The sequence below is a fragment of the Balaenoptera acutorostrata genome, chromosome 7, assembly GCF_949987535.1.
Source record: "Balaenoptera acutorostrata chromosome 7, mBalAcu1.1, whole genome shotgun sequence".
NCBI classification, from domain to species: Eukaryota; Metazoa; Chordata; class Mammalia; order Artiodactyla; family Balaenopteridae; genus Balaenoptera; species Balaenoptera acutorostrata.
Genome location: NC_080070.1, coordinates 104,444,065 through 104,565,960, shown reverse-complemented (window position 1 = coordinate 104,565,960; position 121,896 = coordinate 104,444,065). Strand labels below are relative to the sequence as shown.

General features: G+C 39.3%; 3 protein-coding genes across 5 annotated transcripts in view; all 3 read right to left on the bottom strand.

Moving 5' to 3' along the window:
* Positions 1–2,379: 2,379 nt before the first annotated feature.
* On the bottom strand, positions 2,380–75,078 carry RALA (RAS like proto-oncogene A). 3 transcript variants are annotated; one of them, XM_057550457.1, is made up of 7 exons: positions 74,835–75,078; positions 43,369–43,457; positions 34,396–34,470; positions 23,803–23,955; positions 20,779–20,987; positions 17,113–17,287; positions 2,380–4,350 (listed from the first exon to the last, which is right to left on the bottom strand). In XM_057550457.1, the coding sequence occupies exons 4-7, from the start codon at positions 23,914–23,916 to the stop codon at positions 4,228–4,230; spliced, it is 621 nt and encodes a 206-aa protein (XP_057406440.1). In that variant the 5' UTR covers positions 23,917–23,955; positions 34,396–34,470; positions 43,369–43,457; positions 74,835–75,078; the 3' UTR covers positions 2,380–4,227. The 3 variants fall into 3 exon arrangements, with proteins under 3 accessions (XP_057406440.1, XP_007187802.1, XP_007187805.1); XM_007187740.3 differs by lacking the exon at positions 43,369–43,457; XM_007187743.3 differs by lacking the exons at positions 34,396–34,470; positions 43,369–43,457.
* Positions 75,079–80,574: 5,496 nt separating this feature from the next.
* LOC130708566 (translationally-controlled tumor protein-like) lies at positions 80,575–81,234 on the bottom strand. The gene has a single exon (XM_057549662.1). It carries the CDS (start codon positions 81,169–81,171, stop codon positions 80,575–80,577), a length of 597 nt encoding a protein of 198 aa, XP_057405645.1. The 5' UTR covers positions 81,172–81,234.
* A 38,780-nt stretch (positions 81,235–120,014) lies between these two features.
* Positions 120,015–121,896, bottom strand: part of YAE1 (YAE1 maturation factor of ABCE1) — a 7,137-nt gene continuing 5,255 nt past the window's right edge. The window contains exon 3 of the mRNA XM_028167885.2: positions 120,015–121,896. This exon is cut by the window's right edge and continues 1,236 nt beyond it. The gene's annotated coding sequence lies outside the window, so the exon portion shown is untranslated.

Here is a 121,896-nt window from a genome sequence, read left to right as displayed (position 1 = left end):
TAACCACTGGACTGTCAAGGCTTCCCTTAAACAGACGTTAGATGCTCTCTGGGCCCCTCTCTCTCCCCAGAAATGGTGCTTCTGTAGGGACTGAGAATACAGACGGCTGAATGTCCCTCCCCACCGACCTCCTGTCTATAGGCAGTTGTCCACAACAGCTGCACTCAGGGCTGCTTGAGCAAAGGACTGGGAAATTATTTTGCAGTTAAAGAAATACGGGATGAAGGTTTCTGGCCTGCCAAAGAATGCTGCCTCTTTACTGACGTTATGGAAAAAGCACTGTTAAGGCTGACTCCAGAGCTGAGCTCTGTATAAGGTTTTCCTTCCCGCACTTGATCTTTCTCTTAGCAACCAGGCTGTAAGCGCAAGAGGCCTCTTCTGTTCATAGCAACCTCTGCAAACTCTCTGAAGGCAATCACTGACTAGGTGGCTGCAGCCTTGGGGGAATCCTGGATGTTTCCCACAATAGTACGGGCCACTGGATAATTAATTCTAGTCTCCACCTACTCCTCTGTGCGGTGATTCAGAGCATGGGCTCGGGAGCCAGACTTCTTTGCTTCCAATCCCAGTTAATAATTTTACCAGCTTTGTGGCCCTGGGCAAGTTATTCAACAGCTCTATGCCTCAGTTTCTCCATCTGCAAAATAGGGGCTAAGGACAGCACCTACCTCACAGGGTTAATATTAGGTTAAAAAATATAGGGAGGGCTTCCCTGGTGGTGCAGGGGTTGAGAATCTGCCTGCCAATGCAGGGGACACGGGTTCGAGCCCTGGTCTGGGAAGATCCCACATGCTGCGGAGCAACTGGGCCCGTGAGCCACAATTACTGAGCCTGCGCGTCTGGAGCCTGTGCTCCGCAACAAGAGGCCACGATAGTGAGAGGCCCACGCACCGTGATGAAGAGTGGCCCCCACTTGCCACAACTAGAGAAAGCCCTCGCACAGAAATGAAGACCCAACACAGTCAAAAATAAATAATAAATAAATAAATTTATAAAAAAAAAACCCAGGGAATTCCCTGGCAGTCCAGTGGTTAGGGCTCTGTGCTTCCACTACAGGGGGCCCAGGTTTGATCCCTGGTCAGGGAACTAAGATACTGCAAGGCGTGCACGGTGCATACAGAATACACTGCGTGTTTGCTACTATATGAATTTACAAACATAACAAATAGGGGGTCTAGCCCTGTGTAAGGAGACCTAGACCTAATCTCTAATTCTTTAAAAACTTCTTTTCCTTTCCTTATGCATGGAACACATAGGTACTTTCTTCAGTGTGAATGTCTCTACTTGTCCCAAACTCATGTCTGTCCTTCCATCTGTTATATTCCCAGCAGTGCCCACAGTAGGTGGTCCGTAAAAACCTATCGAAAACTAAGGGCATGAAGGAAGACCTCCATTGACCTGCCACTCTTCACTTCCAAAGTAATTTGCTAAAGGGGACTTTTGTTCTCCATTAGCTTCAGGTGCAATTCAGACTCCTTAGCCCATGTCAACCCTTAGGACTTCATGAGCTATCTTCCCCGCCTGTGTGGGCAGCCAGGTGAATCTGCTCTAACACTGGATTAAATAAAAAGGATTACTTTGAAAACTTTAGAGGAAGTTTTGGTAAATAGTTTTACTCTTAGGGCAGTTAGATGAGGTTGCCGAATTTTTTTATATCCTTGTCACAGAATTTTGAAAATGACATTCCGATTCACTTTGAGACAATCTAAGCTTTGTTTGGTACCTAACATTTAACATCATGCCCATTATTGGTGTTAAAAATGGGTCCACACAGTGAGATTAAAATGATGCCATTTAGAACTTAAATGTGTTCATTCTGGCACTGCTTATGAGATAAGTAGGAAATTAAAATGAATTGGATTTTGAGGGGTTGTGTTCAGTGTTGGGCCAGATCGTTTCTAACCCACAGGCCGTGTGATGATTAACAGGCCACTATTTCCCAGCAGACATCAGATGAGAGAGAATGGCCCGAAGTGTGATGAAACGGTAGGGGGGTGGTTTCTCCTGCCACAATTTGGAAATTCAAGCATCCCTGGAGATCATTCTGATTTAGAAAATGAATATAAAGCTGCCACCTACCCACTCTGGAGTGGAGTAGTATTCTAAAAGTAGTGTTGTATACATTTGTGACTTTCGCGACAGCAGAAGAGAGTGTCTTCCGTGCAATTCTGCACGTGGGGCTCCTGCATTTCTGAGCCTTGATTAAACCTGAGCAATGATGATCCTGACTGAGGAAATCTGGCACAGAATTCTTCTCACACAGAAGTCCCTCAACTAATGGCTCAGAAGATTTAGTTGTAGTCAAGTCTCTGGTAAGGATGCCCAGGTTGATAAATCTGAATTTTACATGTTATATTGTAAACATCAAGTAACACCACAAACATTTAAAAAAAGAAAGTTTATTGGTCTTTAAATGGCTCAAATTGCAAATAAACCAGTCGGGTAGTGGCATCAGCCTAAGACATGTGATGCATCTTTGTCATTTGGCTTCATAGCACCTCAGTACCCAGGAGAGGAAAGGTCTCAAAGCAAAGTCACAATGTTAGTGGTTAGGACCCCTGGTTAAATGGGACTGCAGCAAGTACACACGGAGATCGCTGGGCCCACGGGGCCGCGCTTACATTGGTAACTTTAATTCTGCACATGGCACAGCCTATGAAAAATATGAAAGATGTACATCTCAAACCCTTGAAGGACAAATATTTAATATGACAAGCCGGATGTAATATCTAAAGAGTTCAGTTCCTAAATAGCCTATTTTTGTTAACTTTACGTACACATCTGTCACCTGGAATGCCTGAACACATCTTTGACTTGCTGAAATTAGGACTGAGCAAAAAGAAAGAAAAAAACTTTGTTGAATCAAACTGTCCTAGTCCCATTACAAAGCAAAGAAAAATCTGACAGCGGTAAGTTTCCCACTGAAATTATGGCCCTCCAGCGGGCAGGCCATACAGGGGGGGACACAGCCTGCTGTTTGGTGCCAGACATGTTTTCTGCACTATCCTCGGGTTTGGTCTGGTTGTTCGATGTTAACTTCAGGAAAACGTAGAAACAGGGTTCTTCCTTACGAACACAGCCTACAAATAATCCCACTAACTCCCGTACAAACTGTAACCTCAGGAATACAAATGTAGAAGTTGACAGATGGCGAGCACGACTCTTCCGAAGTGTTCTAGTGCAAAACGCGTTAGCGCTGTCCACGCTTTTCCTGTGCCCTGCTCCACGGAGATCAGAATCTTAACACAAGCTCACCACTTGCAGAAAGGGATTTCCAGGGACCAGCATCTTAAAGAAAGAGGGTTCACGGAGACGTAACTGGTACTGAATGCTCATGGTCTAAAATTATCTTACAAGCAGACCCTGGTCCTTCATTTTAAACTACCTTACACTGAATAAAGAGCAGTCGAGAAGCTCTGGAACCTCACTGGCAAGAACCAGAGTACGGCACACGGCTTAAATGGGGACAGACGCCTACCAGTAATTTCTTGAGAATCTTCTATACAAAAGTTGTCCTCCGTCCCGACACATATTCTCTCACCAGGACACGTGGGCAGTGGGCCCACGGCAGAGCGAGGACACACCCAGAATGATGTAAGTGGGTATCTTTAGGTTTCTAAATTAAGGCATATTAAAAAATTTCCATGTACAAGTTTACACCACTTTTCTAAGTTAATCACCGGGTAGTTAATGCGGGTTCACAGATGAATTACTCTCAATTGAACTATATGCAACAATCATGCCAGTAACTTTTTCTTCTATATTTTGCATAACGATGGTTAAAAAAAAGTGGTACAGTTTAACTATCATGTTCACAATTGTCATTTGTCAAGGCAGTAGAAGACCAAGACATTTTAAAATGATATAAAATTTAAGCTTTATAATAAACCAGAGGAAGTAGCCTTTCCTCCCATTGCCCACCCCCATCTCACCTCTTGATAGTTCAAGAAAGACTGCCAGCAAAACACAAGTGCCCACGCTACATTCAGGACTGTGATACATGTAGGCAATTATGAAATAAGTTGAACTTTGCTTCTTGATGAAGCCACATTAATTTCTTTTTTAAGTGAATTTGACTTTCAGTGCAGTTCCAATTCATGCTTTTAGAGAGATACATAACAATTTCCAAAATGTTAAAGTAATTTCAGTCAATTGAGCCTTCAGTGGCAAAGCTTATAAATTATATTTCTTAGTATGGTCAAGATAAGAAAGGAGTTTGGGCTTTGATTATAAAATGCAGCATCTTTCTCTTATTCTCTTGGCTAAACTTTTCCTCTTCTTTTTCCCATTCTTTTCTTTGCTGTCTTCCATCTTTCTGGCTCGAATTTCCCTCATTAAATCAAAAAATACCTAGAAAGAAGAAAATAGGATAAATAAACCAAGTAGATCATATGTGCCTGGAATTTCTCTGAATCACAACAGTAAACCTTGGGAATGTTATATGAATATTTAGGAGCTCTTGTTTGGGGAGTACAGAGAGAGGAAAGCACCTAAGTAAAGCCTGCTTCTCCAAGTATATTGAGAAAATGGGAAAAATGAATTTGGTAAAATGTGTTTACATAATATAACGTAATCTTTCCATCTGAAATTTCAAGATAAAAATGAAAAAAGCACTACAAGTGAGGCTAGCTCCAAAGATACAAAACTCAATGGATTACACTTGAGTAATTTATAATTAGTAAATGTATTTTATCAATTAAATTTTAAAGTAAAATTTACATTTAATAACCTGGTTTTCTTCAGCCCTGTTTTAAAAAACAGCTGTGGAAAATGACTGCTTCCTTTATCGTTGTGATACCAGGCACTAGAAAACAATTTTGTCTGTTGCACTATATTTGAGGATTTATCAATTCTTGTTTGATGTCTAGAAATTGGCAAATAATGGGAGATATTAGCATAATAATTTAAAAATTACTACTGTAACAATTCAAAAGTTCAATATCAATAACAAATGTCTGAGTACACACTGAGAAGGGCCTAGAAGGATGTGGACTCACACTGTACACAAATAGTCATGAGTGTGTGGATGATGAGTGGATGAATAACTTCTATGGGTCACACTTTTGCATTCTGGATTAAAAAAATGATTACTTCTAGAATAAAACTTGGTAAGACTAAAAACAAACAAATTCAAGAAAACTGAAATCATATCAAGCATCTTTTCTGACCACAATGCTTAGAAATCAACTACAAGAAAAAAACTGTATAAAATAACAGAAACACGTGGAGGCTAAACAATATGCTACTAAAACAACCAATGGATCACTGAAGAAATCAAAGAGGAAAGCAAAAAATACCTAAAGACAAATAAAACGAAAGCATGTAGCAATAACAAAATATATCTTATATACAAAATATAGAAAAATCTCAACCTAATCTTACACTTAAAGCAACTAGAGAAAGAAAAACAAACAAAACCCAGTTAGTAGAAGGAAAGAAATCATAAAGATCAGAGCAGAAATAAATAGAAACAAAAAACAACAACAGAAAAGATCAATGAAACTAAAAGCTGGTTCTTTGAAAAGATAAACAAAATTGATAAACCTTTAGCCAGACTCATCAGGAAAAAGAGGGAGAGGGTTCAAATCAATAAAATTCGAGATGAAAAAGGAGAAGTTACAACTGATACCACAGAAATACAAAGGATTGTAAGAGACTACTACAAGCAACTATATGCCAGTAAAATGGACAACCTAGAAAAAATGGACAAATGCCTAGAAAGGTACAATCTCCCAAGACTGAACCAGGAAGAAACAGAAAATATGAACAGACCACTCACAAGTACTGAAATTGAAACTGTGATGAAAAAACTCCCCACAAAAAAGTACAGGACCAGATGGCTTCACAGGCAAATTCTATCCAACATTTAGAGAAGAGTTAACACCTATCCTTCTGAAAGCATTCCAAAAAGTTGCAGAGGAAGGAACACTCCCAAACTCATTCTATGAGGCCATCATCACCCTGATATCAAAACCAGACAAAGATACCACCAAAAAAATTACAGGCCAATATCACTGATGAACATAGATGAAAAAATCCTCAACAAAATACTCAGCAAACTAAATCCAACAATACCTTAAAAAGGATCATATATCATAATCAAGTGGGATTTATCCCAGGGATGCAACGATTCTACAATATCTGCAAATCAATCAGTGTGATACACCATATTAACAAACTAAAGAATAAAAACCATATGATCATCTCAATAGATGAATCTGATCAAAAGCTTTGTCTGCAACACCGATTTATGATAAAAACTCTCCAGAAAGTGGGCCTAGAGGGAACATACCTCAACATAATAAAAGTGGTATATGACAAACCCACAGCTAACATCATACTCAATGGTGAAAAGCTGAAAGCATTTCCTCTAAGATCAGGAATGAGACAAGGATACCCACTCTTGCCATTTTTTTTCAACATAGTTTTGGAAGTCCTAGCCACAGCAATCAGAGAAAAAGAAAGGGAATCCAAATTGGAAAAGAAGAAGTATCATTGTTTGCAGATGACATGATACTACACCTAGAAGATCCTAAAGATGCTACAGAAAATTACTAGAGCTCATCAGTGTTCAGTAAAGTTGCAGGATACAAAATTAATACACAGAAATCTGCTGCACTTTCTGCAATTTCTATACACTAACAACGACAAATCAGAAAGAGAAATTAAAGAAACCCATTTACCATCACGTCAAAAAGAATAAAATACCTAGGAATAAACCTAAGTAGGCAAAAGACCACAACTGTAAGAGGCTGATGAACGAAATCAAAGAGGACACAAACAGATGGAAAGATATCATTTTTCTTGGATTGGAAGCATCAATATTATCAAAATGACTATACTACCCAAGGCAACCTACAGATTCAATGCAACCTCTATCAAATTACCAAGGGCATTTTTCACAGAACTAGAACAAAAAATCTTAGGGCTTCCCTGGTGGCGCAGTGGTTGAGAATCTGCCTGCCAATGCAGGGGACACGGGTTCGAGCCCTGGTCCGGGAAGATCCCACATGCCGTGGAGCAAACTAGGCCCGTGAGCCACAGTTGCTGAGCCTGCGCGTCTGGAGCCTGTGCTCCGCAACAAGAGAGGCCGCGACAGTGAGAGGCCCGCGCACCGCGATGAAGAGTGGCCCCCACTTGCCCCAACTGGAGAAAGCCCTCGCACAGAAACAAAGACCCAACACAGCCATAAATAAATAAATAAATAAATAAAAATTAAAAAAAAAAAAATCTTAAAATCTGTACGGAGACACAAAAGACCCCGAATTGCCAAAGCAATCGTGAGGAAGAAAAATGGAGCTGGAGGAATCACACTCCCTGACTTCAGACTATACTACAAAGCTACAGTAATCAAAACAGTATAGTACTGGCACAAAAACAGAAATATAGATCAATGGAACAGGATAGAAAGCCCAGAAATAAACCCACACACCTATGGTCAATTAATCTATGACAAAGAAGGCAAGACTATACAATTAAGAAAAGACAGTCTCTTCAATAAATGGTGAAACTGGACAGCTACATGTAAAAGAAAGCAATTAAAACATTCTTTATCACCATACACAAAAATAAACTCAAAATGGATTAAAGACCTAACTGCAAGACCGGATACTATACAACTCCTAGAGGAAAACCTAGGCAGAACACTCTGACTTAAATCGCAGCATTATCTTTTTCCATCCATCTCCTAGAGTAATGGAAATAAAAACAAAAATAAATAAATGGGGCCTGATTAAACTTAAAAGCTTTTGCACAGCGAAAGAAACCATAAACACAATAAAAGACAACCCACAGAATGGGAGAAAATAATTGCAAACCATGTGACCAACGGAATTAATCTCTAAAATTTACAAACAGCTCATGTGACTCAATATCAAAAAAACAACCCAATGAAAAAATGGGCAGAAGATCTAAATACACATTTCTCCAAAGAAGACATACAGATGGCTAAAAAGCACATGAAAAGATGCTCAACATTGCTAATTATTAGAGAAATGGAAATCAAAACTACATTGAGGTATCACCTCACACCAGTCAGAATGGCCATCATCAAAAAATCTACAAACAACAAATGCTAGAGAGGGTGTGGAGATAGGGAACTCTCCTACACTGTTGGTGGGAATGTAAATTGGTGCAGCCACTATGGAGAACAGTATGGTGGTTCCTTAAGAAACTACAAATAGAGGTACCATATGATCCAGCAATCCCACTCCTGGGCATATATCCAGAGAAAAACATGGTTCAAAAGGATACATGCACCCCAATGTTCACTGCAGCACTGTTTACAATACCCAAGACATGGAAGCAACCTAAATGTCCATCAGCAGATGAATGGATAAAGATTTGGTACATGACAATGGAATATTACTCAGCCATTAAGAAGAATGAAATAGTGCCATTTGCAGCAACATGCATGGACCTGGAGATTATTATACTAAGTCAGACAGGGAAAGACAAATATCATATGATATAGCTTAATGTGGAATCTAAAAAAATGATACAAATGAACTTATTTGCAAAAGAAACAGACTCACAGACTTAGAGGATGAACTTATGGTTACCAGTGGGGAAGGGTGGGGAGAGGGATAGATTGGGAGTTTGGGATTGACATGTACACACTGCTACATTTAAAACAGATAACCAACAAGGACCTCTGTATAGCACAGGGAACTCTGCTCAATACTCTATGATAAGCTAAATGGGAAAGGAATTGGAAAAAGAATAGATGCATGCATATGTATAACTAAATCACTTTGCTGTACACCTGACACTAACACAACATAATCAACTGTACTCCAATATAAAATAAAAATTAAAAGAAAAAAGAAAACAAGGACTATCAGACTAATGGGTTGAGTTAAATGGATGCAGGACCAACAGGAAAGGACACGGATAATTAAAGAAGGGGAAGACTGAGCATAAAAGCTCAGAAAGAATGCAATGTACTGAAACACGTGGGTGACAGTTCAAACCCCGTGAATTCTTGCCCCACTTTCTGCAGCTTGATGGCCTGGAGACTGGGGATTTTGGAACACCTCTGCTTCAAGTCCACAGCTGACCAGCCGGGGCAGGAAGCCTCCAAACTAACTACGTGTGATTAGCAGAAAACTCCCAGTACTGCTTTCTGATGTGAATACATCACTGCAGAATGAATATTAGAAGATGGAATTTCTAATTTTAGATGAGTATCTGCAATAAACTGCAAACGAATCCCTATTGGAAACCACCAAGGTCATCTTAACTAGCAAACCCAATGGGAAACTTTTAAACTTTACATCAGCTAACTTAATGAATTAAGGTAAAGGAGGCCTTGTTTCAACTGCCAAGTGGAAGGAAATAAGTAATCAGGAGTAAGAATGAAGAATTGGTTTTGATAAACTCAGACAAATGATAATCTCAAAAGTACAGAGCTTCTTCCAACTGTTTAAAAATACACTTTCAAAATTTCTTCTCGCCCTCATTTCCTCCCACCCTCTTTCCTCCTGTCCCCTTCTTTCCCTTCCCCCCATTCCCCCCCGCCCGGCATGTACAGAATTTGACTCTTCTAATTCCAGAGTAGAGATCACAGGAAATCCCTGTTCTCACGTAAATGAAAGTGAAACAAAACTAGACAGACACAGACTCAAAATGCTTAGCTCAGAATACTTACAGTTGAAAAAACATATAAAAATTATTAGAAATGACAAACATCTCTCTTAAAGCATCACAGGCCGTTAGCTTTAATTGTAAACCTTTGCCTTCACCAGTTTCTTTATTTTAAGTACTTAACAGCCGCTAGTTCACAACACAGACAATACTAAATTTTCAAAAGGACTAAAGATCTACTATAAAGGCCAACACAAAAAGGAAGCAAAAATTTTACGTTAAGTGTTTTGTTTTTTACTTTTATTTTTGGCTGTGTTGGGTCTTCGTTGCTTGCACGGGCTTTCTCTAGTTGCAGTGAGCAGGGGCTACTCTTTGTTGCAGTGCGCGGGCTTCTCATGTTGCGGAGCGTGAGCTCTAGGCGCGCAAGCTTCAATAGTTGTGGCACGTGGGCTCAGTAGTTGTGGCTCACAGTCTCTAGAGTGCAGGCTCAGTAGTTGTGGTGCACGGGCTTAGTTGCTCCGCGGCATGTGGGATCTTCCCGGGCCAGGGCTCGAACCCGTGTCCCCTGCATTGGCAGGCGGCTTCTTAACCACTGCATCACCAGGGAAGCCCTAGGTAAGTGTTTTTTAAGTTTAGGATGGGAGAGCTTTTCTAATGAAGCCACAGAACCCAGAAGTCTCAAAGGAAAAACACTGACAAATTTGACAACGTAATCTTCAATGTTTTTTCCATGGCAAAAGGTAAAAATCAGCAAGTTAAAAGACATGGTATGGGGACTTGCCTGGTGGCACGGTGGTTAAGAATCCGCCTACCAATGCAGGAGACACGGGTTCGAGCCCTGGTCCAGGAAGATCCCACATGCCACAGGGCAACTAAGCCCGTGCGCCACAACTACTGAGCCTGCGCTCTAGAGCCTACGAGCCACAACTACTGAGCCCACGCTCCACAACAAGAGAAGCCACTGCAGTGAGAAGCCTGCGTACCACAACGAACAGTGGCCCCCGCTCGCTGCAACTAGAGAAAGCCCACGTGCAGCTACACAGACCCAACGCAGCCTAAATAAATAAATAAATAAGACATGGTATGGAGCAAATCAATCAGTGTGATACACCACATCAACAAATTGAATAAAAACCATATGACCATCTCAATAGATGCAGAAAAAACTTTTGATAAAATTCAGCACCCATTTATGATAAAAACTCTCCAGGAACTGGGCACAGAGGGAACATACCTCAGCATAATAAAGGCTGTATATGACAAACCCACAGCTAATATCATACTCAACGGTGAAAAGCTGAAAGCGTTTTCTCTAAGATCAGGAACAAGACAAGGATGTCCCCTCTCACCACTTGTATTCGACATAGTTTTGGAAGTCCTAGCCATGGCAATCAGACAAGAAGGAGAAAAGGGATCCACATAGGAAAAGAAGAATTAAACTGTCATTATTTGCAGATGACATGCTACTATACATAGAAAATCCTGAAGATGTTACCAGAAAACTACAAGAGCTCATCAGTGAATTCGGTAAAGTTGCAGGATACAAAATTAATACACAGAAATCTGTTGCATGTCTATACACTAACAACGAAAGATCAGAAAGAGAAATTAAAGAAACAATCCCATTTACCATCGCATCAAAAAGAATAAAATACCTAGGAATACAACTACCTAAGGAGGCAAAAAGACCTGTACTCCAAAAACTATAAGATGCTGATAAAAGAAACTGAAGACAACACAAACAGATGTAAAGATATAATGAGTTTTTGGCTCAGAAGAATCAATATTGTCAAAATGACTACACTACCCAAGGCAATCTACAGATTCAGTTCAATCTCTATCAAATTACCAATGGCATTTTTCACGGAACTAGAACAAAAAATTTTTAAATTTGTATGGAAACACAAAAGACCCTGATAGTCAAAGCAATCTTGAGGAAGAAAAATGAAACTGGAGGAATCAGGCTTCCTGACTTCAGACTATACTACAAAACTTCAGTAATCAAAACAGAAATATAGATCAATGAAACAGGATAGAAAGCCCAGAGATAAATTGACCATAGGTGCGTGGGTTTATCTACAACAAAGGAGGCAAGACTATACGATGGAGAAAAGACAGTCTCTTCAATAAGTGGTGCTGGGAAAACTGGGCAGCTACATGTAAAAGAATACAATTAGAACATTCTTTATCACCATACACAAAAATAAACTCAAAATTGATTAAAGATCTAAATGTAAGACTGGATACTATACAACTCCTAGAGGAAAACCTAGACAGAACACTCTTTGACATAAATTGCAGCAATATCTTTTTGGATCTGTCTCCTAGAGTAATGGAAATAAAAACAAAAATAAACAAATGGGACCTAATTAAACTCAAAAACTTTTGCACAGCAAAGGAAACCATAAGCAAAATGAAAAGACAACCCACAGAATGGGAGAAAATAACTGCAAACCATGTGACCAACAGGGGATTAATCTCTAAAATTTACAAACAGCTCATGTGACTCAGTATCAAAAACAAACAACCCAATGAAAAAACGGGCAGAAGATCTAAATACACATTTCTCCAAAGAAGACATACAGACGGCCAATGGGCACATGAAAAGATGCTCAACACCGCTAATTATTAGAGAAATGCAAATCAAAACTACAATGAGGTATCACCTCACACCAGTCAGAATGGCCATCATCAAAAAGTCTACAAACAATAAATGCTGGAGAGGGTGTGGAGAAAAGGGAACCCTCCTGCACTGTTGGTGGGAATATAAATTGGTGCAGCTACTATGGAGAAGAGTATGGAGGTTCCTTAAGAAACTAAAAACAGAGTTACCATATGATCCTGTAATCCCACTCCTGGGTACATATCTGGAGAAAACCATAATTCAAAAAGGTATGTGCACCCCAATGTTCACTGCAGCACCATTTACAACAGCCAAGTCATGGAGGCAACCTAAATGTACATTGACAGACGAATGGATAAAGAAGATGTGATATGTATGTGCACACACACACACACAGAGGAATATTACTCAGCCATAAAAAAGAATGAAAGAATGCCATGTGCAGCAACATGGATGGACCTAGAGATTATCATACTAAGTGAAGTAAGCCAGACAGAGAAACATAAATATCATATAATATCACTTCTATGTGGAATCTAAAAAAAAAAAGAAAGATACAAATGAACTTATTTCCAAAAAAGAAAGAGACTCACAGACATAGAAAACAAACTTATGGTTACCAAAGGGGAAGGGGTGACAGACAGATAAATTAGGAGATTGGGATTAACATATACACACTACTATACATAAAATAGATAAGCGGGAACAGTGCTCAGAGCTTTCTGAGATGCTCTATGCAGTTATAATCCTCAAATTTGGCTCGAATAAAAATTTCTATTTCTTTTTTAGGAAAAAAAAAAAGACAACTAACAAGGACCTACTGTATAGCACAGCAAACTATACTCAATATTTTGGAATAACCCATAAGGGAGAAGAATCTGGAAAAGAATATACATGTGTATAACTGAATCATTCTGCTGTACACCTGAAACTAACATGATATTGTAAATCAACTATACATTAAAAAAAAAAAAGATAAAAAAAGATATGGTATGCATTAGGAGACACTGTCCACAATGGATATAGTGGACAAAGGGTTAATGTCCTTAATATAAAGCAGGCTTATGAATCAAAAAGATAAACCCCCCATTAGATCAATGGGCGGGAGAAAGTAATTTCAGCGTTCCCAGAAGATCTACAAACGGCCAATGAATCAACTGCAAGATGCCCAGCCTCAGTAGTAATCAGGAAACACAAAAGAAATGATTTCCCCATCTTGTTGGCGACATTTAAAGGCTCCTTTAATTGGTACTGACGAGTAGTGGGGAAAGGGTTTCCTCACACTCTGTTGGTGGGAGTGTAAGGCAGCCTCTCTGGAGGGTGACTTGTCATTAAAATTTAAAATGCACCCTTGCTTTTAGTCTTGTGTGTGTGCACGTGCACACAGTTCACTGTAGTATGTTTGTAATAGCACTGAAGACAATCTAAATGTCACTGATAGGCTTTTTTCATAATTCAGCCATTTTCCTAACTATGGAACATTTTGTAGATTTTAAAAAGAATGTGGTACGTCTATATGCAATGACATGGAAAGAACTACAAGATCTATTTGTTGTGAAATTTAAAAAGCAAACCACAGAAATACACTATACACACACATATACACACACACAAATCCTATTTATACAGGTGGAAAACAAGCAAATACAAATTTTCCCTTAGATTCTTTTTTTTTTCCCCCTTAGATTCTGTATGCCTACAGGTAAAGGAGGTGAGTGGAATCTGGGTGGAATGACAGACTCACTTTTCCTCCGTATCACGAATTTTTCTTTATACAATGAGCATACGTTCATGTATTACTTGTATAAAGAAAAAAATTTAAAATATTTTCAAAAACAAGACACTACATTTCTAACAAAATTCTTTCCCCAACATAAAATTGGCTCTCTTGACGTAATAAATCATACTTTCGTTTTGACATCTACTTGCCTAATTTCTTTCCATTTCCCCCAAGATGTTCCTTAAAATTAAGAGCAACCTTGGAGTTGCGATTTAAAGAGCCAGAGCATTGAGCTAGAAGGGTACTACAGGGCCATCAAGTGACCTGGCACCCAGTAAGGACCCAAGCAGCTTTCCCAGATGGTCCTCTAGCCTCTGAGTGATTCCTCTGTGACAGGCCAGGCCTCAGCTCAACAATTCTGATGGTCATGAAGCTTTTTCACAGGGTAGTTTTAAAATCTGCTTCTTTGAAACTTCTACCCAGTGGTCTATCTGGAATCCTGATAAGGATAAGGCATGGGCGTTTAAAGTCTTGTGGGAGCTAGTATTTGTTTTCTGTGACAACACAAGATACCTCTCAATTTAATAGAAGGAGACAATGTTAACACTTAATCCTGGAAAATCTGATCAGACTTCTTGTAGTGGATGACACACAACATGGGAGATGCCACAGGTATTCCAACCATTGTTTTAAGTAAAATAGAGAGGGAAGAACATTGGCTCCAGAGCCGGCCACAGCCAGAGCCAGCAGATGCCACTACAGCGGCGACATGGTGAGCTTGAGCCAGGTGTGTAATCTCTCCACACCTCCGTTTCCTCATCTAAAAAGGCGCCATGAGAGGAGTATCTATGCTTCATAGGGTTAAAGATAAAACAGTGAGAGCTCGCCACAGTGCCTGGCTCTTGCAAGCACTGAAGAGTATTCGCTCTTATAACTATGTATTACATCATTGCCTCAGCAAACAAACCCAAAAAACAAAAAACAAATATAATCCAAACGTAACCAAATTTAAGAAACTGAAGAGTTGCTGCAAGTTACTTTTCCTTAGCCACTGAGGTACTTTATCTGGTAGCCACTCTTCAGGACACAGCAGTGAAAAATGCATCTGTCTGTGACTTAGTTCTCTGGTGGCAACCACAGGTACTAGAATCTTACATATTCCCCTGATACATACATACATGTGTGCTTGTGTGTGTCTGAGTGTGTTTCAAACACAGATGGCAGCAAACTACAGACACTGTTCTGTACTTTGCTTTTTCATTTACTGATGTTGAAGATCATTCCATATCAGCACATCTAGCTCTACCTTCATTTCTTTTCAACAGCTGTACGGTATTCCATTATATGGACGCACCATAATTTAAAGCAGTCTGTTACTGGACACTTGGATATTTCCCGTCTTTTGCTTCTACAAATAATGCTTCAATGACTATTGCTGAACATACACTTATGCATGGGTGTATAATTTTATCCGTATAATAAATTTTTAGAACTTGAATTGTTGGGGTCATAATTTTGATAGATAATTGCCAAACTGCCCTTCCATGAACATATGAGAGTTCCTCTTTTTCCCATACTCCTGTCAACAGTATTATTATCAACCTTCTTGCTTTTTTCCAACTGACAGGTAAATATGTCATTATATTTTAAAATTGCACTTCCTTTTTTATAAGTAAGACTCATAAGCCTCTTTGCAAGTTTAAACGCGATTTGCATTTCTTTTCTGTGACAGGGCTATCTGTTTTTCAACCATTATTTCCCCATTGGGTTGTTGGTCTTTTTCTTACTGTCTGGTGGTATCTCTGATAAGGCACACTACCGTATTTTCCCAGGGCCTCTGATGCCAGCAGGTGACACTACAGGACTGCTTCAAGCCTCAGAGCTTGGACAGTTATTGCTCCCCACTCCCCTTAGATCACGAAGGTTTGTTCTATAACCTGCTCAAGACATCAAACAGGAGGAAACAAAGTATACATATGCTATGACAATCTTCATTGGTGCCTTTCAAAACCCCAAACATGCTGAACCTTAAACTATATTTCATTAGTACTTTAAAAAACATTTGCCATAACTTTAGAGGAAACTGGTCTACTCAGTAGAAATCTTATAGCAATTCGTACAGATGTCTTGGACTTACAGGAATCTGACCGTGTGACTAAAAAGAAATCAATCAGTTTAAGACAGTAATAACACTGTCTTAAAACCTACAGTAAACAAGCAGAAAGAATCTCTAAATGTTTAACGTCATGATTTCCGGATCAGGGTTGCGAATCTACAGGCACAGCAGACCAGCTCACAAGCACCTGCGGCCACCTAGGGCAGTTACTCCAAGTGTGCCGCGCCGCCCCGTCTGCACACCCAGGAGCCAGCTAGACAGGCAGATTCTCAGGTCTCACCCCAGACCAAGCGAATCAAAATCTCTGGGGAAGACCCAGGAATCTGTGTTTATCAGGCTCTATAGGCAATCCTCCTGCACGTTAGTTTTTGAGAGGCACGCGGTAGAGCCTAGATACGCAGGGGCCGAAAGGGCCCCGCCTGGAGGGCTCTCAGAACCTGTGCTGCCCCAGTGCAACCGGCAGGCTTCCTAAATACTGATGATGGCGTCCCGCAGCAGGATGAAAGGCACCTGGGAAGGCTTCTAGGAACGAGGTAAGGGTGTTCTTCACCTGGTCTCCAGGAAGGGCCAATCTGAACACAGTGTGAAGATGAGGGGAGAGGGCACAGGAGCTCCCCTTCCACTTGGGGGAGAACAGAGGCTGAGGGTGGGGAAGGCAGCTGTGCTGACAGATTTCAAAATCCTCTCCCCCGGGTCTGGGAGAACTTAAGTGAGGCTGGGCAGGTGTCAGCTCAGAGGACTTACATAGTTCCTTCTAGATTCTCCAGCCAATCAGGATAAGCAAAAAAAAAAAGGAGGGATTCAGGTCAGGAATCTGTCAGTGCTTTGAAAAAAAAAAAGGTACATCTAGCTGCAGTGTCTCATGTTTTAATGCCTCTCGGGAACCTAAGGACAAAGTGAAGTAAGAAATTCCTAACACGTTGTACTTGAGCATTCAGGGCCGATAAAAAATCAATACGTATTAAATCTCTATTCGAAAGTCTCACAGAATCTCTAGACTAAACAGAGCCGAGTTAAAGCAAATCAACCTATTTTTTAACATGACGTGGTAGTAGAGCCACCTTTTACCTTGTCAACATTAGCTCGCGTTTTAGCAGATGTTTCCACGTAGTTAACGTTCCACTGATCGGCTCTGGTTTTTGCCTCTTCTACAGAAACCTGCCTCTTATCTTCCAAATCTGATTTGTTTCCAACGAGCAGAAACGGAACATTCTCATCTTCCTTTACTCTTAAAATCTGCTCCCTGGATAAGAGAAAATGAGCAAGAAATATTAACGTTATCTCTACATGTTAAAATAACAAAGCACGCAATTAGCATTTATTTATGTTTCTATACGATAACAACTAGCTCATTTATTACACAGTAGGAAACAAGCAGCACTTCTTCCTTTTTCTACCATCAATGATTTGAGCTCCACATTCACTTCATTCGGAAAAATACACCAAAGAAGAGTATAAATATGGCAGTAGACGTACGAAGTGAATATCAAATGCAACTTCCTCCGAAATGCTTTTTTAAAAATAAACTTTTTATATTAGAATGATTTCAGATTTACAGAGAAGTTGTGAAGATAGGACAGAGAGTTTCCATATACCCCACATCCAGTTTCCCCTACTGTTAACATTAATGTGGTACACTTATCACAATGTATAAACCACTGTTGATACAAGTATACCTTGTTTACTGCAATCTGCTTTACTGTGCTTTGTAGATACTACTTTTTTTTTTTTAACAGACAGAAGGTTTGTAGTCACCCTGCGTCAAGCAAGTCTATCAGCGCCATGTTTCCAACAGCATTTGCTCTCTTTGTGTCTCTGTGTCACATTGTGGTAATTCTCGCAACATTTCACACTTTTCCATTATTATTATATTTGTTATGGTGATCTGTGATCAGTGGTTTCTGATGTGACGACTGTAATCATTACTGGCATTTTTGCTTGAAGTGATGCTCTCTTTAAATAGAGTTCGAGAGGCCACTACAGAATTTTAGAATAGGAAAGCACCTTTACAAAACTGGTCCAACTTCATTCTTATCAGAAGGAAAGTGAGAATGAAAAACCGTAACAGAGCTTTCTAACATTTCTATCAAACACTTACTAAGCACTACAAGTTGTATGCCAGCAACTGTGCCAAATAGGGGTACTAGGGACACTGAAATGGGTAAGAAGAGTTTTTACCATGTCAGGAAAAACACGTATAAATCAATCTCATGTAAGAGTGGGGCGAGTGTGCTGTTGCAGCTGTGGTAAGCATACCGCACACACACACGAGGAACGATGGATCCTGCCTGGGTGACGGGAGGCCCAGGAAGGCTGAAGGGAGGAGCTGACAATCAGAGAAATGCAAATCAAAACTGCAGTGAGGTACCACCTCTCACTGCTCGGAATGGCCATCATTAAAAAGTCTATAACAAACGCTGGAGGAGGCGTGGAGAAAAGGGAACCCTCCTGCACTGTTGGTGGGAATGTAAGTTGGTGCAGCCACTATGGAGAACAGTATGGAGGCTCCTTAGAAAACTAAAAAGAGAGCTACCATATGATCCAGCAATCCCACTCCTGGGCTTGTATCTGGACAAAACTCTAATTCAAAAAGATACATGCATCCCAATGTTCACAGCAGCACTATTCACAATAGCCAAGACACGGAAGCAACCTAAGTGTCCAGAAGATGTGGTATATACAGAGACATATATATACACACACACATATACACACACACACACACACACACACAATGGAATACTACTCAGCCATAAAAAGAATGAAATAATGCCATTTGCAGCAATATGCATGCAACCAGAGATTATCATACTAAGTGAAGTCAGAAACAGAAAGATAAATACCATACGATATCACTTATATGTGGAATCTAAAATATGACACAAATGAACTTATCTACGAAACAGACCCACAGACATAGAGAACAGACTTGTGGTTGCCAAGGGGGAGGGGGTTGGGATTGGCAGATGTAAGCTTTTAATATATAGAACGGATAAACAACAAGGTCCCACTGAATAGCACAGAGATCTATACTCAATATCCTGTGATAAACCATAATGGAAAAGAATATGAAAAAATAATGTATATATATATATGTATAACTGAATCACTTTGCTGTACAGCAGAAATTAACACAACATTGTAAATCAACTATACTTCAATAAAAAAAAAAATTAAAAAGACAGGAGCTGACACTGTGCTATACTTTGCAGGTCAGACCGTGTGGAGTGCCTACTATAACCATTCAGACGATCTCAAAAATGGCTTTCCTATTGCTGGTCAGTTAGTAGGAGCACTTTTTATTTACGGGAGGGGCAACACACTGGAGGTACAACAGACAAGTAATGAATGATTCACTTATATTCTGTAACAGCAACAGCCCAAGATTCTTTCTCTTGGCATAAAAATACTTCACTCCCTTGAGATACCACTTTGGCTTTGGTGACTATGGTGACAAAATGTATTCCATTACTCAGAACAGAATCTGCTACATAATAAGCACTCAAAATATTTTTTTGAATGAATGAATAATCACTGACACTTAACGTAACTTTCAACATGTCTCCCAGGATTACAAAACTCCCTTTGCACTTTATCGCACACAAAACTCCTTCCTTATAGAAGCCAACAAACTTAATGTTACGAATAAATTTACATTTTTAAAGTTTCTCAATGACATGCTTTTTTGCAAAGGAGGTGCTTTTGGAATCTTTTAAGTTCTTGAGAGTTTCATGTACACATAAAAAGGAATGCTTTGTGTAACCCTTGCTTCAGTTTCTTGCTCCACCACCAGGAATGACCTCTTTCCTCATCTGTGGAAACCCTTCTTCTCCTGCAGGGTTATCTATCTCTTGAAGGCCTCCCAGCTCCTCTCCTCTCCTGGATCCTCTGTAACCATCACTGGCCACGTCTCCTACTTTGTCGCTAACTTACATTTGGTTTCATGACTTATTCAACGCAGCTGCGTGAATCTTGAAAACAGAGGATATATCACCTGCTGCCTTGGTGTGCCCCACGCCAAAGCAGACAATGCAGAAATAAAAATATACAAGTAAAGAATGCTTGTGATTATGCATGCCGTCTTTACGAGACGACTCAAGAACTTATTTATGCTATATTTCTCTCAAGTATAGAGAGGAAACCTCTCCCCTTTACCAGCCCCCCGACCCCGCTGCCCAAAACCAAATGGAGGACAGATTTTGATTACGCAAACAGTAAATAAGATGTAAAAAAAAAACACTGTATAACAAAGCCTTGTGTGCCAATCTATGGTGGTATTATTTCTACTAAAAGTCCGTGCTGTCAGTGAGGTGGACGGCAATGTGCCTCCTGGGCGTGACACAGGTGCTGAGACACCAGTGACCAACACAGCAAGAGTGACAGTCTGGGCCAGAGATCCATTATGCAACGCAAGCGTCTACTCCTACGGCAGCAGTAGTACTGTGCTTCAAAGGGAAATACTTCAGAAACGCGTGAGGAGAGCCTGGGTGCGGGTGCTGCCACAAGCTCAGGCTCCAGTGCCGCTGGCACCGGCAGAGCTGGCTGTGAGGTTACGCAGGGCGCGCCGAGGGTGTGAGCACAGGCGCGCGGCGGACAGCGTCACGCTGACATCAGAGAGGGAACAAACGCGACCAGACGCAGAGGGAAAGGCGATCAGGTGAGAGCCTCTGGCTGCCTGCTTGTCTCTGGGGAGCAAGCTGTCGCGCGGTGTACCGACGCGACTCCCTGACCTACCTGAAGTCGGCTGTGGCTGCGAAGGACTCCATCTCCGTGATGGAGAAGACACAGAGGAAGCCCTCGCCGCTGCGGAAGTAGTTGTCCCTGATGGCAGCGTAGTCCTCCTGCCCGGCTGTGTCCAGGATGTCGATCTGCACTTCCTCCCCGTCCAGCACCACCTTCTTCCGGTAGCTGTCGGCTTTGGTCGGCTCATAGTCCTCCACGAACTGCCAGAGACGAACAGCGCATCCACGTGAGAATTATCCTTACTTTCCAAAGCTGCTTATTTTGAAATGCAGAGTCACGTGAAGTTGCCAAAATAGTACTGAGAGGTCACATGGGGCCGTCATTCAGTTTTCCCCAATGGTAAACACTACATTCATTTAAATTTCCATTTCAGGCAATTCGGTGGCTTCCTCCTTTACAAAAAGTTGGGACTGAACAGCTCTAGGCCGCCGACGGCTTGAAAACTGTGCCTTTTTTCTTACTTAGAACAAACACTACACCTGCAAAAACTATTACACAGACATTTTATCAAATGTTTAAGAACCCTTTCTGTGTGACTCTAAATAAAAATTTTCATGTCAGAATTGTGGAAATAACTTGAAAGTAAGTTAACATTTAGGTAAGCGTTGAAAGCACGGTTAAATCTTTTCTTTCTCCAAAATGAACCATGTCAAGAAAGTGGCTTATACTACCCTGTAAAATGCCAAATCTTGAACTTTGAAATTTCTCCCCAAACTTCCAATTTCTTAAAATAGTACAATTAAACAACTTTACAGTTGTACTTCTATCTTTTACCCCCTAAATCTCACCTCGATATTTTTGATCAGTGTATCATTGTTGGCATACGGGTATGTATACACACATACTTTAGTGGGTTTTTTGTTAGTTCCTATAAATATTTTCATTATCTGATATTTTCTTATTTATTTGCTCAATGTCTAAATCCCCCTATTAGAATTTAACCCCTGGGTGCAGGGACCTTGATTAGTCTACTCATCACTGTATCTCCAAAGCCTGGAATATGCCTGGTACATGGAAGACACTCAACAAATAATTATTAAAAAATCAAGCACAGGGCTTCCCTGGTGGCGCAGTGGTTGGGAATCTGCCTGCCAATGCAGGGGACACGGGTTCGAGCCCTGGTCTGGGAGGATCCCACATGCCGCGGAGCGACTAGGCCCGTGAGCCACAACTACTGAGCCTGCGTGTCTGGAGCCTGTGCTCCGTAACAGGAGGGGTCGTGACAGTGAGAGGCCCGCGCACCGCGATGAAGAGTGGCCCCCGCTTGCCACAACTAGAGAAAGCCCTTGCATAGAAACGGGGACCCAACACAGACAAAAAAATAAAATACATAAATAAATAAGTCAGGAGCTCTTTAAAAAAAAAAAAAAATCAAGCACAGTATATTTGTAACTGTAAAAGCTACAGAACATTCTATGACAATTACATGCTAATATTTTACAAATATTAAATATTTATAAATATTTATGAATATTTAATGAATAGAAATATTCAGATAGCATATCTGATAATATTATGAATGTTAAATATTTATGAATATTAAATGAAAGCGTAACCATTCCTCAAATGTCAGACGTGAACATTCTTACTTTTGACCTCCTATTGTCAAGAAGGGGACTGACTTAAGGATTAGTTTAAAGAAAAGCAGCTATTAAGGTGAATAGCATGAAAAACAGAACTGAACAGATAAATTAGTAATTTCATTTAAAGTACCATTTCAGTTTCCCCCTCTCTAAATTGTTTATCATAAGCAACACGACTGATGGATTTAAGAGTTCTGTGTGTGTGAAAGAAATGCTGACCAGCAGGCAATGAAAAGAGACCTTAGGTGGTAAAAGTCCACAGGATTTTTTTCTTAGAAGACTAGGTTTAATACTTAGTTACTCATCAGAGATCACTCTTCTTGGGCAGGTTGGAAAACCTCTCTGAGGTTCTGTTTCCTCATCTGTAAGATGGGGAAACCACTGCCTACCACACAGGATTTTTTTGAGGATTAAGAAAGAGTAACCATAAATCTTTGCTTCTATTTGGGAGGAGGAAGAATTGAGGATCAATGCTTAAATTTGATTACCAACTCTTAAATCATTTAGCCTTATTAATAGTCCTCTAGGGAAAGAATGTATTGCTGTATATAGGCTGAGACCTTACCTCTGGGACAATAAAGTCTGATACAAATACATACACAGAAATCTGTAACCTGTCTAGTAATTTTATTTTAGGGACACAGCCTTTCCCTGCTTAGTGCTGAGTGTGGTGCCACTCCAGTACACAATAACTGACTTTTTCACTGAAGTTATTAAAGGACAACTTATGTATATTAACGTCAAGTTTCAATTAGGTACTATATCCACCAGTTCTATTAATTCAAGGTGGGACTCACCATTAAAACACTAAAAATAAAAAAGCCAGTTAGACTGCTCAAAAATAGGTACTGTTTCCAGGGGTTTTTTAAAAATTAATTAATTAATTAATTAAATTTTGGCTGCACTGGGTCTTCCCTGCTGCACGCGGACTTTCTCTAGTTGCGGCGAGCGGGGGCTACTCTTCATTGTGGTGCACGGGCTTCTCACTGCGGTGGCTTCTCTTGTTGCAGAGCACGGGCTCTGGGTGCATGGGCTTCAGTACTTGTGGCACGTGGGCTCAGTAGTTGTGGCTCACGGGCTCTAGAGCGCAGGCTCAGCAGTTGTGGCGCACGGGCCCAGTTGCTCCACAACATGTGGGACCTTCCTGGACCAGGGCTCGAACCTGGGTCCCCTGCACTGGCAGGCAGATTCTTAACCACTGCGCCACCAGGGAAGTCCCTGTTTTGTTTTTTAAAAGCGTAAGGATTTTAAGGACCTTGAGTTCTTGACTTGTTAAATCAAGTTGTATACAAATGTTGACTCTGAACAGAAGAAAAATGATCAGTAGCTTTCAAGAATTCAAGGAATCCATCCAAAACAGCACCAAAACTAAGCTAGAGAAATATTCTCTGAAAGCCCAAACTTTGATATCCATGGTAAAATCAGCACTTACCTCATCATACATGAACTGCAGAGTCAGAGCAGACTTGCCCACACCACCACTGCCTACCATGATGACTTTGTGTAAGGCCAAAGAATTCTGACCCTTCGGCTTATTTGCAGCCATCTTGTGTCACAGAGTTTTCACCAAAGGATTAAGAAGAATCTGAAAAGAATGAAAGGACAAGTAATGCTCAATACATTCTTCTTCAGAATTCCAGTGTAGGAAAGAGATATGATGTCCTTAGGCGTCAAGGTATTAGTTTTCATTCTGCAGTGATTTTAAACAGATGGCAAGTGAAGTATGCTTATTTGGGAGAAGAACCACTTATCAGAGAACACCATGGCAATAAGACAAGTATATGACTCAAGGGCATTTCTCTTACAGTAGTTTTCAGTAATGAGCTTGCTGACCGAAAGTGAAAATTTCCCAGTGCAACCATATGCTGACAATAATGGAGTATTTAGTTGTATTAGAATATGGTCATACAGATTACAAAGCAGGCTGAACGATCACTTTGTTTTCATATTATCCTCTATTGGTAATAATTAAAGAGATGTTTCTTCTAATTTCAGTAAGAAACAACTGATGAAAGAAAGAAAGAAAGGGGTGGGGAGAGAGGAAGGAAGGAAGGAAGAGAAAAGAGACGAGAAGAGGAGGGAGGGAAGAAGAAAAGGAAGGAAAGAAAGAAAGGAAGGAAGGACGGAAGGAAGGAAGGAAAAACCCATCCCAACTACTTGCTGGTAGAAATATAAATAGAACCGAATACCGTATACCCTAACTCCCAAGTATTACAGTACTGGAACACCTGTATATTTTGGGATGGATGGCTAATCTAACGTAAACACCTGAATCTAGTGTGCCCTCACTTTTGTTTACTACATTCACGTGCTCAGCGTGGAAAGACCAGGTTCCCCCAGAGGTCGTAGTGGTGACGCACACTAATGGTGCCCCGTTACCTTTGGCCATGGTACCAGGCCTTAGAAAAAGAGGCGGGGAGGTCACAGCAAACACTGCGTCTGTGTGGAGGCCCAGGAGAGGAGACTTGTTCTGCACCTTCCTTCTCAGCACCTCTGACCTGTCTCAGTCACAGCACACCTTTCTCAAGCTGCAACTTACAGAACACCCCCGCCCTGCCTACTTCTGTATCTCAGGCCATCTCTCCCAGCCTGGCCGCATCAGCCCACACTGGTCTCCTTTGATTTTTCATACGCTCTTCTCTGCCTCTTGGCCTTTACCATGCAGTTTCCTCCATCTGGCATACTCTTAATTTGGCTAACTCCCCTCAGTGTCGGGGTTTCAGCCTTACCTGAAACACTCAACCTAAATTAGGCTCTCCCCTGCCCTGTGCTCACATAGTACGCGATACTTTTCTTTCATAACCATTATCACAAGTCGGAATTGCCTGAGTGTGTTAGCTGTTTAATACGGCTCTTCTTCCTAATATACCAGAAGCAACTTGAGTACAGGCGCCATGTCTATTGGTTTACTTCATGCTTAATGTAACTAATATGCCTTGGCAAAATCAGCCATTCAGTACGTGTGTGCGGAATGAACAAATAAATGTTCGAGTCTGACTTAACCTTGGGGAGTGCTTTAGACTGTACTGGTATAAAGCAGCTATTGCTACTGGAGGTTCCATCACAAGCTTGTTAGGCAAGGACAGTCTGCCGTGGGCTTGTGCGCCACACACTGGCTATGCAGGGCACCCAAGGGCTGGGCACTGCTCAGGCCGCCCCAGAAGTCAAGCCCATAAGCCTATGTGCCCAATACAGAAAAGTCGTAAGAAAAAACAAAATCCCATAACCTTGCTCTCCATTTAACAACACGAATACATTACACTGTGTTTGAGACAGCTTCAGTCTGCACGGAGCGTAACTGAGATCACACCATATATGTGGCTTTTGATCCTGTTATTCTTACATTATGTCTAACATTTTAGTAGAGGCAGCTTAAACTGTGCAGCATATGGGAAAGAATCCACATTTGGAGGCTAGATGTTCAATTTAATTCAATAAACAAGGACTGAGACCCTCTTTTTCCTGGATACCAAGGAGATGATCATTGGATTCTGATGATTACCACTGCTGAGAAACAGTGAAAAGTAATAGTGTGCTTCAGATAAGTAACTACAAGTCCAAAAGATACCTCGTCTACGCGTTTATGGAGCAGCTATTGCTGGCGTCCCTAAGTAAGGCAGGAAATGACTTCTTTCTCACCATTATGACCCTTACTTACTGGCAGCTGTAATCACTTCACGGCTACGCAACTACTGTTATATTTTTAAAACAGTTAATACCACAGGAGCTCAGGGTGTGAACATATCAATTAATACTCTAAGAGTTCAGTGTGTGCGTTTTTAAAGCAAAACATTTAGCAGTTACACCAACTGGGTTAAAACACTTTCCCTTCCAGGACAATTTACAGTATAGTGTGTGACTTAGAAAAGGCAGAGATTCCCAAAGACATTTTTCCCCAAGTGCAGACTTTCTTCAATAACTATTAGCTGCACATCCCATACTTTCAAGGAAAGCTATCCAGGAAAAGAAGCCCCCGCCAAGGAGACACTCCTCTGCCCCATTGCAAAAACTTGACTTTCCATAACTTAGGTCCCAATTCCTAGTCTAGATGTTGGAACTTAAGACAACATACATGTAAATAAGAAAATTCCATTAGTGCTAAGCGCAATGAAGAAACTAAGGGGCACCGGGATAAGGGGGGGGAAGGGGCTACTTCAACCAGATGGTCAAGGGCGACTCCTTTGAAGAGGCAGCATTTGAGCTGAGATCTGAATTTTATAAAGGAACCAGCCAGCTCTGAGGGAAGAGCATTCTAGACACAGGGAAGAGCAAGTGCAGAGGCCTAAGATGGGAGAGGGTTTGCCACGTTCTAGGAGCCAGAGGAGGGCCAGAGTGGATGGAGCCTACGAGTATCAGGGAGAATTAACAGGAGGTGAGACTGACAAGCAGGACAGGCCAAATCATAAAAAGCCTTGAAGGCCATGGAAAGGTGTTTGAGTTTTACTGTAATTGTAATGGGAAGCCTCTGGAGAGTGTGTAAGCAGGACTGTGACATAATTTCCTTTATGTTTTTAAAAAGATTACCATGGCCAGTGTGTGCAGAATGAATGGTAGAGGTGCAAGAGCTGAAAGCAAAGGAGTCCATCTCATAGTCCATGACTAGGTTTGGCAGATGCAAGCTGCCAATGACCTTGGGAAGAGTCACCTCACCAACGAGGTAGGAACCATAGCCTGAATGGGGTGGGTTGAAGAGAAAACAGAAGGTGTAGAAATGGACTTGACTCTGAAGATGAATGGAGAAATGGGGCCATAGATGGACACGGTTTTTTTGTTTGGGTCACTTGTTAATTATTCTTAAGGGATGTTTATATGATAATCATCTAAAAGAGGCAGAAATTAATAAAGAAGAGAAGGTGCCTCTAGGAGTAGACCAGGGGAGTAGAGACAGCTCTTTCTTTGTAATGGGAGGTGAGGTAAAGCAAAGAACAAGGTACAGGTGCAGGCTGCAGACAGATCTGGCTCTTTCTTTATTTAACTGCATCTATTATTTCCTCCATGAAATATGATTCACACAGCAGTTTAGTGAGGAGTTGGAATTCAAAAGCACGCCTGTCTAGATAGATCAGTGGAACAGGATATACAGAAATAGATCCAAATACATACTATAGTTTAGTGTGTAATAAACGTGGCATTTCAAATGGAGGGTCGGGGAGGGAAGCATAGAGGATAATTCAGTAAATGGTACTGGGACAACTGGTGAGCTATCTGGGAAAAAATTAAGTTGGACCCATTCTCCTCACACCAATATAAATTGTAAATTTATAAAATAAATTTATATAAATCTTTGAAAGTGGATCAAAGATTTAAACGATAAAATGAAATCACAAAAGCACCAGAAAAAAAAAAAAACCCACAAAATTTTTGTTTTATAATCTTAGAATGGGAAAGGCATAAAGTACTATCTAAAACTCGTCATAAAATAACATTGATAAATTTTACTACTCAAAACAATTTCTACATGGCAAAATCTTCTATAAGCAAAATAAAAAGATAAAGATAAACTGAGGAAAATATTTGTGATTCATTTCAAAGAGAAGAGGTAATTTCCCTATATAAAAAGTTACTATAAATAAAACCAACAACTCTAAGAAAATGGGCAAAAAATACAAATAGTCATAGGAAAGGAAATACAAAGGGCTCTAATATGCTCAACCTTGCTGATAAGAGAAATACAAATAAGATTAGATTGGATCTCAATTGTTTTACCCATCAGATTGGTATCAGTATGTTTGCAAGGACCAGCAAACTATAGCCCCCTTGGCCTGCTTTTTGTATGGCCTGTGGCTAAGAACGGTTTTGTGTTTTTGAAGGGTTGTAAACAAAACAAAACAAAATAAAACCGAGAATAATATGCAACAGAGAACGTATGTGGCCCACAAGTCTAAATAATGTTTTCTTTCCACCCTCTACAGAAAAAGCTTGTCCCTCCCTGGTAGACAAACAGGCACATTCCTTCACTGCAGTGGAAGCGTAAATTGGAAACATGGACTAATTAGCAACCATAAAAAAACAGATGCTCTTTACCCACTGATATGGAGGGAGTTAAAACATATTGTTTTTTTAAACTAATTAATTAATTAATTAATTGGCTGCATTGGGTCTCCGTTGCTGCGTGCGGGCTTTCTCTACCTGTGGTGAGCGGGGGCTACTCTTCGTTGAGGTGCAACAGCCTCTCATGGCAGTGGCTTCTCTTGCTGCGGAGCACGGGCTCTAGGCGTGTGCGCTCAGTAGTTGTGGCTCATGGGCTGTAGAGTGCAGGCTCAGTAGTTGTGGTGCACGGGCTTAGTTGCTCCGTGGCATGTGGGATCTTCCCAGACTAGGGCCCAAACCCGTATCCCCTGCATTGGCAGACGGATTCCTAACCACTGCGCCACCACATATTGTTAAAGTGAAAAAAGTAAGATATAGACCAATATAACTTGTATGCTATGAACTGCATAAAAAGATGAGAAAAAAGGGATTTAGAGATTTATTTGTTTATATACCGGAAACGATATAAAAAATGGTAACACAGGGTTGCCTGTGAGGATGGAAACTAAGTCACTGGTGGACAGAAGCAGGATAATGGCTTTTTGCTAACTACCAGTTTCATTTTTGTATAATGTGAACATATAACTTGTTTTTAAAATTAAAATTAGTCATAAAATAAATAACATTACCCTGTTTATTTCCTGCACTCGCTTGGTAAAAATACAATTAACTACTTTCCTGGCACCTTATACAAACTAGGAATTGGAGGACTGAACCTGAATTTTAATTGAAATACTTCCCCATGTATGTGTATGCATTTGTGTTTTCCTCCTTCAAGTAATGAGATAGGGATCCTTGAACTTCAAATTGTTTGGTTTGTAGGGTTCCTCAATTATTTTCTATCTTTTGCTGTTCAAACAAATGTTTTTTAATTACACAATGGCCTCCTCCCCCTTCCCCCCACCTCTTGGGTAACATTACATCCCTGTGACTTACTTATTTTATAGCTGGAAGTGTGTGTGCACCTTTTGACCCCTTCACCCATTTTGCTGCCCCACCCCCATCCTGGCAACCACCAGTCTGTTCTCTGTACCTATAAGCTTGGTTTTCTTTCCTTTTTTTTTTTTTAGATTCCACATATAAGTGAAATCATATGGTATTTATCTTTCTCTGTCTGACTTACTTCTCTTAGGATAATGCCCTCAAGGTCCATCCATGTCACAAAGGGCAAGATTTCATTTTTTTAATGGCTGAATAATATTCCATTGTACATATATGCCACATTTTCTTCAACCATTAACATGCTGATGGACACTTAGGTTGTCTCCATGTCTTGGCCACTATAAATAATGCCGCAATGACATGGGGGTACATATATCTTTTTGAGTTAGTGTGGATCATATGGTAGTTCTATTTTTAAAAAGCGATGTCCTAGAACAATACTATAGAATCTATTTGGTTATGGGTGGGCTTCAAGTTTTCCACCTTACTGTTTTTCTCTGCTTCACCCAGAAGCTAGACACCTACACCATGCTCACCATGTTGATTTAAGTTATGAATTACCTGATTTTTCCTCCCTCTCTCCCTCCCATCCTCCATTAACAAATATACTGTGCCTTATTATGTAAGGCACAGATCTAGGCACTGGGGATATGGAGTTGAATTCCACAGGCCTAGGTCCCTGCCCTCATATGTTTAGTTAACAGGTACCCATACTGTATTGTTTCCTCTTGCCGCTATAACAAACACTATAAATTTATAGGGGCTTAAAACAACACAAAATTTATCATCCTGTTGTCAGAAGTCCAAAATGAATCTTAAGAGGCTAAAATCAAGGTGTCAGCAGGGTGGATTCCTTCTGGACACTCCAGAGGAGAATCTGTTCCCTACTTCTCCCACTTCTAGAGACTGGCTTTCCTTGGCCCCTGGCTGCATCACTACCATCTCTGCTTCTGTAGTCAAACCTCTCTCTGCCTCCCTCTTATAAGGAGACTTGTGATGAGGAGACCTGTGATTACATGTAAGGCCCACAAGGATAATCCAGAAAATCATCCCCCAATCCTTAACTTAATCACACCTGCAAAGTCCCTTTGGCCATAGGAAGTAACATTCAAAGATTATGGGGATGAGGACTTGGATATCTTGTCGTCGGGTCATTAATCAGCCTACCACACATGGGAGGAAGTGGGTCAAGGCGCTTCAGACCACAAATCTCCAACCCAAACTCTAGGCTCTCTATTTTAAACTTTATGAAAATTTCTAAGAAGTGATCAATCTAGTTCTCCAATACGTAATAAGGAATACTCTACCAAGTAAGATCTCAAACACTCCCTGTCCACTAAAAACAATAAACCCAATGATCTTTATATTTCCAGAGTTCATTATTACCTTTTTTAGACTTTCATAATAAAGACACTTACTATTAGGCTTTAGTTTAGTAAAACTATTAGCGGGCAGAAGTTCTTACTGAGAGATTCCTTGTTAATAAAGAGATTAAATGGAGCACGCCTCTCCCCTCCAATTTGAACAGCGCATTAAAGGCTATGATCACTAAAGTTCAGTTCCTATCAAATCATTATAAACCATTACTAAGCACAACAAGCAGGTAGAGGCCCCAGTAGTGGGGGCCTCATTTTCAACCTTTCAACAGGGCCTCATTTTCAACCTTCAAAATGAAAAATAGTTCATATGGATAACTCACAAATGACACTCCCTATCTGCATTAAGAATACCTGCTCAATAAAGGAATTTAGTATAAAGTGAACAATTTTAGAACAGTTAGAATATACCTGACCAAGAAAGCAAGATACACAATTCTATTTGAAAGGGATTTGAGACTATTTCAGGTTATTACTAGGCACAGATACAGGTAATATCACTGGCGTATTTTTCCAACCATTTAAAGAGCAGGTATTATTAGTACTATTTAATGTTTTGCAACATAGAGAAAGCCTCCAAATTCTTTTTTGAGAACTAGCTTAACATTGATGCAAATAACAAAGAGAGACTAAAAGAAAAACAGACTGACTGACCAATCATGTAAATATGGTGCAAAAATTCTAAATAAAAAATGTTAGAATCCAACACATTAAAAGAATAAACCAAAATGACCAGGTGGGATTCAACCAGATATGCAAGAATGTCTTTATATTTTAGGAAGTCAATGTAATTCTTCATATTAATAGAAGAGAAAAGTCATAGATTATCTCTACATGATCTGGAATGATACTTGATAAAATTCAAAGTCCACTGCTTATACCAATAATGATTTCATACTTAGGCCAAAGGAATCAACTGAAAAATTACTATAAACAAGAGATTTCAAAAATAATGGTTATATAATCAATATATTATATAAAAAATAAATTACTTTTCAAATAACCAGTTAGAATATATAATGGAAGGAAAGAATTTACAACAAGACTCACAAAGAATACATAATTAGAATAAAATTAACACAAACTGTAAGATATTCATGAAGACAATTCAATAATGATATTTAGGTAACAGAAAGGGTGACTTTATGAACATAAGTGAAGGTAGATCCTGTTCTTGGGACAAGAAGATTGTATACTGGTAAAGGCATAGAACTCTGATAATAAGAAAGACTATTAATTTCTAATATATAAAAATCTCTTCACAATAAAAAAAATTTTTGACCACTGAGTCAAAAGACAAAGGACTTGACTTTGGAGTCATCTGATCTATTGCCTAGTTTTCTTTACCCTTAAATTTGTGAAGATAATTTCTGATGTTGATAACTGGCTTTAACTTTTTCTTTAAAGGCAGGTTGATTTGTATACAATAAAATCACCCTTTTAATGAGTTTTGATAAATGTATACAGTCATATAACACCACCACAATCAAGACACAGAATAGTTCCATTACCTCCAAAGGTTTCCCCTTACCTCTTTGCAGTCAGTCTCCTCCCATCACCCCATCCCATGGCAGCCACTGATCTGATTTCAGTTCCTATTGTTTTGCCTTTTCCAGAATGTTATATAAATGGATCATATTGTACATAGCCTTTTGTGCCTGTTTCTTTTCACCTAGCTAAGGCTTTTGAGATATATTCATATAGTTACATGTATCAGTGGCACGTGCTTTTTTTTTTTTTTTTTTTTTTTACTGTTTGATAGTATTCCGTTGTCTGGAAGTAGCATAATTTGTTTATCCATTCACATTTATTTGGGGTGTTTCCATTTTTACAATTTTATAAATAAAGAAGCTATAAAGAGTCATATACCGGTCTTTGTGTATATATATATATATGTTTTCATTTCTCTTGGATAAATACCTAGGGGTGAGACTGCTAAATTGTATGATAAGTATGTGTTGAAATGTTTTTCGAAGTGGCTATACCTTTCTGTATTTCCACAATGTATGAGATTACCAGTTGCTCCACATCCTGGTACAGTCACAGCCACAGTCTTTTCATGCTAAGCGGTCTACTGGATGTGTAGTGGTATTACACTGTGGTTTTAATTTGCATTTTCCTAATGACTAATCATGTTGGGCATCTTTTAGTGTGGTTATTTACCATCTATGTGTCTTGGAGTTCAAATCTTTTACGCATTTTTAAAAACTGGGTATTTAAAAGTGAGTTTTAAGAGTTCTTTAGGTATTCTGGAATCAAATCCTTTATCAGAGACATACCTTGAAAATATTTTCCCCCAGTCTGTGGCTTATCTGTCTGTTTTCTTAACAAGTTTTTTGAAGAGTAGAAGCTTTTGATTTTGATGAAGTGCAATTTATCAATTTTTTCTTTATGTTTCAATGCTTTTGGGGTCCTAATCTTTGACAAATTTTAAATGACGAAGAAGCTACTGTAATTTGAATATTTATAAACAAAACCTTACTATTTAGTTATTATTAAAAATAGAAAATGGAAGGAAGTCCATGTGAAACATAACTTGTAACTGACACCCTGAACTCTTAGAAGGTCCTCCTTTATTTCAAGATATGCAATCAGCTCAAAAGGAGCAATAGTCAAAGTCAGAAAGTCCCTGAGGCAATGTTTTACTTCTAAAATGTAATAACCTAATATTTTCCAATTACCCAGACTTCACTGAATAAGGACAACACAAAATTATAACAAAGACTGAGCTAAAGAAAATAATGTTCTGTTTTAAGGGTACAAGAGTTGAAAGCTGCTTAAGGATGGCTTAACAATTTGCCTGGTCTGCATAATAAAATTTATTTATATGACTTGCCAGACATGTTGTCAGACATCAAAGCACAGACTTTTAAAATCATGGGAACGCTCAAATTACTTTACCTCTTTAGGTCTCGGCTTGTTTGTAAAACTAAGGTTAAGATGAATAATTTAGCACATGGAAGATGTCTAAATACACATAGTAAGTACGGGTAATGTAAACATTCAGGCATCTTTTTAGAAGACCCTACCTTTATATGCAGCGTATATTCAGTCCCCAGTCAGTGCAAAATTATTGATATTACCAGCAGCACAAAAGTAAAGCCCTCACCACGGTTAAAACTAACAAAATATTTCTAGAACTCAGGAGGAAGTCATGACTAAGCTGAGACTTGAAAGACAAAGCATTTTAGCAGACCAGGTGAACCTGGGGGTGTTGGTGAGAGATGAAGCTGTAAGAAGTAAAAAGGGCCAGAAACAGACGTTTACATGCCAGCAATTGAGATTTTTTTTATCCTTAGAGCAAAGAGAATTACCAGGAGTTTTTAAGTGAGAGATTATGACTCAGAAGGCAGGAAGAGCAGCCGCAGGCTACAGGGCAATGGTGACTAGGGAGAAGATGGGGATGGATTTGAGACATTAAGAAAAAAGCATCAACCAAATCTGAGGACAGATTAGATATGAGGGGTGAAGGGACAATTCAAGCCAAAGTACCCAACTTCCTGGCTTGAGTGGATATGGGTAAGTAAAGGAAGAGAAACAAGCAGCCTTTTTAGGAGGGGTGGTGGTGAAAAGAGTTGGTGCAAGGAAATGATGGAAATCTACACCGATTTTTTAATGGATCAAAATATTTTAAAAGAAGAATCTAAGTATAGCCTAAGTATAAGCAGTTTTCTTACCCCAGTCACAGAGGTTCTGCTACCACACTATGACTTGATTTCAGCAATGTTGAGAAATAAGCAACAGGGCGGAACCTGAAAGGTGGAAGATAAAAAGACCGATAAACGACTATTTATAGCTATTTTAACATTTTTCTTTGAACCCCTAAATGTGCTTTTAAAATAAGATTATGTAGAAAAATATTTAATAATTATTAATTATAAAGAATATACATTTTGCTTCTGTATTCCTATGCTAACTATGGCAAGACACATAACAATAATCTTTTGAATTTTGAACCATGTGAGTCTTTTACCTATTTGAAAATTCAATACATGTTATTTACTGAACATACCAGCTACAAAATTGGATGAAGAAGTAATATTCAAGCGTGAATTTAACAGAACTACTAAAAAAGTATGATTTATGTAATTTATACCTGCTTTAGAGTCTACTGCATCCAAGCTATAAATTAGGTGTATAAATACTGTTGAGTTTCTCTTATTGATATATTTATAAATCTGATATTGCCTGTGAAAACTCTGCTGATTTAAGAAGCGGAACCAGAAAAAAATAATTGAATTAACCATGCCTGGGGCTTCCCTGGTGGCGCAGTGGTTAAGAATCCGCCTGCCAATGCAGGGGACACGGGTTCGAGCCCTGATCCGGGAAGATTCCACATGCCGCGGAGCAACTAAGCCCGTGCGCCACAACTACTGAGCCTGCGCTCTAGAGCCCACAAGCCACAACTACTGAGCCTGCGCTCTAGAGCCCACAAGCCACAACTACTGAGCCTGCGCTCTACAGCCCACGAGCCACAACTACTGAGCCCACGTGCCTAGAGCCCGTGCTCTGCAACAAGAGAAGCCACTGCAACGAAGAGCCCGCGCACCGCAATGAAGACCCAACACAGCCAAAAATAAATAAAAATGAAAAAAAAAAACCATGCCTGAATGATCCAACTTAAAAATGAACAGGGCATTTGATTAACTGAATAAGACATATCAAACTACATATTACAAGAAATACTGACAAAAAGTTTAACAGTAAACAGTCATTAGCAAATGAAATATTTTAAAAGAATCTAAGTATGGCCTCTGGTTTACATGAAGACATCTGTTAAATCCCACTTTGGGATGCACGTTTCATTTAAGTTAACTCTCTCTTTGTGTAGTGGCTTCCCTGATCTTATTGGTTTGCTTTTGGATTTCTTTTCTGTTTCTTACGCCCATATTCTGAGTCAACATATATTTATTAAGAGTCAGATACTGTGCTAGGCACTGGGAGGGGGGGGAGGGGGAGGGGAAGGGGGGAGGGGGGAGGGTGGGTACACAGATGAGCAAGTCAGAATCCCTGACTTTGAGATCTTACAACAAAGTAACAGAGATGTGGGGGAGGACGGTATTAAGTTGTAACACACCAGTCTGCCTCCTGCATCCCTTTCCACTTAAGTCACACTTGCTTTTTCTATGTTGTTTTGTTGACTTCATAGCTTCAATTTTTATTTTTTAATTTAATTTTAATTTAATCATCCTGTAGATGTAGAGCAGTCTATTTACCAACTCTTGTAATAGAAGACATCATAGCTGTTCGGAGTTCTTCTAAATTCTAAATGGATAACCATCTATTTCTATATTTAAAATGCTTTTCATGAGGTAGATTTTAAGGAATTGTAATGAATGAACGGATTGTTTAAGGTTTATTAGACATACTGTCCAATGCTTTTCAAAACTGCTATACAACTGTTCACGACATTCCTATTAGCAATGGGCATTCTTTTAAAAAATCTGCTAATTATATATTGGGGAAAAGATCTCATTTTTTCTAATTACATCTTTGATTACATGATGAGGGTGACCATTTTTTCCATGTATTTATTTATTTTGTGAATTGTTAATTCACATCCTTTACTAATCTAGCAATAGTATCTCCTATTATACTTTTTATACTTTCATGTCACCATTGGCTAGGCTTTCTTTCCTCTTGCTTTCCCAGTCCACTGTAGCAGGTTTCTTCTGTTGCTGGGTAGATCTACTTCCCATGACAGATCAGGAGAGGTAACAGACTATGCTCACTGGCATTTTAGTGGACGGGCTTTACTTCAGGGTTCATGGGCAAGGAACAGGTTGACAAGGTAGGATCTTTCTCCAAACATCAAAATAAGGAGAGCATCCCCTGGAACACTAACTCTTGCATTAGAACGCCTAGTCCTCCTCAGGCTGAGAGTTTAAAAACAAGGTTTGTTTGAAAGTAGATTTCAAAAATTAGCATGGTAACCAATGTTGTGTAATCTTTGTATGGGCTGAGTGAGTGGGTAGCATATCCAATTAGCTCTTGATATATCCTCCTTTAATTACTACCATGTCCTATCATCTCTTCTGCTCTCTGTTGCTACTGACTCAAGCTTAGAGTCTCTTCAGGACTCTAAGGGGAAAAATAGATTCCACGTGCAGTTTCCCTCATGGGTATGCTGGGCTGGGGCTTCCTCCACCCTGGTTCAGCCATCAACGCCATCTGTTTTCTGTCTTCTGGAACCTGAAAGTGTCTGCTTTGCTGATGGTCACTCCATCTGTTCCCATTCTCAGTTATGGATTTACAAATTTCCGCCTCTACATTTTTTTCCTCTCTGTCATTTCACAGGGAGTCGGGGCTACAGAGGAGTAGGACACATTAATTTAGTCTATTGGCTTTCCCTGTAGATGAGTTAAAATCCAGAGCTGACTTGATTTGGAATGCCAAAATATTTCAGATTTAGAAACTATGAATATCTCTATTAAAGAGATCTAATTAAAATTAGCCTCAGCTTTTTTGCACAGCAAAGGAAACCACTGACAAAATGAAAAGACAACCTACTGAATAGGAGAAAATATTTGCAAATGATATGACCGATAAGGGATTAATATCCAACATATATAAATAGCTCATACAACTCAATATGAACAGCTCATACAACTCAACATCAAAAAAAGCAAACAACCCAATTTAAAAAATGAGAAGAACTGAATAGACATTTTCCCAAAGAGGAAATGCAGATGGCCAACAGGCACATGAAAAGATGCTTGACATTGCTAATCATCAAGGAAATGCAAATCAAAACCATAATGACATCACCTCACACCTGTTAGAATGGCCATCATCAAAAAGACAACAAATAAATGTTAGTGAGGATGTGGAGAAAAGGAAACCCTTGTACCTTGTTGGTGAGGATGTAAACTGGTGCAGCTACTATGGAAAACAGTACAAAGGTTTCTCAAAAAACTAAAAATAGAACTACCATATGACCAAACAATTCCACTCCCGGGTATATATCCAAATAAAAACAAAAAAACTAATTTGAAAAGATACATGCACGCCAATGTTCATAGCAACATTATTTACAATCGCCAAGATACAGAAGCAACCTACACACACACTGGAATATTACTCAGCCATAAAAAAGAACGAAATCTTGCCATTGCAGCAACATGGATGGACGTGGGGAGCATTATGCTAAGAAGTCAGACGGAGAAAGATAAATACTGTAAAAAAAAAAAAAGCAACAAACTAGTGAATATAACAAAAAGAAGCAGACTCAGAGATTTAAAGAACAAACTAGTGGTTACCAGTGGGGAGAGGGAAGGGGGAGGGGTAATATAGGGGTAGGGGAATAAGAGATAAAACTATTAGGTATAAAGTAAGCTATAAGGACATATTGTACAACATGGGGAATATAGTCAGTATTTTAGAATAACTATAAATGGAGTATGACCTTTAAATATTGTGAATCACTACATTGTATACTTGTAACTTATTTAATACTGTACAGCAACTATACTTCAATTAAAAAAAACAGCCTGAGTTTTAAAGAATACAATTTATTCAGTACCAGTTATGAGAATAAATCCGTTTCCTGATGTCAACTGAAGGAAAATGCACAACCTTAAAGCTGCATGTTATGTTTTATTTGGGGACCTTCTTGAGGATGACAGCCCAGGAGACAGCCTCTCAGATAGCTCTGAGGAACTGTTCCAAAGAGGCAAGGGAGGATATATAGGAGTTTTTGCTGGGGGGGGGGGGGGGGGGGGGGAAACAACTACTGCTAATCACAAAAACCAGACATCTCAAGTTAATGATTTTAGTGCTTTTCTATGTATGGGAAGATGCAAGAGTCTGGGCTCACTGAAATTATTCCTTAGATATGCACCTTAGCTATCTAGGGCCAGTATCGTGTTTTTCTCCGCCCTGAATTCGTCTCAGGGCACACCGTCGGGGTGGCCGCAGTGGCTGAGAGCTTGATGGCGGGCAACAGTCACTGTCTACCAGAATGGCAATCTTTGTTTACTGAAATGACAAGGCAACTTTTTTTTGTCCCCACCGATGCGGGTGAGCAAAGAATCACAAATAAGGAAGCAGCTAGGACTAGGCAATATCTGGCATAAAAAGGAGTTAAGAGTGAGGCACAAGTGGGAGAGAAGAGAAAGGAGAGCCAGTAGTGTTCGTTGCTACAGAGAAGGGTTGAAATGATTTATCTTTAACGTTTTCCTTACAGCACTGGGACTGCTTAGCTAAAACTCAATTTATAAGGGAGCATACTGATCAGTCATGGCCCTGCAAATTAAGCACTGAAACCATTTTAACAAACCAGGAATTTAAGGCTAAAGTTTAACTCCACAGCAACAAAAAAACTCCCTTTGTACCAATTAAGCTTTACTACAGCTCTTTCATAGACGACCTGCTGAGTTTCTACTTTGTGGAACTGTGGCTGAACAGCCAATTCTTTTTAAAGGAATAACAAGGAGCTGCTAAAAAAGCAGAAAGAAAGAAAATATAAACTAGTAACCTTTGAAATTCTGACTTGCTGTGCATGGGACCCCGTACCACTCCAGTCAGGCTAACCTCTTGGTTTGTACTGTAAGATGCTCACTGTTAAGTAGGGCATAGCAAATATACAGAAAATGTCATTTTAAATTAAAAACCTCCTCTGACGATGACTATATTATCTGAGCTTACATTTAATGACAACTTGAATATTATCAATTAAATTCTCCATTGCAAACCTGTTTACCACGGGTTCACTTCCAAGGGCTATGCTGAATGCTGTTGAATAGTCCTAATCTTACGGTTAGTGTTGATCACCACGCCATACACGCATGCAGCATACATGCATGCATGCATGGGACTTGAGCTCCCTCCCCCCTCAACAATTTTTCATGATCCTAAAAGTAACATGTGCTCATCGTATATAATGTGGAGAGTAAAGAGAAGAAGGGAAAAGTCACCTGTGTCGTCCTATCATCCACTGTTAATATTTTTGAATTTTTATCTTCTTCTAGGACTATCTTATACAAAGCATTCAACCAGTCATATGGCTCAAGAAACTGGAGAAAAATTCTGAGGAGAGCAGAAAAGAAGAGAAAAAAGGAGATTTAAAAAATCATAATACCTGGAGATGGGACAACAACATTGGAGGAAAATAAATAATATTTTCATTTATTGAGATACTTTTTCAACTACTAATTATCTCATGAAACTCTCAAGGCTTCTTTATAACTATTATCCACATTTTACAGGTGAAAAAATTGAGCCACACAGAGCTTTTTAAAAGGTGCCCCAGGGCTTCCCTGGTGGCGCAGTGGTTGGGAATCTGCCTGCCAATGCAGGGGACATGGGTTCGAGCCCTGGTCTGGGAAGATCCCACATGCCGCGGAGCAACTAAGCCCATGAACCACAACTACTGAGCCTGCGCGTCTGGAGCCTGTGCTCCCCAACAAGAGAGACCACGTCAGTGAGAGGCCCCCGCACCGCGATGAAGAGTGGCCCCCACTTGCCGCAACTAGAGAAAGCCCTCGCACAGAAACGAAGACCCAACACAGCCAAAAATAAATAAATAAATAAATAAATTTATTTAAAAAAAGGTGCCCCAAATCACACTGCTGATGTGGAGCCAGGATTTTTAAAAATTCAGATCCTAAGTGTTTACCACCTAAACTTCACTACCACTATGGAAGAAAATGGTTAAGAATGAGCTTTTTTACAAGGCTTAGGGCACAGATGGCTTTAGACACAATTTCTTTTAAACATAAAAAGATAATTCTCAAGGGTGGCACAGAAAAGCTACAGAAATCATTTTATTTGGGTAATAACAACCTAAATGGGAAAAGAATTTGAAGAAAGAATAGATACATGTATATGTATAATTGAATCACTCTGCTGTACACCTGAAACTAACACAACATTGTTAATCAACAATACTCCAATATAAAATAAAAAGTTAAAAAAAAAGTCAGTGGTACTGAAAGAGCAATAGTCATACCAAAAGAAGCCATATTATAATTGCATTATGAACACAGAAATTTCATAAAATACAAACACCCGAATTTTACTTCTTAATAAAAGAATAATTCATTAGAGTTAAATGTGTTTTATCCCAGGAATACAGTAATAACTTAATATTAAGAATGGCATAAAATAATATAATCACATGATTAGGCCCAATGAGAAAAGCCACATAATCAACAAAAGAGAAAAGAAAAAGGCATCAGAAAAATTCAGTACTCCCTCCTGATAAAATCTTTTCTAAGGCAGACACCAGAGGCTGCCCACTGTTCGTGTACATACGCGCTTCTAATGAAATGCTTCCCACACAGATTTGAGAGCCATTCTTGTACGGGGGCCACACTCAACTTCTCTGTATTTTAAAAAAGTATATATGCCACTAAAGCAAGCACATTTCATGTGTAGGGAATGCAAATTAGAGAGAAGGTGATAGTGGGAGGAAGAAAAATAGCTCTGAATTCTCTTTTCTGGGTTTTAATATTCTTGTCTATGGCTGCCAGTGAATGAAGCGAAAAATTCTGCTCATAATTTTGGGCTTATCTAGCACCTACTTACCCAGAGACTTCAAAACACTGGTTAATAATAAGAGCACAATACACAAGTTAACATCAGCAAAGGGAGATAGCTACTGTTCAAAGAAACTGATCCCATTTTCTCTCGGCTATATTACAATTATGAATCATGTAGGTAAGCTGCATTGTGAGTCATGTGAGTCAGGGTAAGTTAATACTGAACTGTAGCCAGCTTACTGCTGTTCATTCTCTTCTTCATGAAAAGGCAAAAGTGTATTGGAAAAGTACAAAATTCTAAGTTTAAGTTATATGAAAGATAATGTGAAGTAGTTACAAACTAGGAGAGGAAAAAAAAGACTCTGGAATTCCCTGAAAATCATGAAAACATCTTGTAGCACCTAGATTTTTCTTCCCAAGATTGAGTACTGATAAATCTTAATTTGAGATTTGATCATATCTTAAAGTTAAAAATGACACTAATTTGTAGAGTCATAAAACTAAAGTTTCAGTTCATGACCAGACAATGGACTATATGAAAAACATACAAGTCTGTATTAAAAACAAAACAAAACAAAACTTCTACGGTAAAAGAAAAATGACCTGAAGGGAAGATTCTCTCCACAGGTGGTTTTAAGCAGGAATTCCAATTCACTGGTCTAAGATGGGGACAGTGTCTATGTATTTTGTAAAAAGCTGCCTAGATAATTCTAATTGCATCCTGGTTAGGAATCATCACTCTGTATGTATATCTATAAAGTTGAACCATATCAAACTGCCAACATGAGATTTCCTTTTTTACATACAAAAATAGCAATTTCATATGATTCACCTAATAGAAAGTGGCCAAGGATTAAAAACAGCGAACACTTACTGAATGCTGTATGACTTTGTACCAGGCACTAAGTTCTTTATACCTGTTGTTGAAAGTCTGATAACACCAGGCAACAGGTGGGCAGAAATGAACCTAGACTCTGTATGGGGAGGTGAGGGGGACAGAGAGGCAGTTGAGAAAGAGGAGAGCTGAATCAGGGGTGATGCCATAGGGCAAATTATTGTTATGCTTGGGATCAAGACCACTGGGGGTTACACATGGATTGATGGTGGCAGGAGAAGAGACTGGAGAACGTTAATTTAAAACAAGTTCCGCATTTAGCAATTTATGTGGTCAAGGAAGGGACCACCCTTCTCAGTAATTTCCAACAAGTCTTTAACTGCAGGAAAACGGACTAGAACGCAAGTCCTATTCCTCTGAGGGGGGGAGGTGTTGGGGGTCGGGGGTGGGGAGAGAAAGGGAGTGCGCTCTCTCTTTAAGGAGTTTTTTGAGTACAGTCATGGCTCGTCAGGAATGGTCAGGAATCGGAGGCTGGGCAGCAGCCCCATGCACAAGGAAACCTCCAGTCTTTTCAAACTGTATCACTAAACACCCAATCATACATTTAAAATTAAAACATTAAACATGCGCACCTAAATTCAAACCAGTGGTTAGAAGCACAGTTGTTAAAATCTCAATATCATTTAAGGTTACAGGCTTCAGCTAATAGAGAGGACAATTTCATGATCAAAGAGAGAACATCTGGAAGGTCCAGGCCCCAGAGAAAGTGAGATTTTCCTGGAGACCTCATCCAATACAATATCCTTTGGTATACTAGTCTATTTCTTCCAATTTTACATGTGATATGATTTTAACAAGTTACTTGCATTTTTACCTAAAAGTTTTACTGCAAGATATTTTTTAAAGTCAGGTAAATATAATGCAACTGAAGAACCACGGAAGAAGTCTTAATAATAACCCAGCCCTCTTATTTTTCAGATGAGGAAACAAGGGCTTGAGAAGAGTTAAGTCATTTGCCAGAAATTCAACAGAAATTTGTGGTAGAGTTAAAACTGGAACTGACCCAGGATGGTATGATCCAGCAGATTCTATGTATCTGTGCCAGTGTAGTTAGACCAGATGTGAAATCACTGTGTACTCGCAAATGACTTTTGAAGCAAATACCCCTAACCCGCTCTCACTGTTTTGCTCTATCCCCAGATCCGGGGTTCAGTTCAAGGGATGGGCTGAGCATGTCTGCTCTCCTTAGTAAATGGTACCCACTTGTCGGTCTCCACACCCACCAACCCACCATACTGGAGGGCCGTTCAACGAATGGAGTCAGTTTAACTAACCTCCTGAGGGACTGGCTTCAATGTGATCTAGTAGTTTTATGTTACGCCAGGTGTTCAAAAACATGGTCTTGGTTACGCAGTGACAGGTGCTGAATGAAGACAAAGAGACCTGTTACAACAGACTCTCTGTAACAACAAAGCATTCATAAATCACCTTTTTTCCTTTTTGGGTTCTTGCTGTCATCAAGAATCAGTAGTGGCCTCACAGAGGTTATACACTTATGGTTATAACTAACCAAATTAGTGAACCTTAACTCTAAAGGTTTGAAAAGAAAAAAAAAAATTAAAGCTCTTACATGCTATTTTATAAGATTTCATATTGAGAAACAGCCAGCATGAGCAGATGAGGCCTGTATTTGTTTAATTCCAGCAGACTAAATTCTTAGGCCTAAATATAGTTGTCATTCTCATAAAGCCAAGAAATAGAAGCAAGAAAATTCAAGTAGTTCTGAACTCTGAATTGCTAGTTATATTTTGGTTGACAGGATGCAACTATAATGTACAAAGCATGAGAACAAATTTAAGATATCAGAATAGAGGTTTTGACCTTGCCATGCCCCCCAAAACCTATATACGTATGAACTAAAATACCAAAGGGACTGACACAAATCCCCTTATTTTTTTTAAATTTTTTTTTTTTTTTTTTTTTTTTTTTTTTTTTTTTTTTTTTTTTTTTTTTTTAATTTTATAGCTACTTTATTTATTTATTTCTTTATTTTTGGCTGTGTTGGGTCTTCGGTTCGTGCGAGGGCTTTCTCTGGTTACGGCAAGTGGGGGCCACTCTTCATCGCGGTGCGGGGACCGCTCTTCATCGCGGTGCGCGGGCCTTTCACTATCGCGGCCCCTCCCGTTGCGGGGCACAGGCTCCAGACGCGCAGGCTCAGTAGCTGTGGCTCACGGGCCCAGCCGCTCCGCGGCATGTGGGATCTTCCCAGACCAGGGCTCGAACCCGTGTCCCCTGCATTAGCAGGCAGATTCTCAACCACTGCGCCACCAGGGAAGCCCCACAAATCCCCTTATTATTAACACCGCCTGCCTTTTATATAAGCACCACCTATCACAATAAAAAGTAAAATCAGTTTGACATGGCTTACTTAAAATTCGTCAGACTCCATATTGCTCTTGGGTTAAAATTTAAATTCCTTAACATTGTCTACCTATGTTATCTGCCCCTTTACTACGCTTGTCCCTTAAACCTTATATACCTCAATCCTGATGCATTTTTTAAGTTCTACTAACGAAATATGTGTAGACAATTTGGGGAAGTTTGGATTAAATGATAACAGGTAAAGTGGATTTGTAGGTAGCTGAACAACGTGGTACCAAGGAAGGTTAATAGAGTCTATAGGGACTGGCATGACATATTAATGACTTGAATATAGAAATAAAAGGTGTGGTTGAAATGAGTTTACAGTCATCACAACATTTTATGGATGCTATGGTCAGACCCACACATCTTTTTTCAAATAGGAATAATAAACTGCAATTACAGCATGAAGAAAAGATTAAGGAATGGGAAAAGAAAAACTCTGGCTATCAAAAGTTTATCTAACTACTGTGTTAGTCTATATACTTTTTAGAATTTTATTTGTAACAGCTTTGAGGTATAACATAATAAACCGCATGTATTCAAACGTTTGCCCCATTATAATCCCCTCTCTTCCACTCCCCCGCCAATACATCAATCTGCTTTCTGTAACTATAAATAAGTTAGCATTTTCTAGAGTTTCTACAATTATGTAATATGTACTCTATCTGGCTTCTTTCTCAGCATAATTTTGAGATGCGTCCCTGTTGCTGCTGTATCAATAGCTCATTTCTTGCATTGTTGCACAGTATTCCATTCCATTGTATGGATACACTACACTCTGTTTATCCATTCACCTGCTGATGGACATGTGAATTTAGTTTTTGACACCTGTTGACAAAGGTGCAAAAGGCAATGCAGAAAAGAAAGAATAGTCTGTCAACAATGATACTGGGACAACTAGATATCCATATGCCAAAAAAATGAACTTAGATCCATATCTTCCACCATATACAAAAATTAAGTCAAAATGGACCATTCCTATATTTAAAACCTAAAACTATAAAACTTCAAGAAGAAAGCATAGAGTTAGGCATATGATCTTGAGTTAGACAATTTTCTTAGATATAATACCAGAAGTAAAATCCAGAAGAACTGGTACTAAATTGAACTACATCAAGTACTAGTTTTTGGGGGTTTTTTCTGTCTCGGTAATTTGGATCAGTACTAGTTTTGTTCTGTTGCTTAAATTTTTTTTCTTGTGTGTTTAAAAGCAAGGCATGCTTGTGATGACTGTAACAGACTAATTTGGATTGCTGAAGCTGGTTCTGCTCTGGAGAGTAGTGGGGTTTTTTCCCTTTTCTTGTTTTTGGGGGGAGGGAGGAGTATGGGGTTTGTTTTTAGTCTTTTTTTTTTTTTTTTTTTTAAACAATTGGACAGCCTTTAAGGGGAGGACAGAAAGATTCCACATTCCACGTCCTAGACGTTTCTAGTTTAGAAAACATGTTCTCCACCTGGTGCTCTTAGGAAGAAGTATAGGAAACGTTGCATGTAACACTGTCCTTTTTGAAAATTGCCTCTTCTCCCCACCCTCGAGTAGGTCCAATATTTGATGAAACTCATGAAAATTGGTGGAACTTGACTAGCCTGTTTTCTAGGATGCATTCTCTATGTGACTTTCAAGGAAATCTGTTTGCCATTTGATGATTTTTTTAAAGTTAATTTCGAACTTCTTCCACCGATAAATGAAGAAAAGTATTGAGCCTTTTGAAATACATCAAATGGATTAAGTTAATAATTTTTTTAAAATTTCCCTGTCAAAAAGAAAATGGAAGGTAAGCCACAGATGGGGAGAAAATTTTTAGAATTTAAAACTAAAATTACTGAGGAAAAGAGAAAGAAAGACGATTTTGGCTCACTGGCAGGATCTCAAAAATGAAATGAAGTGTCTGTAAGCTCCCATCAAAGAATTCAAACAGAGAAAGAAAGGGAGGTGGTGGAGACTGAGCTGATTAAATTTAAATTCCTTCTTAATCTATAAATACACATTTTAGCTATTTCTAGGATGACCGATTTCATCATATTTGATATCATATTAAATCAGTGGTGAAAGAAGTTCCTGATCCATACAACTCAATAAAAACATCTTCAGTTAAAACATTTTTGCTTCATAGGGTGATGTAAATGTGTAAGGAAAGGATGCTACCTAAACAGAACCTTTCTTTGTTTTTTTTTTGGGGGGGGGGGGCCGCGCCACTCTGCATGTGCCACTGACCAGGGATCAAACCCGCGTCCCCTGCATTGGAAGCGCAGAGTCTTAACCACTGGACCACCAGGGAAGTCCCTAAACAGAACCTCTTCTGTGTAGCATTCCCAGCCTTCCGACTGCTATCCAGGCCTGGGTGGGCGATTCCTCGTTGGTTCCAGAGCATTCTGGACAAAACTTCTTCCGGTGCTTCTCATCACATTAATTATTGGGAGCTTTTCAGTAGCGAAGAGCTCCCCCCCCCCAATTCTGTAATCCCACCATTTAGCCCAGGATCTAGCAGATAACTAGTATGTACATACACATTTGAAAAAGAAATTAAACTCTTGAAAATGACTTTGGAGAACAGGTAATCAGTATTGATAAAATTCTGAGGCATTCCTGGAGGAAGAATAGGAACCCCAGTTAAGAACTGTGGATTGAGGGGATGGGCAGGGAAAGGAGAGACAGCAAAGGAGACAGGCAGACTGCTCCCATATCTGATAACGCTTTGTTGTATTACCTGGAATTACAATGTATTATGCATTATGGACAAATTGAACACTGGTCTCAGAGGCTAAGTTAACTTTTACGAGACTAATGTTGAAAAAGAAACCCTGAAAAAAATAAAATGGAGTTGTCAGAGATAATTCTGCTGAGCTGAGCTGATACTTCATGCAATTTTCTTAATAAATTAATACGACCATGTCAATGTTATATAACATTTGACTACAAAGGAATTTAATCTTCTGATAATAAGGTCATTTACTAAAATCACTATAGCAAGTTGCAAATCTCTACAAAACTTCTTGCTTCTTACCGTATATATGTATTAAAGGGTTATATATGTACTAGACATGCTCTGTTCTTATACCCAGCCCAGTAGGTTTATTTATGTAAGCTATGTTTATAGTGACTGAACTATTTTCACAAATTAACCAAGGACGTAAATATCCCAGTCCACTTTGAGAACCCGATAAAGTCCATGGACCCTCAGTACAGAAGCCCCACCATGGTTCTAGTTAAAAACTAATATAAAAACTACAAAGCTATACCTACAGTTATTGCTTTTGCTGGGGGGTTTTTTGTGAATTATTAGTAAAAACCGATATTTGTTTTAAAAAATGGTTAACATAACCATGGTTGTCATAGAGAATTAATGACAAGGATATTTACTGTCACATCCATAATAATAAAAAATGAAGGATTAAATTATGACTAAACATATAATGGAATTACAAAGCAATCATTAAAAAGTGACACTGAGTACCGAATGACACTGAAAAATGTTCACAAAATATGCGAAGTAGCTTACACACAGTATTTATGTATGAGCTTTTTAAACAGATATGTATTAGTACAAACAGGAAAAACATTAGATAGCAAAATAATTGAATAAGAGTAATCCAAACAGGGAAACATGAAAAATTAATTTCCAGGGCTTTTCATTTATCTCTATTCATAGTATTTTACTATGAAGATTACTCTTGTAATCAGAAATGAAAAGCTTAGTAAAAAAGAAAAAATATTTAAAACAGTGTGGATGGGCTTTAATAGAATCAAACTGCTGAAAACTGCTGTGGGCAATCGTGAAGACATTGGTCACACACAGCGAAGTTGGAAGCACACAGCGTAATGCACAGGATTCTGTGGACACTCAAGTGGGTCTGCGGTAGTCAGCCTCCAGGCTGAGTCCCAACAGCCCCCTCCCCCCATAGTCACACCCCCGTGTTGTCTTCCCGTATCGTACCAGCCTTGATCTGTGTGATCAATGTAATCAGCAGAAATGAAGGCCTATCCCTTCCTAGAAAAGGTAATAAAAGACTGAGAACTGCATCCTGGACAGCCTCTCTCATTACTGTCTACATGGGAAACCATGCCGTCCTATCAGCAGTCCTATGTGAGAAGCCCACGTGGCAAGGAACTGAAGCCGCCTACCAACAACCATGTGAGCAGGACAGGAAGCTGACCCTCTAGACCTAGACAAGCCTCAGGTGCCCGCAGTCCTGGCTGACACCTTGATTACAGCCTCAGGACAGACTCTGAGTCAGAACCATACAGCTAAGCTACTTCTGATTCCTGTCCCACAGAAACTGTGAGATAATAAATGTTCGTTGTTTTAAGGTTGCAGGCATTTGTAATGCAGCAATAGCTGACTATATACAGCTTACAGCTTTGGAGACTGGAGCCCTTTAAAGAAGCTACCTTAGGGAAAAAGCACCTGGGCTATAACTCATTTTGCTCAGATTCAAGATTCTGATTTCCTTCTTGGTCTGACCCAAATCAGAAAAGATATCTGAATACCTCTGCAAAATGTTCAGTCCCTTAGATGTGCCTTTTACTTCTTCCCCTCCCCCACTCATATTCCATCGCATCTTCTCTTTCAGCTATTGTAACGCTAGGGTCAGCAAACTCCTGTAAAGAGCCAGATGGTAAATATTCTAGGCTTCTCAGGAGCAACTACTCACCCCTGCTGCTGCAGTTTGAAAGCAGCCATAGACAATATCTAAATAATTGGGCGTGGCTGTGTTCCAATAAAACTTTATTGCAAAAACAGGCAGTAGACTGAATTTGGTTCCAGAACTGTGGCTTGCCAACCCCTGCTATAAAGGAAACTGATCCAAGACCCCAGTAAGCTCGTGCAGGATATCCCATTCCCTCTAGCTGACTCAACAGATACTGTTCCAGAAATCCCCCACCCTTCCATGCATCAATTTGTCCCTCTCTACTGGATGCAAACATGTTATTCTCCTATCTTAAAAAACAAAACAAAAATTCTCAACCCTGCTTCCATTTCTTGAGCTCACTGTATCGAATTCTGCTTCTTTCCTCTCCTAAGCCTGCTCTTATCAGGCTTGGTCACCAATGATCTTCAAATCACTAAATTCAACCATCAATTCTCAATCTTCATTATACTTCACTTAGCAGCAGCAGTTGACCCAGATGATCACTCCCTCTTTCTTAAAATAAATTTTTTTTTTTGACTTCCAAGATACCTTGATCACTTTTGGGTTTTTTTTTTCTCTTTATCAGTAAATGGCAACCCATTCTTCGAGTTGCTCAGACCAAAACCATTGGAATCATTCGACTCCTCTTTCACAGGCCACATCTGATCTGCTGGCAAATTTGTAGGCTCTACCCTCAAACTATATCCACTCCTGAGAATACTCCCCATGTTACTCGGAATAAAATTCTCACAATGGTCGATAAGGTCCTAAATTATCTTGCCATTCCTTCTACTAGAAGATAAACACATGGCTCACTCCCTCATATCCATTAGGACTCCCCCTTGTAGAATATAATATCCATGAGGACAGGGGATTTTTCTTTGTTTACTGTTACATCTCCATTAACTTAGTACCTGACACATAGTTAAGTCCTTAAGAAATATTTGTTGAATGAGTTAACTGTGAAAAGAGACCAAAAACAAAAACCCCCCCAAAACAAACAAAACCCCCAAACCAAAAAACAAACCATTTTCAAAGTTGATGGGAAACTTATTAGCAAAACAAATTGTGTATATTAACTTTTTTCTCTATTTCCATTTCCATAGTGTTTGTAAAACATAATCAAAGTCCCTGATAACTTACAGCAGAAAGACTGGAATACGAGTCAATGCACCTAGATTTTGCCGCATACTAGCCTCTGAAGACTTTAGTTTTTCTGACACTTACTAACCTCTGACGACCATGGTTTTCAGATCTGTAAAATGACGACTGAACCAGGAGTCTTGGACCCCTTTAAAATCTACAAACTTCCAAAATTTTACATATAACTTCAGAGGCTTATGCGATGACAGATGCTCCTCAAACCCACACTTCCATAAAGGTGTGTTGATGGGGAAGTACAAGTTTGACTTCCTGGAAGAAATGTCATGCTTTATAGAAGTGTCATACCAGCTGATAAGCTGGTGACACAGAAGTGAAACAAACACTTATTTAAGGGCTTAAAATGTCCAAGGTGTTATGCTAGATATGGAAAAAGTTATCTTCTGGTCTCCAACAATAACAATGGAAAGTAAGTAAGAATTTTCATCTTTTCAGATTTTTGTAGAAGACCATGTAAATGAGTCCCTAAAAGTTATGTAACATGTATAAGGTCACACAGCTAATAAATGGCTGAGCAAGAATTCAAATATAGGTCTATGAACCCCCAAACCTACGCTATTTCCAATGTACCATATACCACAAGTTTTAGTTCAAGGACACAACATATCTGAGATTGCCACAGAAACTGAAGGAATCTTGATTAGACAGACAACTAGCTGTACTCTACCTCTAGTATAGTTATAAAAAATTATCTTTATAGCTGAGTCATAGGTCATTATGAAGGATATTTCCAGAATTCACAGTAAGTCCCATAAGGGCAGAGGCTATGTAGATTTCCTACTAGAAAAAATCTGCTCATAAGCTAATAGGAATACTCAGTTATATTTCTGAATATAAACTAATAGCTATTCCTGCATATTTTTTTAAAGGAAAAGATGCTAAAATTTGTGGATGAATGCCTACTGTATTCTAATATTTTATGGTATTTATCAAAATGATTCTATAAGGCAGGCATCAGATAGATTAAAAAAAACAAGACTCAAGACTGAGCAAGGCATTATGCACCTTGAATATTAACCAGCTGAGTAGAGATGTGAATAGAGCCCATCTGCTTCCAACTGCTGCAGCTCATATCCACTTGGATATTCACAGAGAACCCCAACTCAAAATGATTAAAATAACCTGTTCTTTCTCCTATGCTCCTCATGTCAGTGAATGGCAACATCATCCACTTGGGCTCAAGAATAACTGAATAACTTCATACCTATTAGGACAGCTGCTACTGCAATCCCCCCTCCCCCAAAACCAAAAAACAAAAACAGAAAATAAGTGTTGGTGAGGATTTGGAGAGATTGAAACCCTGTGCACTCTTCTTGGGAATGTAACATGGTACAGCTACTATGGAAAACTGTATGGTGGTTCCTAAAAAAGTTAAAAATAGAATTAGCATATGATCCAGCAATTCTACTTGTGGGTATATATACCCAAAAGAATTGAAAGCAGGGTCTTACTCCCTGCCATCTCTGCCAAAAAAAAAAAAAAAAAAAGAAAGCAGGGTCTCAAAGAGGTATCTGTACACCCATGTTCATAGCAGCATTGTTCAGAATAGCTAAAGCATGGAAGGAACCCAAGTGTTCATCAGTGGATGAACGGATAAGCAAAATGTGGTGTATACATACAATGGAATAATATTCAACATGAAAAGCAAGGAAATTCTGCAGTCTGTTACAACATGGATGAACCTTGAGGACACTGGGCTAAGTGAAATAAGCTAGTCACAAAAAGACAAATACTGTATGATTCCACTTATATGAGATACTTAGAATAGTCAAAATCATAAAGACAGAAGGTAGAATGGTGGTTACCAGGGACTAGGGGGAGGGGAGAATGGAGAGTTATTGTTTAAGGAATACACACTTTCAGTTTTGCAAGATGAAAAGAGTTACGAGGATGGACGGTTTGTGGTGATGGTTGCACAACAATGTGAACGTATTTAATGCCACTAAACTGTACACTTAAAAATGGTCAAGATGGTAAATGTTATGTTAGTGTATTTCACCACAAAAATCGTGGAAACAAACAAAAAAATAATTACATAGAATTTAAAAGTTAAAAAACAATGTACATATCTATACTAGTTATCTATTGCTCCATAAAAATTACTCTAAAACTTAGTGGCTTAAAATAAGAAACCTCCATTATCTTAGAGTTTGAGCCGCTTAGCTTAGCTAGGGGGTGCTAGCTCAGGGACTCTCATGAGGCTGCAGTCAGGATGCTGGCAGGCTGCAGTTATCTGAAGGCTTAGCGCTGGAGGCTCTGCTCCCAAAAGGGCTCACTCACGAGGCTGGTGGCGGGAGGCCTCAGAGTTCCTCACCAGCTGGGCCTCTTCACTGGGCTGCTTGAATGTCCTCATAACATGATAGCTGGCTTCCTCCAGATGGATGATCCCAAGACAGCAAGGCTGAAGCTGCAGTGTCTTTTATGATCTAGTCTTGGAAGGCACGCACTGTCATTTGGTCAGCCTTATTCAACATGAAAGAGAACCCTATACAAACGGGTGTGTGTGAATACCAAGAGGCAGAAATCTCTGGTGGGCATTTTAGAGGATGGCAACCACAAAGAACTTTACATAGAAAACTACAAAACATTGCTAAGAAAATTTAAAGAAGACCTAAGTACTGCTTTAGGTCATGTTTACGCACTGGAACTCTCATTACTGCAAAAATGTCAGTCCTCCCCAAATTTATCTATAAAGTCAATGCAATTCCAATAAAAATCCAAGCAGCGTTTTTTGTGGAAGTTGATAAACTGATTTTAAAATTTGTATGGAAACAGTAACACCAAGAACATCCAAAACAGCATCAAAGTATGTAGGAGGTTGTCAAACTAGACTGCCTGTTTTTTTTTTTTTCTGGAACAAATCTATTTTATTTACTTTTAATGATATATATATATTTTAAAATGTTGAAACAGTCTCAAATTTATAGAAAAGTTGCAAGTTCAACACAAAAACATTTTTTCCCTGAGCCATTTGAGAGTAAGCTGCTGATAGCGATACTCAATCTCATCTGAACACCTTTGCATTTATTTCCAACAAACAAGGACAGTCTCCTACAAACCATAATATAGCCATCACCATTGGGAAATAAGCATTAACACATTTCTACCAGAGAATCCTCAGACCCTATCCAAGATTCTGCACTGGGTTAAAATCACGTGTTGCATTTAGTTGTCACTTCTCTTTGGTCACCTTCAGTTTAGAACAATTCCTCAGACTTTCTTTGACTTTCATGAACTTGACAGTTTTGAAGATTACTGGCCAATTATTTCGTAGTACGTCCCTTAACTGAGTTGCCTGATGATTAGATTCAGGTTACACATCTTCGGCAGGAAGAACAAAAAAGTGATGCTGTTTCTTCTGCCTTTGTTTCTTTTCAACAGACTTTATTTTTTTAGAGCAGTTTAGGTTCACAGCAAAATGCCTCTTTTTGTAAATAAAGTTTTACTGGGACATAGTCACCTCAAATTATTTATGTATTGTCTATGGCTGCTTTCTGTTTACAATAGCTGAGGTGCGTAGTTGTAACAGACCATTTGGCCTGCAAAGCCTGTAACATTTAATGTTTGGCCCTTTAAGAAAATGTTTGCTGACTCCTACTCAACTGACTAGGAAGACTTATTAGAGAGCTACAGTAATTAAGACAGTGTGGTATTAGTGAATGGATACACGAGGACTTGGCAAGCTTTTACTGTTGTAAATGTGCCCACTTTAAAAAGATAATCTCACCTGAACACCAATTTGAAAACTAATTCCTAACCTGTTTAAAACTGCAGTTTCACTGGATTTTGAAAACATTTATTAAAAATACAGACACAAAAAAAGGGAAGACATTTTGATGCGTTTCAAGAACTGACTGACATCAAGGAAAAAGAAAATTAGCAAGACATATTTCATTAAAAATCTGTTTTAATTAACTGTTGGATAAAATTGAAAACTGAGGACTATTATTAAGAAAACACAACCGGGCTTCCCTGGTGGCGCAGTGGTTGAGAGTCTGCCTGCCAATGCAGGGGACACGGGTTCGATCCCTGGTCCGGGAAGATCCCACATGCCGCGGAGCAACTACGCCCGTGAGCCACAATTACTGAGCCTGCGCGTCTGGAGCCTGTGCTCCGCAACTAGAGAGGCCGCGATAGTGAGAGGCCCGTGCACCGCGATGAAGAGTGGCCCCCGCTCTCCGCAACTGGAGAAAGCCCTCGCACAGAAACGAAGACCCAACACAGCCATAAATAAAAATATAAATAAATAAATAAATTTATTAAAAGAAAAAAAAAAAGAAAACACAACCAACAACATAATTCTCCCATTTTGATCTATATACTTTATAAGGCATTTATTTCAACTATGGCGGCCATTAAAACAAATATAAAACAAACTCAACCCTAAAACCAGGCCTTTCAATCCCCACATCACAAAGTGTTAACCTACGCTAGAAAGAAGACTCCATGTCTGCAGGGATTTTTGTATATATTATGGTCTGGCAGCATCTGGAAGAGGGCCTAGATAATTTATTCTTTAATTTTTCCAGCTTTATTGAAGTATAATTGACAAATAGAAATTGTATGTATTTAAAATATTATATATATGACGATTTAATATACTATTTGTTTTATTGAATGAACCAAGAAAAGCTGTAACGAAGCATATTCAACTACACCGCTCTCACTAAACAGTATTTTGGTGCAAAGTATATTTTTACTAGTAAAAATAAAAATTTTTAATTTAAAATAGCTTATACAATCTCTTTGTATCTTTGTATTTATTTACAGTGTACAGTGCATATCATATAACTGCACAGTAGTACATTATATGATTTAAAAGTAAATACACACACAGGAGTTTCTAGAATTCTGTACTGATGGGGTACATGATCAAACAGAGATTACTCCTCTGCAGGAGAGGTGCTCAAAGCATAACTAGTTCATGAATAGGAAAGAAAAAATTTGAGAGTATACATTTAGAAACTTATAGAGGAACTTGACAGTAATTTTATGTTTGTTCAATTTAGTTTTTAAAATGGGCTTGTTTTCTGTCTTTTTTAAATTTCATTTTTCTAGTAATTTATTTTTTATTGTAATTTATAAAAGTATCAGTCTGCTATGTATAGAAAATTTTAAAAATGGTCCTTCATCAGAGATAATCTCAGAAGCACTGCTGCAGAGAACAGTCAAAAGGCAAATCTGATCATGATGCTTCTTATATGTTTTCAATGGCTCCCAAGGGGCCTGAGATGAGGGGCTTTAAGATCTGCCCACAACCCTCCCAACCTTCTCCCCTCGGGCCCTTTTTACTTCCTTTCCTCACACCTCACAAATACACCTCACTCACTCTAAAGGCACAGAATGAATTTTATTCCCTGGTCTGAACACTCAATGTCCAACTCAACCTGACAGATCTCTTTTACCAAACTCCTAACTCATCCTCTTTGCGGTCACTTCTGGAAAGCGCTCCCTGTTCCTTAAGCCTAGGTTAAGTGCCTGTCCTCGTACGTGTCTAGCACAGTGCCTGGTTATTCATTCAATAAACATTTTTTTAAACTTGATTGTGGCAATCTTTTTTTAAAAAATAAATTTATTTATTTTTGGCTGCACCTAGCTGCGGCGAGCAGGGGCTACTCTTCATTGTGGTGCGTGGGCTTCTCATCGTGGTGGCTTCTCTTGTTGCGGAGCACGGGCTCTAGGCACGCGGGCTCAGTAGTTGTGGCTCATGGACTCTAGAGCGCAGGCTCAGTAGTTGTGGCGGACGGGCTTAGCTGCTCTGCGGCATGTGGGATCTTCCCGGACCAGGGATCGAACCCGTGTCCCCTGCATTGGCAGGTGGATTCTTAACCACTGCGCCACCAGGGAAGTCCCCATTCAATAAACATTTTATCAAACAAACTCTATGTTCCTATCACGATACCTACTGTCTCCCCCAAAATAAACTCTACTGAGAATAAATGGATGTCTATCAGCTTCAAATATTAAACAAAAAACAAACAAAACAAATGATAATTTCTAAAGGAAAAAAACCTCTCAATTACTTTCTTCCCTTTCTCACTTCGTTTATGAGACCATTATTGCCATCATGTCCCAATTTCGGAATGAAGAAAACACGTACTAGTAACAACTTTCATCTCAAAATTTCTTTCATATGACTGCCTTAAAAGGGAATGCTTCTTTCTGAACCCAACTGCCCGACCTCCCACACTGTGACACAGATTTAAAACATAGGTTTATTGACTAATATAACAAAAATAAGCTACAAAAAGGAAATCTGCTGCTGTTTATCCTTGGCCCAAGCATTTTATTGTAACTGATAACATTTTATACTGACATTAAGTTAAAAAAAGAGTTCTGAACCCAAATGATGTTACAATTATTATCAGTATTTTAAACCAAAGAGCACTTCACATTTTTAAGATTTAAGGAAGCCTGGTAATATCATACTTCTTGATTTATCAATAAAGAAACAGCAAAAAGTAATTTATAAGCAGAAATTGGGTTTCCTACATTTTGCACAAATCTGTCAGGTGATGATATACATTCTATACTGCACGACAAAACTGTTCTTCAGGGGGACTTCCCTGGTGGCGCAGTGGTTAAGAATCCGCCTGCCAATGCAGGGGACAAGGGTTCGAGCCCCGGTCCGGGAAGATCCCACATGCCGCGGAGCAGCTAAGCTCATGCGCCACAACTACTGAGCCTGCACTCTAGAGCCCGCGAGCCACAACTACTAAGCCCGTGAGCCACAACTACTGAAGCCCACGCGCCTAGAGCCCATGCTCGGCAACAAGAGAAGCCACCGCAATGAGAAGCCTACACACCGCAACGAAGAGTAGCCCCTGCTCGCCACAACTAGAGAAAACCCGTATGCAGCAACAAAGACCCAACGCAGCAAAAAAAAATAATAAATAAAAATAAATTTATAAAAAAAAACTTCTTCATTTGAAGTTACTAAAATTTCACTAAGATAAGCTTACTGTCTTACAGTTCTCTGTGGTAGTAATGCACTGACAAGGATTACTACTAGGTTTTAAACAACCAAAAAAAGACCCCATAAATATTCTGGACTGTGCATTTTAACTCATCTTTTTTGATTGAAGAACAAATTGTCAATATTTGTATCAAAGCTTTAAAGATGTAATAAAATTAGATACAGTTTAAACTCATGAGAATAACGGACAGTAGTTATGTCACTACTTATAGCCAAAGAGCAACCAAGTGAACAGCTGGGATTTGGAGGAAAATCAGATGAAGGCTGAAACCTAAACTACTTCTGGAGTAATACAATCCTCTTCTTTTACTTCCTAATTTAAGAGAAAGCAAGCAACTGTTAACTAGATAATCTTAAAAGTATTCACATATATTTTTATATGAAAATTTAAACTATGTTTCACTTAGCCTAATAACAACATTCTTAAAATACTTAACAACTGATAGCAGGGGAAGTGGACCAGAATGTGCTAGTCAAGTTGTGATAAAACTTAACACATCCAAGATAGGAAAACCCTGGTAATTCAGCTAAAGTTATAAGAGATGATAAGTTCTAACTGCATAGATTACCTCCCAAAATCATCAGTGAGTGATACCTACTATTTACCAAGTACCTTATTATACTTACCACTCAATATACACACATCAAGAAAAATAATAACCACGGGAATTTCTCAACAAGACAATAATCAATGAGAAATAAGCAACTCAGCCACCAGAAGCAGTATTAGAATAGGATGGTATTTTAATTTTTGAGTTGTATTCGACAAAGTTATTTTTTTTAAAATTTTATCAGCAAAATGAGTTTATTCGTCGATGAAGATTTTGAGTTCAGAATTTTATGTCTCACAAAAAATTGTTTTTTCTTGATAACGCAGTATCATAATGATCAACTATTATCCTGTGCTCAGAGTCTGAATTATGAATTCAGGGCAGTTTTCCCTGGATTCAATAGCCCTAGAAGGTAGAACTCTGAACTCTCCTATCATCATTTTATAGTCTTTCTGCCTCTTCCCTTCCTTTCATAGTTGTCCCTCACTGATCACTACTGCCTGTGTGCCTTCAGAGCACCCCTTCAGCCCCCAAAATTGTTTGGAAGCCAACTACCAGGCTTACTGTAATTAGATATAAAGTAAGAGTTAAGTAGGTTCTGAAAGATTTACTACTCTCTTGAGCGCTGGATGGATAACAGCCTTTAGTGCTGAGACCTTACGTTTCTACTTTGGATGTTCAAAGGTATGCTGCTGCTGTTGTTGTTGTTTTCGATTTGTTTGCTTTTAAACTTTACTTCCTTATTCTTAATGAGTAGCCTTAAGTTGCCTCATCTTCTACCTCATAGGGTTGTGTTTGGATGATTAAATGGAAATAATGAATCAAATTGCTTGGGTCAGGGCCTGGTCATGGAAGGAAATCTACAGATTTTAGTCGTTTCCTCCTCCCTCTTTAAGTGCATTTCATATTTCAGGCTGTAAAATCTGACCTCCAAATAAGTGAATGTTACTGTATTATTTTTAGAAGCTTGTGACCAAGATGGTTAGGGAACTAACTAAAGACATGAAGGATGTGTCTGAACAGGCGGACACTGGGGAAGCTGGCAAGGGAGTTGTCTGACTGCCATCTTCAATTATTTGAAGAAAGGTATATGTAAAAATGACTATTCTTAATTCTGTCAACAGATGCACTGTTTAACAAGGGCTCAAAGACATATTTGTGCTTGCATAAGTGCTTCTCCGGAGAAAACAGGAATAAAGAGAAGTCACAGGATAACAGACTTCAGTTCAAAACAAGGATGGAATTTTAATTTAAAACGTCCAAAAATAACACAGATTTCCACACTATCACTACAAGTTTTTAAGCAACGGCTAGTGGCCAGGTAGTTTTGAGGGGATTTTTGTGAAAGGTGGAAGAATATATTAGCTGCCCTTTGAAGGCCCGTTCTAACTCTGTAAGAGACGATACATTTTATACAGATAGTCCCAAACCAGAAGTTCTAGTTTCTGCATTTAATTTTCACACTAAAAAATAAATCCTGAAGAATACTGGAAGAGTATGGAAGCAACCCAAGAGCCACGCAGTATCCAAAGTTCTTTGTTCAACTTAATTATACAATAGTACTTACATATCAGTTGTATCTGTCTACAAAGAGTTTAGATTAGAAACACTCCAGGTGATTAAAAGTATTTTCTTTTTTGAGCAGGAAAATCCAACTACATCAATAGCATCGTCACCATCACCATACACACTCGATGTCATGAAAAGGAACTGGGAACTAGCCTTACTTTTTAAAAAATCACTTCAAAGATGAATCATATAACATATGGACACTGACAGAGCTTGAGAATCCAAGTAAATGAAAGAAGAGAGGAAGGAAACTAATTATAAAAATGGGTTTCAGCAATCCGCAGGAATGTAGGAACTCCAAGACAGTTGGCTATAACCCCCACTCACAGAGCTAAAGAAAACTACATAAAAGAAAGCTCAAGAGGAGTACAGAAAAATCAGCCAAATTACCAAGTTGTTATCATTGTTAATGTAGGTCCTCCCCTCACTTGCATGGGAGGTAGGAAGAGGTACGTGGAATGTTTTACCTTAAACCAAATATCACCTGAGTTTGTTTAGGTAAGAAAAGTGCTACTAGTAAATGCTAATTTAGAGTTAAAATTAATCATAAAACAAATGTGATTTCCCCCCCAAAACTCCAGATATTAATCTCCTATTACTTTTGGTTTAATTTCATAAAAGTGGGCAAAAAATGACCCAGTGCCCCTAAAGAGGCATACATATGATTTGTCGGCCAAACTTCTAGTGGGAACCACCCTCTCCTACTGCATTACAACAGGACTATAAATCAGGGCCCGACTATAAAGCAGGACAAGAGACCCAGGCTGGCCAGAGTATTCTATTCCTTAAACTAGTGAGGAAGATTGGCTCTTTGATGAATCTGGAGATGAAAGTGGCCACCACACAGTCTGCCAGTTTAAAAAAAGAAGCAGAGCTGGGGAAGGAGAGAAAGCCAGCACGTTTCTGTTTCACTTACGGTAGCCTCAACTGGATTTCTGAGTCTTACAATTGAAAGAACCCTAATATCTATAGGTTCTCTATTTGCTTCTTGTGCTTCAGAAAGGAAGTTTCTCACTGCTTAACTGCAGAATGAAGATGAAGGTGACTACACGGTCTTTAATTAATTAGTCTTTAATTAATCTAGTACTTCAGTACTAGACATGTGAAAGAATTATGAACAGAAGATTTAGCTTTTATTCCAACCCTCCAAAAAAGCCCCATGGCAAACTAGAGAAATTAAGTAAAGCTCATGGTTAACATCACTACAAAAAAATAGCACTCTGAGAGAAAATCTCTGCAAATCACACATCTCATTGACTTGTATCCAGAACACACAAAGAACTCTTATGACTCAATGAGAAGAAAAATAACCCAATTTTTAAAAGATGGGCAAAAGATTTCAGTAGACATTTCACCAGAGAAAACAAGTCAAAGACTTATTAATAAGCACATGAAAAGGTGCTCAACACTATTATTCATTAGAGAAATACAAATTAAAACCATGAGATACTTACTTATATCCACCAGAATGGATATAAATTTTTTTAAAAAAGACTCTAACAACTGCTGGTAAAGATGCAGAGAAATGAGAATCTCCAAACATTGCCGTTGGGAATGCAAAATAATGTATAGCCACTTTGGAAAACAGTTTAGCAGTTTCTTAGAAGATTACACATAAATCTGCCATACAACCTGGAGATTTCACTCCATGATACTCATGAGAAATGAAAACATACGTCCATGCAAAGACTTGCACATGAATGTTCACAACAGGATTATTCATAATAACCAAAAAGGGGAAGCAATCCAAATGTCCATCAATTGTAAAAGGAGAAGCAAAATGTGGTCTATCCATAGAATGGAATACTGAGCTACTGTCCGTCCATAAAAAGGAAAGAACTACTGACACATGCCACAACATGATAACCAAAAAATATTATGCTAAGTAAAAGAAACTCAAAAGGAATACATATTGTATATTTCTATTTATACATAATGTCCAGAAAAGGGAAATCTATAGAGACAGAATATAAACTAACGGCTGCCTGGGGATGGGAATGGGAATTAACTAAAAAGGGGAATAAGAGATTTTATACTGAAGTGATGAAAATGTTTTAAAACTGGATTATGGTAATGATTTACATGTCAGTAAAGTTACTAAAAATCACTGTAAACCTAAAATGGGTGAATTTTATGATATGTAAATTATGCCTCAAAAAAGTTAATTAGAAAAAGTGAAATAAAAGAGACTAGAGAAGACATAATAAGCAAGCAGAAATTATCAACCTTGACTGGATCCTGGATTGGGGGAAAAAACAGCTATTAAAGACAACAGGCGACAACTAACGAAATCTGAATTTGGACTAGATATTAAATGATATTATGAAACTATTGCTGATTTTCTTAAGTGTTACAATAGTATTATGGCTATACAGGAGAGTGTCTTCATTCTCAGAAGATGTAAGCTCAAGTACACAGAGGTGAAGTTTCATGTCTCCAAACTTCTTTCAAATAACTCAGAGAAATAAAAGCATCTGTACTTAGAAAGTTAAAGCAGGGACTTCCCTGGTGGTCCAGTGGTTAAGAATCCACCTTCCAATGCAGGGGAGGCAGGTTTCATCCCTGGTCTGGGAACTAAGATCCCACATGCTGCGGGGAGCCCCGCGCGCTGCAACTAGAGAGCCCGCACGCTGCAACGAAGACCTGATGCAGCCAAAAGTAAGTAAATAAACAATAAAAAAAAAAAGAAAGATAAAGCAAACGTGGCAAAACAATAATTGGTAATTGGTGAATTTAGGGTGATTAGTAACTACCGGCATTCAATATAATACTCTTTTTTAACTTTTTTGTAGGTCTGAAACATTTCAAGGCAACAAGGACCTACTGTATAGCACAGGAAACTATAGTCAATGTCCTGGGATAAACCATAATGGAAAAAAATATATATAAAAGAATATATATATGTATAACTGAGTCACTTTGCTGTACAGCAGAAATTAAAACAACACTGTAAATCAACTATACTTCAATTTTAAAAAAATGTTTCAAAACACAAAGTTGAGGGTAAAAGAGCACTCCTTTTCTCAAAAATTTTTTAATTGAGGTAAATACTGGTTTACAACATAAGTTTCATGTGTACAACTTTATATTCCTACTTCTGTACCTACAATGTGCTCACCAAAAATTTACTTTTCATCTGTCACCATACAGTTGATCCCCTTTATCCATTTTGCCCTCCCCTCTGCCCCTTCCCCTCTGATAACTACTACTCTGTTCTCTGTATCTATGCATTTGTTTTTGTTTGGTTTCTTCATGTTTTCTTTTTATATTCCACATATGAGTAAAATCAAAAGGTATTTATCTTTCTCTAACTTAATTTCACTTAGCATTAATACCCTCAAGGTCCATGTTGTCACAAATGGCAAGATTTCATCTTTTTTATGGCTGAGTAGTATTCTGCTGTGTGTGTGTGTGTGTGTGTGTGTGTGTGTGTGTGTGTGTGTGTGTGTGTGTATACGTATGTACACCACATCTTCTTTACCCATTCATCCGCTGATGGGTACTAAGGCTGCTTCCAAATCTTGACTCTCATAAATAAGGCTGTGATGAACACAGGGGTACATATGTGTTTTCGAATCAGTGTTTTCACTTTCTTTGGATAAATACCCTGAAGTGCAACGGCTAGATCATAGGGTAGTTCTATTCTAGACTTTTTAAGGAGCCTCCATACCGTTTCTCCACAGCAGCTGCACCAACTTACATTCCCACCCACAGTGCAGGAGGGCCCCTTTCTCCACACCTCGACAACATTTGTTGTTTCTTTGCCTTTTTGATAACAGCCATTCTAACGGGTGTGTGAGGTGATACCTAATTGCCGTTTTGATTTGCATTTCCCTAAAAATTGGTGACGTTGAACATCTTTACATGGAGCACTCTCATTTTAAAATGTAACCAAATGTAAAAGGACTCACCAATGTAGTTCTCTGGACATTTCAGAAAGAGGCACACAGTTGAGGTTTAAAGACTGTCATGTCTTTGGTCTATGACTGTTAATATACAGCAAATAATGGAGGGAAGAAACGAGAACTCAAAGTATGAAATAATTATGCACAGACTCAGCAAATTAGAGCTTTCTAGAAATTCTACTGCCAACTAATACTTTGAAGTAGTCATTTAAGACAAAGCAACATAGTTATTAGTTGGTGCAGAAATCTTTAGTTATATAGCAGTGCCCGAGAAAGCATTTTTGAATGAAGGTCAATAAATTTTCCCACCTGAAAGAGCACCCATTCCCACCTATATCTCTTGGCTGATACAAAGATCAAATGAAATCATATACACAAAAGTGCTAAATTTTGATTTTAAAAAATTTATTCATTTATACTTTGTACCTTCCTAATAAGAATAGGAATAAAACATAGATTAAACCTAGCATCATATTTGGTTACTCTTGTCTATAATTGGATTTCCTCAATTTTGCAGTCAACACTGCACTAACAATTCTTCAAAGCATTGTCAGTGTTCATTATGAATAATTCCCTTTCACTACTCTAACTTGGGCATTTTGTCTTACTACTTACTATGCCATAATTTGTTAACAGTGTACTTTTGCTGTTGGTGGTGGGTTTTTTTGTTTTTGTTTTTACATACACATGTATCTACTCTTTTTCAAATTCTTTTCCCATTTAGGTTGTTACATAATATTGAGCAGAGTTCCCTGTGCTATACAGTAGGTTTTCGTTGGTTATCCATTTTAAATATAGCAGTGTGTACATGTCAATCCCAAACTGCCCAACTATCCCTTTCCCCCAGCTAACTCTAACAGTGTACTTTTGTTGTTGTTGTTGTTTTTGGCCGTGATCCTAGTTCCCCAACCAGGGATCGAACCCATGCCCCCTGCAGTGGGAGTGTGGAGTCAACCACTGGACTACCAGGGAAATCCCTTTAACAGTGTACTTTTTTTTTAAAAATAAATTTATTTATTTTATTTTTGGCTGCGTTGGGTCTTCACTGCTGCACGCGGGCCTTCTCTAGTTGCGTCAAACGGGGGCTACTCTTCATTGCAGTGCACAGGCTTCTCATTGCGGTGGCTTCTCTTGTTGCAGAGCATGGGCTCTAGGCGCACGGGCTTCAGTAGTTGTGGCGTGTGGGCTCAGTAGTTGTGGCTCGCAGGTTCTAGAGCACAGGCTCAGTAGTTGTGGCACACGGGCTTAAGTTGCTCCACTGTATGTGGGATCTTCCCGGACCAGGGCTCGAACCCATGTCCCCTTCATTGGCAAGTGGATTCTTAACCACTGCGCCACCAGGGAAGCCCAACAAGTGTACTTTTAACAATTTATAGTTTTAACAGCTTACAGTCATCAGACACTAATGTAAAACAGGAATCTTGTTATGAATCAAAAGGAATGTTCACCTGGAAGTTCAAACAAAAAGTCACATTTATAGTTTTTACAATAAAGAAAACATTCTTGGAATTGGACCTTGAAATAAAATATCTAAGAAGAAAAAAAGATATGCTAAGATGTACATAGGACAGCTTAGACAAAGTACTCTAGCAGATAGCAGAAGACAGAAATTGTACCCACTATGATAGCTATAATCAAAAAGAGGGACAATAACATACACTGGTGAGGATGTGGAGAAACTGTAAGATGATCGTGGGGATGTAAAATGGCACAAGTACCTCAGAAAGCAGTTTGGCAGTTACTCAAAATGTTAAACATGGAGTTATCATGTGACCTAGTAATTTCACTCCTAGATACATACCCAAGAGGAATGAAAACACATGTCCATGCAAAAACATGTACATCAACGCTTATGGCAGCATTATCCAATATAAGCCAAAAAGTAGAAACATCCAAATGTCCATCAACTGACGAAAGGATAAACAAAATGTGATATATCCATTGAATGGAACATTATTTAGCCATGAGAAGGAATGAAGAACTGATACATGCTAGAACATGGATGAACCTTGAAGCATTATGTTAAATGAAAGAAGCCGGAAACAAAAGACCACATATTGTATGATCCGTTTATGGTATCCAGGAATGACCAGAATAGGCAAATCTCCACAGATGGGAAGTAGATTTGTAGCTGTCTGGGGCTGGAGGGTGGAGGGAATCAGGAGTGATGGTTAATGAGCATGGGGTTTCTTTTGGGGGTAATGAAAACGTTCTCAAACTAGATAGAGGTGATGGTTGCACAACTCTGCGACTGTACTAAGAACCACTGAATTAATACATTTTAAAAGTAAATTTTATGGTATGTGAATTATATCTCAACAAATCCGTCATTTAAAAAAAATCCAGCCTCCTCACCACCCCCCCCAAATAAGCAAAGGACACAAAAAGACAACGCACAGAATAAAAAATATAAATGACTAATGAATCTACAAAAAGTTCAAATAGTTGTAACCAAAAAAACATAAACTTTAACAAAACACAAAAACGAGAATGGGTTAATGATCTGGGCCAAAGCAAGGACAAGAAGAGATAGGCAGAGCAAATGATCAAGTTTTATTCTATTCTGAGGGATCAAGAAAGCTACTGAAAGCCACAATCAGCAAATAAGAATCAATGAAGTAACAGACATAGAGAATTATCTTAGGTGTAGTGTACAGCCATATGAAATAGGGAGATCTTAGAGACTAATAGCGTAGTGGGAAAGTTACCGATAATCCAAGCACTAAGAGACTATGGTTGGTGTCCAGAAACTTAAGACCTCGGGGGATAGGGATTTTCTGTCACAGACAAAATGTCTTAGGGATAAAGATGAAGGAAGACAAAATGTCCTCAGACTGAAAAGGTGGGGGTAGGAGAAGTAAGGCAAAAAAGAGGCAACAGAAAAGATCAGCCTCCTGCAAGCCCAGACATCAGGGTGGCAGCATGTAGCAGAGGGTGAGACCTGAGGATCTTCAAGGCAGCAGAGTCCCCAACCACCACCCGTCAAAGACTGAACTGTGGGCCAAGACCCAGATAGAAAAAGGCAATATGGGTCCCAGGAAAAGTGGAGATGAACAACTGGCCACAGACCAAGAGTACTACCTGGTGAGTGAGAGCTCCTCAACCTAGAGACCTACCAGCATTTATGGGACAATGAAGATGGACTATAGGTTATAGACTGGGAGCTGTAGGGACTTCTAGGGAGGAGCTCCTTGGCATAAGGGACAAGAAATTAATACATATCATACCACCCAGCACTCCTGGGAAAGGAAATATTTAGAATGACTGAGACAGCAAACGGGATATGGACTGGGAGTTCACAAAATGGACCTAGATAACCTTGAAATTATAAGAATCTACAGAAAATATGCTACTTGAACTTTCTGGGTGAATTAGATGGCAGTGAAATGAAAATACTCTGCAGAACATGGGAGACTGAGCACTGGCGTGTGTCTGTAATTGCCGTGTGGAGGGAATGTGTGCAGGATGCTGGGCCACACCTGATTCCACACCAACATACACCACCAGCCAGAGGACTAGATCTTTATAAATGAATTCTGGAGAAAGAACTGCCTCAAGGCCAGATGGACCCAAGCCCTACAAACTTGTCTAGAACTACCCCATATCTGTGTACCACGGGCCACCCCATCGATAAACTCAACTAATTACAAGCCTGTCTTGCTATGTGACCTACAGACACAAGGACTCAAGCCATAATCGCATCAATACAAGGTGAGCCTAATTCATCTGCAAAGCACAGAAACCACTTAAAGACTATGAAAGCCTAGAAGGAAACAGATTTTAATAGACCTATGGCTGCTTTAGCCTGGAGGAGAAGTGGAGGTCACCCCGTGGCACCCACGACTGGCTGAGTAAAGATTACAATGAAATTCAGGAGAGGCAGGAACAAAATTCAGGAATGGTTGTATGAACTGGGAAACTACGGATCAATACCTTATCTTGATTATCATTATATCAATACTTTGCTGCTGCCCACTAGGAAATTCAACCTTCCTGCCTCTTACCATATCTATCTCTTACAGAAGTGAAGGACTGCAGTCTTTTTTTTTTTTTTTTTTTTATAGCTACTTTTATTTATTTATTTCTTTTTTTTTTTATTTTTGGCTGTGTTGGGTCTTCAGTTCGTGCGAGGGCTTTCTCTAGTACGGCAAGTGGGGGCCACTCTTCATCGCGGTGCAGGGACCGCTCTTCATCGCGGTGCGCAGGCCTCTCACTATCGCGGCCCCTCCCGTTGCGGGGCACAGGCTCCAGACGCGCAGGCTCAGCAGCTGTGGCTCACGGGCCCAGCTGCTCCGTGGCATGTGGGATCTTCCCAGACCAGGGCTCGAACCCGTGTCCCCTGCATTAGCAGGCAGATTCTCAACCACTGCGCCACCAGGGAAGCCCGGACTGCAGTCTTTGAAAGGTATTTCCCCAGTTAAATTAATATCTAGTGCAATGTATATCCACAGAGAAGATAATACAATAAAACAATCAGCATCTCTATTAAAGATACTGTTATATCACTATTTAACATTGTTCTGGAGATAGTAATCCATGCAATTAGATAAGACAAACACTTCGATACAAAAACACTGGAAAAGAAGAGGATAAAATCTCTATTTACAGGTGACATAACTGTATATCTGGGCCACAGAGAAGCAAAGATAAAAGCACTGAAATAATAAAAGTACTTACACAATAACAATAATTCAGCAAGGGGGACATCCCTGGTGGCGCAGTGGTTAAGAGTCCGCCTGCCAATGCAGGGACAAGGGTTCGAGCCCTGGTACGGGAAGATCTCACATGCTGCAGAGCAACTAAACCCATGCACCACAACTACTGAGCCTGCACTCTAGAGCCCGCGAGCCACAACTACTGAGCTCACACGCCACAACTACTGAAGCCCATGTGCCTAGAGCTCTGCAACAAGAGAAGCCACCTCAGTGAGAAACCCGTGCACCACAATGAAGAGTAGCCCCTGCTCAACACCACCACTAGAGAAAGCCCGTGCGCAGCAAAGAAGACTCAACGCAGCCAAAAATAAATAAATAAATAAAAATTTTTTAAAAAAGGTAACAAAAAAATGCAGAAATTAGCAATATTCATATACATGAATAATAATCAGTTGGTAAATATAACTAATAAGAAAATTCTATTTATAATAGTAACAACAAAAGATAAAATACAAAATACATAGGAATAAACAAGAAATGTTCAAAACTTGTATGAAGTAAATATAAACCATTCCACAGAGACACAAAAGTAGATTTAAGAAAATGAAAAGACATCGCTTGTTCTAGATTAAGATGTTCCAACACCATCAAGAGATCAGTTCTAAGTTATATAGTAAGTTTAATGAGACCTCAATAAAAGTAGTAGTGAGCTTTCTAATGGACTTGGACAAACTGATGCTAGAGTTCATACGGAAAAATGAAACACGCAAGACTAGTACGGAAAACACTGAAGAAGAGGAGCAATAATGGGGAACTAGCCCTACCAGATATTAAATCATATACAAAGCCTCTATGATTAAAACAGTGTAGTACTGGTACATGAATAGTCAGACCATCCAAAAGTATAAAACATACCCAACTACATATAGAAATCTAGTATATGATAAAGGGGGCCAAGATTTTTTTTTTAATTAAGTGGTATCGGGACAACTGGACAGCCATGTGGAAAAGATAAAATTAGACCCATTCACACCATATACAGAAATGTACTCCAAATGGATCAGAGGACTGAATGTGCTCTATATTATACATGAAACTGTATTAGTACTAGAAGAAAGCATGGCTGAATTCCTCTATAACCTGTGGGAAGTGAAAGGCTCTCTATGACTAAAACTCCAGATGCAATAAATTTAAGATTAATATACTTGACTACACAGAAACAAACTTTTGCAAGTCAAAAAAACACACACCACAAGCAATACCAAAAGATAACTGGGCAAAGTATTTGCAATATATATCAAAGTTAAATGACTAATATTCTTAAATAGAAAGAACTTTTAAACTCTGAGGGGAAAAGACCAAAATTTATTTAGAAAGTGAGCAAATAACATGAACACTTTAAAAAATGTAAAAAATGGCCCTGAAACATATGAAAAAAATGTTCAATTCACTTGTGATAAGAGAAATACAAATTAAAACTAGGCTGAGATACAATTTCTCACCTATTAGATTAGCAGAAATTCAGCAGCTTGACAACATGCTCTGCTGCTGAAGCTGTAGCACTCATATACCACTGGTGGGGATTCAAAATAGTACAACCCCACAGGAAGAAAAATTTGGCAAATCTAACAAATCTTATATATACATTTATCCTGAAGACATACTTGCAACAATACAAAGAAACAAAGATTTGCATTACAACACCACTTGTAATTGAAAAATATTGGGTATTACTTAAGTGTCCAAATACAGGAGAATTGGTTGAATAAACCGTGGAGTACTATGTAGTTAAAAATTAAAGTTACTCAATTTGTGTATTACTTTTTTCAATTAGTTACTAAATTGTCAGTACATAAATACTTATTAAGTTGTTTGGACCTCAACTAATAAATTAAACCTTTAGGTGTTTCTCCTGACCTAGGGATGCTGTGAAAAAATTACTGATATAATAAGGATGTCATGAACTGAGAAAGTTTGGGAACTTCTGATAAAGTCCTGTGAAGACTTTTAACAGGGCATGTGTACCTGGAGATATGCGGTTACTATAGACTGTGGTCAACATAATTTACAATAGGCTAATGAAGGCACTGTCCATAGTAGTAAGTGCTATGGTAGATTTTATGGCAGCTCGCAAGGGGAGCAGCTAGCTCAGTCTTTTTTTTTTAATTTATTTAAACTATTTATTTTTGGCTGTGTTAGGTCTTCGTTGCTGCGTGTGGGCTTTCTCTAGCTGCGGCGAGCGGGGACTACTCTTCATTGGGGTGCACGGGCTTCTCATTGTAGTGGCCTCTCTTGTTGCGGAGCACAGGCTCTAGGTGCGTGGGCTCAGTAGTTGTGGCACGCGGGCTCAGCAGTTGTGGCTCGGGGGTTCTAGACCACAGGCTCAGTAGTTGTGGCACACAGGCTTAGCTGTTCCCGGCATGTGGGATCTTCCTGGACCAGGGCTCAAACCCGTGTCCCCTACACTGGCAGGCAGATTCTTAACCACTGCGCCACCAGGGAAGCCCTAGCCCAGTCTTGAAAGTTGTTTTTTGTTGTTGTTGTTTTGTTTTGTTTTTTTGGAAGGATGGAGTTGAGAGAAAAAATCAAATCAAGATACAATTTTTGGAGAGGTATAAGCTAAACTAAGTTCTGAAGGGCAAGTAGGGGTATATTAGACTGGGGGAAGGAGGAGTGGTTAAAAATCACAGGAAGAGGAAATGAGGGACTGAAAAAACGCTAGCATTCCAGAAGCCTGGATTGCTGGAACTGAAGACCCTGGAAAAAAAGAAATGAGGCTACAGAATTAGTTAGGTAAGGAGCAGACTTTAAAAGTTTTATGTATGAAATTAAGAATAAAAGGAATTTGGATTGTATTAATTAGCAAGAAGGAGCTGTGAAAGGGTTTTAAGCAGGGGAGTATCGTGAATACTCTAACCGAGTGTGGAAAAAAGATTGGGTGGGGGGGACCCAACCAGAGGCTAAAAGGCTGCTACAATAATCCAGAATAGATCTAGACAGGGCAGCTGAACTAAAGCATCTGCAATCACTCAGTAGTGGGGCAACCTCATTTTCAATGGATTACTATGCTAGCTTCTCAACCGCAAAAGAAAGCAACAGATCCTGTGGCTTCGAAGACTGCAGTCATGATCTTTGTGGAAACTGGGGATCTTTGCCCCACCTTCACAATGTGTCTGGGAGTGGAAGTCGTTTCATAATCTTGCTGTGTTTTATTCTCCAAGATGACATTGACAAACCCTGATATTTAGTTTCAATAAGTGAATTCTGCAATGAAATTAGATCCCAGACTTCAAAGTGATTATGTGTGTCAAGCATTATGTCTGTCTACTGAACCTAATACAGGACTCTAGCTGTGAGGGCCTCTAAGAATACTAACATGCTTTATGGAAGCTTGCTTCTTGGCTTGTACAGAATGACCTCTTGATGTCTAGGAATAAGTTTTCACCTTCAGGTATAATTGAATCAAAGATGCAAATTCTCTTCTAAAATTTACTCAAACATCTTTTAAGAACTCACAGAGCTTTAACTGAATTTTTTCTATATTGTAACCAAATCCTTATGAGTGCAATAGGGTAGTAAGAAAGGTGTTTTAGAGCTAAAAAACAAAAAACAAACAAACAGAAAAACACAAAGAATAACTGTTACTAATGGGGGCTGGAGAATAAGCTATTTTTTACTTGAGCTCTACACTTCTTTTTTAAACCAAGAGATGAACACATCCTTAGAATTAAGCCCACTGAAAAGGGCATTTTTTAAAAAAAAAGTGCACAGCCTGGGGAAGAGTGAAGAGAATTCTATTGGCACCGAAGAGCAGTTAGACCCTTACAAGAATTCTGCCACCTTTAAGCCTCCATACTAAACCCAAAGAGAAAATAATATATGGTCTGAAATGGTAAAAACAGACCCAGTACACCTCTGCTTTTTTACCATTCTTTCCACTCTCCCACAACCTCTCCCCCATGTCCTTCAGTCCAAGAAAGAACTAAAAAAACAACAAGATTGCAGGAAAGGTCACTACAAACAGGTCTCCAACAGTCCTCTCAAATAGGGACTATTCAGGTACTTGAAAGGTTAAAAGTAATAATCAAACACCAAAGTTGAGCTCCTTATACTCTACTCTCCCGGGACAGTTATATGAACAATGCCCATCCACTTTTTCACCGTGGCACACGCAGAAGGTGATAACGTGTGGAAGGTCATAAACAGAAGACTGGCTGCTATGAGGCCACCTGGCCAGGGTCACTGGTTACCCCAGGCCCCATGTGATGGACAAGACTACTGAGGAGATCAGTATCTTTGCTTTCTTAAAGCTCAGCTCAATCAGAATCGAATTCTTTTCTCAGTCTTTTAGGATTAATTGCAATAGCCAATGCTCTCAGAAATTGTTACTTTAAAATCCAGACTCTATTACGTACTAGCGGCCCAGCTTCCAGCAAATAACTTCCCTTAGCCTTAGTAAAGTATGGAAAAACTACCTATCTTGCAGAAGTAGTGTGGAGATTAAAAATTATAAGCTCTTATCACAGTGCTTGGCAGGAAATCAATGTAGGAGGACTGTTATTACCAAGAGAGTTGTTGAAATAAGGGAAATCTGACCTCTGTATAGTGGTTACATCACTGAGATAAGAAATTACAGGCTTCACTCTCCCTAGCGTCTAAAATTAAAACATTTTATAAAACAGTGAAAACCACGAACTGTCTCCCTACTTCCTCAAAATCATAATCTTTTCCCCCATTAATATTCACAGCCTCTTATTTCAGTATTTTAAAAGTGATTGTCTTCGCAACCCATGTACAAATGCATATTACACTGACACACACATATACAAGAAGTGATACTGGTACATTTATCTATGTTCTGTAGAAGCTAAACTTGGAAAACCAGTGTAGGACCAGACATTCGGAGAGGAAAGAAGATATCAGCACTTTTTTATTTGAACCTCACTACAGTGAAAATAACCCAACCATCTATAGACAAAAATTATCTCCCCACACAAATGGTAGACAAGTTTCTTTCCTGTAATAAGCCCCTTTTCCCTGAAAAGAGTTGTATGAAGAATTAACTGCAAAGAAAGTGTTGTATGAAGAATTACTTCAAAATAATTGATACAGATGACTGCACACTCAGCAGACACACTGGAGAACAGCATCTGGATCGCTGGAAAAAAGTGTTAAAGTGGCTCCTGGTAAATCACATCAAGGTCATAAGAGGATGTCAGAGGACTTCATGTACCCGTGGAAAAAAAATGAGCCACTATAAGCAATTCTGCGATGTACCACGTTATCTCAACAGTGGTAACTCCCAATTTCCTCTATTTGATTAAGATAGGGTATGCTTATAAACTTCCTATCACCAGGAAATCTCTTCTTGATAACCCTGGGCAAAAAAGCTAAAGTAGTAAACATTTAACACTAGAATATAAGTTGTTATAATGCCCAATCACAATACCCCAAATATAATTTTAATCTTTCAGGGGAGGATAGTTTTGGAAGGATGGCAAAGGATTCTTCTTGATTTGTCCTTTGACCATGCTAAAGAACAGAAAGACAAAGCAAAATCTGCAACCAAACTGAAACAAAAACACAAACAAAAAAACCTTAGCCCCCCCAAATAAATGACTACTGGAAGGCAACTGTGAGATCACCTACACATTCATTCAGTCACTGAAGAGCTGTGTGAATAACTTCTATGTTCTGGCCACATCGCATGGAAACACAGGGATGAGTAAGACATGGCTCCTGCCCTGAAGAAATTCATAATCTAAAAATAATGTTTTAAGAGTCACAGGAGTCATTTTATAATAATATTGCGTTAATAGAGACAGAAACATAAGCGAATAAGACATATTTAAATACCTTAGTAAACATAAGCTAAAAGGAATACCTTTGGTGAAAACTGAGTTCACTAACGACATTTAGTATATACTTTTTGGAGCATGATTAAAGTTGTAATTTACTTCCAGGACAAGAATTAACTCATGACACATATTTTATAATGATCTCCCCCCCCCGCCCCCCTCCCCGCGGCCCCCAAACACAATTTGCAAATTAGGTGCTTTTCAGCTTGACAGGCAGGGCGTGGCCCTGGAGTTCTCATACAACCTCAATGACACTTGGGTGAGCTCTCGCAAGTCTGGACATTCAGGTTTCCGAGAAAAAGCCAGTCAACTCCCTAATTCTCCCTAAACCTTGAAACAACACTGCCACCTCTCTGCGCCGTCACCCCCGCCCACTTACACACATATCCCCAGCCTAAAGCACACAAATCACATCTTCCACTTCTGGAAAACCTTCAGGAACGAACCACGGAGGAAACACCTCCCTCACTCAAAATATCCATATTCTCGTCGTCGTTTCAGAGGCTTGATTCCCGATTATTGGTTAAACCTGTGCAAGAGCCCAGGACCGGCTATTCAGTTCAGTGCGGACCATCTAATGACTTCAACCTGAAAAAGCTATTCCTTTAACTGGCACAAAACCCTACCGGAGACGCTTAAAAAGCAACTGCTCGCACACAGACAAGGAGTGAAAGAAAGGGAAGGAGGGGAGAGGGGCGGAGTGAGGCGCGGGGACTGCGGCGACCGGTCCCCCCAGGTTGCGGGCACCGCCCAGGCGGGGACCTCGGCGTGGCGGGCCAGAGATGCGGGGTGACCTTCCGACGAGGCCAACTCGAGGGGGTGCCGGGGTCGGCAGACCTCGCCGCAACTGTCCGCTCTCGGGAGTGCACTCGCCCGCACAGCGGCGAACCCGGCGCCCCGGATTCCAGCCCGGGCTCGTCCCGCAGCTGGTTCCCGGGCAGAACGCGAGAGGTGCAATTTCGGCGTCCGGGCCCGGCGCCTGGGCCTCGGCCCGCCGCCGCCCAGACACACCCCCGCCGCCGCCCCGGCGGCCCCAGCCCCTCCCCAGGCGACCCGAGCGGGCATCGCTCACCTGCACCGCAAGCCGGTCCACCGCCCCGCGGGCTCCGGAAGCCGCGGCTGAGCTGGCTCCAGCTGGAGAGTGCTCGGCCCTTGTCGTCCAGGAGGCTCCGCGCCGGGAGCGGCAGAAGGAGGAGTCCGACAGGAGGCGGTGGAGTCTGGGCGGCAGGAGGAGGCGGAGGAGGGCTCGGGGCACCCCGCTCTCGGGAGATCCACCCTCCTGCTGGCCGCTCTGCAGCAGCAGCCGCAGATCACTTCCGGGGCGCTGGGAGCGGGGCGGAGCCTGCTGGGAAGCAACTTCCTGTCCGCGGGCTGAGAGGAGGATGTAGGGGCCGGGGCTGGAGAACAATGGCCGGAGGGAGCGGGCCAGCTGGCCTCCACCCTTCGCGTGCTGAGGGCGGGCTGCACTGCCTCTCGGGCGACCCCACCCCCGGCTCTCTGCTCCCGGAGAGGTGAAGTCACCTCCCCGGGGCCCGGGAGGGGCCGCGGGCCTCGCAGAGTTTCCCGGATCTCGGCGCCGGCGCCACGGCGTCCTTGTCTCTCTTCTGGGGACCAGGAGGGGGTTCTTGGGGAAGGAGGGGGAGAGCGGAGGCCGCCATCTTGCTTCCAGGGGGCGGCCTCTTCTCCCGGGGCGTCCTAGGCCACTCCGTCCTGTGGTCGGGATTTTCCCGAGTGGAACCGGCGACGTGGCTCGTCGCGGGCTGAATCCCTGGAGACGGGTCAGTCGCCTGCCCTGGCTGGAGGCCCTCGGGGGCCGCCCTGGGCCTTCTAACAGCTGATCCCGGGAGAACTCGCATCGGCGGGTAGTCGGGGATCCTTTTCTGAGGATTCTCGAACCCCCTACGACACTGCGGGTCTGATGTCTGGTGTGGCACTGAGATCATCCCGCGCCCCCATCCTGTGATTTGGGAGCCTAAATTGGAAGTAGTTCCACTAAATCTTTTGCTTTATTTAATCCTTCCACAGGTTCGAAATCGATCGTTAGACTAACATGCGTTAGCAGCTGCCCTTTTAACTCTAGATATTTATTCCCTTATCCTCCTCCCTCCCCACCTCGCACCTGAGTAGCAACACTCATTGCTTGACACAGTCCATTCCAGGGATGCCCAGACTAATGGAAGCAAATAATTACGGTTGGAAGTATGGCATATCAAGGTGTACAGAGAAAGGAATGGGTGAGTTTACTAAAACTGGGTCAGATTTTCAAGATAAACAGGGATTTTACAGCACCAAAAAGGGATTTTACAGCACATCCAGATCCTGACAAAAAGGACATGAAACAAAGGAACAAATAAAGAGTACTGAGAAGTCTGAGTAGTAATTACAGGACTTAAAAGTTCAAGCCTGGGCTGCTGAAAAAGATGAATCTGAAGAAGCAGTCAGGAGTCAAACATGAACTGTCTTTCATTCCGTGGTGAGGCAGTGAATAGAGGAATGACCCTGGACAGACTGACAATTTAAGCTGTTGGTGGAGGACAGGTTACTTGAGGGGAGGAGCAGGGTAAGCAGAGAGCTTGTAGACAAGGAGCCATTACAGAAATCAAGGGAAAGGATAACCATAATATGAGTGGCAGTGTGCATCCGAAGAAGATGGATTCCTAAAATGTTCAGGATGCCAAATCAACTAGTTATGATAATAGATTCTTGGGAAGCAAGTGCCTGCTGGATAAAAGAATGGAAGTGACAATACTGATGTCTTGTTCTGCTTTCGGGGGAGGATAAAGGTGTATTTTACCAAATGAAATAAGGAAGGATTGGGATGGGGTTAGGGCAGAAAATGAATGCCATTTTGGACCGGGCGAGTTTTTTTTTTTTTTTTTTTTTTAGAAATTCACGTTCTTTTATTTATTTATTTATTTATTTATGACTGTGTTGAGTCTTCGTTTCTGTGCGAGGGCTTTCTCTAGTTGCGGCAAGTGGGGACCACTCTTCATCGCAGTGTGCGGGCCTCTCACCATCGCGGCCTCTCTGGCCTCTCTTGTTGCGGAGCACAGGCTCCAGACGCGCAGGCTCAGTAATTGTGGCTCACGGGCCCAGTTGCTCCGTGGCATGTGGGATCTTCCCAGACGAGGGCTCGAACCCGTGTCCCCTGCATTAGCAGGCAGACTCTCAACCACTGCGCCACCAGGGAAGCCCCGACCTGGCGAGTTTTAAGTACCGGTGGTGGTGTCTAATGGCAGTTGCTGTGTGGGTCTACAGCTCTGGGTAGGATGGGGTATGAAGTTACAAACACCACAGGCTTGTATTACCACACCCGAGCCAACTGCAGTCTCACTTTATTGAGCACAGATTCAAAGCCACTTCTCCTTTCTCCCTAATTTTTCTTGGGAAAAATGCTGAAATATTACATTAAAAAAAAATCCCCATGTGGTAATATATGCATAATGGTCTTCTAAGGACCATGTTTCTTCTAAGGGCCATAAAGTTTAGGCTTACAAGAAACTGAATATGACAAAAGTGTAACTAGTATAGCATCATAAAATAATATCATTGTTACCTTAATTAAAATTTTTAAAATTTAATTATTGACGAGACAGATTAGTTAAACTGGCCACAGATGGAGGATTGAGTATGGTAGGTTACACAAATACCTGTTGAATGGAGAACTAGAAGGAGGATAGCTTTAAGAAGAGTGAGCAATGGGAACGCAATGAAAGACAACCTCAAGTTCATTAGTCAGCCTGTCTCAGCTGATTCTTGTTGGTTCACAGCTATGCTAACCTAGCTTAAAGCAGTCAGAAATAGAATGGATCATTTTTGAGCAGAAGCTTCAGAAAGCCACATATAGCAAAAGCCCTGATAATAGGTACAGTGGCAAACCAAAGACTAATTATTAGTTGTTATTCTATATTCCTGTATAGCAGGATTTTTTGAACCCAAAAAATGAGGTACTCTCACCTTTAGTTCTTAGATTATTCAAATACATTTATTCTCAATTTTCCTAGAATAGAATTACATTTAGGTGTATTGACCAACCATGTAATGGATAATATACTGAACTAGAAATGAGAGCAATGATCTTGAGTCCCAAAGTTCTTTTCACCATATGACCCAAGCAAAGTCATTTAACCTCTCTATGCCCTAGCTTCTTTGACTATAAAATAGAGATTATAATAACTTTCTACCAGCCTGCCTCTTGAAGATAAGAAATAACAAATTAATGCTTTAAAAGCTCTTTGAGGTACTTGGATGAAAGGGCATAATTGTAAGTATATATTATTAATAATTAGCACTAGTATCCAGTAGAACTCATGAGCATTTCAAAATTTCCTGCCTGGGCACCTCAAAGAACATGAAGGGTTCTGTTTTAAAATATACTTAGATTTGGGAATTCACTGGCAGTCCAGTGGTTAAAACTGGCTCTTTAACTGCTATGGACCCAGGTTAGATCGCTTGTTGGGGCACTAAGATCCCACAAGCTGTGTGTTGTTGCCCAAAAAAATTTTTTTAATAATAATAATAAATACACACACACACACACACACACACACACACACACTTAGGTTTCTTGTTGACTTGTTAATTTTTATTATTTATAAACCAACCTTATGTACTAACATATGGTATGAGTAAAAAGTAAGAGAAGAGTTTTAGTAACGACAATTCTTATGTTTGCTGCTACTTATAGCTAATATATACTTTGGGGAGACGTATGAGATAGGTATGCTTTTGTCAGAATCATGTTTTAGAATTAATGATTAGTCTACTACAGTCATTTAACTGGAATTTTGTATTAAAGCATTACTCACGTCCCCATAGAATAATAAGACTTAGCATGCAGTTACATGTTTGTCTGTAGCATGAAGGTGAGCATTCCTATAAATCTTCTGTCATTCTCATCATTGTTTAATCAGAAATACAAAATAAAATACATAGTCCTCTGAGGTTTTGTCCAGTGTCTATCCCTAAAGTAGATGAAATTTTGCCTCTTAGATTGGTTTCTTCAGTATTTCTCTTTTGAAAGGTGTATGCGTATATAAACACATACATTTAAATATATTCATGGCTGTATAATGTACATATTTTTATATATGTGCTTATCGTATACCAATTTATAAACATATCAATATACAAAAGCTATACATATAGTAGTAACTGGTAACAACAAAAGCCTCCTAGATGTATTGGGGGTCAGATGAGAAAGTAGTTGGTTATTAGCAATTTATCTCTAAACGACTTGAAATACATGTTTTATTACTAGTAGTGTTATAAGCATTGTCCATAATACCCATGGTACCTTAACATTTGTATTATTTGATTTTATTTTCACAACAACTTTATAAGACATGCATTGTTCAAAAAAAATAGGTTCAGAGGGCTTAAAGACTTGCCTAAGGGCTGAAAAGACTTGCTACAAATTGTCAAGTAGCAGAGTCAAACTCAAATCTCTTATCCTGAGGCTCTCAAATTACTGTTCCTTCTAGTTCTTTATATGATGGTTACCAGCTTGATATGACAGTTATGCCAGAACATATTTATAATATGGGCATTTCTGGCTTATGATTGATTGCCTGTAGAATCTGTAAAATTCAGCCAAACTTAAGTTTTTGAAACTTAAACTGCTGTTCTTATGTTTATGGCTGTGTCTATCACCTTGAAGACAGGCACTTAGTTTTACTCATCTTCATGGTGTCAGGCATTAGTACTCAAAATATTTTCGGGATGAAAATAAAAAGTGTATTGTGATGATTAGTTGAATAAGGGGAGAAAAAACAATCACCTTGGAAACTTTTAGGTGTGTGAATATGTGTGTGTGTGTGGCTGTTTTCTGTACATCCAGATAAAGATAATTTGTTTTGGTTTGTTTTATAATTTAAATCAGTGAGACCATTGCCTCCATTTCCTGCTTCACTTTTATGGACATCAGGCCTAAAGCGGTAGATTTACATAGGTGCTGTAAGTGACAGTCACTTGTATGATACCATTCCTAATGTTTCTGTTTGGACTTAAATATTCTAGATGGCCCTTTTGTTGTGGCCACTGTAGTGAGAATGCATAAAGAATGGAGGTCTGACATTTAGGCTTTACAATCCTGCCCTTCATGTCCACTCTTGTGAACCACATATTTCCATACTTTTTCTTTTGGGGTTAAAGGATAAGGCTACTAGATCATTGGTTCCGGAGTATTGCTTCTCACCAGAATTTGTACAGACAGTCCCTGACTTTACGATGGTATGAAAGCAATACTCGTTCAGTGGAAGCCATGCTTCGAGTTTTGAATTTTGAACTTTTCCTGGGCTAGCCATATGGGCACGATTCTCCACCCCCCCCTCTTTCTCTCTCTCTCTTTTTTTTTTTTTTTTTTTTTTGAGTTTAAATGCATTTTATTTTATTTTATTTTTAAAATTTATTTATTTATTTATATTTATTTTGTGGCTGTGTTGGGTCTTCGTTTCTGTGCGAGGGTTTTCTCTAGTTGCGGCAAGCAGGGGCCACTCTTCATCGCGGTGCGCGGGCCTCGCACTGTCGCAGCCTCTCTTGTTGCGGAGCACAGGCTCCAGACGCGCAGGCTCAGTGGTTGTGGCTCACGGGCTTAATCGCTCCACGGCATGTGGGATCTTCCCAGACCAGGGCTCGAACCCATGTCCCCTGCATTGGCAGGCAGATTCTTAACCACTGCGCCACCAGGGAAGCCCGCATTTTATTTTTAGACAACCTACATGACATGTTTTTTTTTCCTCAAAATCAATGCCTCCGCTCCAAACAAATCAACATCAAAACGAAGAGCTCAAGATGCCATCAGTCCCATTTGTCTAAGTCCTTGTGTTGTGCGGATGAAAAGCAGCAGCCAGCCAGTTACGACGAGCAAGGGATCCAAACAGCCAAATTCGTTGACATTTTTCCATTTCTAGACCATCCTTAAAGAAAATCATACATGGGGTCACACCATCCTCACGGTAGTCCAGCAGAGCAACCATGCCATCTGGATTCATGTTTTCACCAATAAAGAACTGACAGTTTTTGAAATTAGCAAGGATATGCTTGATTTGTTCTGCAGCCCCTGTCATAAAAGGTTTTACTCTTTCTGGTCTCTGTTCTTCAAGCTTCCCTTTGATTGACTTCATGTAATCTTTGATGTACTTCTTGTAGGCTTCTTTTGTGAAGCTGGTTTCCTGCAAGTGATGGTTCATGACAATATCCACACCAGTGATTACTGTGCTTTGGGTACCTTCACCCTCAGGGCCTTCAGCGGAGGCATTTCCACCAATGAGCGAGTCATCAATGTTACCCTCTGTCCTACTGACCATCTTCCCCTCCACCTCCAGACACAGCCCGTCCACGACCTCCCGGATCTTGTAGATGTCGGAGAACATCTCATCATGGCTGATGAGGTCCCGGTAGATGATCATGATGGCGACTGGAGGGAGACAACGGTGGCACTAGCTTAGGAGCACGGAGCTCAGAGCGAGCACGGAGCTCAGAGCGAGCGCGGTGCGGCCCGGAGCGGCGCTCAGGGGAAGGGGGGAGCGGGCGGAAAAGGCCGACTCTGCCGCTTCCCAACCTCATATACAGGGCACCTCTCTTTCTCTCTTGATGAAATGCCAGCTCCCAGTCCAATACACTTCCAATCACCCTGCACCCAGACAACCATTCACTTGTGCATTTGTAGAACAGTATTCACTAAATTACATGAGATAGTCAATACTTTATTACAAAACAGTTTTTTGTGTCAGATGATTTTTGTCCATCTGTAGGCTAGTGTAAGCGTTCTGAGCACATTTAAAGTAGGCTCGGCTCGGCTATGATGTTCAGTAGGTTAGGTGTATTAAATGCATTTTTGACTTACAATATTTTCAATTTATGATGGATTTATTGAGACATAACCCCATCATAAGTTGAGGAAGATCTGTAAAGCTTTAAAGGAAATTCAGATTCTTGAGTCCCACTCTAAACAAAGTCAATTAGAAAGTCTTGGGTGAAGCCTTATATGTATATAAATTTAAAAATATAACAAATATAAATAGTTATATTTGTAGCTATAACACCCTCCTTCAAATTCTGATCATCAGTTAGGTTTGGGAAGTTCTGGTTTCAGTAACTTATCCAATGTCACACAGAACCCTAAATACAGCCAGAAATGAACTCAAATCTTATAAGTCCAAGTTAAATGCTTTTCACTGGACTTCTGCTGTCCTTTTACTGATTACATATGATGGGGTAGGATGGAAAAGTGGAGAAAAAACAGCAATTTCAATTAAAATTTTTTACCATATTCTGTTACATGGTTTTAAGATTAAAAGAGCTAGTATCTTAGTGAACTTAGAACAATATCTGGCACATGGCAAGTACATGTAAGTGATAAATGTTAAATGAGTAGCTTAAATGTTAAATGTTAAGTGAATGCTGTTGTCTAATTACAGCATTCACTTTGCCCAGGGTTAAAGTGAAATTGAATTAGATATGAACATTTTTACATGATTTTATGTTCACAGATATAAACATTTTCTATGTAGAAAAAAGATGTATGTAAATAACAGTGGCATCCTCAGTATTTTTTTTTTTTTTTGTCTTGGAAGCCCTGAATTTGTATAGCTGAAAATATTTCTATGTTGTTTCTTTTCATCTTTTTGACATTAAGAGAAATGTTAATAATATACTTATTAAATGAAGTTTTGGATTTGCAGCTGTGTAGTATTCTTATATTATTTTATTTAAGATATAATTATAGCTAAGGTGCATGGGATGATGTATTTTACATTGTCCTTCTACCACTGAACTAGCTCCAAAATTGATTTTTACTGCTATGAAATCAAGTATTCATTTTTCAGAAGCCATTGTCTGCCTGGATTGGTCATCCAAATGAAATATTTCCTTTGAATGAGGTAATAGATATGCTTGGTTCTATCTAATTTCCCTACCTCTCTACAGGTTTCTTCAGAGTCTTTCAACCTTGAATAAGTTTTTATACTTATTAACTATAAATAAAATTGTACATTTTCATCACCAGTAAATGAAGAACCCACTTTGATATTTTAAAGGGCTCTTTGATACATTTTGACAAAGTCTGTGAAAATATGCCTTTGGTCAGAATCTATCATTGTGAAAATTGATACCCATTTTAGTTTTGTTCATTTTATAAGTTGTATTATTTTTCAGAGGAATCACCACATACCCAGCATCGATTTCTAGTGGCTCCTGATTTTTGCGTGTGTGTGTGTACACATACACAGAATACCTTCATATCTTCAAGTAGAATACAAATTTAGCCTTTAATATACTTCATTAAAATGAATTATTCTATCATAAATGAATTGATTTGTCCTGGAAAAGGGTAGAGGTAGGGATAGACTAGAACAGAAGGTATTTATAGTCAGGAGGACTCTGGTAGGTAGCGAGGATTAGACCAGAAAGTACCAGATCTGAGAAACCAGAAGGAAGAATTAGATGCCATCAGTAGGGAAGCAGCTGACTATTTGAGTCCAGAGTTAGCCAAGGAGAGGGAATTAAATTAGCATTTATTAAATATTTACTATATTTCAAATGTTGTCCCAGGTACCTTACAAAAGAAGGAATGTCTGGCTAGGTCCCATAAATCTAGATGTTTTGAGTCTTGGGGAGTCAGAGAAAATAGTATTAATAAGTAAGATAACTTGAACAAATTATATTATTGTCTGCATTTTATTTTTTATTTATTTATTTTAGGTTATAAATCACATCTTTTTTTAAAAAATTTATTTATTTATTTATTTTTATTTATGGCTGTGTTGTGTCTTCGTTTCTGTGCGAGGGCTTTTTCCAGTCGTGGCAAGGGGGGTCCTCTCTTCATCGCGGTGCGCGGGCCTCTCACTATCGCGGCCTCTCCTGTTGCGGAGTACAGGCTCCAGATGCGCAGGCTCAGTAATTGTGGCTCACGGGCCCAGCCGCTCCGCGGCATGTGGGATCTTCCCGGACCAGGGGTCGAACCCTTGTCCCCTGCATTGGCAGGCAGATTCTCAACCAGTGCGCCACCAGGGAAGCCCAATCACATCTTTTTATTAAATAATATTAGTACTTAAACTTAGGCTTTTAATTAATTGATTTTAATAGCAATACTTAGATAGTCCCTGATTATTCTCACTACCTTTGAAAACTCTTATTGTCTGCATTTTAAAATACTTACACTGTGTTGTAATAATTAAAAATTACATGAGAACTATATATTCGTTATTATAATCAAACCTATAACTTTTGAACCATGACCATCCCTTCCTTCATTCTTTTCACAATAGAAAGCCATCGTTCTGTCTGGATTCTGGATCTCAGCTCCTCCTGTCTACTTAAGGACCTTGCTCCATCAGTTACTCTCTTTTTGTTGTGTCTTCAACCTCTCACTCTACTGGTTCCTTGCCATTAGCATTCTCATTTGTTTAAAGTGTCTCCCTCATACATATCCTCTCTCCCACTGGCTTCTACCCAAATTCTCCTTCCTTTCACTAGAGAAAAATTTTCAGAGAATTTTCTGTGCTTGCTATCTCCACTTCCTCACCTCCAAGTTACTCCTCAATCATAGGTAGTCAGGCTTTCATTCCCAACATTGTGAAACGACGCAATAAAGTCACCAATATCATCCCTATTATAAGATATCCCTTAGTTCTTAATGTTTCAGCAGCATTTGAAGTTGTTGACCGTTCGTTCCTTTTTGAAACAATCTCTTCTCTCAGCTTCTGGAAAACCACACTTCATGTTTGTTTCCTTTCTGGCCACTCATCATTGTCCTTTGGACACTGCTGTCTTTGCTTAAATACTGCAATTTCAAGGAACTCTAAGGCTCTATCACTCTAGTCTAGTCTACACATTCCTCTTGGATTATCTCATCTATGCCATGGTTTTATTTCTATAGGTTGATGACTTCTAGCCATGAACTCACTCCTAAGCTTGAAACCTATGTATTCAATTCGCTAGTTGATACCTCTTGGATGTTTTACAGCAAACTAACTCAAACACAGCATGTCCAAACTGAGCTGATGCAATCACCCACCCAAATGCCCGAAGCCAGAAATCTACATGTTTACTTTGAATTTTCTCTTTTCCTCAACATCCACTCCATCATCAGGCTCTGTTAAAACTTCCTCCTTAGCACATCTCAAATCATCCATTCCACTCCATTTCTTCTTCCTTTTTTTTTTTTTTGAAGTTGCCTTTTAAAAAGATTTTTTTAATTGACGTATAGTTGATTTACAGTGTTGTGTTAGTTTCTGCTGTACAGCAAAGTGAATCAGTTATGAGTATACATATATCCACTCTTTTTAAGATTCTTTTCCCATATAGGTCATTACAGAGTATTGAGTAGAGTTCCCTGTGCTATACAGTAGGTCCTTATTAGTTATCTATTTTATATATAGTAGTGTGTATGTGTCAATCCCAATCTCCCAATTTATCCCTTCCCCCCTGGTAACCATAACTTATTTAAAAACAGAAATAGAGTCACAGATGTAAAATAGTCTTTGAAGCCATTACATTTTGGTGTTTCGTTAGCAGCAGTAGTAACCAGAACAGCAGTATTCTTTGTTGTTAGTTATAAAATGATTCCTATCCTCTCAATATCAGTTGAACAGGTGGCGGTATTGGCACAACTGTGAAAATTTGCAAAAAAGAATTCTGTCTGGAGAAATGAACAATTTTCTCACTTCTGTATAAAGGTAATGTGCTGTGGGGAACTAGGGCCAGCTCACACTGGCTTATGATGTACCCATTCTCAATGTGTACATCTCTTCCCAACCAGCCAAGGTGGAAGTAATTACACCATGGAAATTGGCAAGCATTATAAATCAGGGCTATCCACACCCCCTCCACACCCCCTCCGCCCCCGCCCCAGAGAACTGGCTTACCAGCCCACCTCTGGGAATCCACTCCATTTCTACTGCCACTTCCCTAATCCAAGGCATTATTACCTGCTTACTATAATTGCAGTACAGATCAAACAGGTTCAGTCTCCTCCCCACCCCACCCAAATCCACTCTTCCCATTGCAACCATCATGATCTTCTGAAGGAGAATACGATCATATAATTCCTCTGCCTAAACTCCTTCAACACTTCTATTAATCTCAGGATAGTCTGAATTCCTTTATGTGTTTTATGCAGCTTTACGCAATCTAATGTCTGCTTATCTCTGTAGTCTCATCTCTGATCACTTACTGTTTTCCCCTCACCAAACACACACACACACACACACTCATGCACACAGCTCTAGCTCCAAGAATATAAGTAGCTGCCTGCTTTGCAAAAAGAAGTATGAATGTTAAGTAAGCAAAAGTTAAGACATATTATACCAGGTTTTTAAGATTATAATGTAAATAGTATAAAATTCTGAATATAAATTTTAGTTTTATAATATAGATTTAGTATATAGATTACTATATATAGATTATATATAGTATACTATAGTATAGTAAATCCAGTATATAGATTTAGTTTTTAGTATATAGATTTTAGTTTTTAAACACCTGTCATATGTATATGTATATACTTAAAACATAGATTAAACATTAAATATGATTAATTTAACTCACATTCTAATTCTCTCACTCATTTGTGGTGACATTTGGTAGACAAAAGTTGGTTATGTATATTTGCAAGGTATTGATCATTTTTGCTAATGTCACACTCTTTGGAAAATTACTGAGAGAAATTTGAATTCCAGCTTTTCCTGATAACAGATTCTTTAGTAAGTTGCATTTGTATTCCCATTTATATCATGTTCTTTCTGTGTTTGGATCATTGGAATACTTATGGATGGTAATTATCAATTCATAATTTTAACAGTCTCTCGATTTCCTTTGTCATTGTGGTTTATATGTTTTAGATACAGTGGTCAAGGATAAATTTCCAGTATTTCCTAAATGTGCTTTAATATAGTTCTTTTTCTTCACATTTGAACTCACAGGCAGTCAACTTCAAGTCCAATGAACATCTGAACTGGGCTAAAGGTTCACAACTTTAGGCAAATCTGATGATTCTTTTTGTCTTTGTCTAAATTATACTGTTGTTAATAGCAGCACTTTCATTTTTCATTTTTTCATTAATTTTTATAAAATATTAAGTTCAAATGAAGTAAAATATTCAAATAATTGTATAAACACTGTTGTACAAAGATGGCATTGCTCTGAAGTTAAGCTGCTAGTTGGCAATTAATGCTGTTATGTGATAACAGCTTCACATTTTTATCAGTGGATATACTGCGATCCCAGTTCAGCCTAGAAAAAGTGGATGATGGGGTGGGAGGGGATTAATGTGTAACGTCCAATATCACCTCTCTTTGTGTTCTAATCCCTGCGTTTCTTCTGCCTGGGGAAAATCTCTCCATGCCTCTCCCTCAACCTCCAACTTCCCCTTTGTTCATCTCTCACATCACATCAGGCTTTCCATAGCAACTGCCCATCACTACTTCTTACTCTTTTTTCACGTCATAACTTTGATGTCCCTTCATCCAGCAAGCCTTTGCACACCTTCCCTGACTACTGTAGGTGACTCTTTTTCCAAATCTGGTCTCTGTTTCTGTAGGTTGGTTTCACACTCTTCCAGTACAGAATGACTGACTGTTCATATGGCCACTGATGTCTTCCAATCCTCACATCTCATGGCTCTCATCACACCAGAGAGGGCCAAATGTGGTTTTTTTCCAGGTTCCTTAGTAAGTCTTAGGCAAGGCCTCTGAATGGTCTAGTGGGAATGGTGCGTCCACCCTTGAACCAGCCAGCCATCTGTAAGTAAGAGTCAGAACAAACATGGTGCCTGCTACCCACCTCTGAAGAGCTGGGGGCTCTGATGGTTAATTTTATGTGTTAACCTGGCTACACTATAGTATTTAATTATTTAATTAAACTCTATTCTAGGTGTCGCTGTGAAGGCATTTTGTAGATGTAGTTAACATCTGCAATCAGTTGATTTTAAGTAAAAGAGATTACTCTTGATAATGTGGGTGGGCTTCATCCAATCAGTTGAAGGCCTTAAGAGCAAACCAGGTTTCCTGGCAAAGAGGAAATTGTCTCAAGTCTGCAGTGTCACCTCCTGCTGAGTTTACAGCCTGCCCGATGGATCTGTGGATTTGGGGCTTGCCAGCCCCACAATCATGTGAGCCAATTCATTAAAATAAAACTCTCTCTATATGATTGGTTCTGTTTCTCTGGAGAACCCTGACTGATACAGGGACCTTCTAGGATATGACAGAATCACTGGACTGGGAGCCGGACAGCTATCCCAACAGTGCATCAGTAACAGGAAGAAAAGATACACAGAGAAATGGGAAAAAAAAGGAGGGGAGGAAGGGGAATGAAAAGTACACAGGATAAAGAGTATTAGAATATGGCTAAGCACTGACTCATATACAGCTATCCTTAAGTTACCTAACCCTGTCCTAATGCATAATAAGGAGACATATAATTATAAGTACATGAAATTATCATCCCTTTCTAATTCAGATTAATTTATTCCTTCATTTTGAACTACCTTTGTCAATAGACGGTAAGTTTTCTATAATTCATGTCTTACCATGTTTTACTTTTTCTTATTTAACATTCCTAGACCTTATTTTCTAAGTAACTGTATTCGTTTCCTATTGCTGCCATAACAAATTACTACAAATTTAGCGGCTTAAACCAAAAGTAAATATATTATTTTACAGTTCTGGAGGTCAGAAGTCTAACATGGTTTGGCGGCACTGTGGTCCTTCTGGAGGCTTTAGGGGAGAATCCTATTCTTCGCCTTTTCCAGCTTTTAGAGGCTGCTCACATTCCTGGGCTCATGGCCCTCTTCTGTCTTCAGTCAGCAATCGCAGCACTTCAGCCTCTGCTTCATATCTCCTCTTTGACTCTGCCCCTCCTGCCTCCTCCCTCTTATAAGGGCCAGTACCACTTCCTGATCTTAAGAGCCCTGAATTAGGGGCTTCCCTGGTGGTGCAGTGGCTGGGAGTCTGCCTGCCAATGCGGGGGACAAGGGTTCGGGCCCTGGTCCAGGAGGATCTCACATGCCACGGAGCAGCTGAGCCCGTGCGCCGCAACCACTGAGCCTGCGCTGTAGAGCCCGTGAGCCACAACTGCTGAGGCGCGCGTGCCTGGAGACCCTGCTCCGCAGAGAGAGAAGCCACTGCAATGAGAGGCCTTCACACCGCAGCGAAGAGTGGCCCCCGCTCGCCCCAACTGGGGAGGGCCCGCACGCAGCAATGAAGACCCAACGCAGCCAAAAATAATAAATAAATAAAATAAATTAAAAAAAAAAGAGCCCTGAATTAATCATATCTGTCAGTTTTTTTTCTTTTTTATTTTTTTGCTATGTGAAGTAACATATTCACAGGTTCCAAGGATTTAGGACATGAGCATCTTTGGGTCGAGGCATTATTCAGCCTACCACAATAATTATCAAACTGATACACATAAATAAAAATCAAATAATATTGAAAGTCTCCGTCGTCTCTGCTATAGGTGTGGGCAGTGTGTGCACATATGTGTATTTGTATATATCACCCAGCAGCGTGACTGCTGCCGTCCGGGGCAAAGCGACAGTACAATAAAAGTGGGCTCCAAAACAAAACAAAACAAAACAAAAATATTCAAAGTCTCTCTCTCCCAGGCTAGAATTTTTAGCTTTTATATCTGTTTCTTCTAGTATTTATCTTTATCTTTCTCAATAATGGGCCTTCACTGTCATTTCTTACTTTTTCAGTTGTAGGCGTTAACTGTTGACTTACAATTTAATAGATAAAGATTTGGCTCTATTGTAAACACCCCTTCAACTTTCTCAATCCTCACAATGGGGTAACATCATTACTTTTGATAAACTAATAATGAATGTTGATATCATTATGATGTTATAAATATTATTTCCTATAGATCCAAATAGAGAAGTATGATTGTATTTTCTTTTCTAAACACTTATTTGTCTTTGGGTATTTGCCTGGTTGTTTCACTTATATAATTTGCTATCCAAATATTCTTAATGCTTTCAAAATGTTTCATCATATTATCTATCAGGTTTCCTTTTTCCTGGAGCCCTTCCTCCTGGGCCTTCTGTCATCTTGATCTCTGGCCTGGCTATTCTCTAGGTCTATGGCAGAGCTCTCATCCTGTGATTTCTATTCATTGCCTTCTTGGATACCTTGCATTGAAAAAACAGTGGAGAGGGAGCAAAAAAGGTGACAACTTTTCTGAAAGTTCTATTTCTGATATGTTGGACTACTTTCTATATGTTCTACTGAGATGAGAAGAATTTTTAAATCAGACTTAATCACTAGGATCATACATCAGGCTTGACTTGGGTATAAAATGAATCCTGACTCAGTATTTCTGACAACCAAGTAATACTCAGAATGAGTACTGGTTGTTTTTGTCCCAGCTTTATTGAAATATAATTGTTACATAATATTGTGTAAGTTTAAGGTAGACACCTAGTGATTTGATATATGTATGACAGTATTACAAAATGATTACTACAATAAGATTAGTTAACTCGTTCATCACCTCACATAGTTAATAGTTTTTGTGTGTGTGGTGAGAACTTTTAAGGTCTACTCTGTTAGCAACTTTCAAATATACAACACAGTATTGTTAACTAAGGTCACCATGTTGCACATTACATCCCCAGAACTTATTCATCTTATAACTGAAAGGTTGTACCCTTGGTTGCTTCACCCATCACCCTCCTTCCCCCACCAGCAACCACCAATCTGCCCTCTGTTTCTGAGTTTGTTTGTTTTAGATTTCCCATATGTGAGATCATACAGTACTTGTCTCTGTCTGACGTATTTCACTCAGCATAATGCCCTCAAGGTTCATCCACATTGTGACAAATGGTAGGATTTACTTCTTTTTCAATGGCTGAATAATTTTCCTTTGTGTGTGTGTGTGTGTGTGTGTGTGTGTATCACATTTTCTCCACCCCTTTGTCCTTAGATGGACATTTAGGTTGTTGCCATGTTTGGCTATTTTAAATAATGCTGCAATGAATATGTGGGCACAGATCTCTCTTCAAGATAATGATTTCATTTCCTTTAGATATATACCCAGAAGTGAAATTGCTGGATCATATGGTGATTCTATTTTTTCTTCAGTTACAAGCCCCAAGTCTTTTATATAATGAATGAAAGAATTGTTGAAAAACATTTGTTTACATTCGAAATCTGATTGCTTTCTGAAGAGTAGATAGATCCCTTATCAGTAATACTGAGAATTAATTACTGCACAATTATTAAAATCCTGTAATGTAGAATGAGATTCCAGAAAATGTAAAATTTTAATTAGACCTCACTAATGTCTAATATGTATGCTAAATAACATAAGCCTCTTTCCTGGCTTTCCACTGAGAAGGAATCACAGCACACAAGTCAGTCGTTCTGTAAAGTTTTGTTGGGTATTTTTAAAAATTTATTTATTTATTTTATTTATGGCTGTGTTGGGTCTTCGTTTCTGTGCGAGGGGTTTCTCCAGTTGTGGCAAGCGGGGGCCACTCTTCATCGCGGTGCGCGGGCCTCTCACTGTCACGGCCTCTCTTGTTGCGGAGCACAGGCTCCAGACGCGCAGGCTCAGTAGTTGTGGCTCACGGGCCCAGCCGCTCCGCGGCATGTGGGATCTTCCCAGACCAGGGCTTGAGCCCGTGTCCCCTGCATTGGCAGGCGGATTCTCAACCACTGCGCCACCAGGGAAGCCCTGTTGGGTATTTAATACAGTCAAGATCCAAGTGTCCTGAGAGTTCTTATTTTTGCCACATTCTCCTCTCTCAGTCTTCTTTCTCTTTTTCTCCATTCTAAAAATCACCCATCGAACTTCCTCTACCTCCCATTCCATCTACCTTTCACTTCCTGTCTCTCCATCTCTACCTCTTCTCTCAGCTGTCATTTGCTCAACACAGGTGCCTTCTATGTATTCCCAAGGACTTTGCCATATGTATCACCCTGATTTTTAACTTATCCAGAGTGCTGTGCTGAATATTTTATAGGCATTCAAGATATTATTGGCTATTGAAAGATTTTAGAACTATAGGCAAATGGTATTTCACTTATATCCTTGCATCTAAGTCAACTTTAAAAAGCTGCATATCTTTATACCCTTATAACAATAGGCATCTTCGTTGACTTCAGGATTATTCCCTAGTTTCATTAATTAATTTTCTGACAGAAAGAGAAATCAGGGAGGATGAATAGATACTGTGATCTTTGGATTTGGCCTGAAGGTTATTAAGGATTTCAATGGAGATGGAATCCGTGCAGAGGAAAGGCCAAAAACAAAGCAAAACAGAGGTATTAGTTTTCTAATGCTACTGTGACAAGTTATCATAAACTAAATCTCTTAAAACAACACAAACTTATTTCTTTTTTCTTTTTTGGCCACATTGCACCCCATGTGGGATCTTAGTTCCCGGCCCAGGGATCGACCCACTCTCGCTGCAGTGGAAGCGCAGTCTTAACCACTGGACCCCTGGGGAAGTCCCCAAACAACACAGACTTATTATCTTACAGTTCTGCAGATCAGAAGTCCTACCCAGCTTTCAGTGAACTAAGGTCAAATTGTCAGCCAGGTGCATTCTAGAGGCTGCCTGGCTTCCATGACTAGTGGCCTCCTTCCTTCACCTTCAAAGCCAGCAGCATCGTGCTGTCTGCCATCTCTATGCCTCTCACAATTCTCTCTTCCACTTCTAAGGACTCTGGTGATTACATTGAGCCCATGTGGATAATTAAGGGTAGCTTCCCTGTCTTAAAATCAGCTGACTAGCTGATTAATTCCTTCTGCAACCTTAATTTCCCTTTGCTATGTAACCTAACACATTCAGAAGTTCCAGAGATTAGGATATAGACATCTTTGGGGAGATGGGTATTATTATTTTTTATGTATGTATATATTTATTTTAATTGAAGTATAGTTGACTTACAGAGAGGGGTGTTATTCTATCTGCCACAATGAACAAAGGAGAGGACCCAGGCAGTCCTAAAAAAGGGACAAATTATGGCATTAAGTAAACACCATAATTTGGAGGAGTAGGTGGTAACAAAGAAGCGCTGAAGACAGGATAGTTCATGATGTTGGGAATACTTAACATTTTCATAGGCTGGAGAGAACTTGGATATGTCATGTAATTGTTGACAGAAAATAAAACACCAAAGTCAATTTGAATTGGCAAAAAAAAAAGTTAAAATTTCAGAAAAGAATAAAAAGTGTACCACTTATCTCTTGAAAGACTCAAACTTAAAATAATGACAATAGGCAACTTAATGCAAAACACTGAAACAAGAAAGCCTATTTCTCTCAAGTTCAATAAAAATTACAAAAGGCTTATACTCCACAATTGCACAATTTAATGAATTTTGGATTGTAAATTGCTAAACAATTTTATATGACTTCTCATGACTGCTATATAATTCTTTCTTGGAATTTGATTGTTTTCGTGGTATTTTGGTATTATGTCTGGGATCTTCTAATTTGCTTCTAAACCTAGAGAGAAAATCCTGGGCATATCTTCATGTATGCACAGACACAGCAACCGGGGTGTTCTCTGTTTCCCACCATTTACCCCATTCTACGTCCATGCTCAGAAAAAGCCACAAGGGTGGAGTAGATTTATGCAGCACGGAATAACAGCTTCACTTTTTCCTGCCATTCTCACTGTGAGCCACAAACTAATCATTGTCAAAGAGAGTGAGATTAAAAGTCTCTGTTCCTTTTCAATTTGCCTGAGGTTTTCTTTTTCTTTTTTTTTTTTTAACATCTTTATTGGAGTATAATTGCTTTACAATGGTGTGTTAGTTTCTGCTTTATAACAAAGTGAATCAGTTATACATATACATATGTTCCCATATCTCTTCCCTCTTGCATCTCCCTCCCTCCCACCCTCCCTATCCCACCTCTCTAGGTGGTCACAAAGCACCGAGCTGATCTCCCTGTGTTATGCGGCTGCTTCCCACTAGCTATCTATTTTACATTTGGTAGTGTATATATGTCCATGCCACTCTCTCACCCTGTCACATCTTACCCTTCCAAAAAAAAAAGCTTCACCACAGGTGGAATTTAATACACTAGCATTCTCTTAGTTGCTAAAATTTTATTAAATGAAAAACGAAGTCTAAAACCTAAATTTCTGGGCTTCCCTGGTGGCGCAGTGGTTGAGAGTCTGCCTGCCAATGCAGGGGACACGGGCTCGAGCCCTGGTCTGGGAAGATCCCACATGCCGCGGAGCAACTAGGCCCGTGAGCCACAATTACTGAGCCTGCGCATCTGGAGCCTGTGCTCCGCAACAAGAGAGGCCGCGATAGTGAGAGGCCCGCGCACCGCGATGAAGAGTGGCCCCCGCTTGCCACAACTGGAGAAACCCCTCGCACAGAAACGAAGACCCAACACAGCCATAAATAAATAAATAAAAATAAAAATAAAACCTAAATTTCTGTGTATTTTTGAAATGGCTATTTTAAAAATACAATCTATAGCTCTCTTCTCTCTCTTATGCTCCTGAGTCATTGTGCTTACATTTTCTCTTTTCTGAGCACAAAAAAAGCAAATCTAGACATCCCAAAGAAATAAATATGGAAGCGATAGATTAATATAATAATGGAATTTTAAAGTCGTAGGAGACTTTGGAAGTAGTCTAGACCAGAGAATTTCTCAAACATTCTTTTACTATGATCCCTGAAGGAAGGGCAAAAGATCCTGAAGCCCACCTATTTCCATTTTCTAATGAAAACAGATAGTAGTGGTGAATGGATCCATAGAAGTTGAAGTAGAACCAGAATTCTAGTCGTCCTCAAACCAGCAATATGTAAAAAGGATAATCTACAGAATATGAATCACTCACCTGTAAGAACTGAAGAAAGGACTTGCTTTCTGGGGACCCACAGGAGCCAATGGTGTAGTTCCAGTCCAAGTCCAAAGGCCTGAGTACCAGCAGAGCTAATGATGCAAGTTCAGTCTGAAAGCCAGCAGAGTAAATACTCAAGAAGAGCCAACCTTTCAGTTTGACTCTGAAGGCAGGAAAAAAAGCTGATGTCCCAGTTCAAAGGCAGTCAGGCAGGAGGAGTTCCCTCTTACTCGCGGGAGGGTCAGCCTTTTTATTCTATTCAGGTCTTCATCTGATTGGATGAGGGCCGCCCACATTAGGGAGGGCAATCTGCTTTACTCAGTCTATTGATTGAAAGGTTAATCTCATTCAAAAACACTCTCACAGACACACTCAGAATACTGTTTGACCAAGTATCTGGGGACCTTGTGGTCCAGTCAAGGTGACACATAAAATTAACCATCACAGCCCATAAGGTAGGGTGACATCTCACAATAGGTTGCAGACTATGCCTATAAAGTTACTTTCACCTGGTCTGGTTTCCCACCAAAGCAATCTCTCAACAAAATTGCTGCTGCAGGGCCATGTTACATTGACCTGAAGAGTGTCTCACTGTAATTTCAATTTGTCCTACTTCTAACCTGTGGAACTACTCAGAATAAGTCTATACTTTATTCCACATACTAGCCTTTCAAATAAATGAAGACCCCTGTTATATTCTCCCTAGTGTTTTTTTCCCAAGTTAAATGTACCCAGTCTATTCCTCTAATCCTCACAGAATATATTTCTTTGATGCACTGCAGTTTTGTCAGTTTTCATAAAATATGATGCCTTAAACTGAACACATTCTAAATGCATTCTAACTCCTTTATACTGAAAAATAACAACTTTGAGTCTCCATTTATGTTCTTCCCATAAAACAAAAGGAACTTTTGTTGAGAGAACTGCTGAAACCATTATTTGTGACTATAATACCAATAATGAAACTAGCCTTAATATAAGTTGTCCAAGTACTTTACATAAATGATCCTCGTATATATATATATGAGTCTATTGATTGAAATATATATAATCTCACATTTCCTGCAATGTATCATTTTCCTTGAGACTCGAAGTAAGTGGAGGGCACACTGAATACCTAACCATCCTGATTTTCTTAGGTATCTACCCATCCCTCTTGTGACTCAGGTGAAGGTGACTCATCCCCAGCCCAGGAGTAAATCCTGATTGGTCTAAGCCAATTAGGGTGTTTCCAAATGGGAGCAATCCCCCTTTCAATATTCGTTTAATGGCAGGCATGTGATACATTTCTGGCCAATTAGACATGTAGAAAAGTCTGCTGGAGTTGCTTCTTGGAAAGATTTCCTCATTCATAAACAGGAGATCCCAAGAAATGGCCTCTTTCCTGCCTCTGGATGTTATAACTGGATGTATTGCCTGGAACTGCTATAGCCATTTTGCTATCAGCTGAAAATGTCTGAGTGAAGACATCGAAAGAACCTGAGACCCTGATACTACCCAACCCCTTCTCCAAGTTTTCTGCCCTTCCTCTGTAACTTCCTATTATACAAGATAATGAAGTCCCTTATTGTTTAAGTCAAATTGAACCAGGGTTTTCTGGTACTTGCAGCCAAAGTCATCTTAATTGACAAATTCTGCCCCTGAACATTTCAAAGACTGAGTTAACCTTCAACTCACAATTGGTGGGAAATCCAATATCCTCCCAATATTTCTTTGAATTTCCTTGGGTTGACATTCTCCAAGTCCAACTTCTTGATTCTACTGAACTCTTGCTCTCTCATCTCATACCCTTTGGCAAAATGTTTCCTTACGCAGCCATGGAGCATGACTTATTTTCCTCAATATAAAAAAAAATCCACTCGCATAAAACACACAGAGTTGTGTGTATGTGTGTGTGTGTGTGTTTGTGTGTCAAACTTTATTGAAGGTTTAGGGTAAGGGAATAGAGTTTACATCACTCCAGTAAAACATCTTAAAGTGGATTATTAGACATTCTTGTTTTTAAACATCCTCAGCAATTCTATCTATTGGAATTTTTCACTGGTCGCCTTCCATAGTCACTAGTCTCTGCTTTCATTCTTCAGGCTAATCTCTTCAGGAAGAAGCACTTCATCACAATCCTCAGACCTTGTTTTCAAATCAGTTTAGTTTTCCACCTACTTAGGGGCTCCAGTTTTGCAAACTTTTGCATATCAAAACATATCAAAACTCAGTACATGCACTGCTAAGTTAAGAGCCATCTATCTACTCTGGGTCTTACTTTTGAGGGGCATGGAAAAATTGGCAGATGCTTAAAAATTTCAGTCTCTCCGTTCTTCCTCTTCTACCAGACTTTGCAAAAGGAAGGAAACAACATAGTGAGTAATTTCCCCACTGATATGGATTCTGCCACCCCACCTTAGACGAAAGAAGCAGCTATAGTCACTCTGAGTTTTAAATAACATTTTCTTTCCTGTGATACACAAGAATGCTAATATAAGAGCAATTGTGCTAGAATATTTGCAAAGTGAACCCCCTTAGAAACTTTGGATTTTTTGTGTGTTGCCAAAGAGCTCTGCAACTTGGAAATTCCTCATTTCACTGGTTTTTACTCGGGGTAAAACTTTGAATAAAATCAAATTCTACTTTTAAAACATCTCAGAAATTTATTGTCTAATGAGCTATGCAAGTCTCTTAGGTATCAAAGAAGCCAAACTGTGTCACTGTTTTTGCTTCAGTGGTCCATTGGCTGTATTGGGCTGGAGGGCGATGTCTTTCTGGCATCAGCAGACTGATGAATTTTCAGGGAGAGATTATAAAGGCTTAGTCAGTGCTAAATTTAATTGTGCATCTTTAACCAGATATTCTTTTAGTTTTCTTATGTTTTTTCTGACTGGTTGTCTCTTTGAGTCCCTCTAGTCTGCTCCCAAAAAGGATGGAGGTGGCAAACATGATCCCAGGACAATTACTACTCCATAAAAATTCCTGTTAGGGCTTCCCTGGTGGCGCAGTGGTTGAGAGTCTGCCTGCCAATGCAGGGGACACGGGTTCGAGCCCTGGTCTGGGAAGATCCCACATGCCACGGAGCAACTGGGCCTGTGAGCCACAATTACTGAGCCTGTGCGTCTGGAGCCTGTGCTCCGCAACAAGAGAGGCCGCGATGGTGAGAGGCCCGTGCACCGCGATGAAGATTGGTCCCCACTTGCCGCAACTAGAGAAAGCCCTCGCACAGAAACGAAGACTCAACACAGTCATAGATAAATAAATAAATAAATAAATAAAAGAACATGAATTTCTTTAAAAAAAAAAAAAAAAAAAAAAAAAAAATTCCTGTTAATTACTCCTCTGTGGTTCAGTTTTCAAAGGAAATCTGTTCTCTTAATCCATTCATTTTTTTCCTTCATTCCTTCATTTAATATTTATTGAGTGTCTTCTATGTGTAGCTAGTTGCTGGGTACTCTTCATCATTACTCTCCTTGAAGCTAGAATATTCATGAAAATACTTCAAACTCTTCTCATTTCATATCAATGTCAAATATAATGCTCCACCTAAGTGCCTGCTTAATTTAAATGAGATTCAATGCCACAAAGACCAGCTAAGTCAAGGAGTTGGACTGTTCTTTATAGTTTATTGTTACACTTATTGTCAGTTATTCTTGAGAATTCAAAAGAAATACTACTATAAGCAGAAGATTTGTTTACCAGTGTTCTTGGCTCTATAAACCTTTTATAGTGTTTTTGTAAAAATGTTAAAGGTGATTACAGAACTTCAACTTGAGTAATATTAGACAATAAGAATTATTCTGTTGCTGATCTCAGCCTGCTTACTGCACTACCAACTTAGTCAGATGTAATGTCAGAAATTAAACATGCTCCTGGTTTAGAATTTAGTAATATGATGCTGTTTCCAAAAAACTGACTTAGATAACTTTTCAGAACTATGCCTACCCAAAAAGCTATTTCATTTTGCCCTTGATTATGTTTGGTTTGAATAGTGTTTGCTTATACAAAATAATACTAACTAAAGTCTCTCGTTCAGAATGGATTCAAACCGTGAAAAACTCTACTTACAATATTAGTATATACGGTTATTTTCAAGATGATGATGCAACTAACTTATTGAATTGGTTTCTTGAGGCTATTGTAACAAAATACCATAAACTGAGTGGCTTAAACAATGTAAGTTTGTTGTCTCATTCTTCTGGAGGCTACAAGTCCAAGTTCAAGGTGCTGGCAGGTTTGGTTTTTCTGAGGGTCTGTGAGAAAGAATCTGTTCTAGGCCTCTCCCCTAGCTTCTGGTGGTTTGCTGGCAATCTTTGGCCTTCTTTGGCTTATAGATATATCACTCCAATATCTGCCTTCATCTTCACATGGTGTTCTCCCTGGTGTATGTCTGTCCCCACATTCCCCTTTTTAATAAGGACACCAGTAATACTGGATTAGGGTCCTACCCTTCTCTGGTGTGACCTCATCTTTAAGCAATTTATTTTTATTTTTATTTTTTATTGAAGTATAGTTGATTTATAATGTTATGTTAGTTTCTGGTGTACAGCAAAATGATTTGGTTATCAGTCTATCTAGCTAGCTATCTATCTGTTATCTATCTATCTATAGAGATAGATATAGTTAGATATTCTTTTTCAAATTCTTTTCCATTATGGCTTATTACAGGATACTGAATATAGCTTCCTGTGCTATACAGTAGGACCTTGTTGTTTATTTTCTATATAGTAGTTTGTATCTGCTAATCCCAAACTCCTAATTTATCCCTCCCCCCTTTCCCCTTTGGTAACCATGAGTCTGTTTTCTATGTCTGTGTGTTTGTTTCTGTTTTGTGAATAAGTTCATTTTGTCGTATTTTAGATTCCACAAATAAGTGACATCATATGGTATTTGTCTTTCTCTTTCTGACTTACTTCATTTAGCATGATATTCTCTAGGTCCATCCATGTTGCTTCAAATGCATTATTTCATTCCTTTTTATGGCTGAGTAGTATTCCATTGTATATATGTACCACATCTTCTTCATTCATCTGTTGATGGACATTTAGGTTGTTTCCATGTGGTATGACCTCATCTTAACTACATCTGCACCAATCTTATTTCCAAACAATGTCACATTCTGAAGTACAGGGGGTTAGGACTTCAACACATGCATTTGGGATGTACACAATTCAACTTGGTAACACTTGTAATTAAAATCATGTTTTGTAATAAATATTCTTCCATTCCTTCAACAAATGTTTATAGTCTATGTGCCAAACACTATGCTAGGTACTGTGAATATGATAATAAGTAAGACACAGTTGTTATCCTCAAGAAAGTTCAGTTCATGGATTCATGTCTCTTCATCTATAGCTTTTTCACTTTCAAGGAAATGAAATAAAAGGTAGTATAAATAATTAAACACCATATGGCAGATAGTTAAAAACAATAATAATGACCAATATTTACTGAACTCTACCAAACATCATCATGCAAATTATCTCATTTAATCCTTAAAACAACACTACAAGGTAGGAACTATTATTATCACTTCTATTTACCGATGAGGAAACTCAAGCTCTGAGAAGCCTATCAAATGGCAGAGTGAGGATTTAAACCTAAATGGTCTGGCACCTGAGCTGGATTCCTCACGTATATAATTCTTACATTATACATCTTTTTTTTTTTTTTTTAAATTTTTGGCCATGCCACTCGGCATGTGGGATCTTAGCTCCCCCACCAGGGATTGAACCTGTGCCCCCTGCAGTGGAAGCGTGGAGTCTTAACCATTGGACCACCAGGGAAGTCCCTATACATATTCTAATGGTGGGAAGAATTGAAAGAATGTCCTTCCTTTGTTTTTGAACAGTGACGTAAAGTAATACCTGTGGTCAATCCTAGGGTAGAGTTATAATTCCTTTCTCCTTGCTGCTTTCTTTTTTACTGGCCAACATTCACAAGCCCACTTGTTTCTTCTGTCAGCATTGCTTCCTCTGTAGCTCACATCTCCTTGCCTTCTCCTTTCCTTAGAGGGCTTTCCCTTCTATCCAGAAACTGAATTTCCACCAGAGAATATGCTAATTCCAGGTTCTTTACTGGGAAATTGAGTGGAAAGGGAGTTGGTCTACTATTCTAGCACAAAGAACAGAAAGCATTTCACCTTTTAGAGATTAACCTTTTGGAAAGTGGAGGGGTGGGGTTAAGTTTTTTCCAGAAGAGAAAACAATCCTATTTTCCAACCATATCTATTAACCCACCCGTCCCCCTATCACAACCCCAGCATCCATGCTGCTGATGACACTGGTTTCCCATTGACATGTGATGGTAGATAAGGGTTTGCTGGCTGATCAGAGGTACATTTTTTCAAAGGGTATCTAGACTAAATTTAAAAAAAATATATTTCTAAAGACTTTAATAGGATCCTTTCTACTGTGAAGAAGCCACAGTTCAAAAGTGACTCCATTTTAGTGACAAGCCTTGCGTTTCCCATCTGTTAAATAATGGCAAATGGCACAGTTACCATGAGTTATCCCAGAAATATCTTTTAGGAGTCTACGTACAAATTGCCATTGGAAGCACAAACTGAAAGAAGGTAAATGCCAGTGATGTAGAATCAGATTTGTTACTAAAATCTTTCTCTTGAAATTTTTATAGACATGGCCTGTTTGTTTAACACAACGTTAATATTCCTGCATGAGCTGTGTCTTGGGCACCATCATTCATTTATTCAACAAACATGTATCGAGTATTTTATTTCAAGCGCTGACCTAAGTAAGGGCCAAGGATACAAAGTGAAATGAGAGATAGGGCATGTCTCCAGGAGCAGACTGTCTGAAGGGGGAGACAGTAAGTAAGTGGGCCATTTCAATGCAATGTGGTAAATTATAGGGTCCAAATGTGCACAGGGAGCATATAAGTCACAACCTAAGCCAAGTTGTGAGGTCAGGAAAGCGGTCCAGGAGATGGAAACACTGAAGCTACTGCATGAGTAATAACTATTGTTAGGAATGACTTACGGATTGCTGCAGCTGGTAAGATTTTGTTTTGTCAACTCCTAAATATTCTGAGTAAAAAGTGCCTCTCTTTTGCAAACTCTAAAAGAACTATCATTTTGGTGATGGAGAATTTAGCCATGTGCGACTGCCTTTGTCTTTTCTAGCTCAACTATTAAGGCCAGACATCGAGAAAAAATGTAGTCAATGGAGAAAATTAACAACTGGGCAGGAACATAGCTGCTTGAGTTAGAGAAAGAAATATGCCGTATATAGACTTGACCAGAAAAAAACAGCTGATTCCTTGTTATCTCAGGGGGGCTTGATGCAAGGCAGTTTCCAAATGAGTTCCTTGAGTACTGAATTTCTGTTCTTTCCATCTTTAAAAGCTATCATTCCAGGCTTGAATTCTCCCGTGTATCTGTTTATTGCTACCACAGAACAGCTTTCAGTAGGTCTGAGGATGTCTCCAAAAATTGTACTTGGGAGTAGGAGGTGAGGGCACCATTTCCCTCTTCATCTGTAATATAGTAGTAGTTACTGAGAAAGTTGTTTAGGAACTAGTTATTTATTCAGATATTATTCATTCTTAAATATTTATAATATGGTATATAAATTATATATTAATAAAGCTGTTTTTAAAAAGACATTTATAGTGTGCTCCAATGTCTCTTCCCCACCGAGACCAGCATAGTGTGGCACATAAAGGTTTCTTGCATTGAGTTGACCATGTGGCCTGGCTGTAACCCCCTGTGGTGTTCTCCATCTCCTCTGGAACATGGCCCGGGGTGATAATCCTTCCTCCTTTCATGGTTGTGCCACTGGATGTGAACTTAAATCCCCTTTATTCAGAAATTTCCTGTGCAACCCTCCAGAAACATTCTATATAAATATCCTCGTCAATAAAAAGAACATAATTGAATGGAATGCTTGGAAATGTTCCAAGGTACTTCCTCAACCTCAGGAAAAACATCCCCAGTCTATAATGTTTCTACTCACTCATCCCCAGGAATAGAGTTGGAAGGGTAAGTCAGGACAAGTAGCAGTCCTATTAGCAGGGAGATTCTGGAGAAAAAGTAACTTGACAGCTTCTTTTCAACAGAGAAATGAGATAGGAGCACCAGAAGAGGAGAAGGGAGACAGTCCTTTTTCTTTCTTTCTTAAAATATAATCATTTATTTATTTATTAATTATTTATTTTGGCTGTGCCGGGTCTTAGTTGCAGCACACAGGATCTTAGTTGTGGCATGCATGCGGGATCTAGTTCCCCGCCCACAGATCGAACCCGGGCCCCCTGCATTGGGAGCGTGGAGTCTTACCCACTGGACCACCAGGGAAGTCCCGAGGCAGTCCACTTTCTAAAAAGTTTATCTCTAAAAGATAAAAAACATTCAAAACATGTTTTGATGGGGAGCAACAGGGATGGTATAAATAAATACAATACAGATGTCTAGATATGGAGCAGATTTTTCTTGGTTAAAGAAAAAGTGAGGTTCCACTTCCATTAATGGTGAGTAGCTTGTATCAGACCAACCATCCCACAGGTAACACTTATAAAGTCTGGGCAAAATACAAGAAAACAACTATAGGAAGGCATTGAAAAGTGACCAAAGCAGGCAGAAATTGGAGGGTAATCAACACTTGGAAGAAAGGAAGGACATTGGGTGAGTTTTCCATTTTTTTATAACTCTTTACAAGAGGGCAGGCTCCAGGCAGCATCATACAGGAAGCTAAGGCTCAGAAATTTGTAACCTTACAAATAAGTATTCAGAGTGAATACTTAGAGCAACCACAGCTGAAAATGTGAAGGAGAATATTACAGAAAAGAGAGAGCCATAAAGAGACCCCCAATTTAAGAGTATAAACTCTGCCTGAAAATCTGGCTCAACCTTGTACTATGTATGTGCAGGGCAGAATCCAAGCAACCTATATACAGCTAAAAGAACTGAACAGAGTTTTCAGCTGCTGCCCAACATGGAGAGACAGAGTTTGGAGGCTGAGTTCTACCAAATTAATTGTCAACTAAAACAAAAATCAATATTCTTGAGAAGAACAAAACAGAGTTTAGAGTCTCTGCAATGTATTTAATTCACCATGTCCAGGATACAGTCCAAAATTACTATACAAAAGAAGAACCAGGAAAATGTGACCAGTGCTCAAAGGAAAAGACAATCAAGAGATCAACCCCAGGATATCTCACATGTTGTAATTAGCCGACAGGGATTTTAAGGCAATTATTATGATTATACTTAAGGATGTAAAAGAAAATTTAATTTTAATGGGTGAATATATAGGACATATCAGCAGAGAATCAGAAACCAAAAAGAAATAACCAGGGCTTCCCTGGTGGTGCAGTGGTTAAGAATCTGCCTGCCAATGCAGGGGACACGGGTTTGAGCCCTGGTCTGGGAAGATCCCACATGCTGTGGAGCAGCTAGGCCTGTGAGCTCACAACTACTGAGCCTGCGTGTCTGGAACCTGTGCTCCGCAATGGGAGAGGCTGTGACAGTGAGAGGCCTGCGCACCGCGATGAAGAGTGGCCCCCGCTCGCCGCAACTGGAGAAAGCCCTCGCACAGAAATGAAGACCCAACACAGCCAAAAATAAATAAATAAATTTTAAAAGAAATAACCAAGTGAAAATTCTAGACCTAGATATTAAAATATCTCATATAAAAAATTTGACCGGCTGGGCTTAACTGCAGATGGAGATGGCAGAAGAAAGAATTAGTACCCTTAAGGATAGGTCAGTTGAAGTTGTCCAATCTGTAACAATAGTAGAAAGCCTGGGGAAGAAAATGAGCAGAGCCGCAATGCCTTTTTGCACAATATTAAGAGGTCTAACATTATAATTGGAGTCCCATAAAGGGAGAGAGAGAGAGAGAATAAGTGACCAAAAATTTGAAGAATCAGTGGCCAAAGTGTTTCCAAATTTGGTGAAATATCTAAGATACTCGGCTAACACCAAGAAGGGTAAGTACAAAGAGAACCACATGTAGGTACATCATACTCAAACTACTGAAATTCAAAATTAAAGACAACGTATTTAAAGCAGCCAGAGAAAAACAGTACATTGTGAATGGGGCAGCAATGATACATAATTGACAGCTGACTTCTTATCAGAAGCCAGAAGGCAACTGAATGGCATATTTAAAGGGCTGAAAGAAAGAAAACACTAGAACTTTATACCTATTTTATACCTAGAAAAAGTATCTAAAATTTTACATCGAGCAAAAATACCCTTCAAGGATGAAAGTGAAATAAAGGCATTTTAATATAAATGAAAACTAAGAGAATTCATTGCCAGCAGACCAGGACTACAAAAAAATGCTAAAGAAATATTTAGTACTATGTAGCAAACAGTAGCCTTCATGTTTTATGCAGTAGCTTGTGCTTGCCAAAAAGCTGAACTTGGAAAGAAGTTTCAGTTGAAGTAGTTTATTTGGTAATGTTCTGTGCTGAACTGTGTGTCCCCTGACAAATTTGTATGTTGAAGTCCTAATCCCCAGCACCTCAGAATGTAATCTGCGTGGAGATAAGGGCTTTAAAGTGTTGGTTAAGTTAAAATGAGGTCTTTACGGTGGGCTCTAATCCAGTATGATGAATGTCTTTATAAGAAGAGAAAATTTGGACATGTGGAGAGATAGCAGGAATGTGTATGCATAGAGAGATGACCATGTGAGGACACAGCAAGAAGGTGGCCGTCTACAAGCCAAGGAGAGAGGCCTCAGAAGGAACTAAATCTGCTGACACCTTGATCTCAGATTTCTAATCTCCAGAAAGTGAAAAATAAATTTCTGTTGTTTAAGCTATCCAGACTGTTGTATTTTATTATGGCAGCCCTAGCAAACAAATACATTTAGGTGATACCAGGGAACATGGTAGAGAAGTTGGGATGGAAGAGAGGGAAGGAAAGGCAGCCAATAAAAGGTGTATTGTTAAGCTCTGTGGGCACTCCCTTGTAAAGCCCTGAGGGAATGGTGCTAAAGATCATAGTAATTAAGGGGACAGACTTTGGAGTCCAGCAGATATGGATTCAATCTTCCTAGCTCTTTATTTATCTGTAAAATAGGGATATCTCACGTAATGAGAATAAAATAACACAGTCCACGTAAAACCCTTAGCCAGTGTTTGACATATTTTAAGTGTTCAATTAGTATCATTATTTTATCATCTGATTCCATGACAGCGCTATGAGATTAGTGTACATGATGATAATTTCTTTTAAAGTATTTCCAGTAAGGAAAATAATTAAAATTTAAGTTATGTTGGAAATCTTAACAGTATTATTGTGATTTATAGTGTTTGGTACAGCGTGTTAGTAAATACTTAATATATTAAATACTTAAATATATAGTATATATTCAATAATAATTCATTTATATACACATGATTTTCATGTTGGTGGAGCTCAACCTGTACTGAAATTATATTCCTCTGTGTTCTGAGTTTCCTGCTTCTACAATCACATTCTGTAAAGTATAATACATACATATTTTATTAGTGAGGCATGTCAGGTGTTTTCTTCCTCTAAGACCCAAGATTTGGAAGGGGACTTTTGGTGAGTCATCATCTTGGTGTCTTGTGGTGATGTGTGACCTTATCGTCTGCCTACTGCCTCTGAGCGTGGCTTCCTGAAATAAGGCTGCAGTTCCCTAAACGCTGACTGGTTGCAGCGGTTTTGTCATTGCTGTAGACACTGCCATGGCATTCCTGGAATTACCCTTGATAGGTCTCCTGGGGCCTCCTGGCAAACAAGAGAGTATTTTGTAACAGAGATGTCAGGTACTTAAGTAAATTACCTTTAATTATGAAAAACACAAAGGCTCATAACAGAATTAGTGATCAAAATAGAGTATTTTTTATTAGCAGTAGTTAAGAAATAAAAATTTAAAGACAGAGTTCTATCTTCACATTAAAAAAAATTTCAGATCATGTAACTGAGACTGAAAGAGCCAATTTACTTCAAAATTTTATTCTTTAAGAGACTGTTGAGAACACATTTTTAATAGTTTTATTTTTATTAAAAGCATGATAAGCATTTTATTGATTTCAGTAAAAAAAAAAAAATCAGTTTATGTGTGTATTACAACCAGTACTAGGAACTGGGAGATTAAAAAAAAAAGAAAAGGATTTGACTTAAAATGTTCACTCATTCATTGAACACATATTTATTAAGCAGTAAACATTACCAAACACTAGTCTAGGTACTATGGTCATAGGTATGAATAAAATACACTGAAACAAAAGAAAGATAGAAAAAATTACTACCTTTACATTTGAAAGAAATACTTAAACAACACATCCAGAAAAATTATGAAAGAATAATGACCAAAAACATTTCCTTACATCAGCAAATGTCAAAGAAACAATCATTTAAACCCCAGATGATGAGTCAGTGATAGCTAAATTGTTTCCAATTTGGAAAATGATTTACCAAAAACAAAACAAAAATAAAAATAGAAACAATCACACACTACAAAAAACTAAGAAAACAGCTAAGGCCATAATTGAACAGAATAGTCAAAGAATGGCGGCCACTTAAAACCATGCACTGGGGCTTCCCTGGGGGCACAGTGGTTAAGAATCCGCCTGCCAATGCAGGGGACACAGGTTCGAGCCCTGGTCTGGGAAGATCCCACATGCCGTGGAGCAACTAAGCCCGTGCACCACAACTACTGAGCCTGGGCTCTAGAGCCCACGGGCCACAACTATTGAGCCCACGGGCCACAACTACTGAAGCCCGCGCACCTAGAGCTCCTGCTCTGCAACAAGACAAGCCACTGCAATGAGAAGCCCATGCTCCGCAACAAAGAGTAGCCCCCGCTCGCCACAACTAGAGAAAGCCCATAAACAGCAACGAAGACCCAACGCAGCCAAAAATAAATAAATAAAATAAATACATTTATTTAAAAAATAAAAATAAAACCATGTACCAATAAGCAATCCCAGATGTATCTATATATCTATCAGTTCCAAATAGATAAGATTCCAGGGATAGAATAAAATGAAAGTTAAGGTAAGAGAAAATATAACAGTCATCCGAATGTTCCCACAAGGCCTATGTCTTTGTGGGTTCCCTTGGGTACTTGTTAGGCCCCTACTGTGTGTTCAGGAATTCTCTTTCTTCTGTTTAATCAGAGTAACCAGGTTCTGGCAAACTGAGTCATATAAACTAAATTCAAGAGACCTAAACAAACCAGACTGATTGTGTCACTTTATTTGTTAATACATTTACAGAGGACAAAATCCTCATAGACATTCAAGACACCCTTCCCCAGAAAAAAAGGCACTTGGATGAATTTAAGGAAGTCTCATTTAGACTGTAGGAGAACTAAATGAATTATCCTGTGGAATGCTGTTCATTCAACACATGTCTATTGAGCATTTACTATGTGTCCAGCACTGTACTAAATGCTGTGGAGCCAGATTTTAATAAAATCTGTTCAATCCTTCAAAGAGCTCACAAGCTAATGGGGCAACACTGAGGAATAACTGTAACACACTCTGTGGTATGTAGGAGGTACTAGGGAAACACAGAGGAAAAAGTTATTACCTTAGCCTTGGGAGAATGAGTAATGGTTTCCCGGAGATGATACTTTAGTTGAATTTAAAGGAGGAGACAGTGGAAAAACTTCATCCCAGCCACAGCAACAAACACTCACAAGGACATGGAGTATTTAGGAAACAGCATATGTTACTATCACTGATGTGTGAGGTCATCTGACGGATGATGACATTGGAAATGAAGGCTGGGACCGTTGTTTCAGTCGTGAGTAGACATGGAAGAGAACAATGAGATCAAACTTGTGTTTTAGAAAGATCCTTCTGGCAATGTTGTGGAGGACAGGGGAGCTACGGGAAGTAAGGAGGGAAGTTAAGAGGGTATTCCAATAGCCCAGGCAAAAATTTTAAGGCAGTGGAAGTTAAAATCCATGGATTTTACAGCTTCTTTGAGCATGATTGAGGGTTCAGCTAAAGGAAACTTTCCCCCCACTAGGACAGTGTTGGATACACACCAACAAATATATCAGCACTGATTCTTTTTGGAAAATCCATCCAAACAATAAGCAAATGATTAACTCCATATGTTTATCTTTTATTAGACATTAGATTTCTGTCTCTCCATGGAGCTCAGGAAATAACCTAAATCACTGACAAGATTTTAAGAGAGGGTAGGCCGTAATAATACTACTACCTATTATGTATTTAAGTCTAACAGTCACCTTACTGGATAGGTCGGAAACAGACCTTTTGTTACACCAGCATTCCTCAGGAGTCTGGGAGTCACAGAGATTACTCCAGGGCTGGGGGTGGAGTAGGGGGTGTGGGATGGGTTGGGGAGGAGTGGGGCATTTGAACCAAGGTGGTTAACAGCTATGGAGGAGAAAATAGGATTTCTCATACAGCTAAGGACTGGGTTTGAGCTATATACCCTGACGGATACGGGGATTTTTTTACTAAGACCCAATAGGATTTGGGATCCCCAATTACATAAAAAAGATAATTTATCTGTAAATACTTTTATATACATCAATAAGTTAGAATACTGCTGATTCTAATTAAGCAACCCAGGTACTGCAAAACTGATGTCACAGCTGAAGGACACATTTCAGATTTGGAACACCAGCACTCCTTTGTTTGTTTGTTTAAGAATGTTCAATCAGGGGCTTCCCTGGTGGTGCAGTGGTTGAGAATCTGCCTGCCAATGCAGGGGACACGGGTTCGAGCCCTGGTCTGGGAAGATCCCACATGCCGCGGAGCAACTGGGCCCGTGAGCGACAACTACTGAGCCTGCTCGTCTGGAGCCTGTGCTCTGCAACAAGAGAGGCCACGACAGTGAGAGGCTCGCGCACCGCGATGAAGAGTGGCCCCCGCTTGCCGCAACTAGAGAAAGCCCTCTCACAGAAACGAAGACCCAACACACCCAAAAATAAATCAAAGGAAAAAAAAAAAAAAAAGAATGTTCAATCAACAATCAATAATCAGGGCTTCCCTGGTGGCACAGTGGTTAAGAATCCACCTGCCAATGCAGGGGACACGGGTTCGAGCCCTGCTCCGGGATGATCCCACATGCCGCGGAGCAACTAAGCCCATGAACCACAACTACTGAGCCTGCGTGCCACAACTACTGAGCCTTCATGCCACAACTACTGAGCCTGCATGCCACAACTACTGAAGACCACGCACCTAGAGCCTGTGCTCCGCAACAAGAGAAGCCACTGCAATGAGAAGCCCGTGCATCGCAACAAAGAGCAGCCGCCGCTCGCCACAACTAGAGAAAGCCCACGTGCAGCAACAAAGACCCAACGCAGCCAAAAATAAATAAGTAAATTTATATTTAAAAAAACAAAACCAACAATCAATAAGCAGCTTAAATTTTAGATTTCAGATTCTAAACTACATGTGCTCTTGAGGTTACTGAGCTAGCTATATAGAAAGCTACATAGGAACTCATCTACTGCTATCTCTTTTCAGTGTTCATCAATTTAAAAGGTAAATTTGTTTCTGTTGCTTCTAAAATTACAAGTGACTTATTTTTGTAATAAAAGCCCTTTATTTTAAACTAAAACTAAAATTGTGTAATGTTTAAATTTTTAAAGTAAATTCTAGAAACACAGTTTGATTTCTTTAAATGTCAGAAGCTGGCAAGGGAACAGATAGGAAGCCTTGTTTAATCTGTTAATAAGATCAAGTAAATGGATGTAATAAGTGAACAACTTCTAACCAAATAGCCACATACTTGATATAAGTGGGGAAGCTTTCTCCTTTCAGAGGAGACTATTATTATCAGAAAAGAAACACTGTGGAAATTCCTGCCACTGCTGTATAGTAGGTGGGGTAGCTATAATTTTTCCTTCTTCCAAGCTTTGCCAAGCTTACGAACTCCTTACATGTACAAAGGACTAAGAGACACCAGCTATTCAAAACCAAGAAGTCCACAGTAATGTGTTAATTAAATCTAGGCTGGAGTAAAAGAAAGGTTGGAGAAATTTTAACATCTCTAAGGAACAAGTAGAGCATTTTGGAGCTTTTAAAAGTCTTGGAAACCAGCAGAGACTGAGATAAATTGGAGCCAATTAGCCAAGAAAATGAAATAACGAAACTAACAGTGATTAAAAAAATAGTGAGGAAGATACATACAGAAGTTAGTGTTTTAAAAATTTTATTCTAAGTTTTTATCCTTAAAGCAGTGTTTTTTAGACACAACAGACTTTTCCAGAACTAATATGTTGTAATACTTCCTTTATTACCTTGAAGTGAAATTTATAGATAACTTACCTACTCACGTAATTTAAAAAATTATGATAGGGCCCTAATTATAATATAAAGGAGAAATAAAAGGAAGAATATTAACAGCAAAAGAATCTGTATTTTGATATGTAAATGCTTGGGCACAACTGCACTAAGACATAACAGAGGAGTCTGACGCAGGCAAGGGGCAGCCTGGCAGGTGAGTTACATTGGTGACTTGATACCAGGAACAGTGTTATCAATTGGCAGAGTTCCAAACACAACATAGTACAACATTCCCTCTATAAGGCAGTAGTTGTATCCCCAGAAGATCAGTGTGTATTAAACTGTACACCTCCCTGGCCCCAAATACAGATATTTCATGTTTTTAAAGAAACCAGGGTACAAGGAAGGTAAAGAAAAGCGTTGTAGAAAAAAGACTGAACTAAAAGTTAGGACAGCTGACTTCAAGTCCTGAATTTTCCCCTCTGTAGTGGATCCTGGCCCTTTGGGTGCCCAGCGTTTGAGTCTCCTTCCTTGATTTGGGGGTCCCCCCGCAATGTGAGGCTTGCTGGGAGACATGACTCTTCCTCCTAGTGTAAGGTACCAGATATTCCCTCTCCCTGTCCCTGGCAGAACAATTAATTGGACACTCTTGCCTGGGACTTAGAAGGGACTAGACAAAACCTTGGAGTAGTTATAGATTATCGGCAGCTGCAGCCGTGTTGCCGAGAGTCCAAGTGGACAGTAGTAGCTGAGGGAGCTGCTGCCCCCTGCCTTAACTTTCCCAGCTTGGCTCTCCCTTGGCTCCCCAAGATGCTGCAAGAAATTATTCTTTTGGCTTCTGCTGTCCAGAGTCAATTTGTTGATCACAGCCAAGAGCCCCGACAGGTGCCATTTTCACTGGGCCTCAGTTTCCTCACATGCACAGTGATTAGAATCCCTGGCTTATTAAGGCTCTTTCCAGGCTTGATGGCTACTAGTCAGTGACTCTCTGAAGGCCGCAGATGCGGGTAAATCCTTTATATGTAGCTTGAGCTTCAGAATTTCCAAAGGGCTTTCAAGTCTATCATCTCATTTGGCTTGGAGGGACAAGGGGTACTCTAACACGTGGTGAGCAAAGTGTTTACCCCAGTGCCTGGAGATTACAAAGCACTTAATAAATTATAGTTATCATTACTGACACAGATGTAATTTAATTGAAAAAATAAAGCTGCTTTTAGTATATTTGGTACGATCTCATTTCAGTAGGGATTTGTTTTGCACACCAGTGAATCCTCTCTGAATATAGTAGGTACTCAATAAAGATCTGTTGAAACAATGAATTTCTATAAAATAAAATTGTGCCATTTGCTAGGATGTGCATAGAAAGATTCTGGAAGAATCTGGAGGGGTGGTTTATTAGTTTGCTAGGGCTGCCATAACAAGATACCACAGATTGGATGTTAAAGAATAGAAATTTATTTTCTCATAGTTCTGTAGATTAGATATCTGATGTCAGCAGGTGTGGTTCTTTCTGAGGCCTCACTCCTTGGCTTGCAGATGGGCTGCCTTCTTGCTGTGTATTCACATGGTCTTTCCTCTGTGCGTGCACTTACATGTCTGATGTCTCTTTGTGTGTCCAAATTTCTTCTTCTTGTAAGGGTACTGGTCAGATTGGATTAGGGCCCATCTTAACAGCCTCATTTTAACTTCATCATCTCTTAAAAGGCCCTGTCTCCAAATACAGTCACATTCTGAGGTACTTGGGGCTAAGGTTTCAACATGAATTTTTGGGGGACACAATTCAGTCCATAACTGGTGGCAATATGGAAGATTTACTTTTCCTAAATAATATTTTCTACAATGTTTCTGTAATGTTTAAATATTTTACAAGGAGCCTAATTATTTTATAATTTGGAAAAACAATAATTTTAGAACAAAAAATACTTTGTGTTTATAGTTAAAATATAGTTAGATTCTAGGCTTAGATCATTACAAACAGAGTCTTCATTTACATGAATGTCTCCTGGGGCATTTGAAAGTTGAGGGATGAAGGACTTTCTTAAAATTAATTAATTAATTTTAATTTTTGGCTGCATTGGGTCTTCATTGCTGCACACGGGCTTTCTCTAGTTGCGGCGAGCGGAGGCTACTCTTCGTTGCAGTGCGCGGGCCTCTCATTGCGGTGGCTTTTCTTGTTGCGGAGCAAGGGCTCTAGGCGCATGGACTTCAGTAGTTGCGGCACGTGGGCTCAGTAGTTGTGGTTCTCGGGCTCTAGAGCTCAGGCTCAGTAGTTGTGGCACATGGGCTCAGCTGCTCTGTGGCATGTGGGATCTTCCTGGACCAGGGATTGAACCCATGTCCCCTGCACTGGCAGGTGGATTCTTAACCACTGCGCCACCGGGAAAGTCCCTGAAGGACAATTCTTTGTTGCAGGACTGACCTGGGCAGTGCAGGATGTACAGCATCTCCTCCTCATAACTATTGCCAGGAGCGCCCTTCCTTCATCACTCTGGCAACTAAAAAAGTGCTCCACCCACCCCCCAATTTCCAAAAACTTCATTGATCATCACCACTATAAAGTATAATTTTATACTAATATTTGCAAATGTTTAGAAGTGCTTTCTTCTTTCTGTCTCCCTTTTTCTTTTAAAATAACATAGGGAGAAATCATGCTAATGACCTCTAGCTATGTCAGTGGGAAGCTTGGCTGTGTCTGAGTCATGGCGGAGTATCATGATAACTAAAGTTGCCCAAAGACAGTTGAACCTCTTGCTGCAGTTTATGTAAATTGCAGGCATGACGCTCAGGAGAAAATATAATCATAACTAATGTGTCGTGAGCACTGAATATGTGCCAGGCACTGTCCTAAATGCTGTACATGTACAAGTTCATTTATTCTTTACAATAATCCTATGACAGGCACTAATATTTGATAGATGAAGAAACGGGCACAGTAAGGGGCAGTGACTTGCAAATGATGGAGCTGTGCTTCAAAGAGACAATCTGGCTTCAGGGCTGCCATGCTTAGCCACCATAGGGTACTAGCCTTCCTTTATCGAGTGCCTACCAGGTGCTCAAAACCTAGTAAGCACTGTACTTTCATACATTATGGCATGTGATCCTTACAGAAACAATCTACCTCCATTTTACAGACTTGGAAACTAAGAGGCTCAAATCTGGTTTGGAAAGTAGACAGCTTATATGCATACAGTTTATTAACATGTACAAAATAATGGCAAACTTATCCAAAGTTATTGCCACAATCAAATCAATATTGAGAAACAAAGAACTTATATGAATATATACTCCCTTTCAAATCTATTTAACTTAGCAGTCACTTCTCACTGAATTTTCTGAGGCTCTGAGTGTCTTATTATTGGATACTGTATATTGTGTAGAAGTGATTTATATGTATGGTATTGGTTTCCCCTAGGAGTGAGCGCAAAATAACTCATTTGGGCTAATAGTAGTCCCAATTTTATGAACTGATTGATAGAAGCAATACTGTAACAAATTCAGTAGACTTTATTTTTATTTGTTTTATTTTATTTTGTTAAGAGAAGGCAGTCCCAGAGATTTTTAAGGAAGCCAGCTTACTCACGTTACCAAGAATGTACCCACATTGGGGGCACCACTCCAATTACAGTTGGTGTGACTGCTAGTATCAGCTGAAGTAAAACCTTACAAAGGCTGTCAGAAGATGCACTAAAGGCAAATAGGAATGGCTTTTTTGATATACTTGGAAGAAATTATAAACTTAATAAACTTTTCCTGATTTCTTGTTGTATTCCCCCTTACCAGATAGTCTGGGGATCTTTTTCTGATCTACTGTTTTGAATTAAGTGTATTTGCCTTTTTTCCAGATTTTGATTTTCAGGATAAAGTACACATTGCTCTTTTTCTTAAAAGCTAATACTTCTCCAAATATTTTACTTTTCTTATTCTAAAACAGCACAATGACATAAAAGAAAGGTCTGAAAAAGAAAAAAAACCTCTAATCCTATTACATTAATACATTACTATATCTGAGAATAACCTTCTAGTTTTTATCTGCAAAAACATTTTTTACATAATTTGTACACATATGTATGTAACATTTTACAGTGACTTTCCCTTAAAAAATACCATATTTATTTTCTGTTTCTATAGATCTCACAGTGATAATCTGTAATGGGTATACAACATTTCTCTGAGTGGATGTATCAAAATTTGCTTAGCAATTCTTTTATTGTTGGTCATTTAGGTTGTTTCTCATTATTCTCTACAGAGGCAATAAGTTTCTTTGTGCTGAAGGTTCTCATCGCCTGTTTAATTATTTTCTTAGATCAAATTCCTAGACGTGGAGTATTGTTTTGATTCATACTCTGCTATATCACACCAGAAGGTATACTGATCTTCAGCATGCTTGTCTGCCTCTCTGCTCATTCTTTCCATTAACTAAACAACATCTGTCAATGGCCACTTACTCTGTTTGACTTTCTCAAGTTGTCCCTTGGTTACTTCCTTGGCGATAGCAGTGTCCTGTGATGAGGTCAGAAGTCTCATGTTTACCAAAGAGGTGGGGCTTGTGAGCAGCTGAGTGAACATGGATCACATCCCTGACCCCAGTGCCGCTGCTACATTCATGAAGGCAGTCCTTTATTCTAGCACACGAACAGAAATAAAAATGGTCTCTGAGCTGACAAACGGGGTCCCAGTGAATACTATGCCAGATTCTAGACATCATACGAACCTCATACAGGCCTATAAGATTAAAGTACAGACTAACAATATGTTATTTGGCATCCTGAATAGCGAAACGTGATTTCAAATGAAAATAGTTTAACTGGCTCCCACCTGGGATTTAAATGTCTAAATGCAATAAATGAGTTTCGGTTCATAATCAACTCCATGGCAGTAATTTCTAGCACAGGTGATAGATTAAAAATTTATGGTTAGTTTTTTAACAAGTAATGACTTCATCATTGAAGGTTCTCAAAGTACTATTTGATGTTTCACTGTAGTTTATCATCACAAATTAGAATCTTGGGCTATGTTAGGATCTGATATGTGAAGAAAAGTGTTTTGCAATGTCTCCAAATAAGAAAAAGAAAGATTTTATTTTCAGGTTATTTACCTTATATCCTCATTCTAGTTCAGCTTTACTTTATTGGCAAGGACTGTCAGTACTATTATTGTCAAATCCCTCATATTAGTATTACAGGGATTTGACAAATTACTTATCCTTTATGTTAAAAATTCTTTATAAAACCTTATACTTATTTTATAAATAACAAAGCAATATTACATTATGGTTATTCTGCAATTCATAAGGAAATAGGCTTAAATATTAGCTTGAATGAGTTGTAGAGGAAAACTTACCTAGTTGTATATTTGTTGGCTAAAAAAAGAAGGGTTGTGACATATTTGATAGGTTAACAAAGTAAGTTGTTGAGTGTGTGTGTGTGAGAGAGATTGATGTTTGAAACAGTTTAGGCACAGTCCTGACTGACAAAGTAGAAATGCTTCGTGCATGTAAAGTTATAATTTTATATCATTTCTGATTGCAGGCTGTATGCTTTGGGTTCTGGGTGTTTATTTTTAGGCCTCAGGAATTTGGAGAGTAAATGGTGCCTTTTTCTGTGAACAGGTTTCCTTATGATTGGTTATTTTGATTTAGAAAAATTCTCAGCCTAGAATTTTAAAAAAGGGAGTGCACCCTATGTTTTGAGAGTTTTCTTGACATACCCCAGAAACCTCTCCCCATCCTCCCAATATTATAAATGACTCAATCTGTTTGGCATAGATAGCTTTAAGGATAATCACTGGCTTCCTGTTCTTGTGAGCACAATACATATCAGGATGCACCAGCACCACCCAGTGGCCTTGAACTAATTCAACAGTTCCTTGGAAATAAATCAGATCCAGAAGTTCAGGGCCTCTCTCTCAATTGTGAATTGTACGCACATGCATGAAAGCATCAGGATTCAACTTCCCACAGAATTGAACCTGTTGTAAGTAGTTCTGATTATACTTTGTTAAACCTCTTTATGAAAGATCAGGCTATTTATAGGGCAAGAAAATGGAGTTTGGAATGTTAAGGACCCTTGGCTCTTTTTGGCAAATCTGTAGCAATACATGTACTTGTCAGTAGTGAACTAACATCCTGTTTTTGAAGGTTAAGTAGGAACTTATAAAAGCTAAAGAAACGTTATTGCAATGAGTGACACTAATTATTCTAACAGGAGTGTAGAGTCTAAGGAGTCCATGCAGAATTTAGTTTCTGTATATGCTAAACACACCTTTCTATACTACTTCCTGGATGATATTCTTTCCTCCCAGTAGGGAATGGAATTTCCCTTTTTCTAGATGTATAGCAAACAAATTTTTTGTTCCTTGTAGTTGCTGATTATTATACACATTATAGAAATAATACTTGCTGACTGGGGAAGATTGGAAAAATGCAGAAAAGTAGAAATTAACAGCAAGGGGAAAATATAGTTCGTAGTCCCTTCACTAAACACTATCACTGCTACCATGTTATTTCGTACACATCTACCCTTAGCACCAACTCTGGAGGTAGATTTGCCTTGCTTTAAATCTCAACTGGGCCATTTAGTAGCTGTGATTTGGACAAGTTACTCAGTTTCCTTGGTGCCCTGGTTTCCTCATCTCTAGGATGGGGATAATGAATAGTTCGGCTGCATAGGTCTGTTATGAGGATTAAGCAACTAATACCCGTGAAGCTTTCAGAATAGTGCCTGTATATCATAAACACCGTGTTAGCTGTTACTTTCCCATTTCTCTATTTCCTCCAACTCCTTCTTACTGTTACTAGATTTTTTTCTTTTGTAGTTTCTGTCTTTAATAGCTAAAACTGTATAAATAAAATTTTATATCATTAAAAATTATATTGTAGTATTATTCATTCATGTGTGATTTTTAATGATTGGTAAATACTATTGTCTTAGTGTTACTATTTAGCCTAGTACAATGAAGACAGAATATGTATATCTGCATTTTTATTAACATGCAAAATGAAAAGGAAAAAATTTAAGAGGCAAACATAAAGGTTTTCTCTTCTAAAAATGAAAGTATATAACATGATGTATTTTTTTAAAATTAATTTATTTATTTTTGGCTGTGTTGGGTCTTCATTGCTGCGCGTGGGCTTTCTCTAGTTGCAGTGAGCAGGGGCCACTCCGTTGCAGTGCACGGGCTTCTCATTGTGGTGGCTTCTCTTCTTGCAGAGCACGTGCTCTAGGTGCCTGGGCTTCAGTAGTTGCAGCACGTGGGCTCAGTAGTTGTGGCTCATGGGCTCTAGAGCGCAGGCTCAGTAGTCGTGGCGCATGGGCTTAGCTGCTCTGCAGCATGTGGGATCTTCCCGGACCAGGGCTCGAACCCATGTCCCCTGCACTGGCAGGCAGATTCTTAACCACTGCGCCACCAGGGAAGCTCCTAACATGATGTATTTTGGAATCCTAAATTTCTGATTTCATTTTCATTTTGGCTAGTAAATATAGTTATTTTTTTCTCTCATCGAGCACCACATATGCATCTATATACAGGGTGTGGTAAGTGCTGGGGATATAATGATGAATAAGGTACTTTCCTGAATAAATTTGAAGTCTGAGGTACTCAAAGTGATGCACAGGGAACACTGGGAAGGGCAACTACCTCTGCCTGAGAAAACTGAAATTTGAGCTCGTATTGACAGATAAATAGGAATTTGCTGGGAAGGAAGGATATGGAATAAAAGTATTCCAGGCAGAAGAGTCAGAGTGAATAACTTTAGGAGTTGTGGATTGTCCACAAAGCATTGGAGTAGTGTCCATAAAGAAGTGGTGTGTGTGTGTGTATGTGTGTGTGTGTGTGCGCGCGCGTGCGGTGGAGAGGAGGCAGGATGGGAAATCAGACTGACAGTGCTGCTCAGGCCTGGAAATGAAACTCAAGTTTATCGTCTACCCAGTTGAAGTAAGTAGTAATGAGCAGAACAAGAAAAAGTGCCGCTGCAGAAGGCAGGCAGAAGGACTGTAAAAGTAGATGGCTCCTCGTGTCCAGTGATGGAGGAGACAGGTGGGAGGACTGAAAACCAGACAAGTGAGAGGACAAGTGTGTGAGTGAAAATCATACAACCAGGGCAGTCGTGTGATTTAGCAGCCACCAGTGACCTTAGCGAAAAGCAGTTTGAAGTTCAGGAGTGAATGGGGAGAAAGCAATTTGAGACAGTGACTGCGGACTCTTCTTCCAGTAGGTTTGTTGGGAAAAGGCAGTAAATAAGAGCAAAAGCAAGAAAAGCAACTATGGGGCGTGAAGTATCTTCATGATGGGAGATTTGAGAATTTCTGTAGAGCAAGAATTTTGATTGGTACTTTAAGATGGCATATGATATTTACTTCATCTACTGGTCTGAAATTAAGAATCTCTAAAATGCAAATCAAAACTCACACTGGTCAGAATGGCCATCATTAAAATGTCTACAAATAACAAATGCTGGAGAGGGTGTGGAGAAAAGGGAACCCTCCTAGAGGGGGAATGTAAATTAGTGCAGCCACTATGGAAAACAGATGAAGGTTCCTCAAAAAACTAAAAATAGAGTTGCCATATGATCCAACAATCCCACTCCTGGGCATGTATCTGGGCAAAACTGTAATTCAAAAAGATACATTCACCCCTATGTTCACAGCAGCACTATTTACAACAGCCAGGACATGGAAACAACCTAAATGTCCACTGACAGATGAATGGATAAAGATGTGGCATATATATATATATATACACACACACATACACACACACACACACACACATACACACACACATATATATATATATAATGGACTACTACTCAGCCATAATAAAAAAGAATGAAATAATGCCATTTGCAGCAACATGGATAGACCTAGAGATTATCATACTAAGTGAAGTTAAGTCAGAAAGAGAAAGACAAACACCATCTGATATCACTTACATGTGGAATCTAAAATATGATGATACAAATGAACTTATCTATGAAACAGAAACAGTCTCAAAGCCATGAGAACAGACTTGTGGTTGCCAAGGGGGAGGGATTGGGAGTTTGGGATTAGCAGATGCAAACTATTATATATAGAATGGATAAACAACAAGGCCCTACCGTATAGCCCAGGGAACTCTATTCAGTATCCTGTGATAAACCATAATTTAAAAGAATATAAAAAAAAGAATGTCTTTCTATATTTATTTCTCTGTGTCTTAGACTGGAACACAAAACTTTAGTTTGAAGATAGATGAAAAGCACATCTTGGACTTGGTTCAAGGCTTTTATTTTGGTGTACCACAAAAGCAGTTAATAAGCAGTGCTAAGGATATAAATGAGGTAAGGATGCAGGTAGGTGAATTCAGCTGCCCACTTCTGCTTGTTTGTGTACCACAAAAATTTTGGTGGCCTCAATACCTCTAGCAACTGAAATGCCAGAAAAGCATAGTATCGTGGGCTTAAAAAACAACAACAAATAAAAAACCCCCACATATGTCAGTATCTAGAAGTAATTTCTTCAAGGTGAAAATTCTGTTTTTAAGGAAGCCACATCATCTAAGCCTAATGTCTAGGTCCTGGGTCTTCAAACTCTGCTGTGTCTGCTCTGGGGCAGTCTTGCTTTACATTTATCTTCATCTAGGGTCTTTTCATGGCAACACTTGGCAGGCCTAGAACATACGAGGCAAGGTAAAAGACACAAGGCAAGGTTTCTTTCCTTCGCTCTTGTTGGTTCTAATACAGAGGCTCATGAAACACAGGTATAATGAGCATTCCATTAATTTTCCTCTGCAGTCCAGGAACTTCTGTGCTTTTTTAAAGGGCAATGTAAGCTTAAGAGATGTTTTCAACCCAACAGCTTCATTCAACTCAGCTAATTCTCTTGAGTTCCTTTTCTACGAACATCTACACAAAAACAACCTATTTTCAATGGTGGCAAAGGGTGTTATCTTCAGGAAATTCTGTCAGGGTGAGCCCAGATAAAATCTCCAGATTTGCTGCACTCATGAAATTTTTACTCAGGGTGACTTCCTTGAGCTGTATTATTAGAGATGCGTATATTTCATATCTAATATGCAGAGCAACATGAAGACTTCAGAGACTTATAATATTCCATGTGGATTTGACATTTTTGCTGCATTCATAAATATGGAAAAAAGTATCTACATAACAAGACAAATCAGTAAATCTCTGAAATAGTGTTTACATCTAGAGAGGTACAATCACTTTTTTTTTTAAAAACCATCTGTCAAATGTCACTTGATATCTTCAGCACGTTTTAGTAAATCCTGACATACTTTATGGTCTTCTGATTTCAAATTTGTTGCTTCAATTTCGTAATGTCCTGTGAACTCTGAGGAGGTTGTAAGATCACAGCAGTACATTTTCTTAATCTCTTGAAACACCTCTTTTATCAGATAAGATTTTCTCAGGGTATCAGTCTTTAACAGTAGATGGCAGATATAAATTATGGCTATCAATGAGGGGCAATTATTTGGGTGCCTCTGAAGTCAGGCATGTTACATAAATTTGTGTTTCAGGCAAAAAAGTGATGAAAAATCCTTTCCTGATTTTATATGTTTAGGTCCTGGAGCATAAGTTTGAATCTCATTTTGTCTGTGCTAGACTAAGAATATTGCTACAAGATAATACAGAAGTCAGTGGCTTCAATGTTTTATTCCTAAATAGATATGAAGCAAAACTGCAGTTTAGGAATAATCTGGCACACTGTCAGGTAACACTACTAACTCATTAAAACTTGGATACGCTAAGTAAGTACTTTAGCATGAAACGTATTTTCTATATTTTTCATGGAATTGTGTCCTTACTTTTAATAAACACAAAACTGAAACAAACTTTAACAAATATGGTATGATATCACTTATATGTGGAATCTAAAAAAATGATACAAATGAACTTATTTACAAAACAGAAATAGACTCACAGACATAGAAAACAAACTTACGGTTACCAAAAGGGAAAGGAGGTGGGCATAAATTAGAAGTTTGGGATTAACATATACACATTACTATATATAAAATAAACAAAAAGGACCTACTGTATAGCACAGGGAACTCTATTCAATATTTTGTAATAACCTATAATGGAAAAAAATCTGAAAAAAAAAATGTATAACTGAATCACTTTGCTGTA

Coding starts and splice junctions, on each gene's coding strand:
- RALA (XM_057550457.1), bottom strand. CDS start 23,916: ATGGCTGCAAATAAGCCGAAGGGTCAGAATTCTTTGGCCTTACACAAA. Junction 20,988..23,802: donor TGCAGTTCATGTATGATGAG/GTAAGTGCTGAT, acceptor CGTCTCTGGCAG/TTCGTGGAGGACTATGAGCC. Junction 17,288..20,778: donor GCAGCCACAGCCGACTTCAG/GTAGGTCAGGGA, acceptor TCTCTTATCCAG/GGAGCAGATTTTAAGAGTAA.
- LOC130708566 (XM_057549662.1), bottom strand. CDS start 81,171: ATGATCATCTACCGGGACCTCATCAGCCATGATGAGATGTTCTCCGAC.